Source organism: Mesoplodon mirus, assembly GCF_964341445.2.
Source record: "Mesoplodon mirus genome assembly, chromosome: 6".
In the NCBI taxonomy this organism is placed as follows: Eukaryota; Metazoa; Chordata; class Mammalia; order Artiodactyla; family Ziphiidae; genus Mesoplodon; species Mesoplodon mirus.
Window position 1 is genome coordinate 20,073,677 of NC_138982.1, and position 144,179 is coordinate 20,217,855.

At 38.3% G+C, this 144,179-nt stretch overlaps 1 protein-coding gene across 4 annotated transcripts; it reads left to right on the forward strand.

The window, feature by feature from the left end:
* Window positions 1-16,098: 16,098 nt before the first annotated feature.
* On the forward strand, window positions 16,099-116,683 carry MME (membrane metalloendopeptidase). 4 transcript variants are annotated; one of them, XR_014294322.1, is made up of 24 exons: window positions 16,099-16,219; window positions 21,230-21,399; window positions 22,130-22,165; window positions 49,319-49,480; window positions 51,168-51,248; window positions 51,335-51,430; window positions 51,549-51,667; window positions 53,621-53,686; window positions 61,845-61,979; window positions 63,946-64,047; window positions 65,719-65,855; window positions 65,965-66,058; window positions 67,211-67,339; window positions 68,108-68,206; window positions 70,784-70,864; window positions 72,206-72,309; window positions 92,881-92,939; window positions 98,599-98,718; window positions 100,429-100,562; window positions 100,670-100,735; window positions 103,706-103,801; window positions 104,145-104,221; window positions 113,998-114,126; window positions 115,060-115,149. XR_014294322.1 is itself a non-coding variant. In XM_082624205.1 (23 exons), exons 2-23 carry the CDS (start codon window positions 21,240-21,242, stop codon window positions 115,157-115,159), a joined length of 2,253 nt encoding a protein of 750 aa, XP_082480331.1. In that variant the 5' UTR covers window positions 16,099-16,219; window positions 21,230-21,239; the 3' UTR covers window positions 115,160-116,682. The 4 variants fall into 4 exon arrangements, 3 of the variants coding, with proteins under 3 accessions (XP_082480331.1, XP_082480333.1, XP_082480332.1); XM_082624205.1 differs by lacking the exon at window positions 113,998-114,126 and having other exon boundaries at window positions 115,060-116,682; XM_082624206.1 differs by lacking the exons at window positions 16,099-16,219; window positions 113,998-114,126 and adding an exon at window positions 16,404-16,488 and having other exon boundaries at window positions 115,060-116,683.
* Window positions 116,684-144,179: the final 27,496 nt, after the last annotated feature.

Here is a 144,179-nt window from a genome sequence, read left to right on the forward strand (position 1 = left end):
AAACATGACGATCTTAGAACTGCTTTTGCTGCATCTATGGGATGCAGCAAAAGCAGTTCTAAGAGGGAAGTTTATAGCAATACAAGCCTATCTCAAGAAACAAGAAAAATCTCAAGTAAACAATCTAACCTTACACCTAAAGGAACTAGAGAAAGAACCAACAAAACCTAAAGTTAGTAGAAAGAAAGAAATCATAAAGATCAGAGCAGAAATAAATGAAATAGAAACAAAGAAAACAATAGCAAAGATCAATAAACTAAAAGCTAGTTCTTTGAGAAGATAAACAAAATTGATAAACCATTAGCCAGACTCATCAAGAAAAAGAGGGAGAGGACTCAAATCAATAAAATTAGAAATAAAAAAGGAGAAGTTACAACAGACACCACAGAAATACAAAGCATCATAAGAGACTACTACAAGCAACTCTATGCCAATAATATGGACAACCTGGAAGAAATGGACAAATTCATGGAAAGGTATAACCTTCCAAGACTGAGCCAGGAAGAAATAGAAAATATGAACAGACCAATCACAAGTACTGAAATTGAAACTGTGATGAAAAATCTTACAACAAACAGAAGTCCAGGACCAGAAGGCTTCACAGGTGAATTCTATCAAACATTTAGAGAAGAGCTAACACCCATCCTTCTCAAACTCTTCCAAAAAATTGCAGAGGAAGGGAAACACCCAAACTCATTCTATGAGGCCGCCATCACCCTGATACCAAAACCAGACAAACATACTACAAAAAAAGAAAATTACAGACCAATATCACTGATGAATATAGATGCAAAAATCCTCAACAAAATACTAGCAAACAGAATCCAACAACACATTAAAAGGATCATACACCGTGATCAAGTGGGATTTATCCCAGGAATGCAAGGATTCTTCAGTATATGCAAATCAATCAATGTGATACACCATATTAACAAACTGAAGAATAAAAACCATGTGATCATCTCAATATATGCAGAAAAAACCTATGACAAAATTCAACACCCAGTTATGATAAAAACTCTTCAGAAAGTGGGCATAGAGGGAACCTACCTCAACATAATAAAGGTCATATATGATAAACCCACAGCGAACATCATTCTTAATGGTGAAAAACTGAAAGCATTTCATCTAAGATCAGGAACAAGGCAAGGATGTCCACTCTTGTTACTATTATTCAACATAGTTTTGGAAGTCCCAGCCACGGCAATAAGAGAGGAAAAAGAAATAAAAGGAATACAAATTGGAAAAGAAGAAGTAAAACTGTCACTGTTTCCAGATGACATGCTACTATCCATAGAGAATCCTAAATATGCCACCAGAAAACTACTACAGGTAATCAATGAATCTGGTAAAGTTTCAGGATACAAAATTAATGCACAGAAATCTCTTGCATTCCTATACACTAATGATGAAAAGTCTGAAAGAGAAATTAAGGAAACACTCCCATTTACTATTGCAACAAAAAGAATAAAATACCTAGGAATAAACCTACCTAGGGAGACAAAAGACCTGTATGCAGAAAACTATAAGACACTGATGAAGGAAAGTAAAGTTGATACAAACAGATGGAGAGATATACCATGTTCTTGGATTGGAAGAATCAATATGTCAAAATGACTATACTACCCAAAGCAATCTACAGGTTCAGTGCAATCCCTATCAAATTGCCGATGGCATTTTTTAAAGAACTAGACGAAAAATCTTAAAGTTTGTATGGAGACACAAAAGACCCCGAATAGCCAAAGCAATGTTGAGAAAGAAAAATGGAGCTGGAGGAATAAGGCTCCCTGACTTCAGATGATAATACAAAGCTACAGTAATCAAGACAATATGATACTGGTACAAGAACAGAAATATAGATCAATGGAACAGGATAGAAAGCCCAGAGATAAACCCGCACACCTATGGTCAACTAATCCATGACAAAAGAGGCAAGGATATACACTGGAGAAAAGACAGTCTCTTCAATAAGTGGTGCTGGGAAAACTGGACAGCTACATGTAAAAGAATGAAATTAGAGCATCCCTAACACCATACACAAAAATAAGCTCAAAATGGATTAATGACCTAAATGTAAGATGGGACACCATAAAACTCTTAGAGGGAAGAACACTCTTTGACATAAATCACAGCAAGATCTTTTTTGACCCACCTCCTAGAGTAATGGAAATAAAAACAAAAATAAACAAATGGGACCTAATGAAACAAAAGCTTTTGCACAGCAAAGGAAACTATAAACAAGATGAAAAGACAGCCCTCAGAATGGGAGAAAATATTTTCAAATGAATCAACAGACAAAGGATTAATCTTCAAAATATATAAACAGCTCATGCAGCTCAATATTTAAAAAACAAACAACCCAATCAGACATGGGCAGAAGACCTAAATAGACATTTCTCCAAAGAAGACATACAGATGGCCAAGAAGCACATGAAAAGCTGCTCAACATCACTAATTATTAGAGAAATGCAAATGAAAACTAAAATGAGGTATCACCACTTCACACCAGTTAGAATGGGCATCATCAGAAAATCTACAAACAACAAATGCTGGAGAGGGTGTGGAGAAAAGGGAACCCTCTTTCACTGTTGGTGGGAATGTAAATTGATGCAGCCACTATGGAGAACAGTATGGAGGTTCCTTAAAAAAGTAAGAATAGAATTACCATATGACCCAGCAATCCCACCACTGGGCATATACCCAGAGAAAACCATAATTCATAAAGACACATGTACCCCAATGTTCATTGGAGCTCTATTTACAATAGCCAGGAGATGGAAGCAACCTAAATGCCCATCAACAGATGAATGGATAAAGAAGTTGTGGTGCATATATACAATGGAATATTACTCAGCCATTGAAAGGAACGAAATTGGGTCATTTGTAGAGACGTGGATGGACCTAGAGACTGTCATACAGAGTGAACTAAGTCAGAAAGAGAAAAACAGATATTGTATATTAACGCATATATGTGGAATCTAGAAAAATGGTACAGATGAACCAGTTTGCAAGGCAGAAATAGAGACGCAGTTGTAGAGAACAGATGTATGGACACCAAGGGGAGAAAGTGGGGTGGGGAGGTGGTGGTGGGATGAATTGGGAGATTGGGATTGACATGTATACACTAATATGTGTCAAATAGATAATTAATAAGAACCTGCTGTATAAAAAAAATATAATTCAACAAAACAAAAGAAAAAATAAGAAAAAAGAAAAGAAATGGTAGAGAGATGAAAAGAGAAGAAAAGATGCTTAATTTACTGGACACAGAGAGGGAAAAGACGGGAGGGCTAGTGTAGGTACAATGATAGCATAGTGTTGCAGAAGCTGAGAACTGAAAGTTCAAGAAATATATGTGTTAAAGATTTCAGGACTAGAAATAATGGAGAAAATTAAAGAAGGTTTTCAGTAAGAAGGGTGAGAGTGGACAGCTCAGAGTTAAGAGAGGTTTGTCCAGGCCCAGGATAAGGTTGGAGGGAACATGAGCATCCCTGTAACAGAAGAGCACTAACCTGACACTTTTTTTTTTTTGAGGCACTTTAGAAGAATATTAATCATTTCTTGCTAGAATGTGAAATGGTGCCCTAGCAATTTATTGAAGATATTGGAGGAGGAGAAAAATTGTACTTTATGGAGAAATCTTTTTTACTTTTATATTAACACCTACTTCAAAGAGTTACTGGAGAAATTAATCTGGCCCTGGATTCCTTAGCAGAAAGAAACTCACTGAGTTTCAAATGAGTAAAAAGCAGTACCATCAGCTTAATGGACTGGGAAGAGGCTCCATTACCTTCAGCTATTTTAATACCCAGATATTGGCTCAATTTAGCAAGAATGTGACTGAACTTATCCCTTATCTTGTGACGTCAGGCAATCCTAGCAAAAACACCTTACTGAGATCTGCCTTCCTACCCAGCTCCAGAAGCAGCCGGAAGTGGGCATAACCGGAGAGATCAGGAAGAGATTATTTTCCTTTGGGAATGTAACTGCCACCTCTACCCAAGGCCAACAGGTATCACAGTTGGACTAGGGGAACAGGCAATAACTCTTCTATAAAAATACAATTTGTTTGATAGGACAGAAAACATGACAAACCACATTGTTTAATGGTTTTGAATCTTTCAAGTACATCAGTTTTGTCCTAGTCAAATTTCTTTAATTTTCCTGGCCTAGTTTTGAAAGTTACAATGTATTAATGTGTATTGAACAAACTATTGTGAAGTAGCATTCCCAAATCACTATACTTGAAAAGATTTTTTACTTTAAAAAGCATCTTGGGGCTTCCCTGGTGGCGCAGTGGTTGAGAGTCCGCCTGCGGATGCATGGGACACGAGTTTGTGCCCCGGTCCGGGAAGATCCCACATGCCGTGGAGCGGCTGGGCCCGTGAGCCATGGCCGCTGAGCTTGCACGTCCGGAGCCTGTGCTCCACAATGGGAGAGGCCACAACAGTGAGAGGCCCGCGTACGGAAAAAAAAGCATCTTGCAGTAATGAGCTGTTAGATTTACTTAGGAACTGGCATTCAAATATTTTAAACATTCTTAAATAATACATGCACTAAAAGCCACTACGTACATACATCTGCATGTACAGATCAGATTGAATTTTAAAAAGTTTTCTTTACAGTTGAACTTAAAGAATGTAGGTAAATGCAATAATCTGAGTCGGTAAGAATGACTGGTGGAAAGGATAAAGATTGATGGGGTTAAAATAAGCTTTATCTTTGCAAATGAATTGGTATAGCATAAAGCAGAAAACATAAGAGTCTAAAATCAAGATATTTCTATTTCACTTGGCACTTTTCCTGGAAATATTAGGGATTCAGGAGAAGTTGGGAATCAATTATATTTAAAATATGAGTGTATCAAGGTAAGATGCAAACTTCCCCCTTCAGGGGTTTCTTAGAAGCCACATTTCTTTCCTTTATCTTACTTGTCCTAGTTTTGACTATTTGTAAACAGCCCTCTCCCCGCTCTGCAGTCAGAGTCAGAAAGTACCAGAGATTTAAATGTACACTGTGCCAAGGCTAAACAGCTGTCCCCAATCTGGGTTCTTCCTGTGGCTGCTGCTGTGTAGTACTCAACTCCCTGCTCCTACCCCCAGAGTCAGAGCCACAGATGTCTACAGGAAATGCATCAGAGAGGTCTGACGGGAGTGAATCAGATGCATATGTTTCTTGGTATGTGATGATAGGCATCCTCAAAGTGCCTGTCACAGGCAGTACTCCCTCCAGGCCAGAATTTGTGAATTTAGGTTCCATGCTTGTGAATGCCAAGCGTCCACACAAGTTTGCTGTAAAACCACCTCTCCTTCCCCTTCTCTGTACATGACCAGTTACGGAACTTTGGAGAGTTGCTGTGATGAAACATGTAATCATCTTGGGATGTGGAGGGATGAGCACATCTTTGCAATTGAGCTTAGTCACGTCCTCATGTGAGGGGGGAGTGTAGGCTGTCCCCAGAGGGACTTTCCTGCCCCGCAATATCAGAGCACATGGAACAGTTTAGCCAGAGAATAGGCTCAATTCCACGTTTTAAAATGTAATTTTCAGTCAGTTATAGTCAATCAAAAAACTGCTTGATGGGTGAAGCTTGAAGTTACAATATTTCTGAGCCTTATTTGTCCATCATCACAATTAAGTATTGCCTTTGGCACATAACAAATATTTAGATCTTTTGCCAGATTGTCAGAAACAACAAGCATCCCATTGTTATGTTCTGTCATATGACAGAAATGCTACAATTTCAACAATTTGTTCAACATTCTATCTACAAGTCACCACCACCAGCACCAAATATTCCCTGTCTCAGTGAAGTGTTAGATCCAACTATTTGCCCCAAACTACAGGAGACGTTCTAGATTCCTTCTTCTGTACCTGCAATATTAAAAAATCCTAAGGCCTATGGTTTCCACCTCAAAAATCTCTCCTTTGATTGCCTTCAATCATGTGTTTTTAAGACACCTCTCATAAGAATTACTGCGCTCGCTTTCTAACAGATCTCTCTGCCTTCATTTTTGCCTCCTCTGGCCATGCTTCTCATTACCATCAGTGCGGCATAGGTATTCTCATATACAACTCCGACCTTATTGCTCCCTTGCACAAATTTACCATGCTTTCTATTGCATGCATCCAAATGTAAGCAATTTACAGAGCATACAAATTCCTTCATTATCTGGTTCCTACCTCTTCAGTCTTCTCTTGAGAAACTGCTCCCCTCTCTCCTCCCTCCCCATGCCTTTTCTACTTCAGCAGTACCAAACTGCTCAAAGTCAGCAAAAGTTTGCAATGTACCTCATACAATATTCAAGACATAGAGAAGTTTCTCTATGTTCTCTCTGTCTTGAACGTTCTTATCCTCTCCTTTTTCTGCCAAATACCTTAAATCAAATAAGAAATGTGTTAAGTGATGGAGCGTTCTGATGTACCCAGTGGTAAAAAGTTGCCCTCTCACATATTTCAAATGAACTTTGTATATATTACTCAATTATTAAAATAGCCATGTTCTATTGTAAATGCTTGTTTGCATTTCTCTTACCCACTAAACTATGGCTTCCTTGATTACCTAATCATCTTATCTTTTGTTTTCTTTGTATCTACTCAATCTTGCAAAGGATTTGCTTGCTTTTTCACTCAACATTATCTTTCTGAGTCATCCATATTGATTCGTTTAGCTGCAGTTGGTTATTTTGCATTCTGGGTAGTATTCTAGTATTCCATTTTATGAACGTATTACAATATTTTATCCATTCTTCCATCAGTGGACTTTTGTGTTCTTTCTAGTTTTTTTTTCTTATTATTATAGATAATGCTGCTATGAAGCCTTGCACACATCTCCAGATGCACATGTGCACAAGTATGTATTTGAAGGTAGACTTGCTGGATTGAATCATGTACTTCTTCAATTTTTCTAGATAATGCAAGTATTTTCCAAAGCAATTTGCTAAAGTGTAGTTTTGGTTTTTTCCAAAACTATATTGGCCAGTCAAAATTTTATTGGCCAATGCCAGTTAAATGTTATGTTTGGGGTTATCTTTTCAATGGAAATCAGAAGAATCTCTGTCAGAAAAAGTTTATTTGCATTGTTTTAAAAACAATCATTTCTATTGCTATCAGTTTCCTACAAATTACTAAATCTTTGAATACATTTACATTACTTTTGATTTCCAGAAAGGGATACCTTTTCAGAGTTGTAAAATAGCATGGCCCATAGAGAGTCAACTGCTGTATAGACCAATAGAATCAGTTAATCCTGGAGGATCTGCTAGCCAGGGATCTACAAACTATAGCTGGCTGGCCAAATCCAGTAGTAGCCTGCTTTTTAGGCCCAACATACTAAGATTTTTTTTTTTTTACATTTTTAAAGAGTTGTTAAAAAAAAAAAAAGCAACAAACATATGTGGACAAAGCCTAAAACATTAACTATCTGGCCCTTAACAGAGTAAGTTTTCCTACCTTTGTGCTAGCCAATTCCCCAAATTCCATTAAAAATAATCTCTTTTTTTTGTAATTTATTTATTTATTTTTCTCAGTTTCCCCATTTTTTAATTTTATCTTTTTAACACACACACTGTATTTTATTTTTACAAGAGATAAATAAACTGACACCAAGCATTGTAAATGGATGACCACAACAAAAGCAACAATGATTGCAATTACCAAACACGAAACACACTCATACTATGTCATAATATTGACATTCAGTCCAGTAATCCTCCACTGTAACAGCTCCTTTACTTTGCAGTGAAAATTGATTTGTATATTTTTTGCCTCTGAGTCCTTGTGGGATCTCTTTTGTCCTTTATACGGACAATTTTTTTTCTTCCAGGCAGATTGTACAAATTAATATTCTTACCAGTGGTGTGTAAGAAGTCAGGTGAGTAAAATTTGGTTTTATGTTGGAATTTTAATTGGCATTTGCCTATTAATTAGTGAGATTGTGTATCTTATATGCTATGGTCATTGCTATTTAATATTCATTTTAATGCCTGATTATGTCTCTTATTCATTTGGGATGATTATTTGGCCTCCATTTGCGATTCTTTATATACTCTAATAATTTTCCACTTTTATGTGTTGGAGATATCTTTCCCTAGTGCATCGCTTGTCTTTGTATTTTCTTTGCAAAGTTTTTTTGGCAAGCAAATAGAATTTAATTTGTAATTAAATTTATCAGTCTCTTTATGTTTTGAACTTTTGGGGCTTTAAAATCACTCCATATCACAAGGTCATAAAGATATTCTCATATATATTTCTAACACTTTAAAAAATTTTGCTTACCACATTTAAATTTCTAATTCATGTATAACTAAGTTTTTGTAATGTGTAGAAATGCAGTATTTTTCCAGCTGAGGTCTTATCACAATTTAAAGAATTTTAAATCCTTTCTCTATCTGTAATATCAACTCTGCATATATCAAGTTTTCTTAAATACATGAGTCTACTTTTTCTATCCCTATTTTATTCCACTGATATATTTTCTTTGAACCAATAAACTACTGCTAATTAGTAAATTAGTAAATTACTATTAAAATTACTTTGTAAGTCTTGTCATCTAGAAGGTCAAATCCTTTCTAGTGGTTCTTCTTTTTCAGGGTTGTCTTGGCTATAATTTTCTCTTTGTTCTTTCATGAACATTTTATAATCAGCTTATCATCTTTCAAAAAATGTTTTGGGCATTTGATTGACATCTAATTTAATCTATAAATTAAGAATAACTGATATTTCTATGATATTGAATATTCAACTCTGAGTTCTTGATTTGTCCCTCAGTTTACCTGGTTTTCTTCAGTAACTTTCAGTGAAGATTTATAACTTGCATGTCTTTTATGAGATTTATTTCTAGGAAATATCTTTCTGTATCTATAATTATATTTATATCTATCTATACAAATATATGTATTTGTTACTGTAGACAGGTCTTTTTAAGGTTACATTTTCTATATTTTTATTTCTGTTGTAGAAAGGTGCAATTAACTTTTTAATACTGACCTTATATTCAATGATCATATTACTCTCTTAAAAATACTAATTTTTTTATTGATTGCTTTCATTTTCCAGTATTGACAATCATACTGTTTTCAAACAATGAAAGTTTTGCCATCATTTGCCTAGTTCTTTCCTTCTTTATTCTTTTCTCCTTCCTCCTGCCTTCCTTTCCCTGCCTCCTCTCTTTCTTTCTTTGTTTACTTTCTAACTGTATCATCTCAGTCCTCTAAATACTGTACTTAATGTTGAACCAAACTTGTATTCCTAGTTTTTGGGTCATTCTTATACATTGCCTGCATTCAGCTTGCTATTATTTTGTTTTTGCTTTGAAACTCATGAGTGAGTCTGATCTTAATTTTCCCTTCAGATACTCTTCTGTTATTGGTGTCAAGGTTATATTAACCCATAAAATGAATTAGGAAATATTCTTCCTTATTATATTCTTCAGGAAAGTTTGTATGAGTATGGAATTGTCCATTAATAAGGTAGAATTTGCCTAAAAAAAAAGTCTAGGCCCGTTTCTTTTTTCTTTCTTTATAGGAAGATTCTTAACTGTTAGTTAATTTTATTTAATGATTATAAGATTATTTAGGTCCTCTATTTCTTCTTGAAACAGTTTTTGTAATTTCCTATGCAACCGTTCATTTTATCCAATTTCTTAAATATATTGGATATAGCAGAATATAACATTTTCATTATCTTTTAATTTCTGCTTTATTTTTTCTTTTATTCTTGCCATATAATGTTCAATTACGACCTCCTGACTCATCCATCTTATTTAGCCTTGCCAGTTTTATTTGTCTTTTCAAAGATCCAACTTTGGATTTGTTGCTCTTCCCTATTATATATATTTCATGAATTTATTATTCTAAGGTAATTATTTCTTTCCTTCCATTTTCTTAGGATTTATTCTGTTGTTCTTCTTCTAACTCCTTAAGTTAGATGCTCACCTCATGAACTTTCAGCATTTTTCTTCTAAAATAAAAACTTTTAAGGCTATAAATCTCCTTCTAGATAAGTCAATTGTTATTGATGTGCAGTATTTTCTTTGTCATCCAGTTATGTTTTTTTAACTTTCGCTATGATTTCATCTTTCATTCATGTGTTATTTATTTTAAAACACAGTTCAATTGAGTAAAATATAAAGACCTAATGGTATTTATCCAACGATTCAGGAAAGAGGCAGCATTCAACCTAGCAGGTAGATTGGAGCTCTGAAGAGCTATACAGGGCAAGAGATTTTATAGACATAAGGGAGCAGGAATATGGCAGTTGTACTAGGGGAAGAAAAGCAGATTAGTTATTCCTTTGGAGGATGGCAGCAGTCCACCAGGCAGATTACCTAACTAGTGCTGATCAGGCAATCCTGATTGGCTAGTTTAAAATTCCATTTTGGGAATAGCCAAACCTGTAATTAAGTTCAGTCTCACTTTGGTGTTGTGGGGCTTAACATAAGCTAAACTCCATTTGGGGCCTGTTATCTTGTCTTTAACATATTTAAAAGTGTCTGTGTGCATCATTTAACAGTTTCTAAATGTACCTGTGGTTTTGATTTAGCTTTCCTTAGTTGTGTTAAGTTCCAAAGATGTGTTATTTATAATGAAAAGTATTTGAAATTCATTGGACCTTGTTTAATGGCTTGGTGTATAATCAGTGTTTATAAATATTCGATGGATGCTTTAAAAACATGTGTTCTCCAATTCTTGGGTAAAATGTTCAATACATTTCCATTAGACAAGCTTTTAGTATTGTTATTCAGATCTTCTGTATCATTACTGATTTGTGCACATGCTTTATCAAATATTGTGAACATTGTATTAAAATCACCCGTTATCATGGTGAATTATCAGTTTCCTCTTGCAGTTCTTCTGTTATTTTTTATAGTACACAGTTCAACTTTATGCTATTGGATGTAACCAAGTTTAGAATTGTATCACCCTTCTGAACTGATTACTGTCTTTTTTGGTAAATTTTAAGTTTATTTTGTCTGATTACAATATAGCTACACTACACCAGCTCTCTTTTGGTTCATATTTATTTGACATATCTTTTTTACATCATTTTGCTTCAACCATTCTATATTATTATGTTATAGGGGTGTCTCTTAAACAGAAGATAGCTGGATTTTGTTTATTTGTTGTATTACAATCTTTGTCCTCTAACTGGAGAATTGGATCCAATTATATTTATTGTGATTAATATATTTGGATTTATTTCTACCATCTTATTTCTAATATTTCATTTTTTCTCTTTCCTTATCTTCATTTAGATTGCTTTTTACTTAATTCTAGTTTTTTTCCTTATGCAAAATTTGACCTTATACACTCTATTCCTATTTTTTGGGCGGTTAAACTAGTAATTTTTACATGTGTAATTAATTTAATAAAGTCTAAAATTAATCAGTATCATTATCCTCCTTTGCAACAACATAAGTAAGCACTTTAGAGTGCTTTAACTTAATTAACACTTTCCTAAGTTACAATCACCATTGTCCAGTATTTTAGTTGACCTTTTCTCCCCCATACATTTTTCTTAGTCAATGTTTTCTTAGATTTACCTATATTGTTACTGTTTGCTTACCATTCCTTCTTGCATATCAGATCTTCTATCTAGTATTATTTTGTTTCACAAATTCATTCTCAACAAGTTCCGTTAGTGAGAGTCAGGTGGCGATAATTCTCTCAATTTTTGTTTGGCACAGTCTAGATGGGATCACTTTACTATAATTTTTTAACTTGGGAATTTTCAGGTCACACAATTAATATAAATCTCAGCCCTACATCCATCTGAAGTCTGATCTGATCATGAATTTTCACCGGAAGCTTTTTGGTATAAATTTACCTGCCTGAAGTAGAGGCTAAAAAAGCTAATATATTTATGTTTGGGGAGTGGGAAAGAGTGGAAATGGGATTTGAGTTTTTTCTTTTTTCTAGTTCACCTCTTCACTGCAGATGTTTCTTTTCAGTAGTCTCTGCTTATGTAGAAATTTCTGACCTGACTTTCACCTTGTTCTGCACTAGGTTTTGTAAGAAGTCACAAGTTGTGTTAAAATTGAAGCTCTAGGTCACCTAGGTTTGACAAGGCCTCCTGAGATAGGTAAATGTCCCTAGGGCAGCACCATCTTCATCACTCAAATGCCCTTCTGGATTCCTAGCTCTCCATTTTTTGGCTTCTCATGTTTTCCTTCCCTTTCTTGCTGGCTCAATGGTGCATTTAAAGGGGCTTTAAAAATACTTTATCAAGCATTTGTAAGTGTTGCATACAAGTACAGCTTTTAAGGATCTACTCTGCATCTTTCTAGAACCAATGCATTCCACTCTTAATAACTTATGCATGGCAGCCAGGAGGACTACTGTTGTTACCAAAAGGGGGACCCCTTCCAGGGCCCGAGAGTGAGATCTCGTCTAACACTTGGAAATGAATTGTCTGAGGAGAAACATGTGCTGACAAAGCAAAAGACTTTATTGGGAAGGGGCACCCAGGTGGAGAGCAGCAGGGTAAGGGAACCCAGGAGAACTGCTCTGCCACGTGGCTTGCAGTCTCACGTTTTATGGTAATGGGGTTACATTCCGGGTGGTCTCTGGCCAATCATCTTCCCCGTGCCCATATTTAACCTGATTCAATGCCCTCCCTGGCAGTGCGCGAGAATTTCTCAGACAGGATGGTTTCCAGCACAAGGATTTCTGGGACGTCAGTGGGACATATTATGGGCTGACATCTTCTTCCTCCTTTTGGCCTCTCCCGAATTCTCCAAGTTAGTTTTCAGCGGCAGCACTGTGTTCCTTATTGTGACCTCCTGTTGTAAAACAACTTACGCAAGCGGTTATTACCATGCAGGCCAAGGCGGGCAGTTTCAGTCAGCAGTTCCCTAACATTTTCTCCTCCATCCCTGTAACTCACCAAACTGCATGCCTTTGGACAACCTCCGCAAAGCCCAGTTTTCTGAGTTTCCTTATCTGGTGCCTCCTTATTAGATCCGTTAAAAGAGAAATTTTTTCAGTTTACATAACCTCCTTCTGGGAAGAGATTTAGCATTTTTGATAAAACCCTTAAATTTCTGGGGACCTTTAATAAGATTAAGACTTCTTGTAGGAAACATACACTTGCTAACAAGTGAAAGTCTCAGTCTAAAAATAACTTTACACTTTGATTTTCATTAGCTGTATACTCTATATCCATTCTTTTCCCCTATGAAATACCTTATCAAGAGTGAATCTTTGAACTGGATTCCTGCAGGGTTTTTTTTTTAATTTTACAATAAGATAGACCTAAAAATATGATATATGCTCATAACTGAATAGTCTGAAAAGTTTTTATTAGCTAATCTTTAATTTTTAAGAAAATTTAAATGAATTACTTTTGTTTTCATCTTTCAGCTCTAAGTTTAGAGGCACTATAAACAAATCAGACTATCTTAGTTTCTACTGGAAATAAGATATTCCTGAACTGCAAAGATAAATATTACCTTCCAAAGGAACTTTTTCTGTTTAAAAATTTTGTGCAGGGCTTCCCTGGTGGCACAGTGGTTGAGAGCCCACCTGCCGAAGCAGGGGACATGGGTTCGTGCCCCGGTCCGGGAAGATCCCACATGCCACGGAGCAGCTGGGCCCGTGAGACCTGGCCGCTGAGCCTGCTCATCCAGAGCCTGTGCTCCACAATGGGAGAGGCCACAACAGTGAGAGGCCCGCGTACCGCAAAAAAAAAAAAAAAAAAAAAAAAAAAAAAAAAAAAAATTTGTGCAAATTTGAAAACAGAACCTAGCTTGAAAAGTTTAAACAGAAATGTTAAGACCAAGCCTATAAGTTTTACTTGCATTTCCTGCTGATACGCAAATTTGGTGCTTATTCTGGCCAAGGCACACAAACTTTCATCGTTATGTTAATCAGAAGAAATGTATTAAATTTTTAATGAACATGGCTCCTTATGAAGAAACTAAGGACTGGCTACATGAAAAAAAGAAAAGGCTTTTCTAGCTTATTTTAATTTACTGTTAATTATGTAAGTTTGAAATAACATTTTGTGATTTAGCTGAAAAGTAATAAAAATTAAGTACTGGAGTGTTAGAAAATCTAGATATCTCACAGATTGAATTTGAGTAAATCACCATTCTATGCTTCAATATTTTCTATAAAGTGAGGATAACAGTAACTCAGAATTTGAGTCAAAATGAACTGGATTCAAATTCCTGGCAGTTTTAACTTAGAAGAGCTCCTTATGCTTATTTGTGGGGTAATTATATCCATACTGTAATACTGTAAGGATTAAGTAGTGTCTGCACCATGCACCAAGAAAGAGTAAAGAATAGAGATATGAGGAGAGTACTTTTGTTGCCAGTGAATTTAAGGTTCTTTCCTTGTCGCGAAAGAATTCAGAGACGAAGTGATAGGTAAAAAGTGGATTTATTTAGAGACACCACAGACCGAGCGTGGGCCATCTCAGACGGCGAGAAGCCTTGGGGGAAACACATTCCACAGACAGAGTGTGGGCCATCTAGGAAGGCAAGAAGCAAGAGGCCTTGAAATATGGGGTGGTTAGTTTTTAATGGGCTGGATAATTTCATAGGCTAATGAGTAGGATTATTCCAACTATTTTGGGGAAAGGGCGGGCATTTCCAGGAATTGGGCCATTGCCCACTTTTTGACCTTTTATGGTTGACCTCAAAACTGTCATGGCACTGGTGGGTGTGTCATTTAGCTTATGCTAATGGATTACAATGAACATATGATGAGGCTCAAGGTCTACTGAAAGTCAGATCTTCTGCCATCTTGGATCCAGTTGGTTCTCACTAGTTTTCGTCATGTACTGTGGCTATGTCATTCTTTTAAAGGTTGTGCCCTGCCCCCTTCCCTCCTGTTTCATTTTTGATTTTGCTATATTAATCTAATTATTTAATGATTGTTTTAACTTTTTCTTAATGTTTCTCCACTGTATTCCATTTACTCTTTCATTAGCAAGTACCACTTTTTCTCCTTGCTTTTCAAATTTCTCTATTATAAAAAGGATGCAAAATTTGTCAGTGCAAAGGGACTCCTTTCAAGCACTGCATCATTTTGATGTTAAAAATAGCAATTGCATGTTCAGGAAAACCCACCTGTATTTCCGTATGAATTCCCCAGGGTGTGTGTGTGTGTGTGTGTGTGTGAGTGTGTGTGTATATGTGTTTGCAAATATATAAGGAAAAGGGGATCAATGTTAAAGCTACTTATATACTTGGCATTGATTCATTGAACCAAAAATCATGGAAGCAAAAAAAAAATTAGAAGAGGTTTAGTTCTTCTGAGTTTATAGCTGCTAAAAACAGCTTTTATAAAGGAATCGCCTTTGTGCAAAAAGTATTTTCTTATTTTTTACACCCTTGAAAAGGCATCACATGTCTTACATGAAAATGGTGTGCTGCTTGACTGCATTAAAACGACAAGGGTCCAGCAGACACATTATAGCTAATTTTAGTAGGTAGAGCAGACACACTTGAGCTTATTTTTCTCTGACTTTCTCACTCCCCATTCCAGCCCCTCGGGTACTCACGTTACACGATTCCCTAGAGTCAGAAGATGGGAGTGGAGAGTTTCAGTACAGAATGTATCTCTGGACATCACCAAGAAAAAGAAAGGAAGGGAAGAAAGAGAAGAGAGGGTAAGCAAAAGGGAGAGGGGAAAGGAACGGAAGGAGAGAAGGAAAAAAGGAGGGAGGGAGCGCAAGAAAAGAATGAAAGAAATAAAAACAAAGCAAGGAGAGAAAAAAAATAAAGAAAAACTGAGAAAGGAAGGAAGCTTCGCTGAAGGGAGGAAAAGGAGCGAGGAAGAGGGGAAGGAAGAGTGTGCGAAATGTTTTTGTCTGAGGTCCATTAGAGGGAGAAATAGAACCCTTATCAGCACTACAGAATCTCGAAGAGGCCGTGTATTTTCTTGAAAGCCCCGAAGCTAAGTAATTCCAAGAATGTTTGGCAAAGCCCTTTGGGGAAGGGTGAGGTGGGGGACGGGCGTGGGGGGGGCTTTCTCACCCCCCCACCCCCGGCACCCTCACAGGATGTGACAGGATTTGGGAGACCTAGAGGAAACCTTCAGGTCACCCAGGGAACTGCTCCTCTCGCTGGTCCTGCAGTGGCGAGGCGGGGTGAGGGGGGTGAGAGCGCCGAGACGCGCGGGGCGCGGAGATGTGCAAGTGGAGAAGCTGGACCCAGCGCAGGCGGGAGAAGCCGCCCGACTCGCGGCGCGGGATCTGCTGAGAGACCACGGTGAGTCTCTCTGGGTGCGGGTCCGAGGGATGCCCGGGTTCCCAGTCGCCTCCGGGCCCGGGCCGAGGCGCGCCCGGAACCTCCCCGGGGTCCGGCCTGGGCTCGGCGCCGCCGCCCGCCGCCAGGAGCCCGCGCTGCTCCGGACGCGCCTGGGCGGACGCACCGACCGACCAGCGCGCTGCGGCGCTCCCCGCCGCCCGCAGAACCCGTGCGCTCATTGGTCGGGATGTGTCTGCTCAGCAGCCTCCAACTTCTCCCGAATCCCACGGGTGAGTCCCGAGAAAGCGAGCTGGCACCTGGGAGCTGGGGGGAGATGGGTCCAAAGGGCGCGAGATCTCCCCCAGGGGCGGTGGGAGCCGTTGGGACGGGAGCCGGAGGGGAGCGGCGGCCGCGCGGAGCGGCTGCCTGGAAGGCGCACGGAGCAGGGTCCGCGGCTCAGGTCCGGCGAGATCAGAGCGCCCGGGACCCCGCGGCCGTGGGCGAGGGAGGCGTGCCCTGGGAAGAAGCTGCAACTGAGACTTGAAGAGTGAGGGAGTGGGGTTAGAGAGGGTGACCTGGACGAGGGATCTGCAAGTGATGTCAGGTCGACTCTTCAGGTTCATTTCCATAGCTTCCTGCAGCCTCTGCCTCGGTACGTCCGGTTACTGAGATCAGCGCTACGAAACTGCAGCCTGGCTGATTTGGGGGCTGGGAATTTGCCATTCCGCTGTAAAGACACTGTTTCTGTTTGTTTGTTTGTTTTTGTTTTTTGTTTTTTAAAGTAAGGTTTGTTTTCATTTTGGTTCCTGTCAGATTTTCTTCTCATTTGTAACTCACTTGCCTATTTTTACTTTCCCTACCCTGAAGATCTTTTCATTATCCTACCTCTTCATCTAGCTTTAAACCTTAGTTTCCTCTTACATAATTTATGCTGATAGAGTGCTTAAATCTCGAGGGTTGGTTGGTGGGAGTGGTGGTGGGAGTTCTTTTGCAGATGAAAGTTTCCTTAATCGGTCTTAACCTATTTGTATTATTTGAACAAAAGAGTAATTGCAACTGAAGGGTTCTCTTCATTTATTTATTTTTTAATAAATTTATTTATTTTTGGCTGAGTTGGGTTTTGCTTACTACGCGCAGGCTTTCTCTTGTTGTGGAGCACAGGCTCGTGGGCTCAGTAGTTGTGGCTTGAGGGCTCTAGAGCGCAGGCTCAGTAATTGTACAGAACGGGCTTAGTTGCTTCGCGGCATGTGGGATCTTCCTGGACCAGGGCTTGAACCCCTGTCCACTGCATTGGCAGGCGGATTTTTAACCACTGCACCACCAGGGAAATCCCAAACTGTTCTCTTTAGCCGCTTGATCAAGTTTACTCCTCTCCCATATACGATGCAAATGGTAATTTTATTAAACTGAAAAGAAGTACCTCGATTTGCAGTGACAGCATTTGGAAGCTACTAGTCCGCAAACCGGCTATGATGGCTATGAAGGCATCTAGCTGGCATTATTGCTGGCTTCCAGCACTTTAAAAAAAACTATCCGACAGTTTCTTGGACTCCATGCTGTGTCTTTTGTTGTATAGAAACACTGTACATGGGAGTAATATGTTTGGGGCTTTGCGTTCAGAACTCCGTATATCAGATCCGGGAAACACCTACAAGTTTCCCTTGTCCGGGGAAACAAGAAGGTGATTCCCCTACCATATGTGCCTCCTCAAATCTGCAGCTATCGTCTAAATATGGAACCTCTTTCTCTCTGTATTTTTTGAATTGAAGTACAGTTGATTTACAATATTGTGTTAGTTTCAGGTGTATAGCATAGTGATTCAGTGTTTTTGTAGATTGTACTCCATTATAGGTGGAACCTGTTTCTCTTGCTTCCTGTGCCTCAGTTTCCATAATACAAACTGTAATTGCGTAGTGTAACCTCAGAGACTTGCAGAAATGCTAATGTACTAATGTGTTGTGAAGATGAACATCGCTTTGGTTTATAGACTTTTCAACAAACCAGTTATCCTCTGGGTTCTTGGATTTGACGATGTGATAAAGTAATGTGTACACTCAACTGGTATAAAAATTGCTGCTGTTTGTTGCTTTGAAGCTCAGTTTCTATTTAGGCAAAATAATCTTTTATTCTTTTGGAGATGTTGTCAAGCTGAAGTTTGCAGTATTCTTGTTAGGGTAGATGTCCTAATCCTCTATCCTCTCTTGCGGAAGTGTCTACTTTTTGGCTTGAACTTTCCAACATATCTCCAATTGAGGTGGAATACTTTAAGGATGTAGCTATGTTTGGGCATATCCTGCTTTATATGGGACTACAAGTATCGACTTTATAATTTTTGTATTCTTTTGTATAATTGCCTCCTTTCCCCCCTCTCTAAAATGGGGTTGGGTGTGGTTGCATTGGACATCCAAGTATCTGAGGGATGGTGATATGTTTTTTCCTGAGGTTCAAGATTCTGACCCCTATTTTCTTAAAAGAAAATAGCAAATCAATTGGAATTACTGGAAATGAATGACAAACTTAATTAGGAGGTTAAACTTGCCTCATTTCTGCTTTGGTCAGTGCTGTTGAAAAGTGCTTCTTAGGAGCAAAAGACTGAAAATTTGCAGGATGTTTATAGGAGGGGCAGATGGATAGTTTGCAAGTGATTCAAAGATGGTATTATTTTGATTCAGGTATAAGGACTAAACAGCTTCAGTCACTGCCTTCATTTCCCCCTGTAACAATTTCTGCTGTCTAAGGTGTGGAACCATTAAGAGCCCAGCTGCCCCAGTACCCCAATCTCAAGGGTAAGAAGTAGAGCCCAGGGAAAAGTAACCCAGAAGGGAGAAAGACATACCTGCCTACTAGTTTTCCTGCATGGTGAAAACCTGGTGGCACCAATAAGCAGCTTCAATTTAACCCATGGCTGTCCTGGTTCCTGGCCCTAGATTTTACTAGAGAAACTAATTGTTTTTTCTAAGAAAGAACTAAAAAGAGAAGTGGGTCATATTATAATATATCAGGAGAACGTTCCTCTAGATTGTTTTCTGAAATATCATCAGAGCAGGGGGAGAAATACTCAGGAAATGGAAATACTCAAGCAAATGTGATTAATATTCAGATGTTCTTGAAGTCAGTCTTGAATTCATCTGGGAGAAGCAGGAAAATTATTCTTTATTGTTTACCTCTCTGTATGGTGTCCAAGCATTAAGTGTGTTTCCATCTTTTCTTTCCCCACCCACCTCCCCTATTTAAAATCCAAGGGCTACTATCAATGCAATTCCATATCATAACCCAAGAAAGAGGCTGTGAGACTAAGCCAACATGAGTCATATAACCATTAAAACATTTTAACATTCAGGTACACTACATCCCACTTTTATTGAGCAGATATGGTTTTCATGGTCTAATAAAATATTCTTATTTGATAGTCTGTCCTTGGTTATAGCCTCATGTAATCCCGGGGACAGCATGCTTAAGACTTTGTATCCAGAACTTTAAAGTCCAGTTGTGTCTCACTTATTAATAACTCACTGGGGAAATTAAATTCCTAGTTATCTGCTGATAACTGATGGCCTGATCACCCGGGCCATACTTCAAACGTAGAATCCGTTTCTACTTTATCCTATGCCTCAGTTTCCACAGAACACACTCTCAGAAAATTATGTGTATTCAACAAAGATTTCTAACTATGAGAGCATCTCTGAGCAGTCACTTCATCTAGGAACTAAATTATATGCTTAATTTGCATCAAGCTATAAAGAGCTAATCTGTTAGTTTACAATGCTCTTTTCTACAGTCAGGCAGAAAAGTTGAACTTGTGTGTTCTAAGCTTCGGTGAATGTCTGATAAAGAGTCACTAGGCCTCTAAAAGAAACATAATGAAATCTAATATTTAGGCTAATATCCCCTTAATTTTACCTCCTAGACTTCTGCAATAAGGTTTAAAGTAGCTATCATTGTATGATGATGCAATTTTCTTTCAAAATGTGTTCTTTGTAATTGTATTCTTTGAAATGTGTTCATTGTAAATGTGTTCTTACTTGTGTAGCTTTGGGCAAGTTACCTGGCTTTTCTGTGCCCCACTATCCTAAGGTATAGAACTGGAATATTCAAATCCACCTTACAAAGATTCAGTGAATTAGTGCATGCAAAGCACCAAGAACTGCGAGTGACACATGGGAAGTACTCAATAAATATCAGCTGTTATTAGCAGAAGTATTAATATTATTAATTTAAAAACAAGTTAATTATCTTAATTGTTATCCTGACCTGCAAGGTTGAATTTTTTTAATCATATTTTCTTCTTCTTCAGTTGCACAAAGAGACAGTACTTACAGTTAGTACCTTTCATCCCAGATTGTAAACCATGACTTTTGGTCCAGTGAGTGACCATTTTCAAAATGTTGTCTAACCAGTTAATAGATACCCATATTAGCAGTTGTTGTAATTTTGAACTGTAAAATAAAAGATGTTTTTAAGATAAAAAAAAAACTATTATAAGTGTTTGTTCCTTTTTGTTTTTATCTGTATTCATATTTAAAATTATTGCTTAGTCAAAACCTCGAAGTATTAGTCATTGATATCTAAGCTTATAAAGGAAACCAGTGGAACAAGCTATAAAATTCACCTTTGATGTTGTTCAGAAGGGTGAGTTTAAAGTTCAGAAGGGTGAGTTTAAAACTTTAAAACTTTCCTTAATGATGGTACAGAAGTTATTTGCTTATGAACTGCTGAAGGAATCCTCCGTGAGTATTTAACTGAGTCTCCTTGTCTGATTTTGCTTGGATCTTCAGTGATATGTCAAAAAAATCCAAAAGATTGTGACCAGGATATGTCTAACTTATGTGACTATATACTCTTTGCTTTCAGAATCAAAATTTTGACTTTCAGCAAAAAACTTTTATTTCTAATTTAAAATGAGTTAAACTTTTACTTTATTCAGCCACATTAAGCATTTAGAAAATTGTATATAGATCTCTTCTTTTTATCTATTGATTAATTTATTATGATTAGTTTGAAAAATATTTTTTAATGTGTTTTTTTTTTCAGACTTTAGGTAATGGGCAGGTCAGAAAGTCAGATGGATATAACTGATATCAACACTCCAAAGCCAAAGAAGAAACAGCGATGGACCCCACTGGAGATCAGTCTCTCCGTCCTTGTCCTGCTCCTTGCCGTCATTGCAGTGACAATGATAGCTCTCTATGCAACCTATGATGGTGAGTTACTCACACACCTGTGCCCACAAACATGCAGAAGACAGTGAAACCTTCATCTTAGGTTTTTCCCATCTATTAAACAATGTGTTAAGGAAAGAGACACTTAAAGATGGTGATATAAAGATTCATTTATAAAATGTAACATCCGTATGCCAAAACAACTAACTTTGCCTAAAGTACAATGTCTTTTATGCTTGAGGTAAGTTATTAATTGCCAAGTATGTTTCATGCACTTGTTGGTATTTTATGAAGATTCTAATGTATAATTTTACTTGATGAAAGTATTCACAATTTTATGGCCAACTTCAATTAGGCAACTTTTGTTGTGTCATTGAAATTCAAAATGGCTTTACAAGAATTTAAGAGGTCTAATTTGATCCTTAGAAGTTTTTCACAATAAGGATTAGAAAAGATTGGTTCATTAATGGAAAAAAAATGATTACCAGACTAAAACAACTGATGTTTTAACTTAATAGACCTAGGGCTTAGTGGTCAGGGATGATATAAGAAATACATTTTTTTCCTTCATTTAAAAAATTTTAAATTTAGGATTTGCTTATTTTATTCTTCTATATTTTCTTCTAACTACTGTCAATGATATATAATACTTAGGTTTTAGTTCTTGCTTTAAGGAATTGATTATCTAATTGGCCGTTTATAAAAGAATGAAAGGTAGGGAGAAAGAATATGTGTATTGAAAATATTTATGCATATATCCTCCTTTTTCTAGATGGTATTTGCAAGTCATCAGACTGCATAAAATCAGGTAAGAAGATAGTTTTTAAATTTAATAGTTTTACAATTAATTTATAACATTTAAAAATCAAATGCTAATAGATCTCTATATTTGCTTTGTGTATGTTTTTATTTGTTATAGGTCATTATTTAATAGTCAAAGAACATCAAAATATACTTAAGTAGTAGATTTGTTAATTTATTCATTCCAAAAAAGAATTCACTCCTTTCAACCCCAGAATATATGGTAGGGTAGAGATGGAGAACTATATCTGTAACTTTATGGAGCTTGCCATGTAATTGGAGAAAAAAAATCAGCACTTGAAATGGCATGCATCATATCATTAAGTGCTGAATTTCTCAATGCAGATCATTAGAGGGGTAAGAATGAAAAAGGGAGTGACATATAGTCCTGTAAAGCAAGGTGGAGAAGTTAGATTTGGGAGGGGTCTTGAAGCAGGGCTAGGATTTGGAAGTGGAGGTACAGAAGAGGGAATTCCAAACTAGGAGAAAGAACAGGAATAAATCGTGTTGAGAAGCAGTGAAAATGTAGGCATGATAGATAGGGACATGTTATGGAGAGCTTTGAAAATTCATGTTTAGCCTTGATTTTGTAGTAAAAGAGAAAAGGATATTTTCCTGAACAGATTACTTGTTAAGGCAAAAGTTGGAAGATGATTCTGGGAATACTAGGCTGGGTGGATTGAGTGAAAAGCTAGGGAGGGAGGGCAGGTAGGGGCTGCTTCTGTAATCCAGGTGTGAGTTTAGGAGGGCTGCCTGCGGTGGGATGAAAGAGCTATGAGACAACCTGAGGGACAATTGGATGGCTTAATAGCACTGACTTGCTAAATGAAAGATATGAATACTTTGAAAATGACACCAACTTTGAAACCTCAAGGGACTCGGGAGACTGTGGCAGCTCATACTGAAATAGCAAAGTTATGAGGTAAGTTTGTTTTAGGGAGGGATGTGATTAATGTGGATTTAGACCTATTGCGTGTAAATCAGGGATAACATCTAAGTGGAGATAGACAGTAAGAAAGTAGAGATCGAGTGAATTTAGGATCTGTCAGCCAAGGGGTGATAGCTGAAGCCTTGGGAATATTTGAGTTCCTAAAAGTAGAAGTGTAAGAGCTGAACTTAAGAGGACATCAAGAATTAGAGTAGAAGGAAAAGAAAAGTCAGAGAAGGGAACAGAGAAGTGTATGGAGCTATAGAAGTCACATCAATTAGAATGTGGTGAAAAAAAGAAGAACATTTTGACAAGGAGAAGAAAGGTGGTTGCTGGCATAGCACCTTGGATATGAACACAGTATTTATGCCCTTTGAGAAGAGATTCTAAACTTCCTTTCTGATGTCTACATTTCTTCCAAGAAATAATCTGTCCCAAATGATTTTTAACCACTTTCTGTTGGATTGTCTTATCTGGGTTTTTGTTATTCGCTGAACTTTGCAAAATAGTAATGGGAAAATATTGTGGGATTCTAGGTTATTGTCTAATGTCCTTAGTATGTATGTGCTCTTTGTTTTTCTGTATTGCTTTTTGCCTTTTTCCCCCCGCCACCGCATCTCAAGTGCACTGGCCACATGTACACTCTGGGACATGATGTGGGTAGCTTGAGGGAGACCTGATTGGGATACTAGCCATTTGCTCCTGAGTGTAATAACATGCACTTTCCCATCCAAGGGCCTTCCCAGAAACAAAAGAAGTTTCTTTATTCCTCAGGGAAATGGCTGCACAGGTGCCTTGACTGGGAGATGTCCAGGGTCTCTGTGCCAGAGTTGGTATGTGCCCAAGTTGTCAAAGTTACCATTTGCTTCTCCCTAAATCCTATCTCTCCTTTCTCTCTACCAGCTGCCCTATTATATGCTCATGCTATTCTGTTTTGAGTAACTCCCACTTATGTGTTGCCCTCCAATTATCTCTAAGTTTCTCAGTCCTCAGTATACTTGATGCATCTATTAAGTCTCTTAATCTGTAGGTTCTCTCAGATTTTTCTCCCTCTCACTCTTTTTTCTTGGATTTTATTTTTGAAGAAACTAGATCCTTTGACTAGGTAGGCATATCTTTGTAAAATCCTACAGGTGATTGTACCCCAGAGATCTGAGCAGGTTCCTTTAGTGGTACCCACCCAAGGAGCAATATGACATTTGGAATCTGGAATCTTACATGTGACTTAATGTTTAGAGATATGACTTTGGCTTTTTTTTAATACTGTTTGGCAAGGCTTAACTCAGTAAAATGTATTTAAACTGTATCCTTTAATTGTAGTTTAGAAATCATACCAAACGTAAAAAGCACCTCACAGAACTATATCTTGGCAGAGAAATGTGTACAATAGAAATAGCTTCAGTGGTAAACAAGGTTGCTGAATAGCTGTGTGTTTTTCTTCATTCTGCTCTGTTGGTTCACAAGCTGCTACAATACTTTCATATTCGTAGTTACTCTTCCTCCCTGGGGGGAAAATGATGAAACTCACTCTTATGGATAAAGTTTTCATGCCCTACACATACATACACACACACACACACACACACACACACACAGAATCCTCTACTGGTTAGAAAATATTTTCTGCCACAGAAACCATAACTATTGCTTTTAGAAGTTGCTTCAGATTAAGAAAACTCTAGGGGAAATCTTGGACAGAAAAAAAAGGGAGAGAGTGAAAGAGTGGAGTGGATGGAAAGAAAAGAAAGATGGAATAAAAGATGTTGAAAAAAATATAAAGTCTCCTACCAGCAATTCTATAGATTACTTTAAAAGATTGGGAGAATTCAAACCTGAGCACAGAAATTGTTGAGAATTGGAAAAGTTAGGTATTGATACCCAAGGTGCTTATTTCAAGTGAAAGTTGGTTTTAGCTGAAATCTTCCTCCTCATGGAAGGGAAAGTCATGGCAAGTGTACTTCTCTCTTTGATCCTTTGAAGTCAAGGGATGGAGGTCAAGCCACACCAAGGCAAAAATAAAATATTGCAGAAAGCTGTGGATCAGCTTGAAATTTGTTTGGTGTTGGGTCCTTTAAATCTGAGCCTCTATAAATTTAAATATTTGTAATTACATAAAATGCTGTTTACAATACATACTTTAAGTTAACTTGCCTGTATAAGAAATGCATCCCTCTGAAAGATTACACTGGACCTAAAATGAAACAAACACTTCTTAACAAATAACAAGTTAAGGCAGTGTTCAAAACCCTACTATTAAAGTATGAGTAATACTATTCATCTCTTATTTACTATATAAGATTGTTAAAAACATAGAATTATAGAGCTTGGATGTGATTTCTCAAACGTCTCTGTGTAAATCTAAATCCTGAAACTGGCTTCCATTGCATTGCAACCTTAGTAAGATTTCAAGGAATCATATACTTTAAATCAGGGTTTCTCAGCTTCATCACTGTTGACATTTTGGGCTGGATAATTCTTTGTTATGGGGAAGGGGGCTGTTCTGTGCATGGTAGGATGTTTAACAACATCCTTGGCCTCTACCCACTAGGTGACTATCAGCACCTTCTCCCAGCTGTGACAACCAAAAAGTATCTCCAGACGTTGACAAATGTCTCCTTGGGGCAGCAGAATCATCTCCACTTGGGTACCACTGGCTTAGATAATCTCAAGAGGTCATCTAATGCTTTTCCCTTTGTGGTAGACAGAATAATGCCTCCCTAAAGATGTCCACTTCCTATTCCTGGATCTTATGAATATGTTATCTTATAAGGCCAAAGGTACTTTGCCAAGGTGGTTATTAAGTTAAGGATATTGGGGAGATTATCCTGAATGATCTGGATGGTCTTATGTGATCACAAGGTCCTTATAAGGGGAAGGGAACAGGAGGGTCAGAATCAGAGAGAAAAATGTAACAACAGAAGCAGAGGAAGCCAAGTTTGGAGTAATACAGCCATGAGCCAGGGAATGTGTGCAGTCTCTTGAAGCTGGAAAGGGAAAGGAATGGTTCTTCCCTAGAGCATCCAGAAGGAATGCAGCCCTGTTGACCCCTAGAGCCATAAGATAATAAATTTGTGTTTGTGGCAATGTGTTGTAGCAGCAATAGGGAACTAATAATACACCCTTCCGTATTTCTTTTATTTGGGGGCTGTCTTTGAAGAGTTAAAACACACACACAGTGTTTCTTTCTTAACTAGTGTTTTATTACTAAATTGAGGTATGTAACATACAATGATAAGGAAGAAATGTTAAATAGGTTAATAGAGGGCTATAACAATACAGGAGGATATTAATAGAATATAAAAAAGTAAAAATAGGAGATAAAATAGAATAATAATAGCTAACACTTACTGAATGTTTATGTGTCTGACACCATTGTAAGCAGTTTACATTTGATCCTCATAGTGACCTTGTGAGGTAGGTACCATTATACATTCCTTTTACGGATGAACAAACTTGAGCTAGGATTGCACTCCAGGCAGCCTGACTCCAGAACCTGTATTCATGACCAACTTTCCCTGTTGCCTCAAAGGACACCAGGAATCTATCAAACTTTTAATACTGTATGCCTGTACGTACAGTATTTGAGAGCAGATTGCCTCCGCTCATGCTAGAACTTGGAACTAAAGGACATAAGATGACAGAGAGTTGAAATAATTAAATACAGACTAAGAAGGAGAATGAATATCTCTCTGACCAAGAAACAGGCTACTTTACTGAGAACAGCGATCAGCTTTATCAGTGATTTTAGTACATCAAACACAACATGGAATTGAGGGGTTTAAAGAGGCAAACATTAGCAGTGTAGTCCTAAACTCTCCAGGGGATAGAGAAACCAAGTTAAGATACATGAGCAATACAGTTCTCAAGAGAGAGCAAGACCATCTGTACAGTTGTGCAGGTTGTACACTGCACAATTGTGGCAGCCCTGAGGGACAGGTTTGTGGAGCGTCAGGACCTGGATGAAACTCCTCATAACTCCATTTCCTTTACTTTAATTCTCTACTTATCAAGCAAACTTTTGATGAGTATTTAAATATTAATACAAGGAAAGGAGGCATTCTGTTCACTTGAAAGATATGTTAAGCTTGATGAGATTATGTACTCATATTCTGATTTATAATCACTTTTGTGTGGCTTGAGCTATAACCCTTGAAGTAAATGAACCTTCCAAATATCTGATCATTTCTTCAAGGACCAGATCCTGGTAGTGCCCTAAGTGAAGTATCTTGTTACCAGCTGGCCTTTTCATGGCAGCAACAAGGAATCTCTGCATTGCTGTGGGCCATGGTCCCTCCTTTCTTGCCTGTTAACACCTCAGAAGCCTCCACGAAGAAAAATGACACAACTAGATGAGTACAGGAAAGACCGCAGACAGACTCTTGAGGGCTGCCAGGCATGTAACAGCCTTTCAGAGTGGGAGATGAGGCTACTTCATTATGTAATTTAGCTTGAAAAAATCCTTCAGGCAATAAGAACGCAGCCGGCATCTTAGTGGAAAGGCTGCTGAAGCACACCTTTGTTAATTTAAATGTGGCATGTGGCAATTTGCTTTGGGCGGCTTCCCTGACACCATTCTCCTGACAATTGTGTAGCAATACTTGCTTCAAAAGTTCTCCAGTCAAAATTAGCATCTGTCAATCACATCCTTTCCAAGAAAGGGAGTCAGTGATGTGATAAATACACACATATGTTTTTTTTTGTTTGTTTGTTTGTTTGTTTGTTTTTTTTAACCTTCTGGGTAGATTTTAAGCAGTAGTGCACCATCTTTTTTTTTAGTGCAAGGTCAAGGTATTGAAAACATAGATAAGTTGGACTAAGTGGTTAAAGGGAAAGAAAATTAGCAATGCCTGATAAGCTTATTTGGAATCTTAAGGCTTATTTTACAGCTGCAAACATTACCTGTGCGTAAAGGAGTGGATATAAACTCTAGCTTGCGGAGAGGTGGGGTGAGGACCCCAGCTTTATGTTCAACATTGTAGAGTGAGAAATATGGGAAGATCCCTCTGCAGTTGAAGTGTCTTGCTTTGTCCTGCTCACCAAAATCCATGGTGTAGCAAGGTGCTTCCCAATAAGCTTTTGATATAATATGAAGCTCCAGTTAATAATATTGATAGATTTTTAAAGGGGAATTGAAAAATAAAGAGTTAAAAAGTCTGTAAGGGGAAAGTTACACAAGCCCTTGAATCTTGAAAATTTTTGTTCTCTGAGATCATTCAGAAAAAGAAATTCTGGGGTGGGGGGTGGTGGTTTTGATCCGATTTCTGACTGACTGAAAACTGGAATAAATTCTCTTTGTTCAAAACACCCTCACCCCATACCCACTAGAAGAGCTATAATAAAAAAGATAGACAATACCAAGTGTTGGTGAGGATGTGGAGATTAGAACTGTCATACATAGCTGGTGGGAATGTAAAATATTTCAGTACATCCCAATGTGATATACAAAAACCATTTTGGAAAACATTTGGCAGTTTATGTGGAAAATTAAACATACACTTTCCATACAACCCAACAATTTCACTCCTAGGTATTTACCTAAGAAAAATGAAAATACATGTCCTCAAAAGGATTTCATGTGATTTTTAAATTACAGCATTATTCATAGTAGCCAAAACATGGAAACAACCCAAATACCCATCGATAGGTGAATAAACAAAATATGGTATGGCTATAAATGGGAATACTACACAACATCAAAAAGGAACAAACTATGATACATGCAACAATAAGGAACCTCAAGAATGTTATACTAAGTAAAATAAGTCAGATAATAATAAAACCTGCATATTATATAATTTCATTTATATGAATTTACAGAAAAGACAAAACTATAGAGGCAGAAAGTAGAATAGCTATTGCCTAGGGCCTGGGAGTGGAGCAGGGATTCCTGCAAATGGGCACAAGGAAACCTTTTGGGGTGATGGAATTTTTCAAATTGGATTGTGGTGATCATTGCACAGCTGTATAAATGTATTAAAAGTCATTGTGTGGGGCTTCCCTGGTGGTGCAGTGGTTGAGAGTCCGCCTGCCGGACACGGGTTCATGCCCCGGTCCGGGAAGATCCCACGTGCCGTGGAGCGGCTAGGCCCGTGAGCCATGGCCGCTCAGCCTGCGCGTCCAGAGCCTGTGCTCCGCAACGGGAGAGGCCACAACAGTGAGAGGCCCGCGTACCGCAAAAAAAAAAAAAAAAAAAGTCATTGTGTGAATTTTATGGTATGCGGATAAAAAGCAACAAAATCACCCTTATCCCTTTTTTCCCCATCTCTCCAGTGTCCATTTGTAAGTAATTATCTTCTGTTTTGATCTTATGCTTGTTATTGTAATTAAATGTTGAGTCCGTTGATTCCTATTTCCACAATTCAAAGTGATTATGTGTAGTTTTCAATGCCTACCAAATCACTAAATAACTTAAGCTTCTCAGTTTGAGTGAGTACCTATTATTTGATCATATTCGTGTTATATTGATGAAAAGTCTGTGGAAATTGTAAATCAACTAGGAAGTTGAAATTATTTCGGAATTAGACATTGGAAGCATTGTTTGCATGTGCTGGAGTTTCACTTTCAGAGGAAGTGAGAGATATATGTGGTATGGTAGGGCCAGGTGGACCCATCATCTCTCAGTCAAAGGCAGAATACTGGGTCTACCACAAAGTGGTTACTGGGGATAATCATGCTTCTGGGAAAATGTGTTGGTTTTTCATAAGGGTTCTATGAAATGTTTCCCTTTTCACCTTGACTACTAGTGTGTCAAGAGATTTGTTTTTAACCTATAATTATAATCTTTGTATACATTTGATTCATTAGCATTATTCCTGCCCTCCTCTTTCTTTCTCAGCTAATGTATTTGATTTTATTTCCTGTATCCCTGTAAGGCCACTTTGAATTCTTTTATGAACAATGTATGTTAATAATAAGATGACTAGAATATAGATAAATTCCAACAATAGATACGTGCAGGAGCAAGGCTGTTAAACAGTAAATTTTATTTCAAAGAGTTGCAAGTGTTATGAATAATTAAGGCACAATCTTTTGAAAGATTACAGCTTCTTTTTCCACTAAGCCAACAGCATAGTAGAACTAAGATGTAAGTTCAGGCCACATTCTGTGTTGTTAGTATGCGATCTTAATTGTCAGTTTAGCTCTCTGCATTTCATTTTCCTTACCTACAAAATTGAAATTAAAAGTGTCTTATTTTACAGAGAAACAGCAAAGATTAATGACAGCCCATTTCATGTTATGCATCCTTCAAGGAGATGCACCACAGGTATAATGCACAGATATATCCCATTTAATGTGTTCTTTCATGAAAGTTTACAGATGCACTATTTAAAGCTATTTATTGAGAAAAAAAAAAGCTATTTAGTGAGAATCAAAAGAAGGCAGTCAATATATTTTTTAAGTGGAAGGTGTAGCCAAAAATAGAGAGAGTGTAGGGGGTGGAGGGAGAGAGAGAGAGAGAGAGAGAGTAGTACATTTTAGATAGTCTCGGGTAAAAATGTGTCATCTCTTATTAACATTTTCCTTGACTACTGTGCTCTATGTTAGCACAGGGAGTGACAGTTCGGCCTGTGAATGAACTGTAAAATGAACACAATCAGAAATGGGCACTTGGATCCATGTTGCCTGTAAAGCAAAGTGCTTTTTTTTGTTTGTTTTCTGTAAAGCCAGTCAAGCACAACTTGATTTGAACACGTAGCTATTCTGTGGTCACCCTTGCAGACATTCACTGTCAGCCCTTCCCTCACCAATGATTAACCCCTAAAAGTAAATAAGCCAGAGGCCTGTGGTAAGAGGAGAATAACTAGATTCTTGCTATTCAAAGCGTGGTCCACTGTACCATCAGCATCAGCTGGGAACTTGCAAAAATGCAAATTCTCAGGCCCCACCTCAGACCTATTGAATCTGCAGCTGCATTTTTAGTCAAGTCCCCAGGAGAGGAGAGTGCACAGTAAAGTTTGAAAAGTGCTGAAGACTCGTGATTCTCAACTGTGGCTGCTTATTAGGATAATTGGGGAAGCTTTTAAAATATACCCATGCCAGACCTCCCTCCTCTCTGACACACAGAGTTCCAATTCCTTCAGCGGAGTGGTCTCTGATAAGTGTTGGGGGAAAGGAATTTAAGTAAATAAATAGACATTAAGATATGTAGGGGGCTTCCCTGGTGGCGCAGTGGTTGGGGGTCCACCTGCCGATGCAGGGGACGTTGGTTCGTGCCCCGGTGTGGGAGGCTCCCGCATGCCGCTGAGCAGCTGGGCCCGTGTGCCGTGGCCGCTGGGCCTGCGCGTCCGGAGCCTGTGTTCCGCGGCGGGAGAGGCCGCAGCAGTGAGAGGCCCGCGTACCGCAAAAAAAAAAAAAAAAAAGATATGTAGGAATTCCCTGGACATTTACATTTACATTTACATTTACATTTTTAAAAGAAAGTATATGTTAACCAACTGGTTGATTTAACAGGTGCGATTTCAGACTGTGCCGCTCAGTAAAAACTAAGTCACTATGCCTGTTTTTCTACTAATAATGGAGAAGCTGAACCTGGACTGTCCCCCTGAATTTCCCCAGTAGAATGCGGGCATGGATGTTTTCATAGAGACTTCAGAACAATGTCTTTCCTCATCCATTCATCTATTCATTCGGTCATTTTTTTATATTTCTCAAAATCATTAATTGTGCACCTTCTAAACGTTGAGCACTTTTCTAGACACTGGGAGTATGAACTAAGATAAACCCTGCCCTCAGGAAAGTGACAGTCTGGTCAGCATGACAGACCAATAAACAAAATTACCATACGGTTTGGGTAAGTGCTAAGGCAGAGAGAAGCAGTGCTGCAGGCACTCTGAGAACAGGGCGCCTAAACCACATCAGTCATTATAGACTGGCAGCTAGAGTGATTGTAATGAACAGGGCCAGGAAAGCATTCACAAGAGCAAATGTCACCTGCTAGTTCAGAAGGCCACTCAGAGGTTGCCAGGCCAGTGGAGCGGAGGGCAGCATGTGCACAGGCTGGATGCACGATGCATGCAAAGGCTGGGTGGGTGTAGGATCTGCAAGTGGTTCATGATGGCTGGAGTGTAATGTGAAATGCACTGCGTTGTAATTCCTCTTCAAGTCTATAGAAAATGAATAAATATGTTATGGGGAGCATCTAAAGGATTTTAAGCAGAGGTGGAACGTATTCAAGCTTGCCTGCTGGCTAGCGCAGACTTGGTGAAGTGGAGACAAAGATTTACCCACACAAGGGAATACTATTTCCAGGTCCCAGGGATGAGGGAGAGCTTAGCAAGGTTGAAGAACTGGAAGAATGGCTATAGGGCTGAGTCACAGCGGGCATGAATGTGGATGTGAGAGTGGGGGTGAGAAGGGTGTTTGAGTGCTGGCACAAGAGATAGGCAGAAACTGAATCTTGTAGTCTGTGGTAAAGTGTTTGAGTCTTCCTAATAGCAATGGGAAGTTACAGAAGGAAGGGTTTTCAGTGAAACATGACTTGATCAGAATTGTTGAGGAGGATCACTGACTGTACCTAAAGAACGACTCTGGGCAAGGAATTGGGCTACTGTGCACTTAATCTGGATGGGGCAAGGAATTGGGCTACTGCGCACTTAATCTGGATGAGAGCTGAGGGTTGCCTGGATTTGATGGTAACAGGGTGGAGAGAATAGATGGATTTGAGAAATATTTAGGAGGTAGAATTTTTAAGGCATAGTGTTTATGTAAATATGTGAGGTTGTGAAAAAGAAGTGAGTGAAATGTAACTCAAGTTTCTGGCTTGAGAAACTAGGTGGTAAGTGTTGCCAGTCACTGAGCCAGGGAACACGGAGGAAGAGCTGGTTGGATAATAGGCTGGGGCCCATGCAGCGAAAAGGTCCCTTTGAGGCAGTGTAGATTTGAGATACTGGTGAGTCTTCTGTATGGCGAAGTTCAGGAAAGTCAAGGTTGGAGATAAGGATTCAGGAGTCTTCAGCGTAGGGGAGAGGTGGTTGAGATTTCCCAGGAAGGAATGGAGATTTTTTAAAAGAAACTGAAGAGGAGGAGCCAGGGAGGTACAAGGAAAATCAGTAAAGTGTAAAATCACTGAAGCAAAAGTTAGAGGGTACGTTAAAAATCAGAGTCTGATCACTGGAGTTAAATGCAGCTGAGAGGTTGAGTAGGACAAGAAATGAAGGCAGAAAGGAAGAGGTTGAAGATTCCATTGAAGATGGGAAAGGTGATGGATCTTGTTCCTGGGGATGTAAGAGAGGATATATCCAGAGAAAAGATGGCAGGACCACTCTTAAACAGAGGAGGACCCCCTCTTCCTCTCTTACCAGGGGAAAAGCAGCAATGATAGCGTGCATGCAAGTACGGTTAGAGGCTGAGAAGGATGGGAAGCCATGTGGCTCATCCAGTTACTTCAGTTTTCTCTGTGTAAGAGGAAGTAAGGGTATTGAAGGCTGGAAAGGGCCAGTGTATGGAGTGGAAGGGAAGACTAAGCAGGACCACGTAGAAAGGCTGTGCACAGAATTGATGGCCCTGTTGAAGCTGAAGACCATAATTTGAAATGGCATTAAACCAGGAAGTTATGGGGTTTTCCCAGCATCACAGGTAATATCTTCCACAGATATTTATTGAATACTGTTCTAGTTGCTGCAGATGCAGAGGTGAACAACACAAAGTCCCTGCTCATAAGGAGCTTGCAATAAAAAAGTCAATCAATAAATCTGCAAAAAACATTCTTAAATATCTTAGCCTAGAGTTGGAAGGGAAAAGGTAGGCAGCTGGGAAGATTCAGGGTAGGCTCCTGTGCAGGGGCGAGGAAATGAAATACTTTGCTGAGTTGATGGTTTAAATGATGACACCACAGGATGTAGGCTGGATAGAAAGTGAAAGAAAGGCAAAGGAAGAACAGAGTGAGCATGAAGTGAGAATTCTCAGTAAAGTAGCAGAGCAGGTGCAGAGGCAATAAAGAAATGAAAGAACTTCTAAGGATGGGAAGGCCAAAGTGTAGGTTACTCAAGTTGAAGATTTCAAAGGTAGAACTATTCTTGGTGATAACATTAGGACCATAAAAATGCAGGTACAGATATGGAATGGAGGTGAAGGTCATGAGAGTTTCTAAGGTTAAGAAATTCTTAAGCCAGAGAGTAGCAGAGATTGTCCACATAGTCTCTGATGTTACTTGGGAAGATGGTAGAACATTTGTGGAAGGGAAGACTGAGCGAGGTGTTGAGTCTTTCATAAACAAAGTTGAATGTCTAGGAAGTTAGTGGATGACAGAGATAAAGTAGATGAGGTGGGTGGGGATGGTCAGCTGGCAGAAGCCTAAATAAACACAGTGGAGAGGAATGATTTGGAGACTTCAGAGAGTGATAGAAGAAGAGTGGTTTTGTTTTTCAGTGTGCGGAGTGCTGAGGGAGAGAGAGCTTCCCTTTCTTTCATTCTCTAGAGGTAGGTTTGTAGGAGATACCCTTCTGAATGGAGGGAAATGTTTGCTGCCAAGAGTCAGATTCTAGAATCATAGTATGTGCCACCCGATCTAGAAATTAGTCCACACGGGGTAGGGTTTTCGACTTCTTTGTTGTCATATGTGATAATATCACTCCAGTGAATCAACAGCAGCCGGTAATAGGTGACACTGGAGGGCTGTCTGTCTTGCATGTTGTGCGGGAACTCCGTTTGATGGAATTAGAATTACTCATGAATTCATTTTTATTTATTGTTTCACCAACCTAGATAAAAACTCAAAGTGAATCAGTGAGTTCTTTTCTCAAAACAAAATGTTTGTTTAAACATTTTTCAGAGGCACGATCTTCCTTCAAAATTAAAAGAAAAAAATGTCCAAACGGAATTATCACATTTCAGATACCACATGTTCTTTTTTTTTTTTGCGGTACGCGGGCCTCTCACTGTTGTGGCCTCTCCCTTTGCCGAGCACAGGCTCCGGACGCGCAGGCTCAGCGGCCATGACTCACGGGCCCAGCCGCCCCGCAGCATGTGGGTTCTTCCTGGACCGGGGCACGAACCCGTATCCCCTGCATCGGCAGGCGGACTCTCAACCACTGCGCCACCAAGGAAGCCCCACATGTTCTTTTAAAAAAACTTTTCAATCCAGAGAAGTCTGACAGTAGGTACCTTAGCTTGAAACTAATACAGAGGGGTTTGGTCCACAGCACAGACTAAAGGATTAGGAAGTCAAGCTGAAATCAATTAGCAGGTAACCAGTAGCTAGCAGTGCATCTGTTTCTTTGTGCTTGATGCTTAAAGCAAAAACAAGCAAGCCAACTATAAAATGGTGAAGATGGCTTAGGCCATATCTTTTAAGTAGTTCCCTTTGTTAATCAAGGCTTTCTTGAACTTCAAAGAAATTCTTATTTAAAGAACTCCCAAATCATTAAAGACTTATAATAAGATATGCTTCAGGATCTAGTAATTATTTAAAAATACTTCCAGAAAAGAAAGTTTTTGTAAAATCTAGGGGGTTAATTTTCTGGTATAATGAAATTAATTGAGTGAAATTAGGATGTTTCTGATACCTCTGCCAGTCTGAAGCCAAAATGAATTCATTACTCCTGAACACATGTATATAGCAATTAATGATTTCACTAACTTAGAAGCCAAGAAACAAAGTGTTAATAATTGTATTTGTTCAGAGAAATAATTTAATTATATTTAAGTGAATCAAATAAAAAAGCAATATATGAAAAGTCATTAACTGAACAGAATATCTCTCAAAACCCTGTGTATATAATATTCTGTAGCAAGGCAATGATAATGTGTTGAGAAGAAATGGCACAAGTGAAACCTTGAAAGTCCCCTTAAACTTGTATCCATGTAAATATGAATCTTTAAAAGAGAATATAAGTTAGCAGCTATAGATGCTATGAAACTTTACATAATGTATTTCAACAACTATGTAATAAAATTAAAACAAAGAAAAGAAGTGGGAGGATCTGCAAAGCTGACAAACTGGTTGAGTTCCATGAAGGCCCGTGTTGCAGGATCAGCCCCATTGCAGGCCCAGGCCCTTACTAAGAACAAGGTCAGCGACTCTGGTTCCATCTCCAGTCAGTCTCACGTCTGGTGAGCTGCCTCTGACCCCAGCTCTAGTGAGTGGGTTCCTACCTTGTCTCCTGGGACCTCACTGCTGGCTCATTCCCTAGCTATGGAAATTGAGTTTCTGCTTTTTCTTCCCCATCTTCTGGGACTGAAACCCAGCTTAGTTCTTAACCTCATTGCCTTTTGCCTGAAGAACTTTCTTGGATCACCACACTGTCTGCTGGGTACAGCTCCCTCATCACAGCTGCCTGCTGTTCCTTGTCCCTGTGTAGCTTCTCTCCATTGCTCTGAGCCAGGAACTTCCTCTGTTGCTGATTCCTTGTGGTCTATCTAAAATAGGGTTCAGTCTCACTGGATCGGCTCAGACTACTTCTATCTGAGCCCAGTTTATGTACATGACACACATTTTATATGGAAGAAAAATGTTTCTTCATTTGCTGAAGAAGAAACAACTCACTAATGTTGTATGCCAACACAGAAAGCCAAGGATCCGGCTTTTCCCTCAACCATCAGCCAACCACACCTATTAATTTTAAAAACTTAAGGAGGGAGGAATCAGTTCTTTGTCTTGTTTTATTGAAATATAAGAAAATCTAACTAAGTGTTGAAAGTTCAAAATTTTTCAGATACTGCCTATCCAACTTTAAAAGAACAATAAAAGCCATTTTTATTTGAGTGTAGTAACAGGCAAAAGAAACCAGTATCAAAATATTTTAAGATCTGATAAAGTAAAAGTATGGCTTTTAAATAACAGGTGGTGATAATTTCCTAACAGAAGACTTAATTGAGAATGAAGGATTCTTTTGGAGTGTCTATTATGAACTAGTCATTGTGCAAGGTGTTGGAATTAGAATCGTTGCTGCGGGTAAAGGGTGTACCTATAATTATCATTGTTTATTTATCTGTGGATTACCTGGAAATATACTTTGAATTATTTCTTAGAAACTGCACATCTCATACTGATAACTTATTTCATGGTTGTTGGTCTAAGGCTCCATCTCTCACCTAGCCATACAGTCATACAAATGATGCCATGATGTATGAACCTTACAGAAGAGGTCGTCCGGCAGCTTAACATCTGCAGTCCATGAGAACTCTGTCTAGATTCATGGGGAGACCTTGTCCAAGCTAGGGCTCCTGAAAGCCTAAGTTGACTTGGCCAGGCCATGTGTTGAAGAGATGATTTGGAACTTTTTGACCAGCCATACAGATAGATTGAGGATGAAAGGGCCTGCTTCTATTAGATGCCCAAGATAAGGACTTCTAGGACAAGGCTGGCTGTTTCCTGCAAGCTCAGCAATAGTAAATCTTTCTTCCCATGATCAGATCTCTTTCCTAAACTGGACAGGGTGACAAAGGCCAAGCCCCTGACTATTAGTTCCCACAGGTCTCTTTCCACCAATCAGAGACAGGTAGGGTTCCTCCTGGGATGCTGAGGCCCTGGGGATCTAGCTCTTCATTCTTTATCCATCCTGTACCCTTCCTTCTGAGAATGGCCTACCTTTCCACACTCACAGAGAGCCGCTCTACACTCCAGTCCTCTTTCGGTTGCCTCTTTTATCAAGGCTGTCACTTACCTTCTTTGCCTGGACCACAACTCTGTTCCTGACTCACATATCTGTTGAATGAATGAAGGAATGAAATGCCTTCCCTCTTCCATCTTTGCCTAGCTAACTGTTTTGCTCCCAGCACATCCTATATGCTTACCCATAACTCACGTCTCACTTGTAGTTAGTTGTGCAATGTCTAGTTTTGCCCCCTGTAATAACTATTTCTATCTTACTTATCAGTCTGTTTCCAGCAGCTAGCAAGGTGCATGGCACATAATAAGTTGTCAATAAATATTGGTTGCATACATGAATATTTAATTTATTTTTTATATTTATTCTGTCAGGTTCCTTATCTTGGTCACAAAACCAATGTTGTCTAGGCATGGTGTTTGTTAGGGCACCTGATACACAAATACAGCAGCAAAGAAGTGGTCTCATTCGGGCTTTATCCCACATATGTAAATCAGATTTCTCAGTTCTGTTTCTCCCTCTCAAACTCTTTTCTGTCTGATCTATCTCCTTTGCTAGCAGTAAAGTCAATTACTCTCTTCCTTGGTGGTTTAATTTACCTAGTTAATTCTACCCTCCTAAGCTAGAACTGGGTCCACAAGGAAACAGTTTCTGTATGCATTTCTCTTTCCCACTATTTTCCTGTTTCAGGGAGATTTTTCAACTAATATCCTACTCAGGTAAGCATTTCCAGCTCCTTGCAACCAAAATCTCCACTAGTCTGGCCTTTCTTTTCCAATTCCAGTTCTCTCAGAGCTTCTTCCTTCTCAGTAACTCATCTCTGCTCTCCTTTAATGAGGCCCTGTGCTCACCTTCCCTTGAATGTCTCTATTTGGCTAAGTGCTGCAGGCGTTTGACCATCATCCTCGAAGGTTCCTCTATCCCAGGTTGCTTCACTCATAGTACGCTCATTCAGACTCCTGGTCAGCTCACACATACACGCATAATGAGCTTATTTATAGACACACGCTGCAAGTGACTCCTTACCTCTAAGTTACATAAAATAGGAGCTTTGCTTGTCAACTGAATACTACATAAGTTCAGGAATTGGAAATGAGAATAGAGCATAACAACCCTTCATTTCTAGATATAGTTACATTATAGGACTTCATATGCATCATGAAAGAAACAGTCTTGTGTCAGATGAAGCCCTGCAAATTCTGTGAGGGCAGGGATTATATCTGTTTATTCGCCATGACATATATTCAGATCCCAATAGTGTCAGACATGTCGGGGTACTCAAAAATAGTTGTTGAAATGAAATGAAAACTTTCAGAGTCTTTCCATGGTCCACAAGGAAAAAAATCTTTTTGGAGAAGACAAATGATTTAGCATAACCCTCTGGATCTTCTATAATAGAACAGAGATATGTATTCATTAAAAAAATATAAACATGTGGAGCCTAATACCACCTTGTGTCAACTAAATGCCTAGTTTGTTAATACATACTAAATTTCATAATGCCCACTGGAGAAGAGTTTTTTTGTTGTTGTTTTGTTTTGTTTGTGGTACGCGGGCCTCTCACTGCCGTGGCCTCTCCCGTTGCGGAGCACAGGCTCTGGACGCGCAGGCTCAGCGGCCATGGCTCACGGGCCCAGCCGCTCCGCGGCATGTGGGATCTTCCCTGACCAGGGCACGAACCCGTGTCCCCTGCATCAGCAGGCGGACTCTCAACCACTGCGTCACCAAGGAAGCCCAAAGAGTTTTTTGGTTTTGTTTTTGTTTTTACAATTTTGACTTCACTTGAGGTAGCATTCTACAGCACCAGTGACCCAGCTAATCCTTTTGCTGTGATCTTTTTGTATCACGCCCTAACCAAAATTGATGCAAAGGCAGAATGTTTTGAGTTACTCTCAGTAATTACACATTACTGAAGTTGGACTGATCATTTCTGTTCAGCAGCGTGATCCAAAATTGCAAAATGTTTAAATGGGAGAAACATGGGTATGTAATTTCATTGCTTCCTCTTCAGAAACATCCACCAGTGTCCAGGAAGCTTGGGATCTAACTGATGAGAGTTACTTAGGGAACAGTGTAGCCTTTTCATAACCTTCTATATCTTTCCTTAAAAAAGGAACATTATTATTCATTAACATTATAATCAACACACAGCCTTGATAACTTATTTTAAGTAATATATTGTATTTAAATTGCAGTATAATCTCTAATAGCTTTTTGCCAGTGGAGACTCTTTTTGGATTTAAAATGCAAATTGGACTTGAAAAAGAAAATTTATTTTTAGACTTACGGCACTTTAACTTAACTGTAACACAGTTTCAGGGCTTCCATTTGTTAACAGAATGTTTTTGGTTGTGAATTTTGGAGGAATCCCTACTGGAAAATTATTGAATGTCCTCTCTTGGCTGTGAGCCATTCATTTAAATGGGCTATGAGGTAAAGCTGAAGAATTTCACTAATTTGGGGAGAGCCAACTAAGGATTATTACTGTAGGTCCATTAGACTTGAGATTTCTGTAATTATCTCAACAAGTTCTAAAAATCTAGGGTCAGACGAGGTGAAAAAGTTTATGTAGCTATGCTCATGTTATGGAGCAATAAAATCTTAATTGAGCATCAGAAAGACAGTGATTGCTACATAATTTAACTTGGATTCTCTCTGTGGAGCTTCCAAAATTTTTTTAATGCTATTTGGAGTTACAGAAGGATGATACTGCAGAAAAACATCAGTTTAAAATTAGACCTAGGCTCTATCTAAACTCATATTGGTGGCTTTGGGCATGTAACCACTCTATGCCTAGGTTTCCTTAAAACAGAGGTAACATGTCCTATTTATAGAGCAATGGGAAGATATTATAAAGAAGAAATATAATTAAAACCAGAGAAGCAGTTTAACATCATAGTTAAGAGCCTAGGCTTTGGCCACCAGACTGCTTGAGGATAAACTTCAGTTTTGCTACTTACCAACTGTGTGACTTTGGGTACAGATTCCTTAACATCAATTTCTATAGCTAGAAAGTGGGGACAAAAATATTGTTGCCGTATACAGTTGAATGAGAAACAATGTCAAGGAATTTAGAAAATAGACTAGCGTGAAGTAAGCACTTGGTGCCTGACACAGGTCAAACATTGACTTGTTATTATTATTATGACATAAGCATCTTTGGCTGAACCCTAATGAAAATCCTATACTTTACATTTTGCCTATAAATCTGACAGTGAGTTTATCTGTAAATCTGATAGCAACTGGATTCCAGGTTAACTATGTATAGCTTGTGCCTGTGTGTATGTGGGTGTGAGTTTGCGTTTGTGCCTATGCATTCAAAGTAAATTGGTCACGTGTACATGTAATACAATTATAAACTACTCCTCAAGCTAAAACACAAACAATAGGTCTCCTTTCCTGAGAATTGCAGCTCTACAGAAAAAATTCACTATCTTGGGACTTCCCTCAAATCTACTTATGTAAATACACAGATAATTTCTGGACAGTTATATAGAGATGACTTTTCTTGGTGCTGACCAATTGGACTAGTGCAAGACTTGACCTTGGCTTAGCTGGAACTTACCCAGTGGCTGACAGGGAGTGTTTGACTAGATGATTAACTAGCAGTCCTGATTACATCCAGCATCGGGTGTTCCCTCCCACTCTTCCCCCCAACCTTTCTTCAATCAAGGTATCACAAAAGCAATTTGAAACAGGGATTTCGTTTAAAAGGGAGGATTGGATTTTGCAAGAATCCAGAATGTTTGTAATGAAAACTGTTTGGTTTTATTAGTACTAGTTGGTGTGCTTGCTAATTTTCAGTCATTTTCTCTTTAGGAATGGTCCCCCAGATTCTAGTTTCCACATTGCTGCCTTCTGAATGGAGTCCTTTGTGACCCATTGTGATTACATTGCATTTTCCTTGTATTTTTTCAAAACGTTCTGACTCTGCCTTAATTTTGGTCAGGGGATGGTGGGAGGAGGGTGGCAGCAGGGGAATGAGGTCAGCAGTACTTTCAGAATGTTGTCAAAGGAGATTTTTAAATTGTCAAAAATTGCCTAGTAAGTCATATCAAGCTTGGTATCTATTAATAAAGCAAACATTTAGGATAGGAGTTTGGGTCAGAAATGAATGTCCTAAGGCATTTGCTCCTGGGTGCCCCAGCATTTCTCTGACCTCTTCTGGACACCTCCATAGCAGTCATAAGCCAGGCTGATGATTACAGTGATTTTTAAGATACCAAAATGAAAATGTTGTGTGAAAATGTTTTGGGAGCAAAAAACCAAGGGCATAGGCCGATTGGGAGAGAACAAGCTGAAAACAGTTTTGCTCATAAAGGCTTCCTTAAACCTTACTTATGCAGGGCTAGAACAATCAGTGAAGAAATTTTGCCACCAAGCCAGATATGTGGCATATATGTTATAAATAGATGCCTAGCCTATTTAAAATGTTCAACACCAAAATATATAGTGGCCAGGATGTTTTAAAAAATACAGTAGTAATTGAGAAAGAAGTGATTTGAAACCATTCCCACTTAATATTGTTGCTTGTTGTGCACATTTTCCTGGATATTTTTTAAAAGCCTCAAAGAAAAAATGAACAAAAGTGTAGTCAATCCTAATCATTTACAAATTTCCTATTTGCTAAATCACCTACTAGCTAAAATTTATTTGTTACCCCCAAATCAATACTCATGGTGCTTTCGAGGTCATTTACAGACATACACAGATTGATGAAAGATTTCCATCACTCTGCACACATGTACCCAGCTGAGGTCCAACAAGGAGATTGTAAACAAGGGTCCTTCTCTCAGTCTGTTTAGTGCCACGTTTTTCACATATTCTGTGCTTTTTGTTAGTGATCTAACTGTTTAAAATGGCCCCCAAGCCTAGTGCTGAAGTGCTGTCTAGTGTTCCTAAGTGCAAGAAGGCTGTGATGTGCCTTACAGAGAAAAGACATGTGTTGAATAAGCGTCATTCAGGTATGAGTTGTAGCGCTATTGGCTGTGACTTCAATGTTAATGAGTCAATGATATATATTAAATCAGAAATTAAATAGAAACACACATAAAACAAGATTATGTATTGATCAGTTGATGAAAATACTGTGTGATCAGAGGCTCATAGGAACCTAACGCTATTTTCCAAAGGTCAATGATTCAGTATTTGTTAATTCAATGTTAGTGTTGACTTTAGAACAAAACCCCATCAAATAACGAGAATCAGCCCTATTCATAATTCCTGTTAGTTCATTCACATAGGAAAGCATCAGTGATCTACTAAGTAGGGATCCACGTTAAATAAAATTAAACCCACAATTAAGTGCCAGCAGAGAGCTTCATGCTATCCAGTTTATTCATTTGCTGCTTGTGGCAATCATATTTATTTGAGATCTTCATTATTTTACTGAGAGTTTCCTCAGGATTACTTGACACATGCAGAAATCTCTTTAAAACACACATGAACATTCACACACACAGCACCAGAAAAGTAGCCTCTATGGAACGTACATGTATAAACATAGAAATATTTCTTGTGTATAGTGCCTAAAATTCTATTTCCAGTTAGCAAGCTATTGATGCTTTTGGAAAGCATGGCATATAGATAAGAAAGGGGGATCATGTGACATTGGAAGCCATTGGCATTCAAAGACAGACCAAGGATTGCCCCTTCTTGAGGTAGACATGTAGCAGGTTTCCAGTGTATCTGGAATTCTGCCATGTCTAATCATGTCTGGCAATGAGTAGAGTGGTTGTGCCTCTGGTCTGTTGCCTGAGAGGGCCAGGAGCCTCCTAAGATAGAGAGAGGTCATCTCAGAGGAATAAAAAGTCAAGCTCAACAAAAATGTCCCTTGAATAAAGCCTTTCCCATCAGAGAAGTGATTCTGAATATAGTTCAGCTTTTGCTGTTGCAGTCTTCCCCCAAACCAGGCCCATTGGTCCTTGTGGTTCTTGGGAGAGGGAGGCATGGACATAAAATCTAAGAGAGCTCTTCACCTGGAGGCACCATGAGCCCTCCTGGGAACTCCTCTAGGACAATGATGATAGAAGAGAGGCATTCTCCCTGTATCACACGGCTCCAACCCCAGAGGTTATGGATGAGGTCTGGGGCAGGAGGTCGTAGAGGTAAAGCCAGTATAGAGAGTGGAGACCTAAGGAGAGTGGACTTGTACAGGAGACACGTGTGGGCTCCCTGTTGTGCCAGGGACTCAGAAGGGACAATTGTACTTAGAAATATGGGTTGTCATGACATGGGCCCATTTGTACTTACAGACTGGAAAGGCAAGAAGAAATAGGCCTGATTCATCTAAGTATGGGACCGTCTTTACTTCCTGACATTAGATTCCCTTGTTTTCATTTTCCATGTTTGTCTCTTGTCTAATCTGATAGTTCTCCCCTGGATGGACATTAGAATCACTCAGGAAGCCTTAAAAAATGCCTGGACCACCTCAAAGATTCTGATTTAATTGATCAGGGATCTATCCTTGGCATCTGTATGTTTAAAGGCTTCTAAGGTGATTCACATGGTTAGTCAGGGTTGAAAAATACTGCTGTACAACATATCATGAGAATTTTCACCCTCCATCATCCATCCTGTTCTATCCAGAGGAAGGTTAGGCAAGAACCCTGCTACGTGTCCACCTCAAGAAGATGCACTTCGGGGTGTGCCTTTGAGTACGAAAGGCCTCCATGCCACTTTCCTGTCTGTTTGCCCCACTGTGAAGAATTCACCTGTTTTTTACCCTTTCTTCCCAGCCACTACAGACTCCAAATTCTGATGCTTTCTCCTTCCCTGGACTCAGCACTAGTTGCTGGTGATAAGGCTGACCCTGAGGAGGGAGGGACACTGTGGCGACAGAAAGGCAGGGAGCAGACAAAGTAAAGAAGGGGGCATGGCAAGGGGAGAATAAAGGCTAATTGGGAAAGAGTGGAGGAGGAGAAAGCGATGGAGCATGCTCACTGCTTCTCACACACTCCCCCCTGATGTAGCCAAAGTGTGGAGGCGAGAGGGTGAGCTTGGAGCCACACACACCTAAGTGCAAGTCCTGGGTCTCCATCATTTACTAGCTGCTTGATCTTGGGGAAACTATTTATTCTTGTACAACAAAAAAGTGGGGGAGCTCAGGGATTCAAAACAAGTCTGCCTGATTTAAGCACTCCAAACATTTTCTCAGCTTATACAGCGTGTCCTAATCCATACCCTCACAATAGACCCTGGTAATGAATACAGTAATTAATAACATCCCAGATGGTAGTTGAGCTTGTTTTTAAATTCCTATGATCAAATAAGTTGGGGAAATGTTACAAGAAGATTAGTTGGGAAAAAAATGGTGTGCCATTTATTATCAGCATAGAACATTCAGAATTGTCATTCATAAGAAGTAAGCTCATTATTAATAGATAACTTTTCTTGTCTTTATGTGACTATTGAATTAAAAATAAACTTTTTTCTTATTGCAAAAGCAACACATGTTCATCTAATACAAATTGGAAAATAAAGATAAGCAAATAAAACAAAATTAAACACACTCATAATCCCTCCACCCGGATATAACTGCTGTAAAGGCCTTTTAGACTTTCTTTGCTTTTATACAGATTTTCAAAAATCGTAATATACACTTTCTTTCACTTTATAAACATCTGGTCAACAGCATTCCACATCAGTACATTGGCCTTTACTACATCATTTTTATGTCTGCTTACTAAGGTGAAATAATTCTATTTGTTTTTAAACCACATTTGTTTACTCAGATGTCAGAAACCCACAGATAAGGAAACATCTGAAGAGCCCAGGTGTGACTATGTGGAGAGGTTGAGTAATTCAAAGTGCAAAATATAAAAACAATTTTAACCAGTTTGACAGTGATGCGTCTGTTTCCTATGGCCCTTCTACCCATGAGTCTATGGCCGACTTCAAAGAAAAGTCAGCACAGAGGGGGTCCAGAGGATAAGGTGCAAAACGAGAATCAAACCCATGATAAGAGATTAAAGGAAGGTTGATCAAAGCCCCAGCATAAAAAAGTGCTAGCCCATGACTTGCCTTGGCCCATGGCCCCAAAATATTCATCAGAGCAGAGCTCTCTTTGAAGTGATTGGAAGCTCCTATGCTCAGATGAGCTCTCTGGTCAAAGGGCCGTTTTAAAAGTGGCACAGAGAAGGGGTTGGCAGAGTTGCCTCTCCCTCTCTTGTCTTCACATCCCTCACAAATTGCTTGAATGCTGCTTCTTTGGTTTGTTGTCCAGATATAAGTAGTGTAACTGGGTATCAAGTGAGCAATTCAGCCTAAGAGGGGAAAGGATCATCTTTTTCCATTATGGGAGATGTGGGAAGGAGGGCTGCAAGAACGTGGCAGTGGATTTGCGCTCATGAGCATGGAACTGCAGCCACTGCTCGTCCTTTACAGGCAAGGCAGGTGGTACTTCCAGAGAGGCAGTGAGACTTGTTCATTACTCTCCCTGTTCATTCTGCTTGCTTGTTACTTGTTCGCTGCTCTCCCAAATAGGAGTTTTTGACTCTCTGTGGTGTTAGGACATAAACCACCCATTTCCTCAGAGAAGAGGAGAAAACAGAAGTGCTCCCAAAATGGCAGTTGCCTTTACAACATTCAGCTTACATTTTTTTTTTTAATTTTTTTTTGCGGTACGCGGGCCTCTCACTGTTGTGGCCTCTCCCATTGCAGAGCACAGGCTCTGGACGTGCAGGCTCAGTGGCCATGGCTCACGGGCCCAGCCGCTCTGCGGCATGTGGGATCTTCCCAGACTGGGGCATGAACCTGTGTCCCCTGCATCGGCAGGCGGACTCTCAACCACTGCACCACCAGGGAAGCCCTCAGCTTACATTTTTTAAAGTATGTTAAAAGACAAGAGTTATATAAAGTTGCTAAAAATGTGTGCTTAGAATGTCTTTAGGTAGCAGTTCTTTCAGGCTCCAATTTTCTGGTTTTTCACTTTACACAATAATCTTCTGTTCTTCAGGGTCTTTATTTTTACCTCCCCTGTCATCAAATCTTCATTTCCTTCAAAGTGCAAGGGATTTGCATTTTCTCTCTACCTTTTTAAGGTCAATTTCTTAATCTTTACTTGAGGTTTCAAGTTAGAAATTTTACTGACAAGTCTTTACTGAGCACAACGTTAGGCCCTGAGAGAAAACTGGAAAATGTATCTCCTCCTTTACGGGAACCACAGTCCAGGTGAAGAGACAATGGATTTTCCAACAAACAAATGAATATGATGTCAGCCGATATGGGCTTTGTAAGGACGGTCCTTCATGAAGAAGGAGAATTTGAACTGGGCCTTGAATATGCCTGAACTATGGTCAAAGTTACAGAAGCAGAGAACTGTAAGGTGTTTCGTAGCAGAAAATGAATACATTCATTAAATTGGGGCAGATGGCTCATGTTAGAAAGTAGTGAAAGAAGCTTCACTAGGTATATTAGGGTTAGAATGTGCTGTGACTCTGGATTTTATTATGAATGCAAGAGGATTATACTGAAAACTTTGGAGTGGAAAATGGCGTGCCGAAAGAAATGACAGGACAATGTGAATCTGACTCACACACAGGATGAATGGGGTGGGGAGAGACCTGGGGCCATAGTTTGGTTGAAAGGGCATGAATAGAGCCTGAGAGAGGAGGGCCCAAGAAAGAATAGAAACTGGGACCTCGAAGGATGGATGGACTCTGGAGGCTGTGAAATGAGAGCTGGTCTGACCTGCAGGAGCTGAGGAGGGGGGGCATGTAGGAGGAGGGAAGAAGAGGGCTCACTGATGATTCAGTAATGTCATCACGCATAAACTTAACTGCATGACTTTTACTGAAGTGCTAGGTGATGGGATTACAAAGAGGTTAAGTTCATCAACAGAATGGTTGGAAGACACAGTAGGTATTCACCTGAGAAATTCGAAGTAGCCTCATCTAAAGCCTCTTTTAAGACTGAGTGAGGCAGTGAGCTCTCAGGAGTTCAGAGAAAGAAAGTTTCCCTAAAGTTTGGAGTCATGGGAGCTTCAGGAAGAGATGGGACATACGATGAACCTTGAATAGTGGGTAGAATTTGGAAAGAATGGGAGGAGGAGTTAAAAGGGTGGGGTGTTGGGGAGAGAAACAAAGGCATGAGGTAGAGAAGCACAGGAGTGTTTGTGGCACGTGGAGTTAGCCCATCTGGCTGGAGCAGAGTTTGTATGAAAACTCAGAGAGGAAAAAAAAGAGAAGGTAGAGACTTTTGATTAGCCAAGTTAAAGAGTTTGTAATTTAACCTGGGCGACGTCAAGCCGCTGACATTTTTGAGCAAGGGAGTGGCCAGAGCAAAAGGGTATTTGGTGAAGTTTAATCTGTGAAAGATTCACGACATATGTATAAAAGTAGGGAGATAATTCTAGCAAGAGGAGTAGTTAGGTGACTTCTGGTCAAAAGGGATGAAGATGTAAAGTAGGTTAACACTGATCATCTAAAGAGTATAGAAAAGAGGCAAAAGAGTTACTGATGAGAACAAGAAATACAGAATTTTACTCGAGATTTCAAACATGGAAGGCTGTGATAACGATTGTGCTGTAGACCAAAGTATAAACATCCAGAGAGGACTGGTTTGGAGGCAGCCCAGAGAGTTTAGTCTTAAAGAGATGGAACCTGAGACTACAGCCAGGCAAACGTGTCCAGAAGCGGTTAGAAGCAGGGGCTTGAGGCTCAGCTGAAAGACAGATTTACCATTCCAAGTTGGAAAAATCCACAGAGCTCAGCAATTCTTAAAAGTGTTTAATTAACTTATTTATTCAGAAAGTGAAGTATTTTCAGAAGCTCACTTGAGAATTTATACTCTCTTGATGCAGATGAATTCTCAATTGCTCTTTTGTTTTCCTTGCAAAACAGTTCAACTTGTATGAGAAAGAACGTGGGGAGGGCAGTGGAGGGGTTTCCTCACTATTCCAGGTGTAGAAATTGTGGGCATTGAGCCTCCTGTACGTAATATTCTTCTCTTCAGTGATAATACTTTATGAAAATTTTATACATCTTTCTATCAATTGCCACACCCACCACAGTCAGTGTTTTGCACACTGTAAATACTCAGTGCTGGTTGATTTGCACTTTCATCTTAAATCTCAAAGATAAAATAGTGGACATAAGAAAAACTAACAAGCTTACAGCTAATCTTATAATGACAGACTCTACATAGACAAATGCAGAGCGGATATCAAATTTGAATTGCAAAAATTTTGTAAGCGAAGTACAAGAAGCACTAACTGTAGCTTCAGATCTTTACTAAAAAGATAAAATCCATTAACAGTCCCACATGCCTTGTAGCCAGCCTCCTAGACATTCAAAGGTCACAGCACCTTGAAGAGCGGAGTCAACAACCGAAGTTATCAGAGTGAAGAGTGTGACTCCAGGCCCAGGACGGCTAAGGCAGACCTGCATTCATTTTTGCATCTGACATAGGAACTAGCAAGAACCTCAGTTATTTAAAGGAGGGGGTGAGATATAGGATAGGAGGACCCAGACCTCTCAAGAATAAAACCAACCAACTACAGTAAAGGAAGGAGGACTATACACAGATAATATTCGTCATTCTACCTGAATCCACAGTTACACAAGTAAAAACAGGAGCATCAATCTGGTTGACTAGATCATAAAGAAGCAATGTGTCTCTTTTTTCCCCTTCCAAACTTACAAAAATACACACTTCATTTTATCTCATCCTTTCTCTGGTCTTTCAGCCGCTCGACTGATCCAGAACATGGATGCCACTGCTGAGCCTTGTGCGGACTTTTTCAAATACGCCTGCGGAGGCTGGTTGAAACGCAACGTCATTCCTGAGACCAGCTCCCGTTACAGTAACTTTGACATTCTAAGGGATGAATTAGAAGTCATTTTGAAAGGTTAGTGGAGTTTGTGTCTATGCATCAAAGATTTCTCTCTTAATATATCCATTTCTTAAGATACAGCTCTTAGCGATTACAGGGAGGATCGCAAAAGACTAAAGTCAATCATCCCTCCCAGTTTTGTGGACCACGGCTGAGTCAGTCACTCTGAGGGTGGTAGACGCTGAAATGGATATATTGGCATCTCTTAGCATTCCTGCTTTCATTTGTAGGTACACACGATAAAGCTCTATTATCCCTGGAGATGGCATCTTTATGCCATTTTACAGAAGAAATTAAATTACTGCCAGTAAACACCACCTCCATATTCTTTCTACCCTGGCCCTGTGTTGAGGTCACTGTGAGATGTTACTGAGATTTGCCTTCCCAGAGTAGGTATATCTGTTCTAACCCAGTTAAGGCACTCTCCCTGGGAAGTTGAGAAAGCACTGTCTGGTCCTTTGCTATCCTCCATTCTCTGTTCTCCTCTTTTATTTATTTATTTTTTTTCACATCAAACAAGTATCATATTTATTTATGCATTCATTTATCAAACATTATTGAAAATTTACTAAGTTTAAGATATGATTTTATGTTCTGCACTTTTAAGGTATTAACTCATAATCTTAAAAGACACACTTAAGACATTATATTAGTCAGTAGACCAGATAATGATACTGGATCAGGATGGGAAGGATAGAAATGGTTAAAAAAAAATCCTACATTAAAGGAAAGAGTATTGGTTTAAACAAAATAGAAAATATACATAATATCCCCCATCAGTGAGGATTCCCAGCTTTGTCTTAACTTCCTTCCTAATTGTAATACTATTTTCTAGGTGACAATGGTGGACTAACTAATGTGTATCCTAGTTTAGTTTTGTTTACCATGCTTATTTAAAAGGAAGTGTACAAGCCAATAAAGATATATTTGTATCCTTTATTCAACTGATTTTGCCCTTTCCATTTTATTTCCACTTTACTTTGCCTGGTAATCTTGGTTAATGGGTGGAAACTTTGCCTTTATGAATCAAAAGCTATCTCAAGTATTGGGTTGTAGGTTTTTTGTTTATTTTTTTGCCATTTCTACCTATCCCACTCTGATCCAGCTACCGTCACCTACTTTCCTGACCAACATAATTAATTCTTTATTTTTTAGCTTCTCAATTTATTATATATGTTTCTCTATTGAAAATCTGTTCTCCTCTTGTAGAAGTTACTTTGTAAAAAAAAATTTTGCTATTTTCTAATATCCAAACAAGAAGAAAAGTACATTCATTTCATCTGGAGCATGAACAGTACAATCACACAAAGATAGTTATTTTCCAACCATCAAGAAGACTATCACATTAAATTCCAAATTCCTCTGTAGTATTTGTTTTCTTTTTAATCTCAATTTCAAAAAAAGTAACTTATCTATGGTAGAGCAGTACACATCACTGTTCACACACACACACACACACCCAAAAAGCTAAGCTAGTCAAAAAGACGTTCATCTAAGCTGGGTAATGAAACTAACTCCCAGTGCTGCACCAGGAATAATGATCTGGTGTAAGGGGTTTGGTTTTTCCTATAGGGTTTTGGAATGGGAAGTGTGTGAACCTATGTACAAAAGTTTTTTTTTTTACCAAACCTGCATTGAAAATGTTAATTGCAGCTGCAAATAAGCAATTATACTGATGTGTTTTATCAATACCCTATTTCAGATGTCCTTCAGGAACCCAAAACTGAAGATATAGTAGCAGTGCAGAAAGCAAAAACATTGTATAGATCTTGTATAAATGAATGTAAGTGCTCTGTAGTTTATTTTATTAGGAGTGTGCCAAAATATGCATAGTCTTCATAATATATTTATAATCATTATTTTCAAAAGCTGCTATTGATAGCAGAGGTGGAGCTCCTCTACTCAGACTGTTACCAGATATATATGATTGGCCAGTGGTGACAGAAAACTGGGAGCAAACATATGGTAAGGCAATTTTCCTTCTTTTAAAAAAAATTATTTCCATATAAAATCTGCTATTATTATAGTATCATATTAATGCACTAAAGCATCTAATGATATACTTCACCTTTCATTGCTTTAGATTCTTCTTGGACAGCTGAGAAATCTATTGCACGGCTGAATTCTAAATATGGGAAGAAAATCATTATTAATTTTTTTGTTGGCACTGATGATAAAAACTCTATGAACCATGTAATTCATGTAAGTTTGTGTGGCCAACAGCCAAAGTTACTTTAAATTGCTGTAAAACTTCCACACACATTGTTGTTATTGATATTTAGAAATAATGCATACTCTCATTTGAATTGCATGAGCAAGGTGGTACTAAGTTCAAGGACAGATGCCTGGATTCTCAATTTTGAAAGTGTTTTCTTGATGCTGTGTTTTAGACATTCAACTCTCCTTCCTGCTACCTTTGTTTTAGATACCTCTCCCTTTATAAAAACAAATGATAAGAAAGGAAAGACTTCAGGTCTCTCCTGTTGAGAAAAAGCACCTGATTTCTCTGTATGTTCATGAAAGGAGCATGGTCTGGTTTACATAAGTAATACAGGTCAGAAATCAGAAATTCCTAATGGATTCCAAAAAGATCATGGAAATGGGATTTTTAACACAGTTTTGGTTCTTGCTAAAGAATGTCTGTACTTTTTTCTCAATTAAGGTAAACAGAATCCCATTCTTTTTAAATGGCTTTATTTGATTTTTTTAAAGTGTAAGCCATTCATTTAGGTTTACCTGGGACGAGATTGACTTAACGAGTATGTTCGGAATAGAGTGAAACATTTAGGGACTTTTATTTAGTCTCCTATAAAAGAAACTAACCAAAAGTTGCAGGTCACAGAAGCCTAATCATGTCACTGTTGCAAAAATCTTTATAGTCATTTTTATTAAAATCATGAAAGAGATTGAACCCAACTCTTGGACCCCTTTCTCTCTTCCTACATTCTCTCCTTTGGCTCTCAAGTGCCAGTGTCCTGCACAATCACCACGAGGGGGTTTCCTAAGGAGGGTCAGGAGGTGGAAGACGGGGCGGGGATCTTCCCGTGGGGATGCCTTCTGGCTCTTTCCTTACCAGTCCTCTGGGTTCTGTTTCTTTTGTATTGACCTGGCTCTTTACAGCTGCCAGGATTCTCACTCTCACCCCTAAATACTCTAGTTTACCTTATCCATCTTACCATGCGGCGCGTAAGAGGGACTCTCACAAAGCCGCGAGTATGTCCAGAAGTTTTTGCTAGGTATCCAAGGTGGGCTGGACACATTAGAACCGAGATGAGTTACCTCTTTCACACACTCAGCTGGCACCTGGGTCTGCTGGCTTCCTGAGCAGGACAGCTTTGGAGAGAACTGAGGAGGAATCTGCTCTATCCCCTTAGGGTAGAGGATCTCAAAAAAATCAAGATTTCCGCTAGCTTAGAATTTCTTGAGTTACCATAGAGGTTTTCCACCTTTTTTTTTTTTTTCTGTCCCAATTAAGGGTGGGAGTAGAAGAGAATGTCCCTCAGGGGAGCATATTGGAATCTCAGGAAGCCAAAGTGTCCTTCCTGTAAAAGTATAATGCTCCCTAGTCCTAGATTCTAACATGTACTTGTTCACCTCCCCCTTTATTATGCATTAAAAATCCTTCCCCGTGTGTTTTTTTTGGTTCAAGATTTCTTTGGTTTTTCTCAAATATCTGCAGTACAGACTTCCAGATTATCTAGCTACCCATCAGTTTAACACTTGGAAGCAGTAGTGTGGAAACCATTTCCTAACTATGTATTCACTCAGTATCTGCTTGTTACCCTTATAAAGAACAAGAACACTAGGATCTTTTTTTTTTTAAACATCTTTATTGGAGTATAATTGCTTCACAGTGGTGTGTTAGTTTCTGCTGTATAACAAAGTGAATCAGCTGTACATATACATATATCCCCATATGCCCTCCCTCTTGTGTCTCCCTCCCTCCTACCCTTCCTATCCCACCCCTCTAGATGGTCACAAAGCACCGAGCTGATCTCCCTGTGCTATGCGGCTGCTTCCCACTAGCTATCGATTTTACATTTGCTAGAAGAACACTAGGATCTTGCTCATACATAGATAAGCATGCTTGTAATTTGTCCAACTGTTCTATATCAACTGAATACTTTATTTTCTTCTTCGCATATTTTTGTATAGATTGACCAGCCTCGACTTGGCCTGCCTTCCAGAGACTACTATGAATGCACTGGAATGTATAAAGAGGTAAAAACAAAAACAAAAATCCAACAAAATAAAATGAAACTACAGAATTTAAACTTAACCCTCTATGTCCCTCACTCAGGCAGATACTGAAAATCACACATAATAGTGAGCTTCCTTTGATTGAATGAATATTCTAAACTAAGAAACAAACTTCAAATTCCTTGTTCGTGTCTTGATCTTAGTACTTAAGTCACATGACCCATTTTGAAAAGTCAATTTTAAATGTTTTATTTTCTCTCTAAGTTTGATCATTTAAAAAATTAACAGGTTAATCATGGACTAAGTCAGTGTCAATGAAGACCAGGGAATGGTCCAGTATCAGACACATCATACTCTGCAGCACTCTTCTAGAGCCTTCTGATTTGACTTTCAGAGGACTACCCAGATAGGGGCATTGGGTTCAGACAAACCTTTGCAGTCACCTTCTGCTTCTAACATTCATCATATCCCACAGAACTGCTTCGCTTTGCCTCACAGCCTTGCCTCCTTCAAACTGGTGTTGATGTGCTTTTGCTTCTTGATATAAAGGAACCATAGATGATAAACTTAGCAGTGTAATATATTATTAGGTATTTGGGGAAGGTGTTGGTTCCATAAATGTTTTCCTCATTATTTTGTAGCTCAGAAGTAAGTTAAGTTTACCTTTGATTATTCTAATGGGTCACAATGGTGGTGTGGCTGAAATTACTTCTTAATTAAAATTATTAGCTTTATATGTTTATACTGAGTGTGCCTTTTGCCTCATTATTAAATTCAAAGTAGCATGGAATAAATTCATTGTAAAGTATTTTTTTGAGTGGCTACACAACATTGAAATGAAGAAAAAGATATATTGTAAAAGTCCACAGTTAATAGCACAGACAATCAAATGGGTATGGGATATTTGAGTTCATTACAGGTATTGTGTGGGTTGCAACTATTGGCTTTATGAGCTGTCTAGCTGCTTCCTATTGCAGAGTTGAGGGTGATTGAAGAGTTTTGGCTCATTATACTACATTTTCATTGTCATCAACTAGGATGTTTTTCAAATTTAGGATTTTGTCCTAAAAACATAGCAAATTTGTCCAATCCTAAAAAGATGTGTTTTGTTTGTTTTGTTTTGTTTTTGCGGTATGCGGGCCTCTCACTGTTGTGGCCTCTCCCGTTGCGGAGCACAGGCTCCGGACGCGCAGGCTCAGCGGCCACGGCTCACGGGCCCAGCTGCTCTGCGGCATGTGGGCTCTTCCCGGACCGGGGCATGAACCCACGTCTCCTACATCGGCAGGCGGACTCTCAACCACTGCGCCACCAGGGAAGCCCTATTTTTTTTTTTTTTTTGTATTTTAACATTCCTGATATCAAAATATACCCGGCAGTTAGTGTGTACATTTAATGTGGTAAAGTTTCTTTTTTGTTTTTTTCTTTTGGAAAGGATCCTGTTGTTAAGATGATGGTGTATTTGTGCATTTTATATTCAACACTATCTCATAATCGAGAAAAGGTATAACCTAGAGCTGTCTTTCATAGGCTTGGGTCATATGGAAGCATTTTGTCTAACCTGTGGCTGTTTTTTCTTTTTTTAAATTTTAGATTAGATTATATTTTGAGAAATGCATATTATATTCCTCTGGTTATTGTTTTAAACTTGAATACCTCAGTTCCTTTTTGTTTTCTGTACTTTCCTTCCTAAAGAGAGAACAGGCCTTAAGGCAATAGAAACTCAAAGATATATATTCTTATATTTTTTACATGGCAGAATGGTATGTTTTCTTACTAATTAAAGTTACTTATGCACAGACTTTAAGAGCTAAATGGGACATTAGAGAATTTAGTTCAACCCCTCATTTTACAAATGAGAAAACAGAGATCCAAATAAGTAAAATGATTTGCTTAAGTCATGGATTAGAAGATCCATGTGTCAGGAACATTAATTGTAAGCAGTGGAAACCTACTGTAACTTAAATTCTGTAAAAAAAAAAAATGTTTTCTGTTTGTCACACATAAATGTAAAGTTCTAGGGATGAATCAGGCATGGTTGGTCCCAGGGGTTCAACTGAACCATCTTAGCTCTTTTCCTGTTCTCAAGGTGCTACTTTCTTCTGTGTTGGAGTCCTTCTCTAGCAGGCTTTCTCCATTGTAGCATCAGAGATGATCCCTGGCAGCCTTACAATCCAGAAAAAAGAAATTCTATCTCTCTTATTCCTATCGGTTCTGAGGAAAGGGCTCTGATTGTTCCTGCTTGAGCCACCTGCCCTTCTCTTGCCCAATCACTGTGTCCAGGGAACTGGGCTCTCTGATTAGGTAGTTGGTACTGCCAACCCATCTCTGCAGCTCAGGAAGGGAGACCCCTTGATCAATAGTTCCACCAAGAGGAAAGAGAATAGAGGGTCTGTTATGAGCAGGTGAGGAGAAATAGCTACTGTAGCCCTCCTCATCATGATCCTGTCTCCTGGTTCCAAATCTATCTTTCCTTCTAGATGGTACTATTTCTACAGAAAAACCTAGAGAGCAAATCTCATTTAAAATTATGAATTAAGCTGGCTCATGTGGATGACACAAGGTGCCAAACAAGACTCCATAAACACTCTTTTTACAGGAGTTTATAATGTAAATTTAATAACACAGTGTTCCTACCAAACGTAAAATCGATAGCTAGTGGGAAGCAGCCGCATAGCACAGGGAGATCAGCTCGGTGCTTTGTGACCACCTAGAGGGGTGGGATAGGGAGGGTGGGAGGGAGACGCAAGAAGGAGGAGATATGGTGATATATGTATATGCATAGCTGATTCATTTTGCTATATAGCAGAAACTAACACACCATTGTAAAGCAACTATACTCCAATAAAGATGTTAAAAAACAAAACAAAACACAGTGTTCTATAGGCCAAATATTAGGCAGAAGGCCACATAGCCATCTGTATAAATACTGAACAAATACATACATTTATTTTAAAAATTGGGATTTATCTGTGTGGCACGTTGTTGTGTAAAGTGTCCTTTCCCAGGAAATAAATAGAATTTCCTAAATGTCGTGGCAGAAGAAACTGTTCTCAAAATGGGTTCATCAAGGAGCCACTCATGCTGGATGTCTCTTGTTAAAGAGATAGAACCTTATTTCTGAGGTATTCTGATTATCTGAAGAGATCACTTGATGATACATTGCTACCTCAAGGACAGAAGTAGTGAGATTTGAAACAGTTCTATCCCATACAAGAGTATACATTTCTATGCTAGGAAAACAATATGAAAGATACATATTGCCCATAAAAAATAATCATCCCATTCATGGAATTTTAAAATGGAACCAACAAACTACTTCATGTGAGAAAGCTCTTGCTTACTGATTCACTGAAAGGAATGACAACCTTAATTTTCTTTAAAAATCACCACCTCCAGAAGAGTCTCTGAACTCTATTGGGATGAATTGGAATTGGTCTCAAAGTTTCCCTTTCTCTACCTCTTTAGCTTTTCAAGGCTGATTGCTGCCTTGTCCTCCTTCATAAGGAATCTGCAGGTTAGGTACCCAAAATATTTGAGCATAATTGGATTATAGATATGTTTATGTTCTGTGTCTGTCTGAAAAGGTAGAATTAGCCAGGGTAGTGGTTTCTGAACCTAAGGACTACTTTGTGTGTGCCAATGACAGTGCTCTGTGTAGTCTCACCTTCATGTTTACATTCTTCAAGGTTCATTTTACTTATTTATACATTAACAAAACATTATTTGAACAGAGCATTTCAGAGCTAAAAGAAAAGTGAGGAAACCACTGATCTAGCAAATGAGAGCCCTAGGAGGTAACAAAGGAGTTGAAGATTAGAAACTATATAGTATAATTCTATGGGGCCTGGCAGGGGTGGAGGAGGCCAGAGTCATGAAGAAATTTAGAGCGCTTAGAAAAATTTGATGTTCATTTAAAAAAAAAAAAAAAGGGAAACATTTCAGGGATGAAGATAGAGGACTTGGAATATGGCCAGGATGGTGATCCGGGGCCTGTGTCCTAAATAAAACAGTCCAGGGAAATTCTCTACGCTGTACCTGCTCTGGAAAGAACACAAGCTGAGTTTTGCAGTCCTTTAGATGAGGAGGTATTGGAACTGAGGGTAAACCTAGAGAGGATTTTGTTTGCCCACTTACCCAAAATACAAGCTCAGAGAAATTGCTCTGGACTTGGACTGCGATTAGAAGCCTGATGACATAGGAGGTGAGGGAAACTTACTCAATATACTTACAATTTAACTTTATTTTTATTGAGCTTCTACTATGTGACAGACACTTTTCTAGGCAGTAAGGATACCAAGGAAACAAGGCAGAAATGGTCCTTATTCACATGGAACTCATGTTCTAACTGGAGGAGATAGATGATAAAGAAACAAGTAAATAAATTAAAGAAATAAGTAAATGGAGATAGTGTTATAAAAGAAATAAAACTGGATGATATGATACAAGGTGAATGACTGGGGGTAGGGGTCGGTGGATAATTTAGATGTGATTTGATTTGGTTTTTAAAAAGATTGCTATGACTGCTGCTTGGTTGACTTGGTAAAACGGATTCTGCAAAGGAAACGGCTGACCTCATTTTGTACTTTCTGGGCACCAGGTGACTAATAGTCAGGAGGTTTCACCCAGTCCACAAAACATAAAGGAGCTTTTGAACTTGGGACTTCCTGGATATGACAAAAGAAATTTTTTAGATCAACTGAACTCAGTTTGTACAAAGAACTACATGCACCTTCCCAAACATATGCAACAAACCTTAGAAGTTACACAATAAGTTCTCTCATGTGAATCTGCAGGCTCTCCCATTAATAACTTGATGAAAGCCCCCACCAGTCCCCATGCTGGCCCATAGTGGATCCTCTTGTATCCTGTGTTTCTCCTACTCCAGAGCCCTGCTAGGATTGGGGGCTGTTTCTCACTTCCTGTCCCCAGGAATGGCTGCGTGATTCTCTGTGTCTGTGCCCATCTTTGGGGAGTAAGCCTCTGAGTTCTGGCAGCTGCATGATCCCTGACATGCTGCTTCAAGTGGGAAAAAATTCCAAACCTTCTGAGAGGAAACATCTCTCTCCTGCTGGGGGCCCCTGTGTGTTCCCTCAGGAAACTTTTCTGTGTAACACTATTAAATAACATCAACAGCATCAGTGGCTAGGAATAAGACAGTTCTGTGACTTTTCAGTCACTGCATGCTCCACATTATGTCTTGGAAAGGGAAGAGCAGAAAATTGGTAAGAGCTAGGTGTCCCGGAACAGAATCTTTCAAAGTGAAACCCCTGGTCCATAGTTGTTGGCACACCAAGGTACACAAATATCGGCCAACCTGTCCAGAGAGCTATCTGTTCCTCCTTCGGACTTGCTGTTACTTATTAACAAAGATACCAAGTGTGAAGGACAATAGTGGAATGGCATCGCTCTCTTGCTTTTTGGCAACTCTAACAAATATCAGCTTTTTTCTAAGCAGGAGAAGTCCAATTTCTGAACAGAGCCAATATATAAATATTATTGCCTGGTCCTGCAATATGAAGATAGTCCTAATTAGAGTAACAATTCATGGTGTTGGGTATTGAAAAATATCATCTCACCAATAGTGTGTAATTTAAGAGCTCACAAAACTGCAATTAGGGATTTTACCCAACCATTTAAAACCAATTAGCATCTTTGAACCTGCTATTATAAGCATTAGGATTTGCAGTGTTTTATTTTTAAAGGAAGGACTACATAGACATTTAGGTTTTGGGTTTTTTTCATTTGTTTTTGTTTTTGTTTTGTCACATAAAGGATTCACTGTATCAAAGCTTCAACTAGGCTACCTTATGACTGTCAAAAAAGGTAGCTACCTCTGACCCTTGTCGTAATAACTAGTTGCTCTCTTATTGACAGAAAAGAAAAATTGACATCTGATTTTTAAAATATCCTGGCCAATGTACTTTTTTAAATGTTAAAACATGTGTTGATTACTTTCTCCCCAAATTATGACAATTGCTATTATTTGGCATTTTACAAATCTAGAAGTATCTCAAAGAAGAAAATCAGTACGTTAAGGTAGAATCATATCTTGTAGAAAGGATTTAACAGCAGCAGTAAGCCTGGGTTCTGATAGCTACTAGATAAATTTGGAAGCCAGGAAAGATAATCAAGATACTAAGACATGTTTTAATCAGTCACATTGTAATAGGTTGCCAGGTAGTGGAGCTCATTAAAGGAAGTAGTGTATTCCATGTAAGTGTATTAAATATTCAAGCATCTCAGAAGTTCATGGTATAATATGCTTCCAGTTTTCTGGGAAACTTTACCAGCTCAGAAGACTAGAAGCATTTTCCAAAGTTCTTCTGCTTGCCAAATTCTATAGTCTTTAAATAGATCTGTAAGGATAAAGATACTGGAGTTAAAACCAGTTTGCAGAGTCAACGAAATGGAGGAGAACACTCTTTATTATTGTTTTCTCACCTCATTAATGAAAAAGCATCCCATAGAGTAAAAAAAATATCTCAGTAGATTGATACTGGAAAATTTAAATTACCATTTCCTTCATATGCAGTAGTAATTCCCTGCTGAATGCAGATGAATTTATATGATTTGAAATGCAGTTAATTCAAAACACTGCATGCTTGTACTTTGGAATAGTTGGTCCCATGAGGTATGAACTCAGACATATTTGTTTTCTTCAAAGTGAAACAAGAATTCTGATTACTTTTTAATAGGAAAAGAATGGAGTTGGCAAGAATATACATAAAAACATCCTTTTATCCCTGTTACCTTAGTGATTTGGTTTTTAATACAGACACATGGCTGAAAAATAGTTTGTTCTATTGAGTAGCAGATCCAGGGATAGAGATGCCAGCGAGACAGGCTCACAGTCGCTGGGTATCCTTGAAAGAGAGAGCCCTCTCCCTGGGAAATTGTTTACTTAGCATTTAGTAAAGGTCATGGAATGCCAGTATCTAAAGGTGTCCTCTTGAATTTCAAATTAATAATGACTTTGTACATTTTGCTTAGGTTCTTGCTTGATAAAATATTTTCATTTCCCTATAAGTTTTATGTTTGATCCTCTTAATGAGTCACTGTGAATTTAGATGTGCCTTTGCACTCACAGTGACTAGAAGGGTACCCCTTTCACTGATAATCAATTAGTAGGGTTGTAAAAGCCCCTTGAAAGTGTGGAATTGTTAAGCACTCTACAGCTTTCCTTCATATTTACCCTGTGTGGACAAGTCTTTGAAGCATAGAACTACCCATCAATCCCAAACTTGTGTGGTATGGCTTTCCTAATTGTGGTTGTCTGCGTGTCACCAAACGGGTGCTGGGACTTGAATTTTGAATAAATTTGAATGTGGTGGGATCGTAATTTATTTTAACTGCTGATAGAAAATAATAGCTAAATAGCAATATTATGAAAGTGGTATTAAATTTCCTGGGTTCAGTGCCACTCTGAACTTGAATAAGATATTTATATATTCTATAAAAGGTCAATAATAAAACTAGTTTATAGCTTATCTTCATAAAGTTAAAATGTGTATGAAGATAAAATGGAAAGAATTTGAGTTCTCAGAAGAAAGCTGATATTCAAATCTATGGTATCTTAGAAATTTCACAGTAATGACAGCCAGCTTTGGAATTAACTAAAACCCACAGATTTGTCTTGGAGGAGCTCATGAGAATGCATTCTCATTAAAAAAAAAAAAATACTGCTTGGCCAAAGAAGACAAATAAAAGATGTTCTGATCATGTAATATGTTTGTGGCCATCTCTTCATGGATAGTTGAAAAATATATATATGTGTGTGCAGAGAAAACCTGTTAAAAGGAAATTTGGCAAAAGAATTTATTATTATTTAAGAAAAAAATACTAGGTTATTGCTTACCAAATGTTTTGCATCTGCATTCTTATTAAAGCAATTTGTCTGATTAAAAGTTGAAAGTTATAAAATCTCCATAACCAAATGGTTATAAGTTACTTAGTACTTTCAGAGTGATCCTTTATTGTTCTGCTATAATTCAAAGACACATTGACTTTCTGAGAATCTGTACAGTTCATTTCTTTTAGGATTCAGGAATGGATTTCTATTTTGTTGTGCTTTATCTGTCACCAAAAATTAATACTGAACTGAAAATAAGTTTTAAGTTAAAGCGCCATGATGAATATTTAGAAGGTTCTTCAACAATGTACTGTCATTTATTTCTTGCAGGCTTGTACAGCATATGTGGATTTTATGATTTCTGTGGCCAAATTGATTCGTCAGGAAAAGGGACTGCCTGTCGATGAAAAACAGCTTTCTTTGGAAATGAATAAAGTTATGGAATTGGAAAAAGAAATTGCCAATGTAAAACACATTTTCTCTGATACACTGAACAATGTCAACCACTTTTTATTTCTTTCTCTTCTCTATCGTATTTTAAGGGTAAAAGGTACATTTCCTTAACCAAGTGATAAAAATGCATAGCTCGGTAATGGATCATTGACTTCAAGAGGACCTCTAAAACTGGAATTTTACAGTAAACCAGGTTCCAGACATCCAGGAGACATACTTAATTTGACAAATATTAAACTAGATAAACTTAATGACCTATTATAAGTGGATTACATCAATATCCTAACTATTTACAGTCAAACTGTTGTTGAGATGCCCTTGAGATTCAGGACACACTTGATCGCTAGCTATTCAGCAAAGCTGTTTTAGTTTTGATATGTACAATTTTACTTTATTTTAAAGTTTAAGGTGACCACAGAAATTGTCTCTATCCCTTTGCTAAGAAGTATTAGCCTCTGAACATGGCCACACTACAGTACGATATCACTGAGTTCAAACTGTCAGGCTGCTTATTAGCTCAGGGGAGATCCAAGAGGAGGAGTTTATCAGCAAAGCCCAAGGGTGTGTTCCTGAGTTTCCTCTAGTTCCAGGTCAATCCTTAGAGTCTGAGTTGGCACATTCTTGTCTGAAGTTTCTCTGACGGGGTCTGCAGTCTCAAGCGAGCGAACTCTGTAAACAGCATCCGGGTTATTGATTGAACTCACGGTCAGTTTCAGTCTAGGATCCACAGAGCTCTCTGACATTGCAGACAGCAACCTGCACTCCTAAATCCCCGTCTGCTTGTCACTTTATCATCAGAATCTTGAAGACTGAAGGGCAGTTTTGGCTTTCCTGGGGCTACATGAGACCAAAAGTCTAGAATCAGAACCAGACTTTGCTTGGAGTTACAGCTGGATGAATGGCAGTTTGATGGGTTACATGTGGTTCTGTGTTGGAAACAGAATTTTTAGAGGAGAACAGTTTATTACCCTGGGTTTTTACTTCTAGCACCTTCCAAGACCGTGTTCTCCTTTGATCAGCCTCAGCTTCTGTAGTAGTTGTATCTTACCTCAGAACTCTTTGTGTCTACATTTTCTCTCCCCTCTGACACTCTGAGATTGTAGTGGGGTCTCAGTGCTCCCTGAATCACCTATGTGTCTCTAACAGGGTCCAGCACATTATTGCGTGCAGATGTTACAAACATAATTTTTAAATGAATAAATAAGTGACCTAAAGGGGAAATTGGAGCCGTTGTCACTTGAGAAATAACTCCCATTTTTACATTTTGTTTCTTTTCACTTAAAATTGCTTTTACTCCTTTCAACCACTAGTTGGGCAGTTGTTATTGAAATTTTCTTTTTTGATTCAATGGAAAAAATAATACTGGATGCTGTTGATAACACTGAACTCGTTAGGCCAGATGAGCGGACAGTCACAAAAGTAGATGCTAGAACTCTCTTCAGATAATTTGCCACCTACCTGTGTTATGTACTAAAGTCTTACTTGCTTTAAATTCTTGTAGAAATCATTGTGCTTTTTTCTACTCTTTTTCCTGTCTGAATTTTAACTGGGACACTGAATGGTGGTAGGTGAGAGAAAGAGTATTTGAGAGATAAACTGGAAATGACTATATTCAAGAAAATCATTATCATATGAAATAGCCACAGACACAACTGAGTTGCGCATTTAGCCATAGAAGGAAAGAGGCCTTTAAATATTGCTGATGTGGTTTGGCAGTTATAAAAATATAAAAAGATTTTCGAAAAATTTTATGCTTGACACTGCAGCCAAATCTTGATAATTGTTACTGAATATACTTAAAATCTCTTATATTTCTCTCTTCTTCTTGATAGGACAAAATAAATTATAACACAAATACAGAATAGAACTTAAATATAATTATGTTGTACCTATGCCATATTTCTTTTTCCCTTGTATATAGTTATATTTTTCTAAAGAGTTCTTGACCTAAAATAATGATAAGAAATTAAATCCATAGGCTACAACTAAATCTGAAGATCGAAATGATCCAATGCTTCTTTATAACAAAATGACATTAGCCCAGATCCAAAATAACTTTTCACTAGAGATCGGTGGGAAGGTAAGTAGCAGTTTTATGTACTCTCTTATTGTGCCATTTCTAAAATTATAATATTAAAATGCAGTTTGTTAAAATGTAATGATTTTTTATTTATTGAAATAAATTGAACATCAAAATGGATTTAGACATCAACCATTTGACTTCATGAAAAGACTTGAAAAAAACTATTTGACATAATTATATTTATATTTACTTAGAGTGAATTTCAAAGGTAAAAGTCCTTTCAAGGCAGCTATGTAATAATATTAGAAATTATCATAGAAAAAGGTTTGGAAACATTAAAAGCAAAAATCCTTCTGAAAGATCATTATATAGCCATTGGACTTGGACAGTCAAATAATATAAGTACCAGATTTCTTTTTAACTCTGAAAAAGGATAATTTATTCATAGAACTTGCCATGTTCTCATCAAGGCCATCTATGGAAGTGTTCAGAGCAATAATGGAGAAATAGAACACAAGAAACAGAAAAATCTATAGGTTCCATTTATAAACATCAATTGACATCTTTTTGCTTGGTTGTAATTCCTTAGCTAGTATTTAATAATCTCTTTTAAGGCTATGAATGTATTCTGTGTATTAGTTGATGCACACAGTCAGGTAATGAAGCAACATTCATGGAAAAATCTACAAACCACCACATTCAGTGATGGAATTCTCTTTGGCACTAATTGCTGAAAACAAGGACTTTTTAAAGGCATAACCTACTGAGTTAGGAATTTCTTACATAGAGCTTTTTAATATAATAAGTGTTTAATAAATATGTTTTGAAATAATGGGTCAAACTGCCAAAGGAAATCAAGAAAAGTACATAGCGTCTCACACTTAGTAAGTGATCAGTGTATTTATATACTTCCAGGCATATATATATAAAATTACAGAGTCTAAGATATTGGTAATCTTAAACATTCTCAAACATTGAAATGTGGCATTTCAGCAAGATCTGCATAATCTCCACTTCTGCTGTTTTTTCTTATATCCATTGGTGGTTGAATACCACAATTCCCATTTAAAGAATAATAGATAAGACTCCATCTTCTGGCAACTCCAAATCCAGCTTCCGAAGTGTGAGAACTGCATGCCTGTAGACCCGATATTGATAGCTTAAAGTACATTTTGTTCATCTTCATTGGACCATCTATACATGTATCTATACATTTACTGTACCTCTGCTAGGACAACAGTGTGCTTTCGTTTACAACACGAGCTCCACTGAGATGTATTACTGTGTTGAAATGGATTGTTTATTAATATCCACCTTTAAGAGATAAACATTTTATACCCATTTAAATTTTTGCATAAACCTAGGAAACTTTATGTTTACAGCTAAATTTCTTTTTCTTTTTCTTTCATATTGGTTAGACCAAGAATTTGACACTGAGCCTAATTTCTAGCATATGTTCACTACACTTAGAAGCTTAGCTTTTGCTCTTAAATGGTTGGTTTAATTCTTTTATTTAAATAATTATGCTACAGAATTAATTTTTATTCAAAAATTGATTGAAGCAATTAGAGAAAAAGCCCAAACAGATATCAAACTGACCATTGTGATAATTATATAGTGATGCAACTGACACTGTAACCATGTCTGACCCTGTAACCATAACTGAGTCTTGGAACCGAGAAGAGAAATCCATAATTACTGAATGTTTTTGTGCCTGCTTTTTTCCAGCCATTCAGCTGGTCAAATTTCACAAACGAAATCATGTCAACTGTGAATATTAATATTCCAAATGAGGAAGATGTGATTGTTTATGCTCCAGAATATTTAACCAAACTTAAGCTCATTCTTACCAAATATTCTGCCAGGTAGGTATGTCAGAGTGCCCATGTCCCCAAAGTTTACATTTAATATCACTCTTTAGAAGCTTTGCAGCCTCATCTTTTCTGTTGCTGGGTGGTGGGTTTTTTTATGCAGAGATCTTCAAAATTTAATGTCCTGGCGGTTCATAATGGATCTTGTAAGCAGCCTCAGCCGAACCTACAAGGAGTCCAGAAATGCTTTCCGCAAGGTGAAGAAAAAATCTCTCTTTTCTTAAGACTTAAAGCATAAAGCTATCCATGGTTATGAAGGCTTGCCATGTACATTACTAGAAGTGGTAAACTTTGCCAAGAGACAAAATGCCAAATGCTTGGTATGCTGCCTGTATTTAAGCCATGTTGCCTAGGAAAGCCAGTTTTCGGGTGCTCTGTGGTCCTATGATTGTCTACTCTGGCACCGTGATTGAATTGCCCGGGAAGGGCATGTATTGGTTATTTGAGCAGTTCATGGAAGAATACTAGCTTGGTTTTTTGTTGTGTTCAAAGTAATCTCAGGGGTATCTATCTCAATTAATTTGATTTTTCTGGTGATTATAAGATACTAGACATTGAGACAGTTGGACTACATTGATGTGGACAATCCCCTGAGAATATACCTACCTGGAGATAGCCTTAAGACTTTTTATTAGACTGTACCTGCATTATTTAAAGAATCATCATTTTCGTCCTATTGTGAGGGGAGAGGGCAGGAGGGATTGAGGAAGGAGAAATTCTCACAAATGTATTGGTTGGTGTCCTGGAAAGGAAATAACTCCGTGATTGATTGAAATTTTTAGTTTTTACCCTTTAAAAGAAAATGTAGACATATTTTTTAAATTAGAGAATGTAAAAATGGTGTTTTGCTAAATTTCCCTTCCGTAAGTTAATCCCTTTATTGGTTCTTAAATTTGTACACATGCAGTTCTTCTAAGTACTGGAACTTCAGCAAAAACTTTAGAAAACAGGAATGTGTTTTCTTGTATACCAGATCTCTCCCGTTACATTTATTGAATATTACTTCACATTTATGTTTATACAGTGACAACAGTGTTATTTTGTTTGTTTGGTGGAGAGGGTTGTTTTTTCTAACCCTGTCTAGAAAGATATTAACTTGCAATAGCCAACAGTTTTTCTAGGACATGCTACTGAAAATATACCTTATTTCCAGATCATAGTAAGTAATAATTCAATTGGATTACATTTTATCCTATGCAAGGACATCCTGACATGTGAGGAGAAGCAATGAATATTGCAAGAATTTAGGAGACATAAAGAACAGAGTCCTATGAAATTTGTGCTCTTACCACGCTTCGGCCATCTACTCCTGGTCAAATGCCATTTCCTTTACTTTTTCTCTCCCATAGGCTCTTTATGGCACAACATCAGAAACAGCGACTTGGAGACGTTGTGCAAACTATGTCAATGGGAATATGGAAAACGCTGTGGGAAGGCTCTATGTGGAAGCAGCATTTTCTGGAGACAGTAAACATGTGGTAATGTTTTCTGCACAATACTCTATCAGCATGTGTTTGCACTGATGGGCAATTACAATAGTCCATCATTTCGTTAAAATTTTATTAATTGGCAGAGATCTTCTGAATCACAATTTGCCATTATTTCCCAATAAGTCTTATTCTCCCTCCCCCACGGGTCTGGTTATGTTTCTGATCCTAATATTGTTTAACCCAAAGCCAATTGTGCATTTTCCAGAAGCAATGTATTCACAATACCCAGTCACATGTTCTAATGATATAGTCATTTGTAATCTCTTCTGTTATCAAAATTGACTAAGAATTAGTATTTTCTTAAAAAACAGAAAGTAAACCAGGGTTTATTTGAAGTGTAAGACATGTACTTTATTTTTTATTGTTACTGAAATGAAGACAAGGGAACTTAAAGACATGGTGAAAGAATCTATTGAAATGCTACCTCATGCTTAACTAAACTACTAATGGTAATGACAGTATTTCATGTTAGTTCGTCTTTCATGATAATGGAAACCATACATTCTGAAGATGATTTTTATTAATGCATGCATTAAGACCTATTTAATCATTAGTGTTGATAGTAGCAGTGTTGCTTTAAAGATATAATTACCCACATATATCCATTTGTTTAGATCACCAGTTTGTTTATAAATTTACATTTATTAACATATCGTTGAATCACATAAAGACAGCTTATAGCTCTATTTTTTTTTAATTTGCTTTAGAAAAAATTAATTCATGGCCTAAATTTGCCTTCTGCTCTTTTGGTTTAAGGTTGAGGATTTAATTGCACAGATCCGGAAAGTTTTTATTCAGACTTTAGATGACCTTACTTGGATGGATGCTGAAACGAAAAAGAAAGCTGAAGAAAAGGTAAAGAGCAAGGCCGGGTGAATTATCAAAGAAAAATCTATAGGAAAAGATTAGCTTTTAAGAAATTTGGGGAAAACATAGTATTCAAAGATTGTATAAAATAAAAGCAAGCTCCTTCAAGATGTAATGTTTCCAGGAACACTTTTCATGTATGAAGATTTTTTTTCTATGATTTTCATCTTTTATTATCTCTTTGTAACTAGCTCCTACTCTCCATGTTTGGCTCCAAACTTTGAAAGATCTGCAATTTTCCTTTTTTTTTTTTTTTTAAAAGGAAGTCTTCACAAAACAAGAGGAAAATCTTGTGTGAACCAGAAAGCATTAAAAGATATTATCAGTGGTTCATATTTTTCTTCCTTTTATGAAAAATATTTAAAAGACCTCTACCAATATGTAAAAATATCCCCTAATCTTTCATGTAAATTTCTAGCTAAATTTTTTTTAAGCATGCACTATTTAGTTTTTTTTTTTTTTAATGACCTAGGGAGAAAAATACTAAATTTCTATTCAAGCAAATGTAAGGTAGTGCATTATTTGAGTACTATAAGGTAACCTACAGTTAGAGGGATGTTGAAGGAGCTTTTTATAACTATTCTTATTTACCCCCATTGTGCACCTTTTATTGGGACTCTTAGTATCTTGCATTAGAATAAAAGTGAGATGTCTAAGGAAATCTCAGGTTTAAATTTACTATGTCATTGTGTTGATAACTATATAAACCTAAAAGGAACATGTCCAATGAAAACTGTATGTGTTTATGAGCAGTATTCACATGCAGCCTGATTATTCCTCTGTAGTTAGGGTAACAGGAAGAACAGACCATTCTTTGAACTAACACAGAAAGAGTCCATAAATCTATTATAATAAGAGAATCAAGCTGTAGTCTAGTTCTCTTTCAGGATTAGATCACATGGAAGGATTATCTTTTTCAGCTATCACAGAGCCCTGAGTGGGTCAGGTCTAGAATTTGGCACTCCAGTATAGCTGTCTTTCCATCATTCTGTAGGTCCTCAGAAGTTCAGGCTGGATTTGCTCCTTTCATGTTCTAGCTATCACAACATGGTACTATTTGATGTAGCCAATCAAATTGTTCTAGGTAATCATTTCCCAAGGTGGTGTCATGAAACTCTGGACCTGCCAAGTAGCTCTATGAAAGATTCTCATGGTCAAAAAGAGTTCAGGAAACATTTCCTGCAGGAAGGCTTCTCTGATCCCACCCTCGACTAGGTTATATACCTATAGGGTGTGATCTTATGGCACCATACATCACACTTGAGAGTTAATATTCATTTTATTGCCTACCATTGACCTTTATAGTAAACTCTCCAGGGGTAGAAATTTTTGCCTAGCATTGTATCCTCAGCCCCTTACAAAGTACGTGGCTTGTTGTATACCCTTGAAGACAAATTGAATGAATAAATAGACAAATTAATTTATCCCATTGGACACTTACAATTACTTAATTTTAAACTCTAAGTAGTCTTTCAATGAAGAAGCCTGCTTAACGTCTTTGTCACAGTATTTACGCCAAATATTTGACAATATATCCTTTTCATGTATTACTTCCTATTTCTGTAAATTTTGTATCCCTTAGAACACCTTTTGGGGAAATATCTTCTAGAAAATAAAGTGCCATTGAGAGGGAGATGATTCGTTATGGGCTGATGGTATAGAAAGGAAATGGGCTTGGCCAAACTGATTTAGTGACACATCTGTCTGATCCACTGGGGAAATCCTAGGCTTATGAAACAGATTTGTAACAAAACCACATCCATTTGATGGTAAAACAAATAATTCAGAGATGCAAGCTTAATATCCCATGAAAATATTAAACTAGTTAAATTATTTAAGAGCAATGTGATATGATAAAATCAAAAGTCAACTATCTTTGAGAAAAATGAGAGAAATAAAAATAGCAAGTAGTAAACAAGTGGTACTGATGAAATAATTACAATAAGCTAACAATTTTAAAATAATAGAAATAGTAGTAAGGTAGTGGTAAATATGAGATGGTATAACAAGGAAAACCCTGTTTTCTATTTGTTTAACTAATGCCATTCATTTAACTGCGGGAAGTTAGGTACACTAGCTCTGGAGACCAAAGGAGAACATAAAAACTCCAGGAACCAATATTTAGGAAGAATATTAGCATTAAACCTGTAAGCCCACGTCTGTTTTCTCAGCCAAATCAGTGAAGTGGAAAGATAATTATAAGCTGCTAGAATGGAAGTTCTAAATATTACCCCTCCTGTAAAATTGAAGAAAAAAGCCTTTCAGAGAAAAAGTTCATAAAAGTACAATACATGTGGAACAATGACTTGTCAGTTTTCATTTTGGTTTTCCTGGGAAAGCTGCAGCCTATGAGAATAGGGTAGTAGAAGCTAAATTTCAGAACTATTTTTTGTTTATTGTGAACTCCAGGGAAAAGCCAGTGCAAAGATCTCTGTTTAAACGTTGTCAGATACTCATCTTGTAAACATATGGATCAGGTTATTCAACTGTTGTCAAGGGCAAATTATAATGCTTGCATTTGAAAGTTCATAATCATGCTCACATTCAATATTCTAATTTTCATAGGCCTTAGCAATTAAAGAAAGGATCGGCTATCCTGATGACATTATTTCAAATGACAACAAACTGAATAATGAATACCTTGAGGTAAGTCTTTATAAAGACTGCACTGATGATGCCTGGGGCTGGTGGCAATGTCATTTCTAGCTATGAGGGGGGCCAGAAATTATGTGAAATAGCCTACACCCAGAGGTCTTATTATGTTGATAGTAAGCCTTTAACACTGAAGCCAGAACTATGTTTGTTTTAGTTTTAACCCATTGTTTCATGGGCTGGTCTGTATTTGGTTTTGTTATTTTGCTTTCCATATATTCCATTTTAAGAGTAGTGATAAAAATCTGGTGTTTTTTAAAGAGCATTAAGACATAGACATTTAAGTGATGAACAGGCAGTACTCAGGCTTCTTATCTCATTTTATACATGCCTGAAAAGTCAAATCTTCAGCTTTCCTTCCACTTTCTAATTATTCCTCCACTGGGTAAACCAGGTCATGCCTTCTCTATTTGAAAGAAAATCTACTATTTGAGAATGGGGAACTATTTTATTCCCCTTTGGTAATGTAACAATGAAAAGAAAACAGAGTTGATTGAAGTCACTACAGTATTGATTTCAGACTCAGCTAAAGGTCCTGTGGTGACCTTGCAGTCACCACAACTACTTGAAACCCTGGTGACAAGGTGACCCTTGCCTAGATCTGGGGATGATAGCGATTCCTAATCTGTTGATTACTAGCATAACACGGGAGTTTGCAAGGCACAGTGTCCTCTTTTCTTTTTCCACTTGCAGAAAAGCTTGACTTTTTATAAAATGAGCTGGCTGTAGCATGTGAGTCCCCAGGGCCCTTGTGGCAGGAGTCTAGTGGCTGAGCACATAGTCTCACAGCTGAATTGCTTGGGTTCAAATCTCAGCTACACCTCTCACTAGCTGGCTAAGAGCATAAGCTCAAAGTCAGACTGCTAGGGTTCAAATCTCAGCTCCATCACTCATTAACTTGGGCAAGTGACTTAATTGTGCTTCAGTCTCCTCAGCTTTAAAATGGTGGTAACAGCCCATCTTCATAAGATTATTATGGGGATTAAAAAATGTGATATATGAAGTTCTTATAACATAGTAGGTACTAAATATGAATGCTTTTATCTTGTCTGTCCTGTAAGGATTAATATGAATATAGAAAAGCTTGTTTAACATTTAGTTTCATTTGATTAATTACAAAAGAATAGACTGAAGTAGTGATTCAGCCAGCGCAGCAGTGACCTGTAATATAGAACTAAGCTAGTTGGAACTTAACTTTTCTTTGGCAAGTTTTAATGTTCTCTGTTAACTTTATTAAGTGATAGAATTTAAGAAAATACTTCTTAATGTTATTTAGCAAAAACTTTGAAGATACCGGTTTTAATATTTTTCCCCAAATCTTTTAAATTAATATAGTTGAGCTACAAGGAAGACGAATACTTTGAGAACATAATTCAAAACTTGAAGTTCAGCCAAAATAAACAGCTAAAGAAGCTTCGAGAAAAGGTGGACAAGGATGAGTATGTATATTCCAGTTTTCTAATATGTTCATTCAGAAGAGGGCCTTTGTTGGATTAAGAGAAAGAACCTGACTTAGAATAATGTTAAAAGGTGTAATGTTCTCTTTCTATTGAGTACTTCTAAGAGCATCTAAGAATATACTAAAGATGAGTCAAGGATTTAATCAAAATTTAAACTTTTTTCATTAAGGTGTCCTTAGACTACCTTTGGTTTCTCCTCATATTATTGTCTATCCCCTCTACTTTGTTTGTGGACAGGGCTCTCAAGAACACCTTAGCCTAAGTAATCCATAGCTCCTTCAAGCCTTCTCTGAGGCTGTATTACTGTACTCAGCATTATCACCTGCCCTCAGCCCCACCTGTTTTCTATCAGTCCATCATCCTGCAACTCCATGCCCTTCCTAGATTGCTCCAGGTAACACTTCTGTCAACCTTGTGGTAGCCAAATATGAGATATCAGGAATCACTCTCATTCATAGTTTTCAAATGCTCTTAATCTCTGCTTACTAGTGGCATTAGTACATTGTAGTAACTATTAGTTTAATGTTCATTTTTCAGTTAAATGGATGTGTCTAACATATTTATCAACCTAAGTGTTTATGCACTTAAATCCCTAGAATTGCTTGTCCTTTTAGCTCCTAGAGAGCAAGGGACCGTTCAACACAGTGCTGAACACATAGGAGGTTTTCAGTTAGAACTAAATTAATGAATGAGTGAGCAAGTGAAAAGTAAATATACTAATTTGATTTTTGTGGTAACTGACACAATACCATACCAAGTCCAGGTGTCACTGGGAACTGGGAGAATCAAAGGTGAACTTTGATTGTATTACATTACATGACAACAGCAGAGGGTGTGAAAGACGTGTTATAATAAACTGTATCACCAGGAGGAAAATGTGCCAAGAAAGGTACAAAGTGCAGAAGGACTATTTGATAACAGGACTCTTCTATTAGTAAACCAAGTCCAGGTTGGACAAAATTCCTAATATGGAAATGCAGTTTATTTCAATCCCTGTACGACATTTTGAGCCCTTAAGGTACCCTGAAATAGAGATTGATTTCTTTTGCTGACCTCTATGTTTACACTGGAGCAAATGTTACATTGTCTGGTGCTAAAAATGAGACAGCAAATGTCACAGAATGTTTAGTGTCCCAGGTGGGAAAGAAAGATGGAGAATGGGCACGTATGGTTTGTGTTATAATCGGTTGTCAGTCCTATCTCTAGAAACAAACAAAAAGTCATCAAAAATAATATCCTGTGGGAAAATTTATAATCTGAGAATCCTTATAAGTCTGAATATTTTTATTTCTTTAAAACTACATATAGTTACACTTAATGGTTGTTAGCACTGAGTAAAATATCTACATACAAATATCATCGAATATTCTTTCTGAAAATAGATAATATAACCTGCACCCACCTGACACCAGAAGATGTCTTCATAATTTTAAAAATAGTTGTTGAATTATTGCTTGATGTTTTCTTTAGAAGTTAATGTAGTCCCAGCTCCATAATCATTTTGTAATATGGTGTGCAGTTTTCATTCCTTTTTACCATATGTGTTGACTTTCTCTGAGTCTTTTTCTCTTTACTATAGATAATCGAAAGTGACAATTGTATACAATATTTAAATGAATATTTGCTCAGTAGCATGCATAGCTCAGTAGTACTGTTAATCACAAGTGCAATATGACGTATAAGGTCTTCTCTGCCATACCAGGCTAGATTTTCTTCCTTCCCCATCTTCTACCTGTATGCTGAGTACAAGAGTTCAAAACTCAGGCTGCACTTTAGAGTCACCTGGGGCAGAAACAGAGACACAGATATAGAGAACAAACGTATGGACAGCAAGGGGGGAAAGTGGCAGGGCGGGGGTGTGGTGGGATGAATTGGGAGATTAGGATTGACATGTATACACTAATATGTATAAAATAGATAACTAATAAGAACCTGCTGTATAAGAAATAAATAAAGTTCCAAAAAAAAGAAATAGTACTGATTCCCCAGCTCTACACCACCCTAGATTGTGATGTACATACCTGTAGGTGGGGACCCAGGTATTGGTATTCTTTTTAAGTCCCACGCCCCCTTCTCAAGTCAGAACCCCTGCTTTAGTGTTTGTTCCTTTTTGTGTTGACTCATACTTGCTCATATTCAATTTTGTGAAATTTTTTTACAAGGTGATGTCTTTAATTTGGCAATTTAGCTTTAAAATTTAGTGTTTGTCTTCCAAAATATTGGAAGTACTTTTGACAGTGATTGCATTAAATCATTAGGACTGTACCCTGTAGATTACAACATAATAAAAGTTCTTCTATTTTATTGAGTTTTCTTATAGTGAAAGTTTTTGACTTAATTTGTACCTGCTTAATAGCAATAAAGTCACTATGTTTTCTTTCCTTTTTTATATAGCATCAAGTTCAAGTCCTCACTGTGTATGTTCAGGCAGATAACATCTATTGCTTCTACTTTATTCATGTAACCTGCAGTTAACACAGAGAATTACATTTTCAGATGCTCAAGTCCTCACTCCTAGGGTCTTGCAGGACAAACAGGTGTCCATATCCACAGTAGATGAGACAGAGACGAGAAAAGCTATTGATTATAGTAGGGTTATATTGTAGGGTATTATAGAGAAATTATGATGCATTAAATTTTCAAGGCAGCAATTAATTTAAATAAATTCAGTCAATTAACCAAATAGTAAACTTCAGGACTTTTTCTTTTCTCACTCCACATGCTCTCACCGGGCAAACTCGTATACTTATTTGCATCTTCTACTATCATTATGACCACTGAATACATGTATCTGGCCCAGGTCTGTTTGCTGCGCTCCAGATCCAAATGTCTAGCTGTCAATGAAACATCTCCATGCAGGTGTTCCATTGACCCTACAAACACAGCATTTGCCTTTTTGAGTAAAAACTTACCATCTTTCTCCCTTGATCCCCCTAGTTTCCAACTTCTATCTTATTGCTACCAAGACAGAAACCAGGGGTTCATCATCCTAGACCAATCCCATTCTATCATCTCTGATATCTACAGTGATACCTACTTCAAATCCCATCCAAAAAAAAAAAAGTTTCATCCACCAGCTGCTAATTAAATATTTAATAGGCATGAGGGGGTGTGGATCTCCATCTTAACCATCTCCATTGCCATGCCCTAATTCAGACATTTCTCATTGTTCACCAGAGTGATGATAATATTTTCCTAATCTTATCATCAGTCATCTCACAGTCCTTCAGCTAACTCTCCATGCTACTGCCTTAGAGAGCTTTTACAGACACAAATTGAGTCATGTCATTTTCTGATGAAAACCTTTCCATACGTTTGTTTTGCCCATCTCATGAAGCATGTACAGGGCTCTGCATACCTCCCTGTAACAGCACTCCAGAATTCCTTTAGAGTCACCCTACCCCACAGCATTGCCCCAAATCTCTACCCGTAGGAATTACTGTAAAGTCATCGCTGCATCTCTTCCTCCTCCTTATCCCTTACCAGGGCCACCCTTTCTGCCCTGTTCATTTAACAGAAACCAACACATGGTGTGATTCAACTTGAGCGTTATCTCCTTACTCATAGCACCCCCTTACATGATCCTCTTCATCTTTGGTTTCTCCTCTGTGCTATCACTTACACACATTTTAGTCACAGCACCAGTACATCTGATTACATTTAGCTGGACTAGGCCTTGTTGAAAGCAGAAACCGTGTATTTGTGTCACCAGAGATTGAACATTGATGAGCAGAATGTCAACCTTCCCTCAATGATGATGGAGTGAATGATTGATAAAATTGCCAGTTTGTAATAATGCTTATAAAGTGAACTCAGTAAATTTACTAAAGTAAATGTTGACACATCCAAGTATTTCACCATCACTGTTGGTGAAGATGTCCAACATGATCTCTGCTCTCCTCTCTGCTTAAAAATTCAAAAACTTAAGGAGGTCAGGAAGTCTGCATGTGATATGCCTGAGTTAATCATCTGGCTAAAAGGACTTCTGCCCATTTGAGCCCCTGGCGACTGTAAAGGACAAAGATTTAAATTTAAAAGGCTCTTGGCTCATGTGGTTTCTGAGTGCCTAGCTTGTGTTTCCAAAATTATCTCAAACATCATGTTCTCTGGGGACTTAATGACAGTTTGTAAAGAGTTTCAAACACATCATGTTATCAAACAGTAATAATGTTAAATTGAGACTGTAATATCCTTTGGCAAAATTACTTAGTGATATATCTAAAGTGATTTACTTCCAGTAACATGATTATTCACTTAGACTCCATGGAACAAACGTAAAGCTCTGAAAAGAAACAATGTACAAGAACAAAATAAAATGAATTCCTTTTCTTATTTTTAGACTTGATATTATCTTATTAGTTTCTCAGGACAGAATTTTCTGTAATACAGTTGGGACAGATAGTGCCAGTGTTTGTAAATTATGACCATTGAGCATGTGGAGTTGCATTTTGTAAACTACGAAGACTTATTTCATTGCTGCTTCTTTCCTGCTGTTGTACATCAAAATAAAAACAAGCTGACATTAACAGCAGCCAGCTCAATAAACATTTTATCCAGCAGCTACAGTGTGCAAAGCACTGTGCTAAGGATATGGCACAGTAAAGTAATGAGTAAGGATAAAAAGGATAAAGTAATGAGTAAGACTCATAGCTTGTAATCTAGTAGAAGAGGCAGGTGACCAGCAATGAAAGCTGATAGAAAGCAGAGTTGGTTGGTGCTATTACAAGACAACAAAGTGCTAAGATAACACTATTTTTTAAACCACAATTAAACCTTTACTTATTAGTAAAACATTCCCTGGAAACAACATGTCAGCATTTAAATTAATATTGAGGTGAACAGAGGATTCAGTTAAAACAAAACCAGACAAAATGGTTGGTTCATTTCTGTCTTCTCCTTCATTGCTTCAAGTCTGCTGTCCTTTCTAATCTGAGCTAATTGAATGTTTGCAAGCCCCTGAAATAAGTGGTGGTACTGAGGTTGGCAGCCCAACAGCTGTGGCTTTATGTGGTTCTTCCTGAAAGGCCAACACCACCAAAAATAGCAGGGTGGCTGGGACCACCATAGTTTTGCCACTGCCGTGAGTTACTGTCACTTTTTCGTGTCTCAGTTCTGCCAGTTACTATCTATGGCCTTTTAAAAGCCATGAAGTTTCCTTATTTATAACATGAGCAGGTTGATTTAGACTTCATAACATCTCTAAGGTTCTTTCCAGCACTAAAATTTTTTGGCTCTTACTGTGAAGTTTTGACAAGAGCCAGGATGTTTTACTCCCTGGCTTCTCCACATCAAGTGACCCAAGAGGAAAAAAACATATTCTTGGTAGGTAGGGAAGCACCTCACTTCTTTCTAAAATATCTCTTCTGATATTTACCCTTCACTAATGTTTCTAGACTCAATCTTGTAACTAAGTCTGTATCATTGAACTTAAAGAAGAATAGTTATAGAGGACTTATGTGGGTAAATGAAATGGCACACAGGTGGAGAGTTGATAGGACCTGTCCAGAGTGGGCACGCAGACTGCTGGAGACTTGGGACACAAGTGACTCTTCATGATGTAGATGTATGGGGAAGATACACAAGACAGATTATTCGGCTCATCAAGTACTCTCAGCCAGAAAGACAGAATAACAGATAAACTAAACTTGGACAAGTCACTCTAATTCCCTATGGCAGTATCTGCCCTGGTGTGCCCATGTTCTACACATAATAGATTAAAATGTTAGAGTTCCATCTTTTAGATTCCCATTAGGCCAACAGACTATGCAATTTTTCAACATGTTTTTGGGTTATAAGCAAAATACATTTTACCAGTAAAAACATTTCTGCATTTTAATTAGCACCCAAGCAGGGTTTTGTTTTCAGAGGGGGAAAAGAGGTAGAGAGGGAAGATAAAAGTTAAAAGGTTTAAACAGGAAGAACTTTGCAAAAGAAGTCTAGAACTTTATACCAGTGAACCCTCTTGAGAGGGCAATGTCCAGATAGTACATGACTTCCAGTTTCCATGGCTCTCTACAGCCTGCATAACACCTAGGCTTAGTGCCCTCCACCCTCCCAGGGTCCCAAGGATGAGAAGGGTCAGTACTCTTGGGGCTTGGAAGGACCCACTGATATGCCAAGACCCAAATATGTATTGAGTGCCTATCATGTTCTCAACACTGTGCTAAGCCCTAGAGATACTATTAAGAACAAAATATGAAATACACAACTGGGACTACATTGAGATTAAAAGCTTCTGCACAGTAGAAGAAATGAAAAGGCAACCTAAGGAATGGTAGAAAATATTTGCAAATCGCATATCTGGTAAGGGGTTAATCTCCAAAATATATGTCACTCCTATAATTCAATAGCAAAAAACCTAATAACCCAATTAAAAAATGAGCTAAGAATTTGAATAGACGTTTCTCCAAAGAAGACATACAAATGGCCACCAGGTATATGAAAAGATGCTCAACATCACTAATCATCAAGAAAATGCAAATCAAAACCCCAATGAGTTATCACATCACTACCGTTAGGATTGCACATTGTTTTTTTTAAAAAAAAAAAGAAGACAAAAAGTGTTGGTGATGATATCGAGAAATTTGAACCCTTGCACAAATGGTGGGAATGCAAAAGGGTGCAGTAGCTATGGAGAACAATATGGAAGTTCTTCAAAAAATTAGATATAGAACCACATGACCCAGTAATCCCACTTCTGGGCATATAGCCAAAAGAATTGAAATCAGGATCTCAGAGAGATATTAGCACTCCCATGTTCATTGCAGCACCATTCATGTTAGCTAGGATGTGGCAACAACTTGTTTCCATCGACAGATGAAAGGTGAAAGAAAACGTGGTCTATATATGAAATGGAATACTACTCAGCCTTTAAGAAGGAGATTCTGCAGTATGCAACAACATGGATGAACTTAAGAACATTATGCTAAGTGAAATAAGCCGGACACAGAAAAATAAATACTGCATGATTCCACTTATATGAGGTATCTAAAATAGCCAAATTCATAAAATCAAAGGAGAGAATCATGATTACCGGGAGCTGAGGGGAGGAGGAAATGAGGAGTTGTTCATCAACAGGCATAAAAATTCAGTTAAGCAAGATTAATAAGGTATAGCATCATACCTAAAGTCAACAATAATGTATTGTACACTTAAAATGTGTCAAGAGGATAGACCTCATGGTGAGTGTTCTTACCAAAATTTTAAAAAAGAACAAAACATGGAACATCCCTGCCTTCATGGAGTCACTGTCTAATGAGATAGACAACAATGGACTTATAACATCACGTTATATCATTGCTAAGGGTTATACAGGATGTAAGAGCTTTCAATTCTTTCCTGAAAGATCACAAGGTTATTCTTAACCAGGAGAACAAGTACCAAAAGAAAATTCTGATAGAAAAAATCCACCCACCCATATATGTTCCAAATTGGGCATTTCTCTGAATTTGGCCCGTGACCCACATGAGGACACACGTGCGTGCATGTACACCCATATAGAGTTATTGAAGACTAAAAAGATGGAGTCTTGCTGCCAAACTTAGAACCACACACAACCAACTGATGACTTCTAGGAAGAAAATTAGAGTGGTGATTTGTGTTGCTTTCTGTTGAAATGTCATGTCAGCATAGGAGTCCTGGCTCTCACCTCTCAGAGGATCAGGTGAGTCAGAGTACTTCAGTCATGTAAACAACTCTTATGCAGCAACAATGAACAGTGGAATAGGCTCTTTGGTCCTACCATGCTTTCACCTTTGGGTAAAATATTGTACCTTAGGCAGCAGTGGAAAGAGCTTGTGCTCTGGAGTCGGGGGCAGTGATGGGAGGTGGGGGCTAGAGGGAGTGCGCAGTCCTGAGGTAAGATTCTTCCTCTGCCACTTATTTGCTGTGTGAACTTAGACAACCTACATAATACCTCTGAGCCTCAATGATTCCTTTATAAACTGATGATAATAGCATTTACTTTTGCCTTGTGGGTCATTGTGTTGTGTATTGTGTAATGTGCTTGCCACGTAACTTAGGTGTTCATTAAACAGTAGCTATTGTTGTTCCGATCTGGTCATGATGAGACTTCAGGGTGACGTAGAGGCCAGCATCCTAAAGTTTGTTAGGGAAAGGGGCAGCCCTAAATGTGAAGCAGTCTAAAAATGAGCACTTTCATTTTAAAAGAGGATGGCAAGGAAATGGCATTCATTTTTGTGATGAAATTTTATGTTTGATGCAGATCAACATGTTAGAAATAGGGGATTTGATTGGAAGATGAGAGGGTCCTCGTTCTCCCTAGTTTATATATCCTTTTCCCAGTTGTATTGCTAAGTCTGTAAATAGGAAAGAGTTTGAGCTATGATGTGCCTTAGTTTCTACACCTGAAAATTGGAGGTGTCATCTATCTTATTCGTATGGTTTGAAAGGTGAATGAAAATATATAGAAAACCTTGAAGTTTTGATGAGGGAATATTAATAAATGTAAAGCATTACAGTGGCAACTGCAATTACAAAATGAGAATTCTCCTTTCCAGAAGTACTTGAGGAAGACAGAGAAAACCAATGTATTGTACTGCTGATTTCAAAGGAGTTGCTTCGAGGCCACAAGATGCTAAGAAATTGAATGCTTTCAGGGAAAGGGGCATTAATGATTTTGTTGCTTAAATTTTTAAAGTTGCACGTGAGTGAGCAAAAGAAGTTTTATTCCAGGTGCCTTTGCAATCCAGTGGGTTTATTATATCCATAAGGCTATCGGATCAGTCTGTAGGCTTCTGCTTTTCTTCCCTGCAGTAAAAATGATGTCTCTGTGCTTTCATCTCATCACCACTTAGGTTCTTCAGGGTAATAAGAGATAGAAGAGAAACACACCTGGTCCCCCTCTCAAGGGTATTTCATTTATATTTCCCAGCTACATTGTTAGTTCATCTTCGAGGGCCATGCTGCTTATAGTGGCCCTTTGTCCTACTGTAAGTGCCCCAAAACAAGAATAAGATTACCTGACAAAATTATGTCTCAGAAATTTAAAATAAAGTTTGCTTACTTCTTGCTTCCCCACCCTTCACTTTATACCACACACACCCATACTCCTACACACATACCGGAGGCAGGAAGAGAATTCAAAAAACAGGGTGATATCTACTCCATCTCTCAGGTTCAATACCTGCTCTAGGAGATGCTCGTGTCTGGCCTCCATACTTTAAAGGTATCTTCAGATAACCTGCACTATCCATTATGTTAGTGGATACTTGGTTTTCTCTTTAGTTGTGCAATTTCTCTTTTCTATTCTGCTATTCAGGGTCAGATTTGTCTGTTTTCCATAAATGAAAGCTTCTCCTGAAACTTTGAGGCTGCATCCAAATCAAAAGAACTTACATATTTTGTTACATCACCATTTACTTTGAAAAATATTTTCTTTGTCCTATTAATTTAGCTTTTATAGTAACATAGTGAAATATTTCATGATTGACCACAAATATTAGACATTGAGTCTGTAGCTGTTATCATCACTTTAAGATGTAATGATCCAATCCCAGTATCTCAAGTTCTGATCATTCCCAGGGACAAAGTGCCCTGTACTTTTGAATCTGGGTAATTACCCAGGGGTAGTCTGAGGACGCACTGTGAAAGATCTCAAGGAAGAAAAGGCAAACACTACACACTAGTGCTCTGTGAACCTAACCACCATAATTCTAATTTTATTTGAGTGTCCTGTGGTCATAAATAGCTACCTATTTTCGTGAAGGTGTAATTCACAGTGGACATTTTAATATGTAAAACCCTCTCTGCTGGAAAGTTACAAACATTAATCAAAGTGCAATCTTAAACCCCCTCAAAGTAATGTAACAGAAGAGCAGAAAAATCACTAAAACAAAAGGTGTGACATTTATTTTTACAAAAGCAATAAACATGAGATGGGTAATATAAACTTCATTCGTCTGTGTCCTACTTCTGAGATCTGTTGCTATCTGAAACATTAGTTTCCTGTATCTAGTTCCTTTCCTCTGTAATATAATAATTTAAAAAAAACATTTTGAATTGGCACCTTTTGTATTTCATTATTAGCATTGTGCCTGAGTCCAGAACCAGCAATTTGCATATTATTTGTTATTACCCATTAAAGTCCATGCGAGTATACCATCACTAAATCAGAAGTTCATAATTGAACAAATGAGACCTGAAAATATGTTAAGTTAATTTTTATAACAATTGAAATTTAATAATTTTAATAATTATAAGCTGTTAATGCATAAAATTTACTGCCATATTTGCTATTACAAGGGAGGAAGAAATTTTCCTCTACCCTTCTAGGATCTTCTGGCTGGTCTAAGAATTAAATTGACATGAGACAGATTAACAGGAGAAAAGTCAAACAAAGTTTAATAACAGATATACATGGGAGAGACCCAGGAAAACTGAGTAACTTGCCAAGATGGCTGAATCCCTCACCTTAAATACCATCTTCAGCTAAAGACAAAAGGAGGTTGGGGTAGTGGCTGGAGACTTCAAAGGGGAGGAGGGCCATTCACACGGAGATGGAAAAGCAAATGTTTGGTAAATACTTGTTCTCTGGGTCATGCTGAGACAATGGAATACAGAGTGGACTCTGATCTCTGGGCTCTGTCAAGTTTCTCCCACCACACCTGGCCCATATTCTTTGAACTTACCTCTGGTGATGGCTCTATTCCAGGAACAGGACCTCTATCTAAAAATTTTTTAGGCAGTTAGAGGGCAGATCAAAGTCTCTTCCTGAGTCTTTTGGGCTTTGATTTGTTTTCAGGTCAAAATAATCCTCATACCAAAGAGACATTTTGGGGTGGCAAGCGTTGCTCTCCTACACTATCAGAATGTCGAGGACACATCAGAAATATTTCTAAAGTCACTGCAAGGAACAGCGTTTCTCCTCAGGAGCCGTATGAGCACATTTCCTATTTTGCCCCTCCTGCCAGACAACCTTGAACCATACTTGAGTCATAATAACTGTGTGAATATATATAAACAGAGTCCTAATACATCATTTCCCCTGATCCTGAGTTTTATTTATACAAATATTTTCTTTCATAATCTTTTGGGTCACACAAACAAAATCTACCTGTCCTATGTAGTTTCTGATCTCTAGATTTTAGTCTAACACCCCTGGGATTACAAATATATGTTTTTGTTGTGAGTCACCAAAAAGCATGTGGGAAAAGGTGGAGTTTAATTAAAATAAGTTATATGCTTATACTCAACAACCTGCAAGAAATTAAAATATTGATGACTCAGCTGTGATGAAATTAGGGAGGACTGAGCTATCTGTCACACCATCCTGTCTGAAAATGTTTTCTGTTTGCAAAAACAAAATCAAACCAACGAAGAAACACATTGATCAACTATTCCCCCACCCGCACCCTCCATCTTCAAAGTTATTTTCTTCCTAAAGAAAAATTCACAGAAATTATATCTGGATTTTCTTTTCAAGTCCCAAATCCTTTATATGAATATCTTAGTCATGTTATTGGAGACAGAATTCATGCTTAATTAGAATTTATCAGATAGTTGTTATATGTGGCCCTCCCTGAGTTATTTTTAAGAGATCAAAATAGGACTCACATATGAAATCCGACAGTAGTTATTGAAATTGTAGCTAAAATGCTGATTTAGGGGTGCTGACTTTGTATTGCTTAGCTTGCAAAGCAGGGTCTGGAAACAGTTCTGATTTAACCTCATTGCACTAATTACTATAAACTCCTTCCATGAGTAGGATAATAATTGCCATTCTAATTGTTGCCCTAAAAGTGGAATAACTACAATGCCATTAGATAATAATATATGATTGTCTTAAGTGTATGCATGTGTGCTGACATTTAAGGAGGTATCTGAAGTCAAGCAGTACCCATTTTTCAATGAGTATATAAGGATATGTGTAATAGTCTATTAAGATTGTAATATTACTCCCGTTGCACAGAAGTGTTTAACAGTGATTATTGATGTGCGGTCTTCATAACATCTGAGCAGAGAGACATGGGAACACTGGCACCGTCCTTTAGCTTAATGCTGGCTGGGTTGCTGTTGTTTTTCCCATTCTGTCTTTTTTTTTTTTTTTTTTTTTTTAGTTTCTGCCTTATAACAAAGTAAATCAGTCATACATATACATCTGTTCCCACATCCCTTCCCTCATGCATCTCCCTCCCTCCCACCCTCCCCGTCCCACCCCTCCAGGCGGTCACAAAGCACCGAGCTGATCTCCCTGTGCTCTGCGGCTGCTTCCCACTATCTATCTACCTTACGTTTGGTAGTGTATATATGTCCATGCCTCTCTTTCGCTTTGTCACAGCTTACCCTTCCCCCTCCCCATATCCTCAAGTCCATTCTCAAGTAGGTCTGTGTCTTTATTCCCGTTTTACCCCTAGGTTCTTCATGACATTTTTTTTTAATTCCATATATATGTGTTAGCATACGGTATTTGTCTTTCTCTTTCTGACTTACTTCACTCTGTATGACAGACGCTAGGTCTATCCACCTCATTACAAATAGCTCAGTTTCGTTTCTTTTTATGGCTGAGTAATATTCCATTGTATATATGTGCCACATCTTCTTTATCCATTCATCCGATGATGGACACTTAGGTTGTTTCCAGCTCCGGGCTATTGTGAATAGAGCTGCAATGAACATTTTGGTACATGTCTCTTTTTGAATTATGGTTTTCTCAGGGTATATGCCTAGTAGTGGGATTGCTGGATCATATGGTAGTTCTATTTTTAGTTTTTTAAGGAACCTCCATACTGTTCTCCATAGTGGCTGTACCCATTCACATTCCCACCAGCAGTGCAAGAGTGTTCCCTTTTCTCCACACCCTCTCCAACATTTATTGTTTCTAGATTTTTTGATGATGGCCATTCTGACTGGTGTGAGATGATTTCTCATTGTAGTTTTGATTTGCATTTCTCTAATGATTAATGATGTTGAGCATTCTTTCATGTGTTTGTTGGCAGTCTGTATATCTTCTTTGGAGAAATGCCTATTTAAGTCTTCTGCCCATTTTTGGATTGGGTTGTTTGTTTTTCTGCTATTGAGCTGCATGAGCTGTTTATAAATTTTGGAGATTAACCCTTTGTCAGTTGCTTCATTTGCAAATATTTTCTCCCATTCTGAGGGTTGTCTTTTGGTCTTCTTTATGGTTTCCTTTGCTGTGCAAAAGCTTTGAAGTTTCATTAGGTCCCATTTGTTTATCTTTGTTTTTATTTCCATTTCTCTAGGAAGTGGGTCCAAAAGGATCTTGCTGTGATTTATGTCATAGAGTGTTCTGCCTATGTTTTCCTCTAAGAGTTTGATAGTTTCTGGCCTTACATTTAGGTCTTTAATCCATTTTGAGCTTATTTTTGTGTATGGTGTTAGGGAATGATCTAATCTCATACTTTTACATGTCCCTGTCCAGTTTTCCCAGCACCACTTATTGAAGAGGCTGTCCTTTCTCCACTGTACGTTCCTGCCTCCTTTATCAAAGATAAGTTGACCATATGTGCGTGGGTTTATCTCTGGGCTTTCTATCCTGTTCCACTGATCTATCATTCTTTTTTTGTGCCAGTACCACACTGTCTTGATTACTGTAGCTTTGTAGTATAGTCTGAAGTCAGGGAGCCTGATTCCTCCAGCTCCGTTTTTCGTTCTCAAGATTGCTTTGGCTATTCGGGGTCTTTTGTTTCTCCAAACAAATTTTGAAATTTTTTGTTCCAGTTCTGTGAAAAATGCTAGTGGTAGTTTGATAGGGATTGCATTGAATCTGTAGATTGCTTTGGGTTGTAGAGTCATTTTGACCATATTGATTCTTCCAATCCAGGAGCATGGTATATCTCTCCATCTATTTGTATCATCTTTAGTTTCTTTCATCAGTGTCTTATAATTTTCTGCATACAGGTCTTTTGTCTCCTTAGGTAGGTTTATTCCTGGGTATTTTATTCTTTTTGTTGCAATGGTAAATGGGAGTGTTTTCTTGATTTCATTTTCAGATTTTTCATGATTAGTGTACAGGAATGCCAGAGATTTCTGTGCATTAATTTTGTATCCTGCTACTTTACCAAATTCATTGATTAGCTCTAGTAGTTTTCTGGTAGCATCTTTAGGACTCTCTATGTATAGTATCATGTCATCTGCAAACAGTGACAGCTTTACTTCTTCTTTTCCAATTTGGATTCCTTTTATTTCCTTTTCTTCTCTGATTGCTGTGGCTAAAACTTCCAAAACTAGGTTGAATAAGAGTGGTGAGAGTGGGCAGCCTTGTCTTGTTCCTGATCTTAGTGGAAATGGTTTCAGTTTTTCACCATTGAGGACAATGTTGGCTGTGGGTTTGTCATATATGGCCTTTATTATGTTGAGGAAAGTTCCCTCTATGCCTACTTTCTGCAGGGTTTTTATCATAAATGGGTGTTGAATTTTGTCGAAAGCTTTCTCTGCATCTATTGAGATGATCATATGGTTTTTCTCCTTCAACTTGTTAATATGGTGTATCACATTGATTGATTTGCGTATATTGAAGAATCCTTGCATTCCTGGAATAAACCCCACTTGATCATGGTGTATGATCCTTTTAATGTGCTGTTGGATTCTGTTTGCTAGTATTTTGTTGAGGATTTTTGCATCTATGTTCATCAGTGATATTGGCCTGTAGTTTTCTTTCTTTGTGACATCCTTGCCTGGTTTTGGTATCAAGGTGATGGTGGCCTCATAGAATGAGTTTGGGAGTGTTCCTTCCTCTGAAATTGTTTGGAAGAGTTTGAGAAGGATGGGTGTTAGCTCTTCTCTAAATGTTTGATAGAATTTGCCTGTGAAGCCATCTTGTCCTGGGCTCTTGTTTGTTGGAAGATTTTTAATCACAGTTTCAATTTCAGTGCTTGTGATTGGTCTGTTCATATTTTCTATTTCTTCCTGATTCAGTCTTGGCAGGTTGTGCATTTCTAAGAATTTGTCCATTTCTTCCAGGTTGTCCATTTCATTGGCATAGAGTTGCTTGTAGTAATCTCTCATGATCTTTTGTATTTCTGCAGTGTCAGTTGTTACTTCTCCTTTTTCATTTCTAATTCTATTGATTTGAGTCTTCTCCCTTCTTTTCTTGATGAGTCTGGCTAATGGTTTTTCTATTTTGTTTATCTTCTCAAAGAACCAGCTTTTAGTTTTATTGATCTCTGCTATCGTTACCTTCATTTCTTTTTCATTTATTTCTGATCTGATCTTTATGATTTCTTTCCTTCTGCTAGCTTTGGGGTTTTTTTGTTCTTCTTTCTCTAATTGCTTTAGGTGCAGGGTCAGGTTGTTTGCTCGAGATGTTTCCTGTTTCTTAAGGTGGGATTGTATTGCTATAAACTTCCCCCTTAGAACTGCTTTTGCTGCGTCCCATAGGTTTTGGGTCGTCGTGTCTCCATTGTCATTTGTTTCTAGGTATTTTTCAATTTCCTCTTTGATTTCTTCAGTGGTCACTTCGTTATTGAGTAGTGTATTGTTTAGCCTCCATGTGTTTGTATTTTTTACAGATCTTTTCCTGTAATTGATGTCTAGTCTCATAGCATTGTGGTCGGAAAAGATACTTGATACAATTTCAGTTTTCTTAAGTTTAGCAAGGCTTGATTTGTGACCCAAGATATGATCTATCCTGGAGAATGTTCCATGAGCACTTGAGAAAAATGTGTATTCTGTTGTTTTTGGATGGAATGTCCTATAAATATCAATTAAGTCCATCTTGTTTAATGTATCATTTAAAGCTTGTGTTTCCTTATTTATTTTCATTTTGGATGATCTGTCCATTGGTGAAAGTGGGGTGTTAAAGTCCCCTACTATGATTGTGTTACTGTCGATTTCCCCTTTTATGGCTGTTAGTATTTGCCTTATGTATTGAGGTGCTCCTCTGTTGGGTGCATAAATATTTACAATTGTTATATCTTCTTCTTGGATCGATCCCTTTATCGTTATGTAGTGTCCTTCTTTCTCTCTTCTAACAGTCTTTATTTTAAAGTCTATTTTGTCTGATATAAGAATTGCTACTCCAGCTTTCTTTTGATTTCCATTTGCATGGAATATCTTTTTCCATCCCCTTACTTTCAATCTGTATGTGTCTCTAGGTCTGAAGTGGGTCTCTTGTAGACAGCATATATATGGGTCTTGTTTTTGTATCCATTCAGCCACTCTGTGTCTTTTGGTGGGAGCATTTAGTCCATTTACATTTAAGGTAATTATTGATATGTATGTTCCTATTCCCATTTCCTTCATTGCTTTGGGTTCGTTATTGTAGGTATATTCCTTCTGTTGTGTTTCTTGCCTAGAGAAGTTCCTTTAGCATTTGTTGTAAAGCTGGTTTGGTGGTGCTGAACTCTCTCAGCTTTTGCTTGTCTGTAAACGTTTTAATTTCTCCATCAAATCTGAATGAGATCCTTGCTGGGTAGAGTAATCTTGGTTGCAGGTTTCTCTCCTTCATCACTTTAATTATGTCCTGCCACTCCCTTCTGGCTTGTAGAGTTTCTGCTGAGAGATCAGCTGTTAACCTGATGGGGATTCCCTCGTGTGTTATTTGTTGTTTTTCCTTTGCTGCTTTTAATATGATTTCTTTGTGTTTAATTTTTGACAGTTTGATTAATATGTGTCTTGGCATATTTCTCCTTGGATTTATTCTGTATGGGACTCTCTGTGCCTCCTGGACTTGATTAACTATTTCCTTTCCCATATTAGGGAAGTTTTCAACTATAATCTCTTCAAACATTTTCTCAGTCCCTTTCTTTTTCTCTTCTTCTTCTGGAACCCCTATAATTCGAATGTTGGTGCGTTTAAAAAAAGCCAACCTCCAGGACAGGAAGGCATGCTGAAAGCTTTCCCCCTCCGCCACCTGCCCGTTTAATGTTGTCCCAGAGGTCTCTGAGACTGTCCTCTGTTCTTTTCATTCTCTTTTCTTTATTTTGCTCTGCATCAGTTATTTCCACTATTTTATCTTCCACCTCACTTATCCATTCTTCTGCCTCAGTTATTCTGCTATTGATCCCTTCTAGAGTATTTTTCATTTCATTTATTGTGTTTTTAATCAATGCTTGATTCATCTTTAGTTCTTCTAGGTCCTTGTTAACTGTTTCTTGCATTTTGTCTATTCTATTTCCAAGATTTTGGATCTTGGAAATAGAATCTTGGATCATCTTTACTATCATTATTCTGAATTCTTTTTCAGGCAGACTGCCTATTACCTCTTCATTTGTTACGTCTGGTAGGTTTTTATCTTGCTCCTTCTCCTGCTGTGTGTTTTTCTGTCTTCTCATTTTGCTTATGTTACTGTGTTTGGGGTCTCCTTTTTGCAGGCTGCAGATTCGTAGTTCCTGTTGTTTTTGGTGTCTGTCCCCAGTGGCTAAGATTGTTTCAGTAGGTTGTGTAGGCTTCCTGGTGGGGGGGACTAGAGCCTGTGTTCTGGTGGTTGAGGCTCGATCTTGTCTTTCTGGTGGACAGGTCCACGTCTGGTGGTGTGTTTTGGGGTGCCTGTGGCCTTATTATGTTTTTAGGCAGCCTCTCTGCTAATGGGTGGGGTTGTGTTCCTGCCTTGCTAGTTGCTTGGCATAGGGTGACCAGCACTGTAGTTTGCTGGTCGTTGACTGAAGCTGGGTGCTGGTGTTGAGATGGAGATCTCTGGAAGATTTTCGCTGCTTGATATTATGTGGAGCTGGGAGGTCTCTTGTGGACCCGTGTCCTGAAGTTGGCTCTCCCACTTCAGAGGCACAGCACTGACTCCTGGCTGCAGCACCAAGAGCCTTTCATCTACCCGGCTCAGAATAAAAGGAAGAAAAAGTAGAAAGAAAGAATTAGTAGAAGAAAGAAAGAGAGAGAGAAAGAAAGGAAGAAGGAAAGAAAGGAAGGAAGGAAGAAAGAAAGAAAGAAAGGAGGGAGGGAGGAAGGATGGAAAGAAAGAAAGGAGGGAGAGAGGGAGGAATGAAAGAAAAAGGAAGAGTGAATGGAAGAAGGGAGGGAGGGAGGGAGGAAGGAAAGAAAGAGAAAAGAAAGAAAGACAGGAGGGAGGGAGGGAGGAAGGAAAGAAAAAGAAAGTGAAAGGAAGAGGGGTGGGAGGGAGGGAGGAAGGAAAGAAAGACAGGAGGGAGGGAGGGAGGGAGGAAGGAAAGAAAAAGAAAGAGTGAAAGGAAGAAGGGAGGGAGGGAGGAAAGAAAGAGAGAAAGAAGGAAAGGAGGGGCGGAGGGTGGAAGGAAAAAAAGAAAGAGCAGGTAAAGTAAAATAGAATAAAGTATGAAATATAGTAGCATTATTAAAATTACAAAGTAATTATTGAATAAAAACGGACAGATAGAACCCTGGGACATATGGTGGAAGCAAAGCTATACAGAGAGAATCTTACCCAGAAGAATACACATACACATTCACAAAAAGAGAGCAGGGGGAAAAATAAAAAATCTTGCTCTCCAAGTCCACCTCCTCAATTTGGGATACTTCGTTGTAAAAAGAGGAAAAGGGCGAGAAGTCTGAAATGTTGTTAAGTCCACCTCCTTAATTTGGGATAATTCGTTGTAAACAGAAGAAAAGGGGGAAAGTCTTAAATCTTGTCCTCAAAGTCCACTTCCTCAATTTGGGATGATTCGCTGTCCATTCATGCACTCCACAGACGCAGGGCACATCAAGTGGACCATGGAGCTTTAATCCGCTGCCTCCGAGGCTGCAGAGAGATTTCCCTGTCTCTTCTCTGCTCTCACAGCTCCCGGGTCTCAGCCTTGGACCTGGCCCCGCCTCTGCGCGTAGGTCGCCGGAGGGCGTCCGTTCTTCGCTCAGACAGGACGGGTTTAAAGGAGCCGCTGATGCGGGGGCTCTGGCTCACTCAGGCAGAGGGGAGGGAGGGGCGCGCAGTGTGGGTCGGGCCTGCGGCGGCAGAGGCCGGCGTGACGTTGCACCAGACCGAGGCGTGACGTTGCACCAGACCGAGGCGCTCCGTGCGCTTTCCCGGGAAAGCCGTCCCCGGGTTCCGGGACCCCGGCAGTGGCGGGGTGCGCAGGCCCCCCGGACGGCGGGGCGGACAGTGACCCACACTCGCACACAGGCCCCGTGGCGATGGCAGCAGCAGCAGCCCCAGCGTCCCACGCCCGTCTCCGGGGTCTGCGCCTTTAGCCGTGGCTCGCGCCCGTCTCCGGCGCTTCCCAAAGCAGCCCTCTTAATGCCCTCTCCTCGCGCACCAGGAAACAAAAGGGAAGAAAAAGCCTCTTGCCTCTTCGGCAGCTCCAGACCCTTTCCCCGGACTCCCTCCGGGCTAGCCGTGGTGCACTAACCCCCTTCAGGCTCTCTTCCTGCCGCCAGCCCCAGTCCTCTCCCTGCGCTCAGACTGAAAGCCGATACCGAGCCTCAGCTCCCAGCCCCGCCCGCCCCGGCGGCCGAGCAGACAAGCCTCTCGGGCTGGTGTGTGCCTGAGGGCACCGATCCTCTGTGCCGGAATCTCTCCGCTTTGCCCTCCACGCCCCTGTTGCTGTGCTCTCCTCCGCTACTCCGAAGCTTTCCCCCTCCGCCACCTGCAGTCTCCGCCCGCGAAGGGGCTTGTAGTGTGTGGAAACCTTTCCTCCTTCACGGCTCCCTCCCACTGGTGCAGGTCCCGTCCCTATCCTTTTGTCTCTGTTTATTCTTTTTTCTTTTGCCCTATCCAGGTATGTGGGGAGTTTCTTGCCTTTTGGGGGGTCTGAGGTCTTCTGCCAGCTTTCAGTAGGTGTTCTGTAGGAGTTGTTCCACGTGTAGATGAATTTCTGATGTATCTGTGGGGAGGAAGGTGATCTCCGCGTCTTACTCTTCCGCCATCTTCCCAGGGCCCCCTTCATTCTGTCTTGTATTATAGTTATTTATGCCTCTTTATCATCTCCTCAACTAGAGTTTTCTAAAGTCAGGAATTGTATTTTATAAAATCTTTAGATTCAATATAGAGCCTAATTCATGGCATACACAGACAAATCTACTTAAGAGCCACCTGGATTTCATTTTACAGTCATTATACAAAAATAATACCTTTGCTCTGGTAGCTGGTATGCCATATTTTAAAGAAATAATTTTAAATGGCAATAATCAGAGGAGGCACATTACCCAAAACTAAATACCTGCCAAAGGGACCTCTTAGTCCCCAAAAAGGCTCCTCGTAAACTATGAATTTAAAAAATTTTAATTCATAGTTTACAAAGAGTCTGAAATTTTAGCAACCTGCATTTCGATATTCTGTCAACTGCTCCAGAATTGTTGGCATAGTTCACCTAGTATCAGGAACACGGAGCTAAACACATTTCAATATAATTTTAATCCATTGCAGTTTCCAAAGAGATACATTAGAATGGGTTTTGTACTGTCAGTTGCCTCCATTAAAACTTTATGCAAATTAAAAAACAGATTGCAGACCTGGATATATTCCTATATTTCAAGAAGTGGAAATACTTTCAATGAACCCTCTCACCTAGTGAGCTAATTTTAATTTGTTGATCATATTTCAAACAGAAAGTTAAGATTCATCTGGGAAGAGTGATAATGCTTTTATTGTGAGCAGATTAAATCAGATAATGCAGTATTGTTTGTAACAAGTTCTTATGTTTTCTATAGGTGGATAAGCGGAGCAGCTGTAGTCAATGCGTTTTATTCTTCAGGCAGAAATCAGATAGGTAAGGTCTACTCCTAAATAATTATTTAATATTTCTCTGTTGTTCCCAAGCGGTAGTGCTTTGCGTGACCAATTTATTATACTCCCCGTAAAAGCACAGCGAGGCTGAGTTACGGATTTATTGAATATCCTCCTTGAAAATAAATGCATCCATGTACCTCTTTTCACTATAATAGCAAAATTTAAATCAGTATAAATGACATTAAGTAGTTTTGTTTCTTTTACAATATTCTCATTTATAGTTGAATGGTTTATCTTATTTCTAACTACTTTTATTTTATTTTTAAATACTTTTTAAAGTCCCTTATATCGCCATAAAGTTATATTAACTTTAGGACTTTCTAAGCGTCAGCATCTTAGGTGGCTTAAAACTCCAAGAACCAAATTTTCAGAAATCCAATTTTTCTGTCGATTTTGTACACTGGCACTGGTAGAGATGGTCCTGTTCGGTATCATCTTTTTTCTAGAAGATTCCAAGAGGCTCAGAAAGTTGAAAAGTCAATTATACTAGGTTGAACCATATAAAATTTTATTAACCACTTTTGATCAAAAAACTTTTGTATGTTCCCTAGTAGTAGTATCACAGAAATATGCATAGAAATTAATACATGAGTGAATAATATAATGAATAATGAAATGGCTTAATATAACAAAGATATATTTTTTTCTCTTCCTGGGAATACTGCGACATCTTGAAACTCTCTCTTAAGTATCTCACAGATTGACCCATTTTTTCCCAAGGGTTTTTAGTATGTAGAAAGGCAACCAACTGATTCAGTACTTCAGTGGGAATATTCTAAACAAACAGTACAACCAGCTTCTCCAGGTGTACTCAGTCCAGCCCTTCATTTCTCAGTGTAGTCAAGAATCAAGAGGGAAGATAAAATTTGATGACACTTTTCCCCGTTGCTTTTATTTTATTTTTATTTTATTTATTTATTTATTTGGCCACGCCATGCAGCTTGTGGAATCTAAGTTCCCCGACAAGGGATTGAATCCGGGCCCTTGGCAGTGAAAGCTGTTGAGTCCTGACCACTGGACCACCAGGGAATTCCCCCCCACCCCCATTGCTTTTAAACCTAGGAAGTGTTAAATTAAGAAATCATCCACATTTTCTTCTAGTTTTTTTTTTGCGGTACACAGGCCTCTCACTGCTGTGGCCTCTCCCATTGCGGAGCACAGGCTCCGGACGCGCAGGCTCAGCGGCCATGGCTCACGGGCCCAGTTACTCCGCGGCATGTGGGATCTTCCCGGACCGGGGCACGAACCCGTGTCCCCTGCATCGGCAGGTGGACTCTCAACCACTGCGCCACCAGGGAAGCCCCTCTTCTAGTATTTTTATAGATTTTTATTTTTGGAGCAGATCTTTAGTCTATCTGGAGCTTATTTTGGTACATGAGATGAAAATGAATTATGATCAGAGAAGTTTTCTTTATATAACAAATAGGTAATAATTAAGGTATGTGTACTGGCTTAAAGTCAGTTAGTTCAAAGTCTAGGGTAATACATCTCCCAGCTAGTGAAATGATTACTTAAACCTAGATCAGAGCCTGTTTAATGATCAACTCAGAACCCATGCAGTCTATCCTTTATAATGTATTATAAGACACCATTCAGACCTTTTCTTAGAAGCGCCATTATCTCGGGAGAGTTTTCACTTTGAAAACCTCTTGAGGTCTGTCAGTGTAAGATCTAGTTCATTGTAGACTTGGACAGAACAGGCTAATTGACTTTTAATGGAATCCCAGGGCAAATTGAGGTGGCCTTGACTTGAATTCTGCATTAGGGCAGACTAAGGGATATTGCTTTATTTTAATCCAGCTCAGGATCCTATCAGACCTGACACTGATTCATCCCCATAAGAAGAGCCATACGGACCTTCTGTGGGACCGTTCTGGCATGTTCATCCTTTCATTTCTTCTCTAGAGCAGGTCCACCCAGTTTAGGTCAAGATGGGCCTAGTTTGGGTTTGAATTACCCCATATCCCTGAGGCTGGATCAAAATTGGCCTGCCTCAGAGATTCCCTGATCTGAGAAGACCTGGGAATGTTCTCATTTTGAATTTAATACCCTCAAACCAAACAAGCATCCAGCAAAAGGAAAAAGAAGGTAAAAATGTGCCAACATTTCACAAAGTAGACAAATATCCTCTGAATAGTCAAGAAATGGCTCTGATAAGCATTCTTAATATATAAGAAAGACCTTTTAAAGATACTCAAGATAAATTCATATGATGGAAATAAGAAATCCGAAAAATTGCTAACCTCTTTTTATATGCTTTTCATATGCTTATCTGCTAATAAAAGCAATTCAGAGAAAGGGAAAGTGTCATGCAAGAGGAGAAATATTTGACATGTGTACGTTTTCTCCTTAACGATTCATTTAAATCTCCAGAGTGGGGATTGTCTTAACTAAAAACAATTGAAGATCCAGATCTGTATCTTTCTTCTTGATAAAAGTGTATTTGTGTGTCTATCTATACCTAGAGATATAACTTTTGCAGCACTATCTTAATGAACTTGATATGATGTGCATTACAGAATTAGAATTGGTATAGAATAATATGTCTCATAAGTGATCCTCCCACCTTCACACAAATACCCTAAGCTAGATTACATACAATTTCTAATGGGATTGGTCTTTTTATGTTATGGTGAAAGATAACCTGTTTTATTATTGTGTAGGGAGTTATTCATATTAGTAATTTCTACTGTTTAATTCAATTCCCACCACTTTTGTCATAACTCACACATGTAGGCTACATTCCAATTTTTATGTACCCTCACCACTTCACATAAATAAAAAAAGCCAACCTCCAGGACAGGAAGGCATGCTGAAAGTGTTAAATTCACTGGTTCCTATTCCTTGCATAGTTACTCCATGGAGCTTTAGGAATCTTTCATGCCCTTAAGAAAGCTGTGCTTGAAAGTTTTGTCAAATGTTTCTCTGTAAGTTTCAGACACCACTCAATCATCCTATTAAACTTTCAAGTCGTTTCCAAGGAAATGATCAAGTCATTTGGGAAGTCTTACTACTGCTGCATTCTCCTTTTTCATTAACAAGAAAATTTTTTTCAATTTTAGGAAATTTATGGATTATTTAGTGTATTCAGTCTGGGTGATCTATGACTACCTTGACATAATTAAATTTTCTAAACTTGTCTTAGTCATTCTTAGGAGTCTTATTTTCAGACTTGAGAATTAAGAGTAAATGTTTCTGAACATATTGCTATTTCATTTAATATAAAAAACAATGTTTAATTTTTTCCACCAAAATTGAGTTTATCTGAATGCACTCTTGAGCTTTATATCAAAGAATCTAAAGTCGAATTGCTTGCAGCCTTAAAAAACAGGGCAGTGAGGGGCTGGGGGTGGGGAGAAACAGCCTTTTGTTTCATGGACCAATGACTTATTTAATTAACTAACTTGTTGACAATCATGAACATAAAAAGTGCACAACTAAGCAGTTGGTTATTATCAAGAGTTATGATATCTACTAGTAACAGTGATAAGACTAATGGGGAAAATCCTCATCATAGACATTTAGCTGACAGAGTAAAAGGAGAAGTCATAATTTGCAAAGTTGAACTTGAAGACTAGTATTTAATATGAGCCATAAAAATCTTATCACTTGCCTGAAGAATGGCATATCAGGGTATAATTAAAGCAGCAGGATCTTTACAGTTAATGTTTAGTCTTGATAGCACATTTCATAAGAGCATTTTATATAATGGATGGATTTTCATCAAAGTACATAGTGTGGGAGATAGTGTTCACTTTAAGTTAATAAAGTACTGCACATAATTTTTGTACTTCAAGCTAAAAATAATTTCTTGGCACTGTTGATAGCTCAGGCAGCTACATGTGAGGTATAACGTTCATCAAAATTCTCCAAGGACAAAAGTATTTTTTTTTTGTAATTTTGTCATTTTGAATGTTATGGCAACTTTCCAGATTTTTTTTTAAAGATCTGGAGAGCCCTTAAATTGCCCAGTGTATTTTAAAGTCTCCTCTGTAAATATCTAATATTTATCCCTGAAACCCTTGCCAAGGTTATGTCATACTCACCCCACCTGAATGACAAAGAAACAACATTTGCTACTCTGTATTAACTAGGTCTTAAATTTCTTAAGGTCAGGGCCTTTCTCTTGTATTCTTGATATCCCATGTAGCAATGGCCCGGGGCTTTGCATGCATAGTAGGTGTTGAAACTAATGATTTTTTTTTGGATTACAGAACATAATGCTTCAGTGGATACTAGAATTGTAGAACATGAAAGATAAAATTACAAAACCATGGACGTTATGAGGGAAGGGGAGAGTATGGGGGAGGCGGAGAAATAGAAGACCATAGAGACAAAGGCCAGGAAGAAGAGGCTGTATCTAGTTAGGGAGCAATGATAAGCCATCAATGGTATTTTAGCAGAGGAGAGATAATGACTACAGTGGCACTTTAATTGGCAGACAAGATAGGTTGGATTTAGGATAGATTGTAGTAGGGTGAGACTGAAAGTAAGAAGACCGATTAGGAAATTAAGTTCTTGAGGCAAGGAATGAGAGTGTGAACTAGGAAGGTGGCAGTAGGACTGATAGGAGGAGATAAACAGAAGAGATGATACTGGAAAGAAGGTACATGACCTGATCTTTTCCTAAATAGATCATAGGAGACTTTGTAAAAGAAAGGAGACATTGAAGATAGACAGAAAAATGTTCAGTTTGGGTGACTGAGAACCTTCACACGCTGTTAGCAAAAATAATAAAGTCAGAGTGATGGCTTCGAAGGGAAAATGATGAGTTTGATGTTTGACACATGAAATTTAAATAGTGTGAGACACCTAAGTGTAGAAAGTTAGCAAGTTAAGACAGATGTCAGGGTAGACATAAAAATTACAGTTTATTTATTTGCAAAGTCTTTAGGACACCGTAGGAAATTCACTCACTCATTCATTCATTCATCATTGATTATTCATTTATTCAGCACATTTCCTGAGCACCTGTTATGTTCCAGGCACCATCCAGTTTTAGGTGCTGGAGATAATGAACTGAGAATTCAAATGGACTCAAAAACAAGCAAACACATGTATGTACAAACAAATCTCTGCTCTCAAGGAGCTAATATTTGAGGTGCCACGGGGACAGACAAGAAAAAGAAGGACCAAACAACCATAAATAAATAAATAAACAGTCACACATGCCTTGATGAAAATAAATAAGGGTGGTGTAATTGGGGGATACTTTCGATTGAGTGGCTCTGTTTATTTACTAAGCTATTGTAGTTGGATAAAATGTTAGACACGTTAAAAGTAATACTTCCATTATTAAGTAACTATTTCTCCCAAATATTTGCAGTGGGGAAAAGACCTTCTGAATGAAGATGATAATTTTCCTTTGCTCTAAACTCTTTACAGTGGGAAAACAATCTTAATAGATGTTACAAAGTCAATTATGATTATAAATCACAGATGTGGTGCCACTCTGGGATGAACTCTTTACTGTCATCAACAATAAAAGACCTGCATTTGTTTCTATCACAGAAGATTTTTGTACACAATTAAGTGAAACTGACATACTAGAAAACAGCTTAGCAGGCAAGAAGCCAGCCCCAGGCCTGTCATCACAGAATAAAACCACAAGTAGTCTTAACTGTCTTCTTTCCTCATAGTCTTCCCAGCTGGCATTCTGCAGCCCCCGTTCTTCAGTGCCCAGCAGTCTAACTCATTGAACTATGGGGGCATCGGCATGGTCATAGGACACGAAATCACCCATGGCTTCGATGACAATGGTAAAGTGCAACTGATGCTTTTCTTTGGCTGAGATATACCCTAGTAAACCTCATTAGGAGTTATTATAATTTATCAATACAAAAACACATTTATTCATCAGCATATCATTGATCTAATAATCACCACACTTTTAGTGTTCCTTTTAAATTATTGCTTAAGAAGATCAGAATTTTCTATTAGTGAGGTTAGCAATGTGTGCTTGTTACTCTAACAGAATAAAACAAATATTCACATTGAGAAAACATTGTGATATTTGTCAACACCAATGATAATGTTTGGTCTTATTTCATGATTGTTTATGTCTTATCTCTCTAGACTTTTAGAGGGCAGAGTCTGTGTCTTAAAAATCAGATGTAAACTCAGAAAGTAAGGTGCCCACAGGACTTTTAACTGCTTGTGGTCAGAGACATATTTTTTGCTTCATCTTACACCTACTACCTAGTTCAGGGCCTTGAAAACAGTAGGCAATTAAATGTTTACATGCTGCCCAAAATGCAAAATAGTTTTAGAAATGAAATTTGAGAGGAATAGAAGTAAGGATGTGAAATATGTAAAGAGGTAATAGTTGAAGTTATAACAAAGATCGATTCACAAGTGGAAAGAAAATAACAAGAGTAGAGGAAAAATAATGAAGCCTTAATCCAACTTTAGAGAGCCAGAGGAAGAAAAGGAGACAGGAAGGACTTAACTAAGCTTCTGTTAACTCAAACTATACAACAAACTTCACAGGTAGGTATTAATACTATTTCCATTTTTCAAACAGAAAAATATAGATGCACATAAGACTTGCTCCAAATTACAAAACTGGGAATTGGTGGAACCAGGATGTGGGTTCAGGTAGCTTGTCTTTATAGCCCTTTTCTTATTCATTACATCATAGATAACTGTTTAAAAGATAATAAAATCAAGTATCAAACATATGACGTATATAAACGCTGCTAAAGCTCAAAAGGAGAAAGATCAGTGTAGTTAAGATTAGCATCGGGGAAGAGTTGGGCGGAAGGGATAGTTAGGGAGTTTGGGATTCACATGTACACACTGCTATATTTAGAACAGATAACCAACAAGAACCTACTGTATAGCACAGGGAATTCTGCTCAATATTATGTAACAACCTAAATAGGAAATGAATCTGAAAAAGAATAGATACATGTATAACTGGATCACTTTGCTGTATACCTGAAACTATCACAACATTGTTAATCAACTATACTCCAATATAAAATAAAAAGTAAAAAAAAAAAAAAATTAGCAAGAAAGCTCCAGGAGAAAAGGTGACTTTTTCTTTGTACTTGAAGTATAGCAAAACTATGAACCTGCAATGTCTAATGAAGGGTTTGAGATATGAAATGAATGCCAGAGTGAAATATTTTCATCTTTACAATCTCAGAACACCAAATTAAACAGATTTGGTTCAAGTGAAAACCATCCAACAGAAGCAAGTCATGTTTGTCTGGTGGCCTCGGCTGAGACATCAGCAGCCAAGTGGGTGAAATACCTGGATTAATACTAAGGCATATCAGCAAAGAGAGTCCCAGCAGCCTGGGTTTCATCAATTCTGGATCAGAAAGCAGAACAGTTTATTTCATCATCTGTCCAGTTTAATGTTCTCTCACATACTGGTATTTCAGTCCTTGCACTTTGAATTAAAGATATCTTATTGCAATTGTAGTAAGTTCCCATTTTAGTTAAATAAATATATATTCCAGGCAGAAACTTTAACAAGGATGGAGACCTTGTTGACTGGTGGACTCAACAATCTGCAAATAATTTTAAAGACCTATCCCAATGCATGGTGTACCAGTATGGAAACTTCTCCTGGGACCTAGCAAATGGAGAGCATGTATGTCATCAGCATTCTCTTGAAAAGTTATATTCAATCTTAAGTGAATTATTGATGCTTTCTTAACAATCCAATTAAGGGTCTTTAAGTGTCTTTTTTTTGAACAGCTCAATGGAATTAACACACTAGGAGAAAACATTGCTGATAATGGTGGTATTGGCCAAGCATACAGAGTGAGTAATAATATTTTCTTCCCCTTTTAGTGATTGGAGTGTATATTGATCATATTTAATCACTCATTTAAAGCCTTTTGCAAAAGACATATAATGTAAGCAATAAATGGATGACTAGAAAATGGAAAATTCACAAGGAGAAAGGGGATTGTAAATATGCTAACCAGAAGGGGCAATACAGTTGATATGATTGAGCTGAATACCAGTCTCTAAGCTTTGAAGAAGCCAAGGAGAAAAGGAAACACAGAATATTTTAATGATAGAATTGAGATAAGCAAGTTCCACAGAGGAGGCGATAGTTTTCTAAGAAATAACCTCTGAAATAGTTTTTTTTAGAAAAGATAGTATATAGAAAGGTTTATTTCACAGTCATTGATTGATGTACTGAGCATGACCCTCAGTTTCATGGCAGATGAAGCAGTATTTGGGAACAATAATTAACATAAACCACAGGCATAATATTAAACTACAGTCCATTACAATGATAGTGAGGGACTGAAGTGATATGGTCCCAGCATGTAGCCTTGTAATCGTCTAAACCATTAGACTCAGAGGAGTGTAGTGTTGGAACATCCCTTAGAATCTCATTTGGACTTCCCTTCATTCTTAGCATTCGACGATACTTTCTGAGGGCTTAACTATGTGTTTGGCACTTGGTACTGGAGATCCAGCTTCGCATCCTCCATAAAATATGTCATTATTTGATTATTTGAACAAGGATTAAAGATGGTCTAGTGGATACTATGTGCACAAGAAAAAGTAGGGGTTTTCACGTAACAGTGGAGGAATAATGGTCTTGGAAGCAGCAAGGAGTGAGCATGATTTTGAGTTGTTTTCCCAACGCTGAGGTAGCCCACATGTGGGAGAAAAAACAGAGTCTACTTGAGAGGGTACAGGGGACAAGGTGTCCACAGGATAGAATCAGGCTACTGACATAAAGACGGATGGAATATTCATTGGAGTGGGGGAGGATATAGGGTTATTCTCCATCGAGATGTTTGGGTTGGAGGGAAGGAGGGAATTATCAGAACAATGCGGGAGAGTTGACTGGTGGGGCCTGTGACTTGGCAGTGACCCTGAATGATCAAAGTGTGAGGCTTGGGAGATTAATCTGGCTGCAAAGTTTCCAAAAGAATGAGTTCCAGCCAAGTCCTGGGAGATGGTAGATTACTGCTTCTTTGAATACTTGGAAATTTTTTTACGGGATGCCAGACATTGTGCACTTTACCTTTTTGGGTGGTGGATACTTTTGTTTTCCTCTAAATATTCTTGAGCTTTATTCTAGGATGCCATTAAATTCCTCAGAAATGGCTTGGTCCTTTTAGATCTTGCTTTTACAATTTGTTAGGCATGTCTGGGATAGTGCTTAGTCTAGGGATAATTATTCTTCACTGCTGAGGCAAAAACCTACAGTGTGAATCTTGAGGTCTTTCATTCTTATCTTGTGTGATACCAGACATTTTTATCTCTAATCCTTTTCTGTAGTTCCTTCCCTAGCCTTGGGTAGTTTGCTCACATGCATACTCAGGTACTCAGCTGAATAGCTGAGGGGCCACTGATCTCTGAGAGTCTCTTTCTCTGCAGCTTTCTCCTCTTCATTACCCTTTCCTTGGTGTCCCTGATTTCTCAGCACCTTCTCACCCTCTCAAGGAGTCTGCCAGGCTCCCACTGGGGTTTCCTGCTCTATTTTGTTGGCCTGGAAATGCTCAAGTCAAAAAGCTGGGGCAATCGTAAGGCTCCTCCTATTTGTTTACCATCTCCCAGAGATGAATTTCCTTTTTGCCTGATGTCTAGTGTCATGCAAACCATTGTTTAATATATTTTGTCTATCATTTGGTCATTTCAGTGGTAGGGTAAATTCAGTCCCTGTCACTCCATCTTGCCTGGAAGTGGAAGGCATTGGGTCTTTTAAACTCCATGGTGATTCTAATACACAACCAGATTGAGAATCACTGCTGTAAAAATTCGGCCAAAGTCTGGGTTAAGGGTACTTGCATGGAGATCCTCATGTAGAACAAGTACAGATTTATAATAATGAAGCAAATTACAATTGTACAAATATGTTATTATACATGAAATCTTGACTTGTAACGCTCCCTGCTAGATTATGAGCTCCCTAAGAGGAGTAGGCTCAAGTCTTTCCCATATCCCCAGCATCTTTACACATTACAGACTCAATAAATCTATGTTGATGGCAAGTAAGAAGAAAAGAAATATATCTTCTGTGTATCTAATATCACCTTTCTTTGTATTAAACTGAAACTAACACATCTCAGAAAGTTTGTTGTCAATCCATTTCTTAAGTGTATTTAGTAGAGGAAAACTACATTTTTCAATAGTGTCTATAGATCCTTAAGAATTAAGAAAATTTCCTGATGTTCAAGTAATCTAAATTCCTTCTTCTTAATGTGACTAAGGTTCAATCTATTTTGCCCTGTCTTCAGGGGGCCATAATAATTGCACATCCTTATTCTTAGAATCATAGGGTGCTAGGCCTCTAAGGGCTGTTAAGAGACTCCTTTGACTTTTGTCAGGAATCACTCATATGAAGTCTGGTGTGAGTCTCTTTTGCTGAGAGTAGTAACCAAGCCAAGTACAGCAATTACAGACTCCCTTGGCAATCTTTTCTTCCAACTGGCTAGACTCACCCATCTATACAACAACATTTAGATAAGTTTTTCATCACTATTGAAGTCATCCATTCATTCAGCTAACATTTGCTGATCATCTGACATATGCTAGGCTTTTTATCATCTGTTAATCATTAATCTTGTTCTTTTCAGAGCATTTGTAAGTAAATTCTAGTTTTCTTTCTAATCCATTAAATAATTGTAGGTTGCCATAACTAAATATATCATTATGGTGATTCTGATATAAAAGGTTAATTACTTGGTTATATGATCTTTGCATAGATTTATATATAAATTTGGAAATTATAAACATCATGTTTCTCTTTCATTAACTGCCTAGGCCTATCAAAATTATGTTAAAAAGCATGGTGAAGAAAAATTACTTCCTGGACTTGACCTAAATCACAAACAACTGTTCTTCTTGAATTTTGCCCAGGTATTGTACCTTTCTTGATTGATAGATATGAAAATCATCTTGAGTTATAATTTCATAGTAAGTTAGGTATTGCATGCTGAGTTTTCTTGTTTTAATCAATTGTGGCAGAGCATTTGATTGACTAACATTCATTGTGTGTAACAGACTGTCAGACCGTATTAATGATAATTATCTTCCTGGCTGCCTATTATTGAACATTATTTGAAGAGTAATTGGTTGAGGAATGCAGAATTCCAATTTAATTTTTGCAATAGAAAGTTTGCTTTTCCTCCAGATTGCCCAAACCAATAATCCTTGATGGAACCTAAGTATGCTGCTTTCTTTTTTCTATTTCTGTCCCTAGGTGTGGTGTGGGACCTATAGGCCAGAGTATGCAGTCAACTCCATTAAAACAGATGTGCACAGTCCAGGCAATTTTAGGTGCGTGGTTATGAATATCTGTTGAGGTGCTCCAATATTGGCCCCATTATTTCAAATTTGGAGGGTTTTTTCTAACTCTGATTCTGTAAAATTTGGAAATCGAGTACTTTTCTTTTTCCTTCTTCTTTTTTTTTTTTCTTTTTTCTTTTTGAGTGTCTCAGAAAGGAGTAACAGAACACTTCAGGATAAATGTCATGTTTACACAAGCATAGCTGTGACTGCTGTTATCCTCAGAATGTATGTGACCTAGGCCCAGTGCTTGATGAATTCCAACAAAGATGTCACCTCAGAAGAGTGGCTCTATTTAAAGCTAGAGAGACATTTCTAAGAGGTTGCAAAAGGCTTAGGCCTAGAACCAATGAATAGCTGTTCCAAAGAAAGATTTCCATTCAACACAGAGGGAAACTTTCCAGTAATTAGAGGTCCCAACCTCTAATAACTTTGGAGCAAAGTTATCCCCAAAGCTCCAGGAGAGAGTACCATGAAGAAGAGGTCAGAGAACAATCTGCTAGGGATGCCAGAGAAAAATTCTGTGCAGAGTGGAAAGTTGAGTTATAAGATATCTAAAATCCATCCCAAATCAAAAAACCTAAGAGAACACTGGATTGAAAGAGAATCAACCAGCCAGCATTTGAATGTCAAATTCTAGACCCCCATATATCTATTTTAGGACTGAATTCCTAATTCCTACCTCTTATGCAGGCACTAAAATCTTCATCACCGATTCACTGATCAACAGCAGCACCTCTCAGTCATGAGTGTGTGAAAAACAAGTTAACAATTTTGTAGGTTTGTTGGAAAACAGAGTTTGAGAACAAAAGAAAACTAATGGGCCAATTTTAAAAGATCTTCCTAAAATAGATATGAACATACTGGCCAGATCATTCACTCCTGGGGAAAAAAACTCATGCAATTGTGAAACAATAAAATAGCACATTTAAAATTAAAGAATTTACTCAGCTTGTTCTAGTATCATCATCATCATCATCATCATCATCATTTGGTGTTTGCCTTAAGAGTTTTTTCAAAATTCATTCACTCAACAATTGATTATTGTACGCCTATTATATGTATAGTGCAAGCTAAATTTAGTCTTGCTAGGATATACAAATTAGCTTCTTTTTCGGTAATGAGCAACGAAAGTCCCTGGATCAATTGTCATTATGGTTTTGTAACTTTTCGTTTTAATTTTTCTTTTCTTTTTAAAATTTTTCTTCCAGTTTTATTGAGATAATTAACATACAGCACTGTATAAGTTTAAGAGGTAGAGTATAAGGGTTTGACTTGCATACATCATGAATTGATTACCATAATAACTTTATTGAACATCCATCATCTCATACAGATACAAAATTAGACGAAAAAACATTTTTTCTTTGTAATGAGAACTCATAGGTTTTACTCTGTTAACTGTCATATATAACATACAGCAGTGTTAATTATATGTATCATGTCGTACATTACATCCCTGGTACTTATTTATCTTATAACTGGAAGTTTGTACCTTAAGTTTGTACCTTTTGACTACCTTTAGCCAATTCCCCTCCTCCCCACCTCCCACCTCTGGTAACCACAAATCTGATACCGTTTTCTCTGAGTGTGTTTGTTTGTTTGTTTTTGAGTATAATTGGCTTACAACACCATGTTAATTCCTGGTGTACAACAATGATTCAATAGCTTTAATTTTTTAAAGTTGTCTTTTTCCTTACTAAAGTTTCAGAGGTTAAGATCTAACAATCTGAGGATAACAGAGTATTTATAAGCTCACACAAATGACCATAACAATTTGTCAAAGGTCTGCCCTACATATCCTCATGAACCAAAGCATATATCCATAAAAAGCCTAGGTGAATTTAAGTGATATTAATATAGTACCTTCTACATCTGGCATCCTCAGAGAACAAGAGGTGGCACATTAATTTTTGACAGCTAACATTTGTCTCTTGAGTATTAACATTTTTATCTTAACCCGTGGATTAAAATTTCTCTGTTTAAAATAACATTTCTAACTTCCTGCCTTATTAACACAGTATCCTGAAGAAAACCTAAGTTTTCTTTTTTTGATGACACAGACTTCTGTTATGACTCTCACTTATGGTTTCACTGTTTTATTAGGTTAGTGAAAGCCTCAGAAGCTATAACATGTGGAGTTATTTATTCCTACACTACCAAGCCATTAATGGTGATTTTCTTGACTTTTCAGTTTAGTTTTTTATTAGAGTTTTTCTATTTGTCTCTTCCCTAGTTCTCTTTCTTGTTAAGGTATTGCCTGCATTCAGCTGTGCCATTCCTCCATTCCAATTATCTCAGAAAACATATCATTATACTTTATGGTAAAAAATGAATGCAAGCTTTGAAGTAAGAAACCCTTGAGTTCCATCAATGGCTCTGCCGTTTATGAGATATTCCTTAACCTCTGGGTCTCAATTTCTTGATATATAAAGTGAGGATTAAATTATCCTGAGAGCTGCTAGGAGGATTAATGTTAATATATATGAAGTGCTTATTACATATATGTGTTTGAAAATTAGTACTTGAATTACTTTTACATGAGAGAGATATGAACAGAATAAGAGTTCCTGTGAATAAAGTATATGGATTTTGCAACATTCCATATTAGCTGACAGTTAAGGGATTTTTTTTTCCCTCATTTCTTATGTCTGCATAGCTCAAAATGTCAGTAACTGATCACCGGTTAAGTGATCATGTAGGTAAATATGTAATTGTTCTCTACCCCCAATTTTAAATTGAAAAAAAGTATTTTATTAGAAAAACGTAGAATTATTTGTAACTTTTATTTTCTTTGTTCTGGTCCAAAAGATGCCTCTTCGACTATTTTTCATTCATAATAAGAGAAGTATGTGTTGATTTTTTAAAAGGGTAAATGGAATGCCAACCTTTTGTCAAGGAAATTATTATTTTCTCTGGATGTAAAAGGATTTCCTTGGCAAAAGGTTGAGGTCACACTTAGTTTTTGAAAAAGGCTGCTTCCTGGCTGTACAAAGTAAAACACATTTTTTTAAAGAACACTAAAAACTAATAGACATTGAGTTGCTATTGAAAAATTGTGCATGGTGGTTTCTGTAGAAACATTTCTGAAACAAAGGGCGATTTTGTAACCTTATGCTTAAATAACCACAGTATCAAAAGCAAAAGGCAAAGTATAACTATAAAGAATCTATAAAACCATATAAAGCTGAATCTATAAAACCATGTTAGGTCTAAGCTATAATTATTTTATTCTTCCTAACTAAAGTTTTTTGTACTTTAAAATAAACTTCTAGGGCTTCCCTGGTGGCGCAGTGGTTGAGAGTCCGCCTGCCGATGCAGGGGACACAGGTTCGTGCCCTGGTCCGGGAAGATCCCACATGCCCTGGAGCGGCTAGGCCCATGAGCAATGGCCGCTAAACCTGTGCGTCCGGAGCCTGTGCTCCGCAACGGGAGAGGCCACAACAGTGAGAGACCCACATAACGCAAAAAAAAAAAAAAAAAAAAAAAAAAAAAAAATTAAACTTCTAAAACTTTAGTATTTAAAGCAAAACCATTTCCCTCTCATATTCTAGAAATTTAAACGACTTCATTTTGGAAATCCAGCTTCTGTTAGCTGTCTACAGTCACTTCAGGGAACGGTTGTTATGATAATATTTACTATGTGATCTATAAATGTGTTTCTAAAGTTATTTAGATATAATATTTCTTTTTTTAACATCTTTATTGGAGTATAATTGCTTTACAATGGTGTGTTAGTTTCTGCTTTATAACAAGTGAATTAGCTGTACATATACATATATCCCCATATCTCCTCCCTCTTGCATCTCCCTCCCACCCTCCCTATCCCACCCCTCTAGGTGGTCACAAAGCACCGAGCTGATCTCCCTGTGCTATGTGGCTGCTTCCCAGTAGCTATCTATTTTACATTTGGTAGTGTATATATGTCCATGCCACTCTCTCACTTCATCCCACCTTACCCTTCCCCCTCCCCACGTCCTCAAGTCCATTTTCTATGTCTGCGTCTTTATTCCTTTACGGCCCCAGGTTCCTCATAACCATTTTTTTTTTATTCCATATATATGTGTTAGCATATGGTATTTGTTTTTCTCTTTCTGACTTACTTCACTCTGTATGACAGACTCTAGGTCCATCCACCTCACTACAGATAACTCAATTTCATTTCATTTTATGGCTGAGTAATATTCCATTGTATATATGTGCCACATCTTATTTATCCATTCATCTGTCGATGGACACTTAGGTTGCTTCCATGTCCTGGCTATTGTAAATAGAGCTGCAATGAACATTGTGGTACATGACTCTTTTTGAATTATGGTTTTCTCAGGGCATATGACCAGTAGTGGGATTGCTGGGTGGTATGGTAGTTCTATTTGTACTTTTTTAAGGAGCCTCCATACTGTTCTCCATAGTGGCTGTATCAATTTACATTCCCACCAACAGTGCAAAAGGGTTCCCTTTTCTCCACACCCTCTCCAGAATTTATTGTTTGTAGAATTTTTGATGATGGCCATTCTGACTGGTGTGAGGTGATACCTCATTGTAGTTTTAATTTGCATTTCTCTAATGATTAATGATGTTGAGCATTCTTTCATGGGTTTGTTGGCAATCTGTATATCTTCTTTGGAAAAATGTCTGTTTAGGTCTTCTGCCCATTTTTGGACTGGGTTTTTTGTTTTTTTGATATTGAGCTGCATGACCTGCTTGTAAATTTTGGAGATTAATCCTCTGTCAGTTGCTTCATTTGCAAATATTTTCTCCCATTCTGTAGGTTGTCTTTTCATTTTGTTTATGCTTTCCTTTGCTGTGCAAAAGCTTTTACGTTTCATTAGGTCCTATTTGTTTATTTTTGTTTTTACTTCCGTTTCTCTAGGAGGTGGGTCAAAAAGGATCTTGCTGTAATTTATGTCATAGAGTTTTCTGCCTGTGTTTTCCTCTAAGAGTTTGATAGTTTCTGGCCTTACATTCAGGTCTTTAATCCATTTTGAGTTTATTTTTGTGTATGGTGTTAGGGAGTGTTCTAATTTCATTCTTTTACATGTAGCTGTCCAGTTTTCCCAGCACCACTTATTGAAGAGACTGTCTTTTCTCCATTGTATATTCTTGCCTCCTTTATCAAAAATAAGGTGACCATAGGTGCGTGGGTTTATCTCTGGCCTTCCTATCCTGTTCCCTTCATCTATATTTCTGGTTTTGTGCCAGTACCATACTGTCTTGACTACTGTAGCTTTGTAGTATAGTCTGAAGTCCAGGAACCTGATTCCTCCAGCTCCGTTTTTCTTCCTCAAGACTGCTTTGGCTATCTGGAGTCCTTTGTGTTTCCATACAAATTGTGAAATTTTTTGTTCTAGTTCTGTGAAAAATGCCATTGGTAGTTTGATAGGGATTGCATTGAATCTGTAGATTGCTTTGGATTGTATAGTCATTTTCACAATATTGATTCTTCCAATCCAAGAACATGGCACATCTCTCCATCTGTTTGTATCATCTTTAGTTTCCTTCATCACGGTCTTATAGTTTTCTGCATACAGGTATTTTGGCTCCTTAGGTAGGCTTATTCCTGGGTATTTTATTCTTTTTGTTGCAATGTTAAATGGGAGTGTTTCCTTAATTTCTCTTTCAGATTTTTCATCATTAGTGTATAGAAATGCAAGAGATTTCTGTGCATTAATTTTGTATCCTGCTACTTTAACAAATTCATTGGTTAGTTCTAGGAGTTTTCTGGTAGCATCTTTAGGATTCTCTATGTATGGTATCATGTCATCTGCAAACAGTGACAGCTTAACTTCTTCTTTACTGATTTGGATTCGTTTTATTTCTTTTTCTTCTCTGATTGCTGTGGCTAAAACTTCCAAAAGTATGTTGAATAATAGTGGTGAGAGTGGACAACCTTGTCTTGTTCCTGATCTTAGAGGAAATGGTTTCAGCTTTTCACCATTGAGAATGATGTTGGCTGTGGGTTTGTCATATACGGCCTTTATTATGTTGAGGTAAGTTCCCTCTATGCCTACTTTCTGGAGGGTTCTTATCATAAATGGGTGTTGAATTTTGTCGAAAGATTTTTCTGCATCTATTGAGATGATCATATGGTCTTTCTCCTTCCGTTTGCTAATATGGTGTATCACTGACTGGTTTGCATATATTGAAGAATGCTTGCATTCCTGGGATAAACCCCACTTGATCATGGTGTATAGATATAATATTTCTGTATAAGATGTAAGGGTCTGATCATTTTTTAAAATAAATAAATTTATTTATTTATTTATTTTTATTTTTTATTTTTGGCTGCATTGGGTGTTTGTTGCTGTGTGCAGGCTTTCTCTAGTTGTGGTGAGTGGGGGCTGCTCTTCGTTGCGGTGTGCGGGCTGCTCTTTGTTGAGGTGTGCAGGCTTCTCATCATGCTGGCTTCTCTTGTTGCGGAGCACGAGCTCTACTCACGCGGTCTTCCATAGTTGTGGCATGAGGGCTCAATAGCTGTGGCTCATGGGCTCTAGAGCACAGGCTTAGTAGTTGTGGCTCACAGGCTTAGTTGCTCTGTGGCATGTGGGATCTTCCTGGACTAGGGTTCAAACCCATGTCTCTTGCATTGGCAGGCAGATTCTTACCCACTGCGCCACCAGGGAAGTCCCTGATAATTTTTTAAAGTAAGTCCAAATAGACAAAATGATATCAATGTCTGCTACCTGAATAGTAATGGTGCTAATTTAGATACCTATATTGCTTGAGATCATCTTCCAGTCAGAATAAAGGACACTTTATAGAACCTACACCACTAATAATGCTAGAAATGTTTTCCACAGCTTAATATCTAATACTTTTAAAAAATATTCTTTCTAGTGTTTTTTTAGACATTTTAAAGTAATATGGCTATTTTGTTCCTTATTATTCTATGATTTAGCATGCCTAAGCTAAACCCTCTTTGAAATACTGATGTTTCCTCCATTTTCCTTAAATATTAGCATTAGTTTCTGATATTTTATAAATGGTGTGGATCTTGGTGGGCCTTGTAGAATTTCTATTAGCACTTATTAATCTTTAGCCCATACCTGGGAATCTATTCAGGCATTTATTTCTTCATGAATTTTTAGAGGAACATGTGTAGACCAATGTGACCTTACTTTAAAAGAATCCTGAACATCAGTTAATGATAAAAATTGGACAGTTTACTCATGAATGAAGCTGGTTAACCTTGTAGCCCAGTTGTTTATTTAAGAGACGTAGCAAAAGATTCTCAGAGAACTCATTCATTGTAAAAAGCTCATTCGGTAATGAAAAAGAAAAAAAAACAGTTAAATTCAAGCAGGAGTTGTCAGATATAAAGTTCATTGTTGGTTACATGATGTTCAACTCCACATATCTTAGGTATTTTCAATACAAGTGATTATTTGCCATGGGAATAAATAGCAGTAGTATGATAAAACAGCAGCAGTATATATTTTATATATTAAAGTAAAATTTTCAAGTAACTTACTTTAGGAAATAATCAATAAAAACCTTTATTATCTTCTGTTATTATAAACACAACACAAAAACTACATAGCTTTCATATAGCATGAAATTCATGTAAAAAGGTTAATGAAATATGATCCCACTCTTAGTGAAGGGATTCACTTTAATAATGTATCCACATTTTGAAATAGATTATGTCATCCATCCAAAGATTTGATGTTATAAACAACCAAACACTAATTAGAGTCCTAGGAAAATAAGTGAAGCCCTGGTACATTGTTGACCTAATTATTCAGAATCATATTATCTAAATGGAAGCTTTTGGATGGAAAGAGAGGAGCTGGAATGGAGACAGAGGGCTGAGTGTGCATTAGTTTGGGTGTTGCTGCACGGCCAAATCCCAGTGGTGTCTTGTGAAGACTTTCTTGTTTTAAGGTTTGTGTGTTTTTTTTAAAATTTCTTTAATATTTTTAAGAGAAATGTAGAATTAAGTCTTGGGTTTGGACATTTTTACTGAAGTATTTATCTCCATATGGTGATACCTAAGACAACAATCCCTTGAAAAAATGTTAATAAAGTAAAAAAAAAAAAAGAGCAGCTCTTTCAGCCAATGACCCTCAAATGCTTACCCTGTCCATCAGGGAGCTTGCTCCCCAGCTAGAGGAACAGTCAGACCACCAGAATACTGTCCCTCAGCCAGTGTATAGGGCTTCCTAAATTAGGAAGAGGATTAGATTAAATGAATCAAAGCACCTCTGTAACTCAGAGTCTGTGAGCCTAGAACCTTAAAGACTAGGTACTAATATAAATCCCCGATGTCTAAAATCTTTATATTCTTACATATATGATCACTTTGACCATGTATCAAGTGAACTTGTTCGAACTTTCAGGTGTAAGAAATGACACATTATTATTATTATTATTATTAATCAAATTAATTCAAACTCTAGGCTCCCACCCTAAGCCAAGAGGTGAGAAATTTAATTTCAGTCATTTTCAGTGTACTCCTTTCTAGGGTTATACTGGAATCCAAAGGTATCTCATGAGCCTAGAAATTAGGGAATAACCTCCTTTCCCAGCCTGCGATGGGTGCTGACATCCTTGCAGTCTGATCGCCCTATCGGAAGTTGGGTGGCTCCATTTCCTTCCACTGGTCATGGTCAAGGGAGGCAAGAACCGCCCCTCTGGACGTTCAGCCTCCTTGACAGCCACGTACCATCCTATCAGAAGTCCTCTCGGGGCCCTGCTCAGAGTGACAGGCACGTCCTTGTAATTCATATAACCTGCCTTTACTGGGCCCCTCTTCAGTCTTGGGGAGGCCAGTCTTCTCCCTCTCCAGCCAGTGGACGAATAGATGTAAATTCCTCTGCTCTACCCTCCCCAACCTCAACCCCCCAGCCCTTCCTACCAGAGAGATTCCTTTCCATCTTTAAGACTCTTCTAGGAGTCCTCAAAAACATACAACCAGGGCTTCCCTGGTGGCGCAGTGGTTGAGAGTCCGCCTGCCGATGCAGGGGACACGGGTTCGTGCCCCGATCCCGGAGGATCCCACATGCCGCGGAGCGGCTGGGCCCGCGAGCCATGGCCGCGGAGCCTGTGTGTCCGGAGCCTGTGCTCCGCAACGGGAGAGGCCACAGCAGTGAGAGGCCTGCGTACATGAAAAAAAAAAACAAACAAACAAACATACAACCAAAAAAGTTTTCCTCCCTGAAGGATAGGGGAGTTGAGAAAGAGCTGATGTGGTGATGGGTGACACAGTAGGAAGGAGAACTTCTAGAAATTCGACATGGAATGGAGATAGGGAAAGCAAATGCTTTCTTCCTCTCTCTGGTTGGTCCATAGTAGCAAATAAACCAAAAACACTGAGCAGTGTTTTTCTTCGTAATGCCCTGTTACTCTCTGCATATAATCACCATGGCCAGGTGACGGGCTCATTCGTTACTTCCGGAGTCCTGCAATAAGCAAAGCACTGTGCTGGTCTTTGGTGGTGCAGCCGGGAACAAGGTATACACAGTATTTTGTCCTCAAAGAGATTATAGTGTAGAGAGTATGTCAGGAAGTAAAGAAGGAGAGAAAAATCATTGCACATCGTGATAAGTGCTGTGACAGGCTAGCACAGGTGGGAGAGACTCACGTGGACTGTATTCCAAGAAGACCTCTGAGGAAGTGTGTTGAAGCAGGGGCATGAAGGCTGAGAAAGAGTTAGCCATGTAGGCACTAGGGAGTAACTTTGCAGGGAGTGTGCTTGGCAGGAACAGCAGGTCCAGAAGAGGGCAAGAGCTTGGTGAGTTTGCATAATGGAAAGTGAATCTGTGTAGTTTCAGCTTCATGAGGAACAGGAGGAGAGACAGACCATGAGGAGGCCTGGAAGGTAGGCTCGAGCCATAAGGACGCTGGAGACCATGGAGAGGAGTTTGAATATCCTTCAAGCCCCTGGAGGGTTTTAAGTAAGAGAATGACTGAACTTGATTTAAATTTTAAAGCTCACTCTGACTGCTGTGTGGAGAAGGGGTCAGAGGGGAGAGAAGTGCTAGGACATATACATGTCCACACATCTACCATGTAGGGAGATCTCAGTAAGCCCAAGGTGGCTGAGGTGGGATGGTCCCAGTGGGAAGAGAAGGGAAGGAGCTGGTTCAGGGTTGATGGGAAAACATCACCTCTGCATCACTGTACTGACCTGTCCGCCCCTCAAATGCTGCTTGGTGCCAGTAATGGGCTGGACAGTGTCGTTTTTGCCTACTGGGGTTAGAGTTAAGAGGAAATTGACATTTTGCCAACACTTTCAGGCTGAATCCAGTTTCTGATATCTATGGGGTTCTTTTGGGAAAAACGAAAATAATTGTTAGCTTCCCTATTCAATCAAATATCTATTTAAAGTCTATTATATTGAAAGGTATTGTTTGAAGCCTTTCAAGATACAGTAAGAAATCATAATTTTATTCTTTAACCAAATTCTTCTTAAAATAACTGCAATTCCAAATATGAATTATTCACTTATCTTAAAAACACATATGAGTGTTTATAAATTGACTCCCCATACCAAGCCTAAGATGCAGGTAATATTATTATATGCATTTTACCAAAAAGGAAACTGAGGCACAGAGAAGCTAAATAAATACAACTCATAACCAGGATTCAAACCATGCAATCTGTCTTCAAAATCTGCTTTTAACTCCTGTAGTTTGCTACCTCTCCATTTAAACATTCTGTTAATGAAAAGGAATGGGCTCATTCTACCAGTTTTTTTTGTTTTTGTTTTTTTTAAACTGAAAGTTCCAAACCCACACAGCTGGCCTACATAAAAAAATTCTGTAGAGCTCCTGCATGGTATGGACATGAGTATCAAATGCTGATGGTGACTTCTGTTTGTTTCACAGGATTATTGGGACTTTGCAGAACTCTCCTGAGTTTTCAGAAGCCTTTCATTGCCGCAAGGACTCATACATGAATCCAGAAAATAAATGCCGGGTTTGGTAATCTTCTGAAGAAGCGGTGCAGTCCTTGGCTAGACTTGCCCACATCACAGAAGTGGGGAACTCTGTCTGAGAGAAAAAGGGCCAGAGAGGTCACTGATTACGTGGAGGTAGTTCACGGGGATGAGAGCAATAAAAATGAAGCTAGGTTACTCTGGAAAAATGTGGAGGGAGGAGAGGTCTAACGTCTGTCAAATCAATCACTTCTCACTGTGTATATAATGCTTAATCTCTAAAGAATATTGCCATTCATTTCTGTTTCTCATATGATCTGCCAGTTTGATGTTTTCTCTTGGTGTAGACTGGCATTTCTAATCAAAGGGAGAAAGAAGAGGTGGAAGAATTCAGTTGGCACCAAAAGCACAGCAGTGACGTGAGAGTTAAAAACATGTTGCCGATGTACTTATTTTTACTCTTATTTGCAAAATTTATGCTCCTTCAAAACTCTTCCAAAGAATTCTTATACATATTGGGGCCTTGGGACTTAACGTAGTTTTAATCTAATTTTGCCAATCATCAGTTATTCATTCTGAGCGCATTGTATTTTGCACTCTTAGGGCAAAAATGAGTGTCTAAAACTTTTTTGTTGTACCTGCTTTGACTGATAATGAGATTCTTGAGGCTCCCTGCAATTTTCTAAGCAATTTCTTGTTCTCTGTCTCTCAAAACTTTGTCTTTTTAAGGGATTTGTAGTAATGTGTAAATAATAATTTTTATATTTAATTATTAATTACACTTATGACTAAGTAATTCTTATTATAGGTAATCATTGAATATTGAAGCTTCAGACCAAGATAAATAGTTATAAACCAAGATCTGTAAAGTGATGTACAGATGAAGATTTGAGACTTTTTAAACTTATAAATCATATTGATGAAAAGCTTTAAGCACAAACTTTGGGTTAAAAATTGCCATTGGACAGTGGTGTAAAGATACCTAAGAGTTGTGGTTTACAAGCAGGATTTTCAAAATTAAATCTGTCCCTGAAGGTGGCCATGATAAAAGGGCAAAACTGCATCTATGTAGCTCTGCATCTCCTTATCTTTTCAGGTTTGTCATCTGATGGAAATATTTTGATAATAAATTGAAATTGTGAAGCCATTACTCACTAAGCTTATTGTGCCAGCCGTCTAGCTTTGGAAACCACATTTCTGAACAGAAATGAGAGGCTTCTACACATCCAATGGACTTGCTTCTAAAATTCTAACTCATCTAGAGTTCTGGGAGGGGGAGGTCTAGTCCCTGATAGCAACTCAGCTCTTAAGGCTTTTATGTTCTGTTTTCCTGTCCTGTATGCAAGTTTAGTTCATTTCATTACTTGATTAATATTTTACAAAAGGAGTCCAAAATCCTTATTTTTCCTAACAAAACATGAAAATGAAGGAACATCCAAAATATGAGTGTTGGCTTGCCTGCCTCTTGAAAAATGTCCATTTACATGTTTTTTTAAAAATGGTATTAAAATATAACATATATACCAAAATTTAAAAGCATAAGTGTACAGCTCAATGAACTTTCTCCCACTGAACATGTCCCTGTAGCCAGGACTTCTGAGAAACAGCACATTAGTAGCGCCATAGAAGCCCCTTCTCCCAACTACCACTTCACTCTTCCAAAGACAGCTACTGTCCTGACTTCTAATATCATCCATTAGTTTTGCCTGTTTTTGTCTTTTATGTAAATAGAATCATTCAGCACGTATTCTTTTGTGTCTGGCTTCTTTCACTCAGCTTTCCGTTTGTGAGATTCATCTGTGTCATTGCATGTGATTGTGGATTCTTTGTTCTCATTGCTAAACAATATTCTGTTGTGTGACTACACTACAATTCATCCCTTCCACTGTTGATCCACTTGAGAAGTTTCCAGTTTGGGGCTGTTACAAATAGTGCAGTTATGAACATCCTTGTGTATTATCATCTTTATGTACTTGAGATTTTAATGGACTCATTTCCACAAATCCTTCCTAAAATTATTATAAATATTGAAAATACACTTTCAAGCTATTCATGGATAAAACTTTATCTTTTTCCCCTTTATCACTACCACCTTTATTGTGGATAATTCAAAGTATACTTATGTGTCTATTTCCTTAAAGTAAACTTAAGACATTCCTAAGTAGTATTAATAGTTGGAGCATCCAGTGCTGAAGAGAAAAGCTATCTCTGAATTATTTAATTTCCATCCTGTCAGAGCAGCTGAAGAACCAGAACTGTAGAGTGACTAGTACAGATTAGAAAAAGACACTAGACTCCCCACTGCCAGCTCTATAAAACATCTGGCTCCCATCCTTATGAAATAATCTGAGTCAAGTTTTCTGGAAAAAACAGTTTCTCCAGGGCCTGGATCTTTTATCTCTAGAAATATAAGACTTTCTTAGGCCAAGGGCTAGACCAAAGTCAGAATACCAATACCTCCCCAGCCCTCAAGCGTGCGGACATCACTAAGTATACGCGGCACAGTTGTAGAGTTGTATGGAATGTTATGGTCTCTCATAACCACTCCCAATCACTTGGTGTTATCCCATCAGTTAAAACCTATCTGTAATGATCTCACGCGTTAAGTCTAACCATGCCCGACTCTGGGTCAAGAAAAGAGTTAATAAGCTGAGACACCAAGGGTTGGGAGCTGATGTCACTCAGGGATGAAGATAGAAAAAGTTCTTGGCAACATCACTGGTAAGGTGTCTGCTCCATGCTGCACCGTCTATGTAAATTCTAGGTGCAAGGTGGAAAGGACTGCTATCCTGGGAGAAGAGTCTTTTCTTATTCTAATCTGATTCTGCCACTAATGACAGAGTGACCTTGGACATTTGATCTCTTCTCTTGGGCCTCTGCTTTCCCCACTTGCAATAAAGAGAATTAGGTTTTGTTAGTAGTTCTTAGTAAAAGAAGGAGAATACGTCCAGTGCTGTATTAATCTATTCCCCAGTTAAGACCCATTGGATAAAATAATCTCAAAACTCCCATGTAAATGTCTGAGTCCAATTAAACCACATTATAATCCAAAGAACAAAGACCAAAGTTTCATCGAGTTTGGGTCTGTGCTCTTGTTAGGGTTTCCTCAAAAACCTTCATCATTCCTGTTGTCCCAGATGTAGTTCTCCAAGTAGACAATAACTGTTAGTTTGGAAATAAGACTCCACCCTGCCAAAGATGGAAAATCAGGAAGTTTTATCAGGTTCCAGTCTTAAAAATGCAAAATAAAATCAAATATTTTTCATACTATTGCTTTTATTCCTAGCTGGCTCTGTTCCAGCCTCCCCACCACCATCCCTCCCACCCCACCACCCCCCATGTAAATCCTCACAGCATTTATGTCTTGAAAAATGTTAAGGCCAAATGGAGCTTTTATCTCTGTAACCTTACACTTCCTGCTAGCTTCAAATTGAATCTTTTAAAAATGAATGATAGGGCTTCCCTGGTGGTGCAGCAGTTAAGAATCCTCCTGCCAATGCAGGGGACACGGGTTCGAGCCCTGGTCTGGGAAGATCCCACATGCCACGGAGCAACTAAGCTCATGTGCCACAACTACTGAGCCTGTATGCCCAGAGCCCATGCTCTGCAACAAGAGAAGCCACCACAATGAGAAGCCCGCGCACTGCAACAGAGAATAGCCTCCGCTCGCTACAACTGGAGAAAGCCCATGTGCAGCAACAAAGACCCAACACAGCCAAAAATAAAATAAATAAATTTATTTTTTAAAAAAGAATGATAGAAACTATTTGACCAATATTTTCTTGTTTTCACCACCCCATTCTTGCAAAGATACCACAGTTTTCTGATCTGATTTGTTTTCAAAAGTTAAGAAAAAAAGGTGGCCAAAAGCTATAGGGAATTACAGGCATAATCACATGACTTAGGCGGGAGCCAAAACTGTTTTTGTGCACTGTGCCTGGGGACTTTTGGTTGATCAGGTGAAGAGAGGAGCCACATGTGACTGGTGTCCAAGTGGCACATGTTTATTGCATTCTATTCTTTAACAGTGTTGTCTTAATTTCAACTCCTTTTTTTTTTTTTTTTGCATTTCCTCTAAAACAGTGAGAAACTCCACTAGCGTTTTCATCCTCATAGCCAAACTGCTTCTATTTTGTTTGATAAAGCAGATCCTCTAGGTTGTGCAAGTGAAGTCTGGCAGAAGAATGAGCATTGGCTCTTGCTGGAAACAAGGTTGAGCTCTCATCCTGGGCAGTGAAGAAAGACGAAGTTCAGCCATTGTGACTAATTTTTATACTTCTGGATTTCCTTTCTAGCCAAAACTAACAATTTTTTCAGGTCTATCAGGCATATTAACATCTGATTCCACTTCTGTAAGTACACTCGCTGTCATTTCTGACTTGATCATCTCAAATTATAATGCATCCTGAAAGTTTACTCTACATCCAGAAGACAAAAATGGGGTCACCTATATTATCAATTACCTTGGTGTTAATCCTTCATCATATATGCTATCCAAGCTCTATGTTCCTTACGTCGTCAAAGATGTAATGGCAAGATGGTCACAGCAGCTTTATCCATGATATCAAAGAAAAAACTAAACAGCAGAAAATGTTCAGATTTGTTCAAAGAAAGTATGAAAAGGACATAGTGCTGAGTATGCATAATGATTTCAATCATGTTAAAATACTGTTGCATAGGAAAAGAGTTGGAAGAATATATGCGAAAAATTAATAGGGAATATCTCTGGTGATATTACAGGTGATTCTTATTTCCCTTCTTTCCTGAATTTTAAATATTTCTATAATGTGAAAACAATACATTTTTAGAACCATTTTTAAAATGTCATTTTGGAAGAAAAGAGGAAGCATGGGAGAAAAGATGGAAGGGAAGGAATGATGGAAAAGTTGACCAAAAAGAGAAATAGAATTCCCCTGGGTTTAAGCTGTGTTGATTTATTTTAGAAGCTATTCACTTTGGTATCTCAGTCTACTTAGATTCAAGGAATTCAGGGCAGAGAATTTGGGTCAGGAGCCTCCCCCCCACCCCACGACAGGCCAGATCTCAGATTTATGGGGTGGCTTTTATACACACAGCTTAATGTAGGGCAGAGGGATTTGGCGGACTTCCCACTGACTACTCGAAGTGGTTCTATGAGAACAGAGCCTGTACTCTAGAGGGGTCTGTTTGGGTTCTTTTACCCCTGAAAATGCTAAAGGGCTGAACTGATCCAGCCACACTCTTCCATTGGTCTCCCTCCATACAAAACCCTAGCATTTGCCAAACACTGACAAAATTTAAGGATACAGTCTATGACTGTGAAACAGAAACCAGTAAATTATACAGTGATCAGACCTAAATGCTCCACCTGGTAGGCACCATGATTTACCTGGGGGTCAGATGCTAACGTTCAGAGGTGGATCAGGGAGGAGGGAGCAGGATACAGCTAATTCTAGGCGATTCACTGCTTATATTTGACTTCAGTTACAAATGTGAAAATCAAACTCATGCTAGTTTAGCCAAAACTGGAGATTGTGTTGATCCCCATAACTAAATTTGGGGCAAGTAAGAGTAACTGGGCCTTCTTTCCATGTGGTCTACTTTATGATTGCCGGTTGACTTTCTCCAAAAGGAAGCCATGCTGGTCAACCATGACAGGCTCAAAGATCCTCTGCTTCCTTCCCAGGGGAAGCACAGCCTCTAACTGCAGTACCTTTGACAAATCCTGGAGAAAAACCAATTAGCCCATTTTGGAAACATGCCTACCCATGTGAATAGGCCATGGGGAAGTGAGAAGATTGTAGAAATTATGATCATTGATCCCCTACAGAGTAGGAGAAGGGCAGTTTCCCCGAAGAAGAAAAGCACCATTCCTAGAAGAGAAAGGAAAAGACACAGATGTCCAAAACACCAAGTTATACTAGATATTTCTTAAAAGCTTTGCAAAACATCTCAGTTTGGATTACATTGTGCATATTAAATTTCAAATGTGTCAATTTTAATTTTGTTTGACCAAAATGAAGATATCATGCATTTTACTTAGATTTAATTTTTAATAAAAAAAGTTTTTAATAAAAAGGGCTGGGGCTGCCCTGGTGGCGCAGTGGTTGAGAGTCCACCTGCCGATGCAGGGGACACGGGTTCGTGCCCCGGTCCGGGAGAATCCCACATGCCACGGAGCAACTAGGCCCGTGAGCCGTGGCCGCTGAGCCTGCGTGTCCAGAGGAGACGGCAACGGGAGAGGCCACAACAGTGAGAGGCCCGCGTACCGCAAAAAAAAATAATAATAAAAATAATAAAGGGTGGGAAGGAAGGAAATAATACATTTTATTTATTGTGAGTAAGGCCCATGATTTAGGTTGTTTGTATAAAGTTTCCATTTAATGTGACTTTCCTGTGAGTTAATGTTAGTACTCCTATTTTACAGATGGTGAATTTGAGTTTCAGAGAGGTTAACTGATTTGCCCAGATTCACAAAGATAGTAAATGACAAGGGACCAAATCAAGGTATGTTGAAGTCCAAAATCTATATAAATTTACTATCAGAGTTTTCTATGTCACTAAAAAATGCATTTTAGCCTATCAGAATCAACTCATTTGTAGCTAATAATTCCCAAAACATACCTTTTATAAGAAACAATATATTTTCTAATTTATTACTTTACATAAGCCTTTGTTATTTTTAAAAGGATATTTAGTGTTTTAAACAATTATAACAGTGAACACACTGAGCATCTGCTATGTTCAAGGTACTATATTAAAAGGAAAAATAAAAATAGCTAGAAAAGAAAAACAAGATAAACTGATATTTTTGGTTGGCACTACAATTGTCCACTATACCCATTCACTTACTCATTGACCAAATGTTTGGCACCTTTTATGTGTGATGCACTATATCACATATAAAAGAGTCCTTAGAAGATTATATTCTACTGGGGTCATTGAAAGATAAAAATAAATGAAAACAGCTGGGCTTTTAATTTAGTAGAGACATTAAAATGTACACAGACACATTATACAGCTGAATGTGTGATGTGTCAAGAGATACAGAGAAAACACAATTTGAGAATTCAGGAGAATTTCCTAGTATGGCAAAGACATCCGATGGAAGTAACACGTTGCATTTGACAGTATGGATGGGGTTTTGACAATTGAAGAAGGAGATAAGGAAATATTGCTGTGTACACCTCATATACAAAATTAGGCAACTAAAGAGCAAGAACCAAATTAGTCTAGGTAGAAATGCTAATTCTGGAAGGAGACAGCCAAGGGGAGTATGCACTCTGAGATTGACACAATTGTTCATTATTCACAGTTGGCTCTTGACATGTCTTATACCAAGAAAAGCTTTTTAAATTTTTTCAAGTATCTTATGCTGTTCTCAAAGTTTATGCATTATCATTTTACTTTGAAAGAAGTTCTGTGCATTTCTTGCATTTGCTAGGAGTTGGGTGATAGGATAACGTTTGTTTCTATTCTTGGGAATTTAGAATACTACTCTTATTCCAGTCCTGTTGCTAAGTCACTGCATTGAGCAAATAACTAATTTCTCTGCATTTTCATTGACTCAGAATTAAAATCAGAGTAAAGATCAAGCCCTTTTCCAAACCAGAAGGCAGGCAGTTGAAATGTTTTGCAAATCGAACCTTTTGGAGATGGTGAAAGATATCAGAGTGTGGAACTAGGGCACAGTGTCATGGAAAAACTTGAATCCGGAGTGATCCATATAGACCCAGGGACACGCAGGGTCAAAGCAAAGACCAGCCACATGGCTACATGGCAAGCATTTGACTCCTCTAAGCTTCAATTTCCTCCTCTTCAGAATGGTCATAATCACTGTACCTCTCTGGAAAGGGTATTGTACCAGTTGCCAGCAAATTGTATTTTCAACCACATTGAAGTTTAATATCTTGATTAAGCCTGTAGGTCTTTAAAAACATGAGGACTTTTGGCTTAAAGACTAGAATTTTATTTTTTTCTTTTTACCATATTGTCTGTTGCTCTAGGTGAGTCGCTTACTTAATCCCTGTTGAATCATTTTTCTCACTAGACACTCTTGAAACAGAAAAGGCACAAAACGTGCAATCCTTTAAATAGCAGAGGATTTCTTCAAAAGTAAAAAAAGCAAAAGCAGCACACTCAAAACAAAATTGAGGGCTTCCCTGGTGGCGCAATGGTTGAGTGTCCGCCTGCCGATGCAGGGGACACGGGTTCGTGCCCCAGCCCGGGAAGATCCCACATGCTGCGGAGCGGCTGGGCCCGTGAGCCATGGCCGCTGAGCCTGCACGTCCAGGGCCTGTGCTCCACAACGGGAGAGGCCACAACAGTGAGAGGCCCGCGTACCGCAAAAAAAAAAAAAAAAAAAAAAAAAGTGAAGTTTTCAGCGAGATGACAATTTGGGGGAAAACAGTTTATGCAAGTACCTTTACTTTGCTCAGAAAATGACATTGGCCCAGAGATCTTGGGAAAGCTATTTAACCCCTTTGAAACTTAGTTTGCTCAGAAGTAAAGTGTAAAAATGTACATGTATTTTTGTCATGTGATTATGTAGTAGGTAGAATAATGCCCCCCTCCCCACTCAAATATATCCACATCCTGATTCCCAGAACCTGTGAATATGTTAGGGCACGAGGTAAAAGGTGATTAAAGCTTGCAGATGTAATTAAGGTTGCTGATCAGCTGACCTTAAGGTGAGATTATCCCAGCTTATCCAGGTGGGTCCAATGTAATCACAAGGGTTCTTAAAAGTGAAGAGAGAGGTAGAAGTCAGAGCCATGTGATGTGAGAAAACAACCAGCTGTGGCTGATTTTGAAGATGAAAGAAGCAGGTCACAATCCAAAGAGTGCAGGCAGCCTCTAGAAGCTGGAAAAGGTGAGGGAGCAGATTCTTCCCTAAAGCCTCTGAAAGGAACCAGCCCTGCCAAGACCTTTATTTTGGCCAAAGGAGACCACTGTCCGATTTCTGATCTACAGAACTATAACGTAATGAATTTATGTTAAGTCATTAACTTCATGGTAATTTGTTGCAGCAGCTGTAGAAAATACACGATATAAATAAATATTCACTGTATAATACTTCAGAATTATTTAAACTTTTTGAAAATTATGCCAAGCTTAGATATTATCTTCTAATGGTAAAATATATGCAACTATAAAAAGTTGGTCAAAAATATTTATTATTCTTCACTTATCTGTTATTATATTGTGAAGTATATGGATACACCACCAGTTTGAGATAACTAGATATGAGTTACCAGTATTTTCAACTAATGTGAGTAGTCATAATTGATTCACTCATGCAAAGACTAAAACATTGGCCTTTATAAAATAAACATAATCCATCTTACAGAAGTTAGGTATTTGACACTTAACGAGCCTTGCCTATCACCCACCTTTCATCTCAGCATGCAAACTAATTAACCCCAAAGAGGACCTTACTTGTATAAGCATTAATATGCCAGGAAAATATTTATAGCTTTATCTACTAAAGTAGCTAAAATATAAATTGTTTGGGCAAATCTTTGAGAAAATAGAAACCCAGGACCATGGAAGTACTAACAAAGCAACCTTAAGATTTTACTGTACTTGGCACGTTGCATTTTCCTAAATGATTATCTATAGGTATTATTTTTACCTTAGGCAAGCTAATGAATTGCTATATTCTCAGGAACTTCTGTACTTCAGCCTCAGAAGTGTGTCGTAAAAAAGATATGTTGCCCCAATGCTCAAATATTAAAGAAATAGTTACACTGGCAAGTGCTGTTGTCCTTGGTAGCAATACCAAGAATATTCCTAATTTTTTAATGTACAATACCTGTAAGTTTCATATTTATGTTACTTAGGGCTTCTTCAATATTTATTGAGTTCTGTAGATAGCAAAAATGAATGAACAAAGCCCAACCCATGATGTGCAGGAGTCAGCTCTTACTAGCTCATGAGAGCCCATTTTTATTTTTATTTTTGTTTTGTTTTGTTTTGTTTTGTGGTATGCGGCCCTCTCACTGTTGTGGCCTATCCCGTTGCGGAGCACAGGCTCCGGACACGCAGGCTCAGCGGCCATGACTCACGGGCCCAGCCACTCCGCAGCATGTGGGATCTTCCCGGACCGGGGGTACGAACCCGTGTCCCCTGCATCTGCAGGTGGACTCTCAACCACTGCGCCACCAGGGAAGCCTGAGAGCCCATTTTTAAATTTGCAGGGCTTTTGCAAGCCAGTTGATGTCATTTTGGTAGTCTGACATCAGCCAACACTACAAATCAGGGTTGTTTGGTTGGTTAGTTGGTTGGTTGGTTGATTGGTTGATTTTCCCAGAGAGCCAGCTATTCAAAATTTACCAGCACACCACTGACCATGACCAATGGCAAATCACAACCTAGTAAGTAAAACCAGAGTGACCATCTAAAGGCCAACACTATCTAGGGGACTTCTCACATGTCTTAGATATAGTAGATTTGTATAGTGGTAACTTTTTCCAGAGATGGCTGTATTTTTTTTTATTCTAACATGTAACAACAATATTCTAATAGATGAAAGTAAAGAATCTTGAGGAAGGGGTACTTTTTTCTAATTCACCCAGTGGCAATGTGTGGGCTAATGGTCATTTAAGGGAGTTAAGTCAGAATAACTGTGGTATAGGATTTAATCGTGATACAAATGCTGAAGGAGTTCCAATGAGGAGACCACATCTATTTGCAAATATTTGCAAAGGCTTTAGGAAGATGCATCATTGAGCTAGGTTTTAAAGATGGAGCGACCTTCCTCAGGGAAAGTAGCAAGACAGGAATTCCAAGAGAATAGAACAACCTGGATCATGGTTGGTAGGTGGGACAGTTCTTCAAAGAGCCAGTTGGGTTGTCTCAAACTAACCAGAAGAAAATTCGCTTCTCAAGGTAGTTTGTGGTCTAATTGTAGGGATCTAGAATTCCAAACAAAGAAGTTTAAACTTGGAAGTGCATTTGTGTTTTTAAAGCCTGATTTTCTGCCAGAAAGGGGGTTGTACTAACATGAAACAAGAGACCTAGTAAACAACATGAGAATTCACATCTGTTTTACTCACCATTGTACCTTCAGGGCTTGGTATAGCACCCAGTTCATCACAGCACTCAAATTTTTTTCTGTTTGGGTACCATGAGCTGAGTTTATGCCATTGTCCTTAATTCTTCTATCACAAAACACACTTGTTAAAATACTTTTAATACATCCCAACTAATCTAATACTAAACCATTTCTTAAGTCATTTTATAAAGTGACTTTTACATTCTTTCCTCTGGTGAGGTATTTTGCCAAATTAAAATTAAGAGGTTAAAATTAAGATGCAAGACTAATGATAAGGAGACATAATTAGCATAGAAAATTGTGACAAAAAGCTAGAATGAGGGAGACTTGCTTATTAGTGTGGTCCTCATTCTGTCACTAGAGCCTTGAATCAGAACCAGCAAAATGGTACTCAAAGAGTGGCCAAGACAACAGAAGAAACAATGGAATTCAATGAAATGGGAGGATACTTTAGTAAACAGGATCATTTAATTTCAGCCTCAGGATCATTTGTTCCTTGAATAGAAAGTGTTTTAGGCTGGAGCCCTTCCCTCTTCTGATAGTCCAAGCAAATCAATAACAAAGACCAAGGGTGGTAGGGTAGCAAGGTTTGGAGCTCTACCAGATAAGGCCTCAAGCCCTAGATCAAATAGATCAAAAACATTAGCTGTGAGGTCCCTATTTATAAAACAGGGAGAGATGGTAGAGAAAGTGTCACAGGAAGTGTCACTAAACAGTCTCCCTGTCTTCACTCCCATCCATCATGTAGGAACAAATTCCTGATCCCCTCAACTTCCTCTCAAATATTTCTGAGAGTCCTATAGGGACCTCACACATGTACCATGTCAAACCAAGTTCAGTACTCTTGACCACTCAAGAATTCTCTCTGGCTCCACTTTTCTGCAAAGGCTTCTGTTAATGCCAATTCCTTATGCAGCAGCTATGCTCCTATGATCACAGAGGGGGCTGCTGCTGCTAACCCCCACAAAGGCACAGCCGTGTCCCCAGTGATACAGTTCTCAGAGTGTTGAGCCAGACACTGAGGACATTGTCATCTGACTGAAGGGCTCTGTCTCTTGTTACTGCCAAAGACTCCAGCATGGAATCTTTCCATTGCATCAACTACCATGTTATTGACATCTTGTGTTCCCACATCCCACAAAGACTTTTATTTTTATTGGGGAAGAGGGAAAAATATATATATATACATATATATATATATATATATATATAAAATGATGCCATATAATATAGTTGCTATCTATATAGTATTTGCCCTGTTATTGCAGACCCCTTGACTTAGGACTTAAAATTTGAACTCATGACAACATTCTGAGTGACAGACAATGCACAACCTCCCTTCTTCCAAGCCAAACTTTTGAATCTCGACTCCCACTTCCCTGAGGATAAATTATTTCTATGAGGCTCTTCACTTCACTCTAAACAAACTCCTGTTGAGCTTTCCACATCCTAGACAGGGCTAACAGTCAGCTGATAGGTGTCTATATGGGTGTGCCATCTGTTTACAGCTGGCACCCATCCTGATTGATTAGTAAGAAATATTTTGGCTAGTCTCCTGCTTCCAGAACTGCTTAAATCCGAGGGAAAATACAGTGGAGGCTCACAGAATGACACTTTAAAAAATATCACAGGAAAGTATATTTTCCATGTCTTCATCCCTTAATAATGGGAAAAAAATATAAGATTGCTGTATGATAAAGGTATTGATTAATTTCAGGGAACGTCAATGCTTCTCATTTGTAAGGGTATTTACTATAGAACAGTACAAAATATGGCAAACAGATCCCTTCTGATACTGAAACATGGCCAAAGGTCCCAATGTGGTTAGGTAAAAACTGCTGTGTTCCCATGTCCCTTCTCCTCTTCTTCCTTTTCATAAAAGAATTTCTGAGTTTTGTCTGGGCACATGGCTACTCATCTTGAGACACACTTTCCAGCCAGGGGTGGACATGTGACAATTTTTCAGCAAATAGAATGTGAACAGAAGCCATATATACAATTTCTGGGTCATGTAGTTTAGGAAGGAGATTGCTTGCACTCCATGGTGCAGACTCAGACATACAGACGTGATGCTGATGAGCTAGAATCCACCTAGGATGGAAAAGTAACAAGATGGATAGAGCCTGGGCCCCTGGGCAACCTCACTCTGGGCCTATTCTGGACTATTTAATGAGAGAGAAATAAACTCCTATCTTGTTTGAATCAGAGCATTTGGGGGTGAAGAAGAGGACTCTGTTACAGCAGGTTAGTCTGTGTGCAAACAAATACAAGGAGTCATTATAAAGTCATCAGCCTCTGGAAGGAAGACACAAAGGTTTAAATATCTGTATTTGAATGACCAGAGAAACTATATCATACAACCTCAGGGACTGTGCAGTCTATGTGGGAATAATAGCTACTGAGGAAAAAAACTGTGGACTTAAACTTTAGATGTGCAATATTACATTACAAACTACACAATAGTCTGGAAATCTGCATTTAATATGACAAAAGAGAATTATATTAGAGAAATTTTCTGATATCCTCTAAAGCCACCACTTCATATTAATTCCTAGGTCATCATAGTCAAATGAATACATAACTAAAATTTAAAAGACAGTTGGATGTGTCTAGGTAATTAATACGAGCCACTGTAACAAACACTCCCCAACCTGGAGAGCACAATCACAGAACTTCTCCTTCACATGAAATCCACTGGAGCTGGGCAGTTTTACTGGGTGTCTCTTCTCTTACCCATGACTGTTACCTGGCTCCTTTTTGTATTTTTACCCACTGTCTTAGAATTCTTTGCTTCCCACCACATGGATGGGGGTTGGGGGATGGGGATGTAGAGAGAGGGCCTGAGGAGGATACACAGAATACACTATCACCCAGGCCTAGAAGTGAGAGCCAAAATTTTCACTCACATTTTATTGACCAGAACTAGTCAAATAGAAGACTGGGAAATATAGGGAGCTCATCAATATTCATGAGTATTTTCAGTCTCTTCCACAACAGCCATTTTGAAAGCAACAGCCCAAAACATATTGGTTATAATCTGGTGTCCCCTTAAACAATTGATCCCCTCAACTCTGTGAAGTATACCCTGAAGTGTAGTCTATAACATATGTCAGAGTTAGGAAGGATTCAGAATAGCCCCCATTCTACAATATTGGTCCTAATTTTATGAGAGCTGAGAGATTAAAATTTATTTTCTCATTATTTCATTTGAAACCCTTGTTGAAATGCTGAAATTACATCTTAACTTAGTTCCAACTCAGAATTTAATTGGCCTTTTCAAGTTATACCCATAAACTGTTGTGGGCAGTGATAAACCACCTTAAAAAAAAAAAGCTGTGTCAGGAGACAGAAGACTTGTGCTGTCAATCAAGATGTGTCCCTAACTGGCTCTGTGGATTTGGGAGAATCACCCTGTCTGGGCTCCCTTTTCTCATCTGTGAGAAAATAAGTGAGTAAAACATTAAAGGCTAGAGAGAAAGGAATTGAAATTAATGATTTCTGTGGTGTCTGCCACATTCAGTATTCCATGGATCACTAATGTTTTTTTATTAAAAAAATTTTTTTATACAATTTTTCAAGGTACTTCCACTTATAGCTATTACAAAATTATTGGCTATATTCCCCATGTTTTACAATACATCCTTGAGCCTATCATAAACCCAGTAGCTTGTACCTCCTACTCCCCCAACCCCTGTATTGCCCAGCATCCCACCCCCCACTGGTAACCACTATTTTGTTCTCTATACCTGTGAGTCTACTGCTTTTTGTTATATTCACTGTTTTGTTGTATTTTTTAGATTCCACATACAAGTGATATCATACAGAATTTTTCTTTCTCTATATGACTTATTTCACTTAGCATAATGCCCTCCAAATCCATCCATGTTCCTGCAAGTGGCAAAATTTCATTCTTTTTTATGGCTGAGTAATATTCCATTGTATATAAATACCACATTTTCTTTATCCATTCATCTGTCAATGGACATTTAGGTTGCTTCCATGTCTTGGCTATTGTAAATAGTGCTACAATGGACTTTGGGGTGCGTGTTTCTATTCAAATTACGGCTATCTCCAGATACATGCCCTGGAGTGGGACTGCAGGATCATATGGTAGCTCTATTTTTAGATTTTGAAGGAACCCCCATACTGTTCTTCACAGTGGCTGCCCCAATTTACATTCCCACCAACAGTGTAAGAGGGTTCCCTTTTCTCCACACCCTCTCCAGCATTTATCATTTGTAGACTTTTTGATGATGGCCATTCTGACTGGTGTGAGGTGATACTTCATTGTAGTTTTTATTTGCATTTCTTGAATAATTAGCGATGTTGAGCATCTTTTCATGTGCCTTTTGGCCACCTGTATGTCTTCTTTGGAGAAATGTCTATTTAGATCTTCTATCCATTTTTTGATTGGGTTGTTTGTTTTATTTGATATTGGGCTTCATGAGCTGTTTGTATATTTTGGAGATTAATCCCTTGTCAGTCACATCATTTGTGAATATTTTCTCCCATTCTGTAGGTTGTCTTTTCATTTTGTTTATGGTTTCCTTTGCTGTGCAAAAGCTTTTAAGTTCAATTAGGTCTCATTTGTTTATTTTTGTATTTATTTCTATTACTCTAGGAGACGGATCCAAAAAAAAATATTGCTGCAATTTATGCCAAAGACTGTCCTGCCTATGTTTTCCTTTAGGAATTTTATAGTATCTGGCCTTACATTTAGGTCTTTAATCCATTTTGAGTTTATTTTTTTGTGTATGGTGTTAGAGAATGTTCTAATTTAATTCTTTTACATGTAGCTGTGAGTTTTCCCAGCACCATTTATTGAAGAGGATGTCTTTTCTCCATTGTATATTCTTGCCTCCTTTGTTGTAGATTAATTGACCATAGGTGCATGGGTTTTTTTTCTGGGCTTTCTATCCTGTTCCACTGATCTAGAAATCTGTCTTTGTGCCAGTACCATACTGTTTTGATTACTGTAGATTTGTAGTATAGTCTGAAGTCAAGAAGCATGATTCCTCTAGCTTCATTCTCCTTTCTCAGGATTGTTTTGACTGTTTAGGGTCTTTTATGTTTCCATACAAAATTTAAAATTATTTATTCTAGTTCTTTGAAAAATGTCATTAGTATGTTGATAGGGATTTTATTGAACCTGTAGATTGCCTTGGGTAGTATAGTCATTTTGACAATATTGATTCTTCCAATCTAAGAACACAGTATATCTTTCCGTCTGTTTGTGTCATGTTCGATATCTTTCATCAGCATCTTACAGTTTTTGGAGTATGGGTCTTTTGTCTCCTTAGGTAGATTTATTCCTAGGTATTTTATCCTTTTTGATGTGATGGTAAATGGGATTCTTTCCTTAATTTCCCTTTCTGATCTTTCATTGTTAGTGTATAAAAACGCAACAGATTTCTGTATATCAATTTTGTATGCTGTAACTTTACCAAATTCATTGATGAGCTCTAGTAGTTTTTTGGTAGCAACTTTAGGATTTTCTATGTATACTATTGTGTCGTCTGCAAACAGTGACAGTTTTACTTCTTTTTTTCCAATTTGGATCCCTTTTGTTTCTTTTTCTTCTCTAATTGCTGTGGCTAGGATTTCCAAATCTATGTTGAATAAAAGTGGTGAGTGAGGGCTTCCCTGGTGGCGCAGTGGTTGGGCATCTGCTTGCCGATGCAGAGGACACAGGTTCGCGCCCCGGTCTGGGAAGATCCCACATGCCATGGAGCGGCGGGGCCACTGAGCCTGAGTCATGGCTGCGGAGCCTGTGCTCCGCAATGGGAGAGGCCACAGCAGTGAGAGGCCCGCATACCGCAAAACAAAACAAAACAAAAAAAAGTGGTGAGTGGACATCCTTGTCTTGGTCCTGTTCTTAGAGGAAATGCTTTCTGCCTCTCACTTTTGAATATGACTTTAGCTGTGGGTCTGTCATATATAGCCTTTATTATGTTGAGGTAGGTTCCCTCTATGCCCACTTTCAGGAGAGTTTTTATCACAAAGCGATGTTGAATTTTATCAAAAGCTTTTTCTGCATCTACTGAGATGATCATATGATTTTTGTTCTTCAATGTGTTAATGTGGTGTATCACACTGATTGAGTTGCAGATATTGAAGAATTCTTGCATCCCTGGGATAAATCCCAGGGATAAATTTGATCCTTTTAATGTATTGTCAGATTTGGTTTGCTAGTATTTTGTTGAGAATTTTTGTGTCTTTGTTCATCAGTGATATTGGGCTGTAATTTTTCTCTTTTTGTGGTATCTTTGCTTTTGGTATCAGGGTGATGGTGGCCTCATAGAATGAGTTTGGAAGTGTTCCTTCCTCTGCAAAGTTTTGGAATAGTTTAAGAGGATAGGTGTTAACTCTTCTCTAAATGTTTGGTAGAATTCACCTGTGAAGATCAGGACTTTCATGTATTGGGAGTTTTTAAATTACTAATTCAATTTCATTACTGGTAATTAGCCTGTTCATATTTTGTATTTCCTCCTGGTTTAGTCTTGAGAGATTGTACATTTCTAGGAACTTGTCCATTTCTCCCAGAATGTCCATTTTAATGCCGTGTAATTGTTCACAGTAAACTCTTATGATCCTTTAGTATTTCTGTGGTGTTGGTTGTGACTTCTTTTTCATTTCTGATTTTATTTATTTGGGGTCCTCTCTCTTTTTTTCTTGATGAGTCTGGCTAAAGTTTTGTTAATTTTGTTTATCTTTTCAAAGAACCATCTCTTAGTTTTATTGAATTTTCTAATTTTTTTAGTCTCTATGCTGTGATCTTTATGACTTCTTCTATTTACTTTGGGTTCTGTATGTTCTTATTTTTCTAGTTCCTTTAGTTGTAAGGTTAGGTTATTTATTTGATATTTTTCACGTTTCCTGAGGTAACGTTTGTATAGGTTTGTATTGCTATAAACTTTCCTCCTAGAATTGCTTTTGCTGCATCCCACAGATTTTGGATCATTGTGTTTCTATTTTCACTTGTCTCCAAATATTTTTTTATTTCCTCTTTCCTTTCTTCAGTGATCCATTCGTTGTTTAGTAGCACATTGATCTAGTCCTTTTGAATAATTTCCAATTCAGTCATATCTTTTTGTGACCTTCTTAAATATATCTATCGTACTATATCCTTCCCTTGTCACAGTATCCACCATCCTGTTCTAGGATTACTTTATTCCCCCACTAAATTGATGTCCAAAAGGGGATTAACCATTGCTCCCATTAGATCTAACATCCAGGATAGTGCAGATGGTCAATAAATGTTTATTTAATGAAGAGTTGGATGATTAAATACTGGGTTGTCTGCTCTCTTTAGATGGCTTTACTCTCTGATAAAATCCTCTGACCTTAAAGGAAATCTGTTAACAGGGCTATTCCCTGAAAAAAGTTACATCTCTTTTCATCCTAACATAAGTCTTTTATATTGATAGCTCAGCTCAAAGAGATTCTGTAGAAAGCTCGGGTTGTTCTCCTTGATGTCAAGGTTTAGACCAAGGCATGATCTAGTTTTTCTCTGTTCTCATTTTTGTCTTTGTCATCCCTCAGCAGTTTGTCTTATCTTTTTTTTTTCTTTTTCAGTCCTGAGGGTTTTATATTTTTTTAAATTTTTACTTTAATAAAAGTTAAAAATGTACATGGTTTAAGAAGTCAAATATTTTTATAAAACTTGTTATGAAAAACAGCAATCCCCTAGCCTCCCAACCTATTCCTCACTCTCCAGAAGCAACCATTTTCAAAATGTTTAGCATTCTAAATGGCACACTTGTGCTGATATGTTTTGATGTTGTATTTTTAACAATTATATCTTGTTTTCCCACGATAGGTAAACACAACCCTTTCACAACCCACCCACCACTGCACACCTGTACACTTCCTTTCCCCCTCACCCCCCAAAATTCAGTTTTTATGTAAACTCTTTTCACAGCTGAGTCATGCAGTAAACTCTGATAATGCTTCCTTCCTTCCTATTTTTGCATCCATGGTGTTAATTTTCTTCTTTTTATATTTGTTTTGTTTCCTCTGTACCTATCACTAACTCTATACCAAACTTTCTACCAGGTGTCCAAATCTCCTCCCTGTCCCTTGCTGTAGATATTATTTCTGCTTCATCTATTTGAAGAAAATTTTCATGGAGTTTTCCAATGGGTCTCACTCTATTCTCAGTGTAGAACTTTTGTCCCAGCATCCCTTCTCTATCACCATGGGGAATTCCCTTCCTATCTCTTGTTTCTTCCATATCTACCTTGGGTGTACATAAAAATCATCTGGGGAACTTAAAAAAATCCTGATGCCCAGGCCTCATCCAAACCAATTATTTCAGAACTTTTGGGGATAGGGCCCCTAAATCAGTGTTTCTTAAACCATTCTGGTTGTTTCCAATGGACAGCGTGGATGAGAACCACTATTCTATCTGTATCTTTCATTGTTTACTTTCTAATTTTGGTGAACTTCTGAGAAAAAGTACTTAAAAGATAAAATTTTGAGATTTTGCTTATCTGAATATACTTTTATTCTGCTCTCCACTTGACTTATAATTTATCTAATGTAGAATTCATACTCAGAGATAATTTTTTCACCAAATTTTTGAAGACATTGCTCTACTAGCTCTCAATGTTGCTTTTGAGAAATCTGAAAGTGTTCTGATTTCTACTCTTTTGTATATGACCTGTGCTTTCCCCTCTAGATTTCTATAGGATCTTCCCTTTGTCTCCATATTCTAATTTTTTTAAATAATTGCCTTGGTATGGGTCTATCTTCATCCATTTTCTTGCATTTTCATAGCACCTGTTAATCTTGCAACTTGAGTCCCACAATTCTGAGAAATTTTCTTAAATGTCTTTATTAAAGACTTACTTTCCTCTTTTTTCCCCTGTTCTTTTATTCTGGAGCTCATATTTTTCAGGTATTGGATTTTCTTGACCTATCCTCCACCATTCTTTACTTTTCTTTCCAGTTTTCCATTTCTAAGTCTTTTTGGTCTATGTTATGGACTGAACTGTGATCCCTCAAATTCATATGTTAAAGTCCTATCTGCCAGCACCTCAGAAAGTGATTGTATTTGGAGACAGGGTCTTTAAAGAGGTAATCAAGTTAAAATGAGGTCATTAGGGTGGGCCCTAATCCAATCTGACCAGTGTCCTTATAAGAAGAGGAAACTAGGACACAGACACACATAAAGTGAGAATGCCATGTGAACATGAACGTGGCTACCTACAAGCTGAGGAGAGAGGCCTCAGAAGAAACCAAACCTGCTTACACCTCGATCTTCAACTTCCAACCTCCAGAGCTGAGAAAATATATTTCTGTTGCTTAAGCCACCCAATCTGTGGTGCTTTGTTATGCCAGTCCTAACAAACTAATAATCTGCTTTTCTCTATTTTATAGCATTAATTTTAAACTTTTCTTCTATCTGCTACCACTTTTTTTTAATTTCTGTTTTTTTTAAATGTTCTTTATAATAGCATCTTGCTCGTGCTTCAAGGATGTAATATCTTTTCTCATCTCTCTAAGGATATTAATGGTAATTTTCCTTTCTATGTTTTCATGTTTATGCATAGTTTTGGTTTCTTCAAGTTGTCTATTTTTAGTCTTTATCTAAAGACTAAAATGTGTGTGTGTGTTTTAGTCTTTATCTTTTTTGTTAAGATTTCTCAGGTATCAGACTATCTGCTCATCTTTTAAGAAAAAGGCTATAAAAACGTCAATTTGAAGCACTGAGTGGTAGAAGGGGTTTGTTAACTGTGGGCTTATGCCCTTTGATCTTTAACCCAAGGGTTGAAAACTAGCAGTCCACAGGCTGAGTCTAAAACAAATACGTCTGTGTTTTCATTTGTTTTTCAATTAGAATTGGGTGCCTCTAGCTGGGAGTGTAACCTTTAACTACCTGCTCACCACTCCTTTTTGATTCAAGCTACTTGTAAGCTTGAAATTCCTACCTAATACTTTTTTCTACTAGGGAAATTCTTGCTTATCCTTTAACACAAGCTCAGATGTCTCTTCCTCTGTGACATCTTCTCGAATACCCTCAGGCTTTACCCTTTAGCTACTCTGGATTTCACCATGTTTCATTTCTCCATTAGAGCCCCTTGCCATGGTCTTCCTTCGTGTGATAGACACTTGATGTGTATGTTGGATACTCCATGCGACTGTCCTGTAGAGACAAGTACTCTACTTCAGGTGTGTTAGTATCTCATATAGAAGCTTTGGTAAAAGCTCAAGAAAAGTTACTTGAAAACCTTTATGCTCAATGGGGTAGGGAGGGAAAGGGGGAAAAGGAGAAAGGGAGCATAATTTGCTGTTCTTCCTAGAAGATCACATTTTATACTCATCCCTGGGTATTTGATTATTAAAATCATGAACTGTAATTCCCCTCACCCCACCCCCAAAGCAAGCAACATGCCATACCAGGCTGCAATGTGGCTTTAATATATGTCCAGATGATTTCACAGAGCATGATCTGTTTCACATGATAGAACATTTCTCAAGCTGTAACAACGGAAAGAAGGAAAAACACAAACTATCTAAATGAAAGAAGGAGTCTTTCTGCATTTGGAGAGGTAATTTATCCTCATTTGTGAGCATGTGCCCTTTCAGAATTCAAATCAGATAAAGCATTAGTCTTGGCACATCTTCAAAAATGCCCAGTACAATAAATCATAGTTTCTGGCAATATTCTGAAAGCAGTGTTCAGGTATCTGAGGCCTTAGCATTTCTACTGCTTTTGTTTCACCATGGTCTCAGATGTAAAATACCCTTGATGCTCCTTAGCCGTATGAATTTTTGCCATGCTTCCCATCCATTTCCACTTAAAGCTCCAGGAACGCAATCTACCCTCTCATCCTGGTAGCATCCCATCCATAACTGAACTTGTCTTTTTCTTTTTTTACTCAGCCACTCATGCTGGCCCAGTTAGACAGCGTTAGCTAACTCTTTGTTCTTATTAATCTTTCCCTCCCAGGACAGTTTGAACGTTGTGGTTTTTAAATTATTAAGAGAGCCCAGGGGGTTGCCAAATATAGACTCATTCATGTGAACAGTAAACAAAGTTTGGATTCACACAAGTTTATGACTCTGCAAAGACCCTGAAGCCCAGATGGGTGTTAAGAACTGTTTCTCCAAGTACTCTAAAACTGGACATGCTGTTTAAGGGTAGAATGCGGTACAGACAGCCTGAGTTCCCAACAAGCCACTTTTTTGTTTTTTGACCCAGCATACAAACTGGGTCAAACAAACTGGGTGGCCTCAGGAACTATTAGGCTCTCTATAAGCCCCAGTCCCTATCTGTGAAATGGGCAAAATAACTGCACCTATTTCAGAAGACATTTGTGGAGATCAAATGAAATAATGTGCTTGGCACACACTCTGTAAATATCCTTTACTCTATTTTTTTTTTTATTAATGAGAACATCTAGGCTGAAACACAGCATCATACAAATAAACTACAGGAACCATTGTCCATAGTTTGAGAAACCGATTAGACCCCTATACCTGACAAGTCCAAGCTGGAATAAACTGGTTGAATGAAACCAGAAATATTCAGAATTTAATATTTAAACAAATAATTTTAATACAACATTTGGAAACTAGAATAATAAAGGAAATGGCAACACATGGCTTCCAATTTTTTTATTATTATAAAGAAAACTTCAGAAAAAAAGCAATAAACTGCCAGGTTAAAACCAGTGTTTCAAGAATCTTTTGCTCTTATTAGAAACATAAATTGGATGGACCCTAAAATTCAAATCCTTCCTCCTTCCTAGCAGTGTAAATTGTGGCCCATATACAGAAACCAGCCCACTTTCAGGAAGGAGGCCCTGGCTGGTAATGACAAAGGCTATTGGCAAGTCAAACTGAACAAAAGAATAAACCTTTGCCTAAGACAGAATTAGCTTAACCACTTTTTTTTGCCCTTCTGGGTCAAAAAAAAAAAGCAATATTTTTAAGGCAGGAGCACATTATAAAATGTACTTTGCTTTTCTTTCCATTTGTTCATTGTGTTTAGGCTAAGTAGGTGGTAAGTTGACATACACAATATACAATAATGTTGTTTTCCCTGAGTATTTGGATAAATTGATTAATTTAAAATTAATCTAAGTTAGCCTTTCCCTAACTGTCAACCACAGAACAGTGTTCCTAGAATGTTAATAAATATGTTAGGAGAAAAATGTACCAGCACAAATAAGTTTGAAATAGAAGTGTTCATTACATACATTTATCAGCATGTCAAAAGCACATTAGCATATAAAAGACTAAGTTGTCCTGTGGTGAAGAAACCTATTTTGTTCTTCAATCCACATTTTCCCAAAATTACTTGATCCTGGAATCCAGCTCCCTTTTAGCATCCTACAGAACACAGTTTGCAGAATTCCAGTTTGGGGATACATTGAGTACATTTGGACAGGGCTCATCTTGCAATTAATCAAAAGGCTATCGAACTAAAGTTTGTCAGAGTTCCACATATCAATAATAATAATAATCGCAGGTACCACTTGTTGCACATTTAGTAAATCTTAGGGAAAATGCTTCTTCCGCACTCCTTACCTTCTTTTTTCCTTGAGGAGGATCTGCCCCTCAACACCCCTGCCTTCTTGTCTCTCTCTCTAAACTCTTCTCCTTGGAGGTGGAGAACTCTCAATGGCTATCAGAATAGCCATTGATGAACATTTCTCAGTTAGATGAAGCTAATATGTCAAAAGTGGGAATGAACAAAGACACTAAGCCTTTTCTCTCTCCTCTGCATCTGGACCAGGGGCACTTAGTACGCTGGGTTACATGTCTGCTCCCGTGAAACAAAACTTCCCTCAGATAGATTATTCCAAGACCAAGAATGGGAGGTAGGGAGTTAGCAAGCCTATTTTTTGGTCAAACTAAGTTGTGTCTTGCAACTTAGCCCCATCATTGATAATGCTGATATCTCAGTTCTTCATGGACTAACTTTATTATATTGGGTTGGCCAAAAGTTTCGTTCGTGTTTTTCCATAAGATGTTTTTGGCCAACCCAATATTTTAACTAGTTCAGAACTTGGGCAGTGAAGAGGAATATTATTTTGAGTCCTACTCATAACCTCAACAACATATATCATGAATTCTCCATGATATTTTACATGCATTATTTCATTTAGTCTTCACAACAAATTTTTAAGGTAGATACTAATATATCCCCATTTTACAGATGAGGAAATTGAAACAGAGAAGTTAAGTAACTTACCAGAGGGGTTGTAGTAAGTGACTGGATCTCAACATTTTAATGAATGTAACATCATGCACATTATTTAATTATACTATTATTATAACTCTTACTAGTGCATCTCATAAGGTGGTGTTTATATTTGGACCCCTTTCTTATTTATCTGTCAACTTCTCTTCTATGATGCAACATGCATATTGATCTATAAGACCAGTCATATGGAATGAACATAAAAAAAGAAAACATAACCTTGGTCAATGACTGAGGTACTCAGGGAAGGTTGAAAGTCAGAAAGGTCTAAATCTGAAATTTCAAACTGGCAGCCAGCCCACAGACATGTTTTGTTTGGCTCCCGAAGTGTTAAAGATTTGAATTGCTTATTATGATAAAAACATACATTTCTGGGTTCTCAGAAAAGTGTGAACATCTGGGCAGCCATGAGCCTGAGTTGAAGCTCTGCTGTCTCCTTTGCATAGAGCATGTTCAGCACAGTTCACCTTGGTCCCCATTGTGTTACTTCATTTAAGTGCTTTGTCTGCATGTGCTCCTGTAAACATTTCAATTTGCCACCCTGGTGCAAAATAGGATGCCTCCCGCCCTTTCCGCATTCTCCCTTGAGGAACTTCACGACCACTGCAAGAATCCTGAGGCTGGATGTCAAGTCTGCCATCAGGGCACTAAGGAACAGTAGGTGTCTTGCTGTGAGATAGCCAAGCTGTAAGTGGCAGCTCTTCAGAAGGCAGGCCATTCAGTGCAGGGGCTCATCTCAATCCCTCTAGAAAAAATGTTCCAGTTACACCCTGGAGAGACTTCAGGGAGTGAGGAGAGCAGCTGGACTGAGGGGTCTGAGTCCACCACATACACTCAGCTCAGTCTGCATCTGCTTTAGGTAAGGCACATCTATATAAATGTTATTAAAGTATGGGCTTCTTTGGCTTCTAAAAACATTATAAAACCATTTTCCCTGAGCCCTCTATAATCTGATCCCCAACAGTAACCTTTCTTTCCACATCATTGTCTTTTATGTAGCAGTTGCTCAATAAAAATTTTAAATGAGTAAATGAATAGACAGACTTTGTATATTCTAGAGCAGATAATTGTCCTTCCCTTAAGAAGTTTATATTTGAATGAGTGAGGCCCGCCAAGCCTCTTTCCACCCTTTTGTTAGCCTCTGTTCTTTAATCTCACCCCCACACCATCACCAGGATCAGCAAGGCTATTTCCCATTAAGGTTAGGTATTAACTTTTCCAAGCGAATCTACATTCAAAGGATTCTGTAATGCTGACATGAAATCTGTCCCCTGCTGTAGGGATATCAAGCATCAGAAAACAGGTGGAGTAAATATTGGGAGGGGGGAGACACATTCTCACTCCAGAATCAAGTCTCATAGACCTGAATATAAGATCAAAAGAAACGGTGAGTTCCAAATTTCAATAAACCATGGCTTATATTTAAATATGTAAAACCACAGAATCACAGAGCATTAGATGCAGTTGGAAGGAACTTTTGCAAGAAGCCATCAAACCCAGGGCCTCCCTGGTGGCGCAGTGGTTGAGAGTCCGCCTGCCGATGCAGGGGATACGGGTTCGTGCCCCGGTCTGGGAGGATCCCATATGCCGCGGAGCGGCTGGGCCCGTGAGCCATGGCCGCTGGGCCTGCGCATCCGGAGCCTGTGCTCCGCAACGGGGGAGGCCACAACAGTGAGAGGCCCGCATACCGAAAAAAAAAAAAAAAAAAAAAAAAAAAAAAAAAAAGAAGCCATCAAACCCAAAAGTCTGTCATGGTAATCATGACGTTCGTTAAAATTCCACCTGCACCAGATTATTATAAATATCAATTTGCTGAATGGCTGTGCAGTGTTAAGTATGGTGTGTTTCTTGAAAAAGCTGGTCATCGAAGAATGATCAACATAGAACTTTAAAAAGGGAAATATTTATATCGTGCTTTAGTACAGTATAAACCTGTTGGAGAGAAGGCATGTTCTGGGGGTAATGGTAGATAAACACCTTATTAAAATTATATTTCCTTATTAAACTATTCAATTCCATTTTACAAGGCTTAACTTACTAATTATTTGATAGGGCTGAAAGTCATATGAAAATCTTTAATTTCAGGTGATCAGAACTGCCTTCCAAACTGCCAAAGGTGCTGAAATAATCTAAGTAACCCAAGCCAGACAGGCTTCTTAGGAGATTTCTTAAAGAATGTGTCACTTTGACCATTAGAAAGAGACTTTCTCAGAAGGTTATGAAGTGCTTGCTGATAATTGTTTTTTTTTTGTTTTTTTTTGTTTTTTTTTCTTTTTGCGGTATGCGGGCCTCTCACTGTTGTGGCCTCTCCCGTTGCGGAGCACAGGCTCCGGACGCGCAGGCTCAGCGGCCATGGCTCACGGGCCCAGCCACTCCGCGGCATATGGGATCCTCCCAGACCGGGGCACGAACCCGTATCCCCTGCATCGGCAGGCGGACTCTCAACCACTGCGCCACCAGGGAGGTCCTGATAATTGTTTTTAAAGTTTACAATATCATAATAATAATTAATATGACATGGGGTTTGAATAGTATTCTTATAAGGGGCACTATGTTTTACAGCTGCAGAAAACAGCTGGGCAATTCCTAAAGGGTAGAAAGCCCAGGAAATTCAAAGAAATCTTTTGTTTCATCCTCTTTTTTTTTTTTTTTTTTTTGCTGTACGCGGGCTTCTCACTGTTGTGGCCTCTCCTGCTGCGGAGCACAGGCTCCGGACGCACAGGCTCAGCGGCCATGGCTCACGGGCCCAGCCGCTCCGTGGCATGTGGGATCTTCCTGGACCGGGGCACGAACCTGTGTCCCCTGCATCGGCAGGCGGACTCTCAACCACTGCGCCACCAGGGAAGCCCCATCCTCTTTTAATATAGGGGAAATCAGCCTCAAATAAAGCTGCCGCTGGGGATCTAATTTAACTCACCCTGGAATCACACTGAGCCCTGGCACATGAGGAGGGATGGCTAGAGTGTATCCGTGTATCTGTCATCAGGGGTCCTGCCCGTCACAGTTAAGGGGACGTTACTGGTCAGCTAACCCAGCTGCCTTTCCATCTCTCTTCTCCTTCCTGCCCCTGCCACGAAAGCTGGCAAACTAGATACTCGCTTTTCCAACCTACCCCCCTTGCATTTAGGAAGGGCTGTGTGACACAGTTAAGCCAATGAGGCAAGAGAAGAGTATGCTGGGGGATTTAGGCAAAGTTACTGGGGTTTTTTCTTATAAAAACGATGGCTGGCACACATTTCCTCCTTTTTATCCTCCTTGGAGGGGCTTGTGCTTATGTCTGTTCATGTCTGGGGCTTTGGAAGAAATTCTGTGACATTTTTGAGTCTCTGAAGCAATGTCAGAGGCCTGCTTCCTCCTGGTTATGGGACTATGAAAAGGTTTTTTGTTACTTGCAGCCAAAGTACACAGGTGAGGACTAGTAACACCTTCTCTTTGTGGTTTTTAGTCTCTTTATAATAACATTTCACTGGGTGGATTTCTCTCTCTCTGGGGGAAAAAAATCTTGAAGCACTCATAGTTCATGGCTGGTCCACTCTCACTTTGGAAAAACGTATCTGAAGGTCCCTGTTTATTACACAATTTGCTTGGTAAGTTTTCCTTTTGTGTTTGGTGTGGGATGGTCTGTAGTTTCCTCACTTTAGTTTGACCAAATGTTATTTTTATTTAAAACACTAATTTTCCACATGAAATCTGCACATTCTTGCTTCTTCACAGAGGCTTTTAAATTTTATTTTTTAGGTAGGTAATACAGTCATTTGGTTCATAAAACAAAACAGTATAAAAAGGATTGCAGTGAAAAGACTCCTGCTCCATTGTTAGAACCACATTTAAACTATTGTCAGATATCTCTCTTTTAAATAAAACTATTAGCCACATGGTGATTGCAAAACAAACAAAAGAAGTCTCACGCCCACTTGCTCCCCTCATCCTCAATCATTTTATTAGTTTCTTATTAATTCTGAAGAATTTTAATTCAAATACAAGGTAATAGGAATGTGTACTCTTTTTTTTTTCTCCCTTTCCTACACAAAAGTTAGACTAGATAAGCTGCTCTGGGCCTTGCTTTCTTTGTGGAACCACATATCTTGGCGGATTTCCATTTCCATGAATGGCATCCACATGTTTACAGTGGCAAAGTATTCCATTGTTTAAATGTATCTGTCCTCCCTTGTTGGATGCTTGAACTCTTTCAACACACAATGGTGGAACTGAAAACTTCATACACACATCATCTTGCACAAGGTAAAAAATATACCTGTAAGACAAATACCCAGAAGTGGGGTTGCCAAGTCGAAGTGTAAATGTAGCTGTAATTTTGATCGTTAGTGTCAAGTGACTCTCTGCAGGAGTTGTACCAATTTACATTCCCACTAGCAACATAGGAATGTATCTGAAGGCAAACTTAGATTTGTATCCATCCAACTAGGTGAGAAATGGTATTTTAATATAATTTTAACTTGCATTTATTTGATTGTGAGGAATTTTGAACATCTTTTCATAAGTTTTAGGGACCATTTATATTTCTCTTTTTGGTATCTGTTCCTATGCCTTGCCATTTTTTAAAAAATTATGTATACTTTGTCATTTAAAGCAGGGGTCCCCAACCCCCAGGATCTAATGACTGATGATCTGAGGTGGAGCTGATGTAATAATAATAGGAATAAAGTGCACAATAAATGTAATGCCCTCGAATCATCCCAAAGCCACCCCCCCACCCCTGGTCCTTGGAAAAATTGTCTTGCACGAAAACAGCCCCTGGTGCCAAAAAGGTTGGGGACCACTGAAGGGAGCCCTCTGTATACTAGAGATATTAGTTTTCATT

Coding starts and splice junctions, on each gene's coding strand:
- MME (XM_082624205.1), top strand. CDS start 21,240: ATGGGCAGGTCAGAAAGTCAGATGGATATAACTGATATCAACACTCCA. Junction 66,059..67,210: donor CCAGAAATGCTTTCCGCAAG/GTGAAGAAAAAA, acceptor TCTCTCCCATAG/GCTCTTTATGGCACAACATC. Junction 100,736..103,705: donor GTATTGGCCAAGCATACAGA/GTGAGTAATAAT, acceptor TTAACTGCCTAG/GCCTATCAAAATTATGTTAA.